The 121,896-nt window shown below is 40.5% G+C and overlaps 1 protein-coding gene across 1 annotated transcript; it reads right to left on the bottom strand.

Moving 5' to 3' along the window:
- Window positions 1-4,271: 4,271 nt before the first annotated feature.
- Window positions 4,272-52,324, bottom strand: MDFIC2 (MyoD family inhibitor domain containing 2). Its single transcript, XM_048316182.1, has 5 exons — window positions 52,075-52,324; window positions 51,310-51,397; window positions 16,969-17,037; window positions 11,804-12,025; window positions 4,272-8,255 (listed from the first exon to the last, which is right to left on the bottom strand). Exons 2-5 carry the CDS (start codon window positions 51,395-51,397, stop codon window positions 7,996-7,998), a joined length of 639 nt encoding a protein of 212 aa, XP_048172139.1. The 5' UTR covers window positions 52,075-52,324; the 3' UTR covers window positions 4,272-7,995.
- Window positions 52,325-121,896: the final 69,572 nt, after the last annotated feature.

Here is a 121,896-nt window from a genome sequence, read left to right as displayed (position 1 = left end):
AATGAAGAAATACAAATAGCTAGGAAGGCGACGCTGCGCCTTCCCTGGATGGCTGAACAAGTGCCATTAGCGCTTGAGTGTATTCCCAACTAGATATAAAAGGAATCGGGAGTGTTAAGGAAAAACAGAGTAAAGTGAATGCCTCTTACAGCTGTCGCAATGGGAAAGTTGCAACATTTGCTTGTAGGAAAAGATGCAGAAGCACACAGAGTACCTGTTAGCGCGAGCGGAGCCAGACTTGGGCAGGATTTCAAGTGTTACAGACACAATCCTGAAGGCTATATGCAGAGCAGCATGACTTTTCCATGATGCTGGTTAAGAAGACGTGCCATTGCAAATTTTTTTTTTTTTTTTTAAGGCTGCCTAAGTTTTCTTGGGCCTTTATAGAGCAGATGTAGCTTAGGAGTGTTGAGTGCGCTGGGGGACTGAACCGAGGGAACGGCATCCTTGGCTGTGTTATAAACACGGCGTGTCCCTTGGCTCCCCTTGCTGCAGATCAGGTTTCTAGCTGAGAAATAAAGTTTTCTGAGGGGGAAAAAATCCATCCTTGGTCTCTTTGTTCTGCTTTTCTGTGGCAGACTGTGCAGTCTTGTAGTGTTCCCTCTTTTGTCTGTAAAATTAGGAGCTCTCTGGCTCAGACATTGTCTCTCCCATGCCTATAAACAGGGGTTGTGACAGAGCCACTATGGGCAAAACCAGAGTGATTTATTCCACCAGAGATTCTGGAGTTTGGGGAAAAATATTTGTTCAGATAGATTTTAGAAAATTAAAAACCTCATGCAGGAGGATTATCAAAGAGAACTCTTTCTGGAATAAAAAAGGAAGGTTTCTCTTCTAGTTATGTTTTAATATTTTAATGGAATGGAACAGAGGGTTGACCTGAATCTCCAGGACTTTCCAGGCTTCCAGGCAAGGGCTTGGGTCATTCCTTTTTCTGTGGGCTGCCAAAGATCTGTGGAACTCTCCAGGGAACTGAGCAGTTCCCAATGCCCATGGTGCTGCAAGGTCTGCTTTAGCAAGTGATCCGTCTGTCATGAATAACCCTTTCACTGGAAAATTTATCCTCAGCCTCATCTGGGATGATTATACAGCTTCTAAGGGTATTAACAAATAGCATTGGTTCTGGCTTTGTCTTAAGAAGGTTTCTATCACAATTAATCTTTGCCTAGTCTCCATCCTTTTTTGTTTCTTGGAACATAGAGACATTGCTATTAATATCTGTGAGTCTAAATATGGATTTCTATTTGCACATATAGACCTAAGTGCACAAATGGACATTTTATCATGTCATACCATGCTGCATCATATCATTTAATATAATATTGTGTGTCTGTAGTGAGAAGACACATTTTTCTGTCCTGGTTAGTCAAAGTGAAGCATCAAAGGTTAATTTCTTTCTGTCCGAAATTTGCACGAAGCAAGTTAGACATGGCTTTACTGTGCCACGATAAACTTTGCATAGTATACCTTGTATAAAGGTAAAATACATTTTCCATGACTTAAACCTTTGTGGATCGGTGCTATGCTAAGGGCAATTAGATTTAACATCCCTGGAAGCTCCAAAGCCATTTTAAAGGACTCGCTCTTTTGTTCCAACTCTAGCACTCAAAAAGACTGAGACATTTTTGGAATAGGTTTTGATGGACTTATATGAAAATTTATATGACTAAGAATTGGATTTGTTCCTCTGGAATATTATGGATTATTTTTATGTGGGAATTACATAAGTGTGCAGAGCTGCATGCAGTTGGCTTAATGTAGCTAAAAATATATATTCTGATTTCTATTTGGAAAGGTAGCTGGATTTTTCCAGCTTCCCCTCTCAGTGATGACTTTATGGTGTGTACAGGTTATAGATTACAGGAAAAATTGAAATGCATAGTAAAATCAAGGGATTTAAAATGGATTAATATTTGATTATATCTTTGAGAAGATGAATACTGATGTGTGTCCTTCTCCACTCCTGATTTTGAACTGTGGGGAAATCCCTTACAAGCAAAACTTAAATGAGAGAAACCACCTGGATGTAAACAAGAACAGGAGTGAGCAGCACAGGAGGAAGCAGAAACCTTTGGGACCTGGGGCAAAGGCTCATCCTGCTTTCATCCCATGGCTCATTTGCCTCTGGCGCAGCAGAAATCACAAGGATTACCCCGACAAGAGAAAACTTCACAGAGAGATTGGAGATCACAAGTGAGAAACAGCTGCTCTCAATTACATTGCCCAAAGATACCCATCTCCTTCTGCTTCTTAATCCTCTACCTCTCTCTCTCTAGCTCTATCTCCATACACATATATGGGAGACTTTGTTTGACACAGTAGTATCCAAAAAATGCTTATTGGAGAAAGATTTTTCCAGCTGTATTTTTGATTGAAAGCCTTATGAAGCGGAGGCTGAACTCTCCTGTTCCAGAAGAGAACTCCTTAGAAAACCTGATCATTTTATTTAAAACTATTGGCTGTCCCATTTAACACCAAAATTTGGTACATTTTGCTTCACTCTCCACATGGAGCAACACCAGGTTACAATACCCCAAAAGCTTTTATGAAGTAGAATTATGGTTCTGTGGGCAGCTTTGCTGTTCCATTAGAAGGGTTTGTGTGATGACTGTATCAAGTGATGCAGCACAGTGACTCTCTGAAGGAAAGAATGATGCAAATATACTGCAACAGAGATGAAGGGTGTTCTTCTAAATTATCTGCACATTTGTGACTCACCTAGAACAAATGCAGTATAAAATTGAGGAGCTGACAGGATGCTTCCATCAGGTTTTTAAATGCTGTGTGAGATGGAACATGTTTTACAGCATAAAACCAAAATTCTGCTTTTGTTTTGCTTCTTCTGTATGTTTTCTAAAATGGACATGTCACTTTGGCTGTATAATCTTATCATATTTAGATTTGATTTAAATCCTGTCTTTTCTCAGCTGTGCTTGCTAATGGAATCATTCATGCTTTTTATACAGTTGATCTAATAATATTTTCTTCACTGCTCTCTGGCATTATTTTTTACTTTGTAGGAAGCGTGGCAAAACTGGCAATATAAATTGAGTCTGCATTTTAATGACATTGATGGTGATTTTTGCATGCATTTGGATAAAGTGGGGGGTTTTTCCCTCTTTTTGTACCATGGTCATTTCAATATACTGTGGTGTGAGCATGTGAATGACTGGTTGATTTGCAGGATTCTCTAATAAGGAAGAAAACTTTTCCAATATTACTTTGCTGCTTAAACTGCTCTGTTCATGCAGGCCACCAATAGGATGTCCATGAGATATCTTCATTCTTCTTTCTTCATTTTATAAGCAATGTACTCCAGCGACCTGTGAACTTCTCTGTGGGAAGTCTCTGGTCCCTCTTCAATACAAGGGAAATGGTGTCTCCCACTGGAAAGCACTAGGAGATGGTAAGCCAGTGACTTTCAGCATTTTCTGATAGAAAGATTTTTCAGATTTCAAACAACAATTAGTGAACAGACTCTTCTCATATAGTGACAATATCTTTTTTCTGGATACACTTAGAAAGAGGACAAATTATGGACTGTAACAATGACCGTCTCCACTCCATTTTATACTTGCACAGCCCTCATGATGACTGTAGTGACTGTGGGAGGAAGAGACACAAGTGTGGCCCTTCAGAGTGAGTTTTCTTCTAATTTTACCGAGCATCCAAGATGCCAAGTGCTACCTCAGGAGAGTGAAGCCCTTTACAGAGGCAGCAGATGCAGTTCGGCATTGCTCATTCTGTTGTGCTTCAACTCTGACCATGGAAGCGCGAGCTCTTGGGACAGAAAGTGCTCTGTTTACACTCAGACCTTGGCATTTTTCCTAAGGGTACCAATTATAATGGTGTTTTTTGTGATATGGGCACACATCCATTATGAATTGGCTTGCACCCACCAACTCATTTTGCACAGGCCATGGAACATCCATCAGATGGCAACGATTCCCATTCATGTGCAATGTTAAGGAAATCTAGATCATTACCAGCAGAATAATGAATTCCATAGAATTGTTCCACTGTGCAATTATATGAGGTATGCTAAGAGAAAGGGCAGTTTCTCAATGAACTCCTCCTTTTTTTTTCCTAAACCACAGGAATGATAGATTATTAATCATGATTAATGCTCAGTTACAGTGAATTATAGTGGAGCAGTGCCTGGAAATCCCAGTCTGCTTGGTAAACTCATTTTCTTGCATAATAGGAAACTTACCTTGCATTTAAGAGAACCCAAAGAGATAAAGATGAAAGCAATGGAACCACCCATTTCATATAATTAAAAGAAAAATTTAATAGATACATACATTCTTAGTTTCGACACTACTGAACTTTTCTTGATACTGTACAAGCATAACAGGAGAAATACAATTGCAAACATCTTAATTGTTCCTGTATTTTGCTTTCTTCCTGAGAACCAAAGTCTTCTAGAGCTCAGCTGTAGCACTCAGCCTGAATCCCTAAGCAGCATTGGAGTTAAGGCAGAATTGTGCATTGTCTGGACATTTGGAAGAGGTTGATGATTGCTTGAGAGAGTATGAATGATCAAAGTGCTTTAGGAAGCAGAGGAAAGTTGAATGAGGTAATATAATATGTTCCATTCCTATACTTGGGGGTGTACATGGGACTCATATTGTACATGGAGAGTAAGGCACCGGAACGACATTATGGAAGGGCTCATGGTCAGTCAGACAACTTAATATCCTCTGAGATAACTCATCTTTAAACTTTTGCAAGCCCCCAGAGGCTTTTCCAATATTTAGCAAACATCAATTCCTCTAAAGTTTACATCCTAATCCATATTGTGTTCTGAGAACAGAGTGAAAGGAGGTGAAAAGACATTTTTGTCTCAAGGATGAGACTGCTGGGTCATTTCCAAGAGGAGATCCTTAGACAGCATCCCATGGTCCTTTCCTGTGGAAGGTAGCAATGCAGCTCTCCGTTATTCTCTCTGTCTCTCTCTTCCCCCAAGCAATCTGTCAGCGCATTTCTGGTGCTGGGGAGAGGCGTCGTGTCGGAGCGATGTTCCCGTTTGCAAAATGGGAACTTCTATTTGTTGTTCTCAGGAGCTGGTTTCACACGCTGACATCTCCCCGGGAGCACAGCTGAGTCCAACATGTTCCCAACAGCCATCCACCCAAACGCCTCCTACTCAAGCACCCAGACCTTCCTTCCCAGTAAATAAAAAATACAGAGACAGCCCCGAATTGTTCCAAATGTTTCGGTTTCACTGGAGTATCTACCCATGTTCGGATCTGATAAATGGGTATTTTTCTGCACCAGGAAGTCAGTTTAGTTTGGGAATAGGATGGCATTTCAAAGAGGAAACACAGTTTCTGGAATAGTTAATGGAAAAGTCTGATTGACTTTCTCTGGTGTCAATATAATTAAATGTTCAATGTTGGAATTAACAACTTTATGAGAGAAAACAAAGTTATCATAAGCTGCTGATTCTACTGTGTTGTATGAAAAAAACATGTTTTTCAAGGTTTCATTGCTTAAAAAGGTCTCAAAAAACCTACTTCCTAAAGCAGGGAACTGAGCAATGTGCCATTGTACACCTCAGGGAGGGAGATGTTGCTGTGTTATTTAAAACACCACCGTTCACTACAACAGCAGCTGGGACATCCTGTCTAATCATGGCTATACCTGTGACCATTGTAATTCTGTCTTTGACCTTACCTGCGTCCTATAGTAGACATGACCTCAGTAGGCCTTAATTTATGGATTACAACACGAAAAAATCTTTTGAATAATGATTCCTAGGAAAAGAGTTGAAAAAAATTCCACATTTCAGCCAAAAGTCCCCGGTACAGTTCCACACCTGAATGAGACTTCAGTTGCCATGAGTTATCCCAGTGTGGCCAATGTGTTTTTCTTGCAGACTCAGAACTGGAACAAGACATCCTGGCTTGAAAGGCAAGTTCCCTATCTCTGATTCTCTCACTGACAACATTTTGGGGTATGCCACCCTCTGGTTTCCCCTCTTGGGCTCCTTCCAGCCATTGGACATGAAATCTCCCCTTTTGGAGAGTGGCATCAAGAGCAAGGACTGCCAATGTGCATCTTTATTGGTACTTCTCTAGGAAATGGTATGTGGAACAAGCTTTCTGCTTTTCTGACTCCTAAATGCCTCGGGTCAGAGTTTTTATTCACAAATACTCACATGCCACTTTGTCAAGGACAACTTGTGGTAGAAAGGATGGAATGATGCAAGCGTCCGTGGCCTGGTATGTAGCAGTGAGAGTTTAGCTTAGCTTTGGAGGCTTTAAGATCAAAAGTCTGTGGGAGAATGCAAATTGAAGCATTAAAACTCAGCATTGCCCATCCTGGGGTGGGTGACCCAAACCAGTGCCTCCTGGAGGGCAGTGGGCTGTGCTTTGAGGTTTGGGTCCAGACACAGCCAGCAGGCTGGTACTGGTGTGGTGATGGACTAATGATTTTTTTCCTTTAGGTGACTACAGCTCATGGTGTGACAATGTAAGATAAACAAATCTCTTCTATTCCCCACCAATGTCCTGGAAGGAGCACTGAAACGAGGTGTTCTGGGCTGCTCACTGCATTGCTGAGGTTTGCTGTCTTCTGGTCACTAGGTTTTGTAAGACACCTGGACAAAGGTTGTTAGTGGTTCTACTTCTTACTTTCTGATTTTTTGAAAATGTGAGTTTTACAGAAAGAAAGGAAAATCTCATTATTATTTTTTTCCTATTAAATATTCGTGCATCAGGACTACTCTGATTAATAAGCAAGTGGCTTCAATTATTTTAGAAATGCTTAATATCCCAGTATCTTGCCCAGGATCCTTGTTTGGGATTCCACAGGCACTTCTGCACTGAGATCAGTGGGGGGTTTGGGAGAAATTTTAGTGCTTATACAAAGCAAACACTGATTTTGGTGTTAGTCTATAAATACCGAATGGGAGCAAGCAACTCTGTATTTTTCTCTGTGTTTAATACCTGTGTTCTGCACCCTCAGGCAGCAGAATTTACATGCTTTCGTTGTCATGTGTAATGTGCAACATGTATTTCCTTTTTATCAATCAGACCTGCCATCAGAAAAGAGACAGAGGGAGTTTGAAAGCACAACCAGGATAGATACTGTCGTTTTGTAATCTTTGGTGCACAGGTGGAGATGCCTGTTTGCACTAGAATAGGTGGCAATATTCTGTTTCTTGTAGAAGTCTTACAAATGAAAATCAAGCAAAGGAGTTACTGGCTATCCACGGGGTAATTCTCCTCTGGAAGTCTGCAGTCAATTCCCATTTAGGCTAATTACACTTAAGGAGCCCTTTCCTATAACTAATGAACAATAGGCATAACCTGTTATTACATAACCGTGGGCCAGCACATTAATACACTGTTGAATTGCACTACCCCATGAAAATGCTTCCTCCACAAAATTCGCTGGAGATTTTTAGTGACATTTGCTGTAATTACCAGTAGCATGGTTTCTAATTCATTTAATTTTTTTTTCTACCTATACTGGCATATAAGAGTGTTTCAAGAGATTGAATAAATAAATTTTTAATTATAAAATGATGCTATATCATAAATTATTTATAATAACCAACAATGTGTAATACATGTTTAGGTATGAATCCATTAGGAAGATGAACTAATATATATATCAGTCCTAAAATAATATCGTAATTTGTTCTGTGTTTATGAATAGGGAAATCCGTGTTTAAAGGAATTAAAGGTTTATAAAAGCCTTGGATTTACAGCGGCTAAAGCAGTGAGCACGCTTGGCACTTAGGAATTCTGTTGTCATCTATGGCAGAGAAGACCTTTTTTTGTCCTTTATTGGCTTCAGCAGTTTGTGATATCATGCCACCAGAATGGTACAGATATAGAGACCTCCAGGGAGGGAGCAGCAAGATGCACATAGTCCTCATTGGCAAAACCTCTGGTTATGATTAATATTTAAAAAAAAAAAAAACCAAAACCTCCTTTGTAATTTGTCAGGTTGTTTTGAGGAATTTTGTCAATTATTTTCCTATTAGCGATAGCAGACTTCCGAAATCTCCATGGCGAGTTCCAGGCACTCCCCAGTCTCGTGGCAGGACTCAAAGAGGCTGCAATCAATGTCACAGTCACAGTTGCAGTCGTTGTTGCCGTGGTCTTCGTCGGAGGTCTGGTAATATCTATTGGATGGACAACAGGTATCTGTCAGCCAATGTTCACAGGTATCAGGCAGCATTATAAGAAAGTCCCAAAATTGGCAGAACAAGCAGGCCAGGATAAGTGTTGCGCATTCATCTAAGAGAAAGGAAAAGCAGGGAGATGTAAGAACAAGGGTGAGCTGAGATTACCCAGTTTTAGGCCAGTGTAGCTACACAGAAGTGAGAGGGGTGGGCTAAAAATACACTGATGATAACTACTTCTATAGAGACAAGTGAAAAGTTTATTTTCTATTTTGTTTGCTCTGGAAAAGCAACAGCTGCATGAAAATAATTTGAATGAAAATATCCTGTGGCAGTGACATCCAGAAGAACAAGCCCTTTAAACCAAATTTTATCTTCTCATGCTTGGACAGCAAGGAGGCTGGAGAGGCACAAGGACCTGGGAGGGGACACAGCCAGGACAGCTGACCCTAACTGGCCAGAGGGATATGGCAGACCATATGGCATCAATTTAAATTAGGGAGAAAAAAAGCATGAGTTTCTGCTTGAAAACTGACTGGGCATCAGTTGGTGAGTGGTGAGCAATTGCAATGTTTGTGTATTCTAATTATTTTATCACTATTATTATTATTATTATTATTTTCTTACTTTTCTGTCCTATTAAACTGTATTTATCTCAATCCATGAGTTTTCTTCCTTTTACCCTTCTGACTCCCCCATTCTGCAGAGGGGCAGTGAGTGAGGGGTTGCATGGGGCTGGGTTGCTGCCCAGGATTAAACCACGACGCCAGCACAGGTGACGCTGCAGTTTATTTTCATTTTCACAAGAGTTTACACTAAAAAAGTTTAATGACCACCAAGGACAGGAAGGGAGAGCAGGTCTGGAGAAGAGCATTCAGAGAGGGCAGTGTGCTGGTCGAGTCTCAGCTCGGGGTCCTGCCAACTACCCACTAAATGTGGTTCTCATTTTTTTGTTCACAAATGTCAATTTTTCAAAGGAGTCAAAAGTTTGGAAAATAGATCATGTAGGATGTGTGTCTGGAGCCAGTGAATATTCCTGAAAACTTGGTCACCATGACTAAAACTCTGTGCTATGTTTGTGCCCTCCAAAAATCAACTAATTAACTCCCCATCCCTCAGCCTCCAGCATCTGGGGAGGCTGCTCGGGTGCAGCAGGTGTGAGATTCCAACTGTGTGAATCCAGTTGGAGCACAGACCCAGACCTTTCCTTTTTTTTTTTTCCCTTCTTGTTTTTGGAAAGGAAAAATGCCTTCAACAATATGAATGTCTTTTCATTGGTTCTTTCAGGAAAGCATATGGTTATAACCACATTTCTTGCCCTAGGATGACTAACTGTGAACTCATTCAACTGCATTGGTTCTGTTGTGGCATTTTCTATCTCACGTAACATTAAGTTCACTGCCAGGAAGTTTCCAGAATTATGCTCTTTTTTTTTTTTTTTTTTTTTTTTAGAAAGCTTTCTTGATGAAAAACAAAATTAAAAAAAAAACATTCCAGCTTCTTTATTAAGAAAAAAAAAAACAACGGCAGTTAAAGCAGGAAGCAAGAATAAATAGCATATGATTGAACTTCTTTCTAAGTGGCATATCATCACCAATGTTATCAATTTTAATACTTATTTAAATATGTCAAAATCTATTTAGGTTCAGACAAGCACAACTAACTTCTAAGTCAGTTCTGTTGAATAAGAATGACTAGATTTCAGTGATACTTAGTAAATTCATTCTTATATTTTTTTCTAGCTAAATGAACTGAAATAATTATAAAATTGAAACATTTAATAAGGTGACACCACTGCATTTAATTGTATGAAATTTACAGTGTAGAAAATGTAATCATTTTATCCAGTAGTCCTTGGTGTAATTAAGACAATTCTTTTTAGATCTCTTATGTTTTTGAAATTTCCTTCCTATACATAGATGTGAGAGACAGAATTCAAAATTATGTCTTAATTAAGGATTTGGCAATTTTTTTTCTCCCTCTCCAAAGATCCATTTTTTTAATAACAGGTTTTTTTTTCTTGAATGTGTTAACCATAATGGTGCTTATGTAATCTGGAAAGAATAGATATGATTCGTAGGGCTTCATCCAGGAAAGAGAGCACACAAAAAGCACAAGATTTTAATAATAAAGTAATGTTTCAGCACCGACTCTGTGATGTGCAGTAAAGATGCTTTTAAATTCCCATCAGAGCACACACCATGAACTGTGATAATGGATGTAACACATTTCAAAAAATCTGCATGCATGAGGCTTTTTGGTCCTGTTTTAAGTGGGGTAATGTATATAAATAATAGATATTAGCAATTAGACATCCATTCCTATGCATTCATTTATATATTTGAAAATAAATTAGCCACAAACTGCATAAAAGAAGATGCAATCTCTTGTTTTCCCCTCTGTTTTCCCTGCTGTTTGCCAAACGGCTTTACAATGTTTATCTCAGTGAGAACAATGACCTCAACTCTTGATCTCTACATTAGTAGATTAATTAGCACAAAAGAAGAATTTATAATAATTTTTCTAGCATGCCTCATCTCTAATCTTTCCTGCTCTTGTTTGCTGGCATCTGCCCACACAGATGAGGCTCAGAACAACCCTGGTCCAAAGCTTGCTGGAGACTTGGTGGTCATCCTTGGAGAAACCAATGAGTTTTGGATTTGCTCTTGTCTGAGCACAGGGAACAAAATAATCACCAATTTCCTCATCTATTGCTCTGCCTTCAGAGGTTCTCCAAGCACCAGCAAACAGGATTTGGCCTCGTCTATGTGGAATAAGCAGTAAGTTGTCAGAGTGGAGTGAGCTGAGTATGCAGTGACAACCACAAATCTGGCTTCCTTTGGTTTTCTTGGCTTCTATCCAGCCCTTAACATTATTAATTAAGCACAGATTGGGGGTTTTTTTTGTTGTTAATTTCCTTCATGTTCAGCTTTTTTAAGGAGTATGAAATCTGTTATTTGCATCACATGGGACACACCTGTGTGCCAGTAACGGTTGAGATAGTCCTCAAACTCACAAACAGGGAGTATCTGGACAAGAGGACAAGTCCCCTAAATAAAATAAATACTTCAGATCCTTCCTTGAAATTAAGTGTATTCCAATAGATATATCAGAGACATCCCTTTTATGAGGATCAGTGACACAATAGAGATGTTAAGGATTCCTGCAGAACATGGCACTTTATTGTGTTGATCTGTATTTAGAAATGCTCAATTTAGGAATTGTTAAATGATATGCACGATAGATGCCAGCTCCATCGGATATAACACACCAATCCATTATTGTGAAAGGCACTCAAAAGAAACTTCTAAAATGCTTCACAGAGCCTTTTTTCAACATCCACTGGAATAAGCAGGAATAGCATTTATCTGACACTGACACTGGTGCCTCTGTGCAAACACTCATTACTAAAGTACAAATGCTCTGTGGCACAATAGGCTCTAAGCTCCTCTTCTATGACTTTAATATCACTGACAATTTAAGATCATCTTCTAGAAATTCTCATCTATCACACAAATGTCTGCAGGGCAACTTAACATTGCTTTTGGCGATGTTCTTGAACCTCCTGTTCTACATTTAATTTCGAGTTGGTTATACATAGTTCTTTTGCAGTGGGCATTATTTAGAAATCAGCTCAAATGTGATCTGTTTTATAAAACATACCATCACTGTCTCTCTGACGTACTGATGCATCATCTTCAATGTAAGTGAATTCTCTGCATTTCTCCAGGGAAGCAATGGATGATCTGCTTGCATCTGACAATTTCTTCTCATTTTTGGTACCCTTTGATGAAGCGTCTGTGATGCTGAATTCTGCGACAGAACTCATAACAATACCTTTCATAGGCTTTTCATCTGTGTGTTTTTCATTTGTAAGCTGGTTATCTGGTGGGATTAGGGAAAAAAAGACTGTGATACCAAGGCAGAGATCTGAAAGAATAACATATGCAGAATTTTCAAACCTACAGTTGTTTACTTCCAAGGCCTAACCCTTCGTACCTAGTGATTTCAGTCCCTTTACAGAGGCTTATTCATAGTAAAGGTATTTGTGAATTTGCCTTCTAAGGTTTTCTCTCAAACCCAGAGGACTCAGAGGCTAAGTAATAATTCACTTCCAGTTGGTGGGATTAGGTTTGGAAAGAAAACAGAACTATTGCCTCAGTTGACATCGATTTTGAGTTTGATATCCTAACTTCAATTTGTGACATAAAAGAAGGGAAAACAATTATCTTGTTATTTTTCAGCTGCAACTTTGTGTCCCTAAATTAACAGCCAACAATGTGCACGTGGGCGGTATCTGGATGCAGATGTGCCAGCTCACTGTGGCTCATAATCTTGTAGCAAAGAAAGCCAGATGGTCTCTGTTTAGCATCCAGATTCCTTATTTCATAACTTCATCCCCACTTACGTTGTTGGCCTGGAAGTCAACTAGGAGATGGGATACTTCACATGCTGTCAGCGTGCCAGAGAGGCAGCTCAAAAACCAGAGGGAGAGCTTAATTTTAAGCCCCAACTACGGGAAAGGTTAAGAAGAGTTCTGAGTTCAATTTATTCCTGAAGAACTTCTCAGGCACAGATAAACACGGGTTGATATATAGTTTCACTCACTCTCTGAAGTGATCAAGAGGCCAAGAAACACAGTCATTCACTCCATGGCAGGGATGATAAAACCTCATCAGTTCTTATCTACAGCTGATTAACTCCTGCACCTCACATCAAGCACAGCCTCACTTTTTATCTTACTTAAATCTTGTGATATGCTTGCTCTTGAGCTATATACAGAAAATCAATCTTTACAAACACCTCAGTTTTGCAAATGCTACTTTCTGAGAAGATCAGTAAGTAAGTGCTCTAAAGTGGTTTGTTTACACTCAGCTGCAAGGAGCCTGAAGAGAGACCCTGCACATCTCTTGGGTTTTAGGTACCTTTGACTTCTGACATATATTAAAGAAAAGCCAAGGAAAGGCTCACAGAGAGTGAAACCTTGATGAGACTGTAGTTGTTCCCCCAGTATCCTTGCGGCCGAGAGGAGGAAGTGTGGATGGGATGGATGGATTGCAGGGTAAGTGAAAAAACAGGGGAACCATAAGGCCTGAAGAGGGGGGAAGCAAGGATTTGAGGGCTAAGTGGCATCTGGCACAAGCCCATTGAAGGCTACTGAAGTGGTGAGGGGTCTGGAAGACCTTCTGTGTGAGCAGAGGCTGAGGTAGCTGGGCTTGGTTGGCCTGGAGGAGAAGGCAAAGAAGGGTGCTGGGTACTGTGCTCCCCTCCAGAGCCAGGGTGACGGAGAAGCCACACCCCAACTCCTCCCAGCAGTGTGCAGAGGAAAAAGGAGGGTACAGTCAGAAGCTGCAGCAGGGGCAGCTGGAGCTGCCTAGGGAATGAATTCCTCATCATGGGAGGTGTAAAGCACCAGAGCAGACCCCAGCAAGGCTGTGGTTGTGTGAAGAGCTCACCTGGGCATGGACCCCAGCAACCTGCTCTTACTGCAGGTTTCTGACAGAGGCCAAACAATGTGATTCTAGAAGTCCCTTCCAAACTAATCTTTCTGTGATTTCTATGACTCAATTTACTTACAGAATGAGTGAGCAATTCATTTAAATTTCTGCTCGTAGTAGGGTCTCATGCCATTTTAGATAATTTTTACCTGGCGAAATATGTAGAAGCAGAAAATCTGGGTAGAGGTTAGTAGAGTAAGACCTTGGGATAAGGTAAGCATAAAAACTAGGCTATCATTTTCATTTTAAATCACTGCTTTAAAGTTGTGTGGCAGAGGTATTGCCTTGATTTTGAAGTCTTAATGACAACAAAGTCTACTGTGATGGAAATGTGGAGTTTCCCTGTCCTGGAGATTTTACAGGTTGGCCTTGGGCAGGGAGTGAACGATGAGATGGAGGCAATAAGAGAGAAGTGGCACAGAGAGGAGTCTCAGAAACCTATAACTGTCAGGTTTTGTGAGCATTAAGATAAAGGAAAGCCGCAGGTGAGATGGGAAGGGCAGAAGAGGCAGTGGCTCTGCTGGGTGTGACCCAGCAGTGCAAAGCACAGCAATTCTCCCCTGAGGTTGTACCTTAGGTCAGAGGAAATCAGCATCCTGGGCTATGCATGTCTGGGTTTGCCCATCTGTGATGATTTATTGATGGTTTTCCCCCCAGAATAAGCAAATAAAGGGTTTTTTTTCCCTCTCTGACTTCTTGGTCAGCCTCTTCAATCCAGAATGTGAAAACTCATGTATTTTGGATGTCCTTACTTGTACAGTAATGACTGTTTTCCAGTGTTTACGAATCAATGACATTCCACAAGTTTGCCTGCACTTCCATTCAATAACAAACCATCTCCAGGAAAAGTTGTGCTAATTGAAGCAGCAGGGCTCAGGAGGAAGCGATGTCCTGCTTATGCATTGGATTTATTGGACAATAATTTATTTCTGAGTCCAAAAAACTCAAGCCTCAGCTTTTATTCAGGTGCCAATATTACAAATGGATCCTGTGTGTCCGCACTGAGAGCTACCCCCAGGCTGGGCCTTTGGATACACATGGATCAGATCAAAAGGCTTAGGCAACAATAACTATTATTTTCCACTTTCAAAATCTGCCCAAAAATCTAAACTAGACATATTGTTAATTAACAATATATGTGTTGAGTTCCCCAATTCTGCAACAATACAATGGCCCACTGAATGCATTTAAGCATTCAAGAGCGAGACTGCAAAAAGTCTGACAGAAGTAATCAGTAAATGCCAGACTAACATTTACTGTATCCACCGACTTCTACTATTCATACTTTGAGTCAATTTTTATTCTTGAAGTGCCGTTGAAGAGAAATCAAAACCAGAAATAGAAAGGCATAGACATAACCTGAATTTTTCAATACAGCACCATCAAACAAAAGGGTAACAAAAGCTGTCACTCAGGGACTCTTCTGTTTGTTAAAGCATACTACATCTTGGAAAATACAGTACATTTTAGTGTCAGACTCTTAGTTTGAAAAGCTCCCTTTCAGTAATGTTATACTTGTCTTGTACAGCTAGATCAAGTCTTCATGCAATCACTGTAACAAGCAACTTGCTATGACAAGCGAGATCCTTGCTTCCAGAAAACACTGCGGGAGAGGCTAAAGCAGTGTACAATTATAGGTCTCCATTTCATTTTTATGCAATTACCTTCATTTCAGCTGTGGGTCCATCTACATTATGTCTTTTATCAATTTAATGTTTGCACAAAGTGTCTGAAGAAATAAAGATTGTGCTAGACCAGCAGAAAAAAAAAAAAAAGGTGGCTAGCAGTTTTTTTTTTTCTATTATAGTTTGTTGCTGGGTGGAACAGCAGTAGTTTGAGAGTTTGGAACAAATAGATGTAGCCAAATAGGCTTTAAAAATATATTACATACCACTGATACTATTTATGATTACTGTTAAATGACAATATAAAAAGAAAACTAAATTACAATTAGAGATGGGAAGAGGGTCAAACTTTCCAACTCTCTTTTAAGAGCCTGTATTCAACTTCAGATGTCCACATATGTCTGTGTTTTTAACATATAGAAATCAACCACTGAAGTGAACTTGAAGGGAAAAATAAGTGTATCATGATGAAGAAATCTCAGATTATTCAGTGTTAGACTGTTAGGCAGAGGCTGCTAAAGGTACACCCCCACAATGTGCCATTTTTAAATAGTATGAAGTAGCAACTTTCTTCCTCACATGGGGAAGCTGGGACTCACCTTGGCTGTTGCAGAAGAAGACTGGGATCATTCACCCATGTTTGTATTAAAGATAGTCTCAATACTCGCATGGAATTTCTTTTTTCTTTTTCTTTTTGGAGTTGGGTGATTCAGATGGCTGACTACAGTGTCTAAATTCATGAAAGCAGAAAGTAAATCACTTACTTTCCACTGATGCCAGCCCCAGATCCCTCTGGTTAATAGGGAGGAGCAGTGATACCAAGACTTGCATTTGCAGTATGTCCCCTGACCTCTGTTTCTCTTCATTGGCTTTAGGCACAAACCAGCATCTTGCAGTCCTGGAGAAGAGGAGTCTGCAGTTTCCCTGCATGCTTCTGAAATTAGATTTAATATAGAGGCATACAAGGGCTCTAAGCCTATTTTTGATAAAGGACAGAGGATTTTAGAGGTGCTCTGTTCTGCTGGACAGGGACTGCAGAAGTGCAGGTAATCCAAAGCAGCTCTTGGAGCAACTGTTTAGGGGGAGATGCCACTGAAAGAGAAGGAGAATTGAAAGGGCTCATCCACATCTTACAAGCAAAGGACGAGGGAGCCTGTGGCTCTACTCGACACTGGCATTTGTTCCAATCCATCCTGGCAATGGCCCTTTGCCTCACACCCCTGTGACAAGGAATCCCAAGGGTTAATGCTAAACTGTGTGGAAAACTGTAGCAGTTTAGGACCTGTAACTTTTTAATTTCCCCCGAGGCATCTTTGTGTATCAGTGCAGCGAAAGCACCAAAGAACGCCTGGCTGCTCCCCCTGCCATTCGCTATCCCATGCACTGCTCTTGCTACCTGTCTGTTTAATGTATCACATGCTCATCACTGAAAGAGCTGTGTGCCATGTCCTTTCAGTCTTGAGATGACACAGGCAGAGCCACATCAGACCTGATGGATGATAACTTGTACATATAAAGGCTTGCTCTGAACTCACTTGGTTTGAAAGGACTCACAGAACAATGAAACACAAACCTCAGGGTTTGATGGCAGTGCTTCAAAAAAGCAGAAGTAAAAAGAAAAACAAAACACTTTTTCTTGCTAGTTTAAAGGATATAATTCTCTATCAGGGAGGCAGTATCTGCATGCACGGGGCCAGCAGCTTACCTGGATGGTCCTCACTGCTTGATGTCACCCCAGGGAGGGCCAGCAGAGGCAGGGAGCTGGTGCGACGGTCTTGGTGGAGAAAAAAAGCCAAAATTGAAGAGGGATAAATATCAAATAAATGTGGTTTGGCACAGCTATCACTCTCAGCCACTTAGTGACAGTCATTGACTTCAGCAGTTGTTGCTCTGAGGTCAAACAGAAGCAAGTGCGCTTCCTTGCAAAGGGAGGTTACATGGGATGGTGTGCTGTTTGTGTTACCCTCTGTCTCATAGCTGGAAAGGAAGCAAAAAATCAAACAAGTTGCTAAGAGAGAAAGTTTCACCTGAGAAGAGGTGAAGAGGACCACTGGCAAACACAGAAATTCAGGTAGGTACAGAAAATTTGAGAGCTGGGAGGTCTGAGATGTAATATGGGGCATCATCCATGCCCACAGACCCCAGAAACCTTAGATGAGGTTCCCAAGTCATTAACAAAGGAGGAGAGAGGAAATTTCAGCCCAAACTCCAACCTTCATGGCCTGGCAGTCTTGGTGGACAAGATGCCCAAGGTCCCCGTGGTGGCAAGCCCAGGCCCCCACATGGAGCAATGCTCCTCCACCTTGGCTGTGCCTGCCAGGCCCTTCACTCCATGCCTAAGGCCTGGGCTTAAATCTTCTTTCCTCCTCTCTCTAAGTGTCAGGGGGGGAAAGCAGGAGGGGGTGTGGGACTATCCCAGCAGTGAGTGCAGCAGATGGAGCAAAATCCATGGGAACTGCTGTTGCCCACATGGGAGAGGCTGGAGGGAGCGTGGGCGCCACGGCCCATCAGAAGGGAGCTGCTCTAGACCAATATATCACAGGGCCTTTCAGAGATTCGTGCCCATTACATTCTGCTGAGCTCAGGCATAAGGATGCAGGGGATTTAGAGACTGTTTATTTTTGTCATAAGGAAACAGGAAATAGTACACAAGGCTATAAATACATCCCAGGCTTCAGATGACATCATGAACTCGTGCAAGTGCTTCACTGCTGATTTACGATGATGGACTGGTAATTCACAGGAGCTTTGGGTTTACTTTATTTTGCTGTTGCAGTAACAAAGCTAATGGTGCAATCCCGGGAGGGGGTATTTTATCAATAGTGTATTTTTGACCTCATTGCATACATTTTAACTTCATGAATTAGTGACCCAGCTAACTGTAAAGCCTTCTATAGGCTTATTATAAATCTATCACAGGACTGGCAAAAACTTTTGGCCCAGATCCTAAGCTCTGACAGGCATGTGTTGATGGACTGCATAGCAAGCACTTCCACTAATATTTCTCACTAATTATACCATATATTAAGAAAAAATGAATGAAGCCAATGTTTATATGCCGCTTTAACTGCTTTTCATATAAGAAAGAAACACAATCCCTAATAAATTTTCACCTTCAACATTTCTATTCATTATAATTTTTTCCATGATGAATGAAGTTAGAACTGGAGAGGGAGGGGGTTCATCTTGAAATCTGTTCAGTGAATGACTGAATTTACTTCCCTTCCCCGACTTGTGTCGAGGAAGGAGGGAACAGATGGACACAGGAAGAAGAGGGAGGCGAGTGCGGAACGAAGGAGATGGGTGAGGAACAGATGGAGTCAGGAGAAAGTGAAGAGGAGAGTCAGCAAGGATGGTAGAAAAGTTTTCCACTTGACCTTGAGTTGAAATGAAGATCTGCAGGCGGCATGGGGCAGCTAGATTTTTGGGATGCATCCTTTTTTCTCTCCATGGCACTTATGCTGCAAGGTCTTGTGGGCCATCCCAGCAGCCCAGTCCATCCCAGGGGACCTACAGAGCCAGGACTTGGATTTTCCCTAGGGGTCACCTGCTGCAGAAGGGCACCTGCACTGTGTTCAAGTCCCATAATGGTAATAGAAGGGGAGAATTGTGTGCCAGCACAGGAATAAAAATGGGTTGGGATGTCGTAATTCTCTCAGGCATCCCAGCCAAGCCAGAAATTGGAGCTTATAATTTTGAAGAGGTGTACTACACCCAGTTTGTTAGGATCTAATGGCCAAAATACTCAGAGTAATTTATGATTTTACCTGCTTAAAGCAAGACATTTGAGATGGCCTGATTTTCAGAATATGCTGAGCATCTGCGTTTTGAGGTGTATTGAATTATATATCCCAAATCACTACTAAGTCCTGGAAAATCTTGATTGTATTCTTAATTCTGTTAAATTGCCTGCATATACTCCATTGGTTCTGGCTTTGCTAGCTGAAGAATGGAAGAGGTGAAAGCTAAATATTGGCCATGTGTGTCATTCCCTTTGAAGAAAATGGGAGCCATGTGCACTCACCTAACAGCAATGTTTGGCCCCAACTATGATTTCACAGCTGGGCCCTAACTTCAGGAATGCCAAAGCACTAAATGACTCAATTGGAGTAATCTGATCAATGCTGTATTTTCACTGTGGATTTAAATTGCACACACAGCAAGAGCAGAGTTGGTTTTCTTCTCTCTCAAAATCACTTTTCTCTGCAGATTTGATAGCATAAATATGAAGTATTGCTCTCATCACACAAATAAGTGAAATGGCAGAAAACGTATGTCAAATAAAATGCACAACATTACGTCCTTTTTGCTTTTTGGAGGCTGTTTTAAGAAAACGGCTTCATTAATTTTGACTGAATAAAAGGTTCCTTTAAGGGATTTCAATAGGTGACATGAAAAATGCTAATACGAATGATCAAGACAATGGAGGTTAAAACTGTTTTGAAAATATGTTTCTTTTATAGATCTCGGCTGTTGGAAGAGTTACAGAATAAATATACGGTAGTGCTGACATTCAGTGCTGTTTCATCTTAGCAAAGAGTTTTTAATAAAGAAAATTCTTTTCAAGGAATGCTTTCTGCAGCCAGTCTTCAAAAAGAGGTTTTCCCCCATCCTAGTTTAATAAAATTAAAGTAATTTATGTCATATTGATATGTCGATATGTTTTTCAATAAACTTTTTCACAGAGATTTTTTTTTTTAATTCTCTTCACTTTAAAAATTATAATTATATGTCTTCCTCCCACTTTGAAAATGGCACAAGGTGCTCATTTGCAGAGCTCTACTGTTCAAATCTTCACTGAGAATAGAAATGTCATGACTCAGTTAACAATGCTTTATTATTCACATTGATCTTTTTTTATAGTGTTCTTTATCTCAAAAACATTGTAAATCAGATATCTTCCTCCCACTCTTTTGTTCATTTGCAAATTTTTATTATTCTAGTTTAAAAAAGCAATGGAGTGTCAAGAGTCAGTGTATATTGTTTATGTTCTTTTTTGCTTTAAAATTACTTTTAACTATAAAAAGTAAGATGTATAGCAGGGAAAAAAAAAAGCTGGATTTAAGGATGCTTAAAAAAGAATTGAAGGGATTAGTGTGAATTTTATGCTGCTCTCTTACACCTTGGAGTTGTAACAACTTTGCAAGAAGGGGGACCAAACACTTTATGAAAAGGTTTTTATGTGCTAAGTCCAAAGTCCCTGTTGCATCAGACATCATCATCTATGTTAAAGGCTGGACATAATTCATGCCCTAAATGACCACAACAGCAAAATCCACAGTGGGTTTTTGTTCACTGGGTGGTTTGCAGGGCCTGCCCAGAGCCCTCCCTGTCCATCGCTCTCTTGGCGAGAGGTCCTTGGGAGCCCTAGGCTGATAAGCGCCAAGATAAATCACTGAATTTTCGCAGGAACCTCACAGCTTTGGTATCAACTGTTAACTGCAGCAGAAACACAACCTCAGCTGGTCAACAGGCAAGGCAATCCCTGAAACCCAAGGGGCTGGATGTGGGATACAGCTGTGCATCCTTCAGGAGAGCCTTATCTGAGCCCCCAGGACTTGTTTGTAGATTGGATCTCCTAAATTTTCCTTCACCCACTGTTTTCTTTCCCTATCACATTTTTCTTTAGGTCCGTATTTCTGTCCTGGTGGTTGTGCCTTTATGAAATGGCTTCCATGAGATAAATCTATTACAGGAATTGGGGTTAGTCCAGGGAGCAGCAGGATCTCATGGTATTTCACATGCTTCTTGCTGTTAGGTCGTTTTTTTATGTTTTGCCTCTTTTGAATTTTATGATCACAGCATCCTGGCACCCTGTTGTTATTCCAGCAGGTCTTGAAAGAGAATCGTCCTCTCTGGGAGTCACTGTGATGGAGTGGCTATACCTGAAGTTGTATTTAAGCCCCAGACTGGATTTTTTGGTCTTATGGAATTATGGAGTGGTTTGGGTTGGAAGGGACTGAAAGCCCAGCTAGTTCCAACCAGCCACCATGGGCAGGGACACTTTCCACTGGACCAGGTTGCTCCAAGCCCTGTGGAACCTGGCCTTGAACACCCCAGGGTTGGGGAGGAACTTTTGGTGTGTGGTGGCCCTATTATATGAAACAGCCCTAAGAAGTGTTGTAAAGAAAGCTAAAGTCTGCTTTCCAAGTTCTTTTGTTTCTTGTTGTTTAAGACTGCACTCTGCTGATATTTGCTAAAAGGGATAATTAAAAAAACTCAGAACAAGTAAGTCACAAACTGAACTTGAACTGAAAACACACAGCCCTGTCCTTTCCCCTCCAAGTGGAGGGCTTAGCAATGTTTGTTTTTATTAATGTCAGTAGGCCACCCCAGTCACCATATGGCTGTGCCAGCCCCTGTCCTCTTCCCTGGGCTGGGATTTGGGATGCACAACACCACACAGTTCCCCTGAGGCTACCCTCTGATGGGGCTGCCTGCACATCCCACGGGTGCTGGAGCAGGTCCATCCCAGTGCTCATGGGCAGCTGCTTGTTGTTTTGCAGGGTTAACTCAAACCTCTCAAATTCTCTTTATTCCTCACTGCACAGTGTGAAACTGGAGGTTTTGATGCATTGTCTCATCTGAATTGACTTTGTTGCTTTCAAAGCAAAGAAAAAACAAACATTACTATTGTTGTTGTTGTTGTTGTTGCCTCGATTTCCCTGCTGCATTATTTCACTCTTCCTTCCTCTCATGGTTAATGACTCCCCCCACAATAAGGTTAAGGTTGTCTGTCGATATGATCAAGTTCCAGAAACAAAATCCTAACCAGAGCAGAGTAGCCAGAAGTGGACGGGGCTTTATTTAATACCCTGGTACAGTACCTAAAGGTAGGTCACACCCATGGACATCCTTGTGTAATTGTTCACTCTTTAGCTGGGGAAATTTATAGGTAATGTAAAACAGAAAATGCTGAGTTTATTACAACAGAATTTTTTTTCCATGTAAAACTCTGTGTCATTAAATTTGGAAAGCACTTAAAATTCTCAGTTTTATTTTTGGTAAGCACTATATATTGAAAAGTGAAAATATCAGAGGGATCTCTAGGCAGAATTTGTGAACTTTCCAATGAAAAGACAGCACAGTGTCTTCCTTTCATGTCCCAAGGTCCTTGACAACTGTGCCACTCTCTGAATGGCACTGAAGTTATGTTTATTCCCAAAGCAGGCATTACACACAGTTATGGTCACAAAGATATCCCTGGATGGCATTAATGCCAGAGCAGCTCCAAGACTGTCAGCACTTTCATTTGGTGGGGGGAAACACCAACAAACCCATCTATATTAACACCATCAAACCCATATATATTCTTAAAATACATTCAAACACTTTAAACGCTGTGAAATAGAACTGCAAATCACAGAAGATGCAGCATTTCTCACTGATTGTCCTCAGAGCTGTACTGGTGGTAAATTGACTCATGATAATATATGACTACAACCCTGCATGTCTTCTAATAAGGTATAAAAGCTTTTCTTTGATTTGAACCCAATGGTGAGTGGTAATCTGCGAGAGTCTTACATCTTCTATGAGACTTTCCTAGCAAACACTTCCATTTGTTTCTCTCTTGCCTGCATGCCACGCTGGAACACAACTGGGAGCTGGACTTGCACGCTGTAATAAACATTATTAATCTTATTGCCATCTGAGCACCTCCCCAGGTGTTGCAGAACAGCCTGTGCTGGACCATGCTGGAAAACCATTTATTTATCTTCGCAAGGGCTTGATCCTGTATCACCAGATGTCAGAGAAAACAATTCCAGGGAGCTCAGATCAGGCTCCAAATCAGCCTCCAATATGGTGGCCTTCTCTGGGTGTCTTCTCTCTTTTCCTCAGAAAAAGCCATAGACAAAGCAATTAGGAATATCTGAAGCAGAAGATGTATCATGCTGTGCATCTTTTCACAAATCCTTTTTTTAACCTGCACTGAAGATGCAGAACATCTATTCTGGGGGCAGACAGATGACATCCACTGTTACTTATGTATGTAATAAGTACTCTTAAAACAGTGTAGTCTTGCCGGCTCTGGCAAAGGCAAACATGGTAAGTGTTCTGCTCACAGCATTAAACACACTTCTCTCACTGTGCAGTGGAAGAATGTGTTTAAACTCGCAGTCTATCACTATTCCTGGATAGTGTAGGAGAGTCAGGAACACTCAAGATGTCTTTTCCTGTGTATATTAACTTGTTCTGAAGAAAATAGAGTTCTTAGAAAACACGAATCTAATGGCAGAAGAAAGTTTCCTTCATGATTGTGCTACAAAGGTTTCCGAACAGCTGCTTGTTCCTTTGGGTGCATGAAATATGAGGTTCAGCCTGCTCAGAAGTGCAAACACGTAATTTCTTCTCACCGTGGCACCTTCACTGCGGTCATTTCCACCTGGCTTTGTGATGCTGGCAAGCTCAGTAATAACACAATGTCTCCATTGTGTGAGCTTTTGGAGGAGAGCTGGAGAGCTCCACAGCCCCAGGGAGATGCCCAGAGCTGTCTGTTTGTCCTGCTTCACCAGGAGCTGCATTCACAAGGAGTTTTGTTAGTCTGATGTGGGCAGTTGAACACCAGAGTTTCAGGTGTTGTTGGACAGTAACACTGCTCCCACCTGTCTGTGCACCATGCACAAGGATCGAAGGGTTGTTGGGCAACCTTCAGCAGGCTGGGCTTGCCAAGGACCTCGGAGTGGCACCCCTTGTCCACCCCACTCGGGGCTGCCCAGGCACAGGGGCAGGTGAGAGCCCAACCCTCTCCTCAACACTCCCTGACATCAAAACCATGACTGAAATTTTGCACAAGGCTCAGGTGTACAACACCTTCCAAGCAAGGAGGTCACAGCCCAGGCCCTGAGAGGAAGAAGTGGGTGTCAAAGAAATGGAAGAGGTATCACTGTTTTAACACAGTTTAGGCAAAATCTAACCCCCATTAATCCTTCAGATCAGGGCCACTGGTTTGTTCTTTTTTCAATCTGTTCTGTATTCAAAGCAAGTACAGTTTTTTCTGTCGCTATACCGCTATTGTTAACAACTATAAATGTATTAAAAACACAGGGGCATTTTAGTATGTGTATTGTGCATAAGAAATATTGTTACATGACAAGCTCCAATTGCCAAGTGAAAAGAGGTTTTATTGAAGGAAATAGCAGTAGCAAACAGTGAACTATGCAGAATAATGGTAATTGTTCCTTTAACATTGGCAGCGCGCATTCACTTAATATGACTGCTCCTCTGTCTCTGCCTCATCCAGACCCAGAGGACCTGTTAGACAAGCAGGCAGCCACCTCTCTCTGGGATCAAGCTGTCAATGCAAACTTGCTTTCTTTCTGTTTCTCCGAGCTAAGCTATACCCCCAGAGCTCCTGAAGCTTTTCCTGAGTGAAAGCTTTAAAAAAGCTCCATTCTAAATTACATCACACGAGCTGTTCTCTTCAGACTGACAGAACAAAAGCAGGAGGGGGGGAAAATGCCAAAAGTACCATCTGAATCACTTGAGTTGCACAGGATGATTTACCTCTTCATGCTTTATCAGAGCAGGCGAACATCTTGACCTTGCCTACCAAAGCCTCATCAGTGTCCTCTAAGCAGCAGAGAAAGTTTGCATCATGTGTGTTTCCAGTACAAGCAGAATCATAGAATGGTTTGGGTTGGAGGAGACGTTAAAGAACCTCCTGTTCCAAGCCCCCTGCCATGGGCAGGGACACCTTCCACTAGATCAGGCTGCTCAGAGCTCCATCCAGCCTGGTCTTGAACATTTCCAGGGATGGGGTATTCACAACTTCTCTGGGTAACCAGTGCCAGTGCCTTGCTGTCTTCTCTGTAAAGAATTTCTTTCTAATATCTAGTCTAAACCTACTCTGCTTCCGATATAAGCCATTGTCCCTAGTCTATCACTACATGCCTTTGTCAAAAGCCCCTTCCCAGCTCTCTTGTAGGCCCCCATCATGTACTGAAGCCATTGGGTTTAGGCTTTTTGGTTGCAACAGCTGTGTCTTGGGTGCCCCATTAAGAAAGGTCCTAATGGGGCCATGGTGCTTTCTAAAATTTTTGGATGATGTGGTTTCTAACACAGCCAACTTATTGTTACTGGAAGAGCCCAGCCTGTGGGTGCTGCCCAGCCTGGTGTACTCATCCTTTAATCAGCAACACCCCAATTAATGGTCATGGTGAGGAGTACTGAGGGCCACTGCCAAATTCTGAAAGGTCTCTTGGGTTGGCTCCAGCTGGGACTCTCCAAATGCCATTTTCAGAAGTAATTGGAGCAGATAAGCATTACCCACTTCTGGAGTGGCTGGGTAGAAAGCAGATAAATTGGCATATCTTCCCATTCTAAAGGCTTTCAGATGGTGTTAATTGGTATGAGAAGCCTCAGTTAGGAAAACATCCTCAGCTGGGAGGGGAGAGGGCCACAGGCCTTGCTTCTCCTTTAGCAGATAAATAGAGGAAAAAGGGCAAACAACATCATGGCAGTTCTCCAGGTAATGTGCAGAATTAGTAGCCCCTGAAAGGAGACAGTTTGAGGGCTGTCTGATACCAAAGTAATCAACTGAGATCCTGCAAATGGGAACAAGCAGCCTTTGTGTGGCTCCTAAACTGACCCTTTTGGGGTTCCTGCTCAATTTTCATAAGAAAGAGCTTCTTTTCACGCTTTAAAGCTTCTAGGCTTAGCCCCCTGTGCAGCATTTCTGTGCTTGTTCTGTTGCTTTGAGTAAACCTTAAAGTGTTTCTTTAGCGTGATTAACGCAAAAAATAATCTTGATTTAAAAATGGGCTGTAGGCTGAAACAGATGAAAAGTATTAAGGAAAAGCTCTTGCTTACATCCCCCAATGGAATTACACTAATGGAGCTAATTTTTTTGCATGGAAGGTGCCATGTCAGTGGTTGAAATGCTGTGGTTCCATGCCCTATGTGCTATGGGGAGAAGGAGCTGACAAGATGAAGCCTAAGTTTATAAGGGGCTGCCTAGTTTGAGAAAATAAGAATGTGAAAAGAAAGTTTCACTAAGTAGGAAAAGCTTCTCAGCTGGTGATGTGCCTTTGTTATCCCACATGGGTGTTCTGTGAACACCTCAAAACCGTATTGTTATCAGAGGAAAGAGGAAAGTCAAGCTATGTCCCCTAACTGACTTCACAAGTATGTTAAAAAAAACTCTTAATAGAAGTTAGGAGATACCCCTTCTCTTTAATGATCTAGTTAGTGTCCTGTGGCCTCTCACTGAGATGATCTTGGAGGTGTTTTCCAACCAAAATGATTCTATAATTCTGTGTTTTCCCCAGGGAACACAGCAATTTTCATACCATCAACACAACTTGTCTTACCCAAAGGGACAGAGACTGCTTGAGGATTCTGATTCACTGATGCAGCATTGAACCCTGAGCTTCTGAGTGAGCAAAGTTTGTCTTTTGCTGGTTTTTTTCGGTAGCATGTGTCTGAGTTTTCTTTATGTACCCGTGAAATGAGTCTGCCTCGATCCATGAGGGACCATCCCAATGCCTGTTAAAGGTGCTGGTAATGTTTGGCTGCAGGGCAAACCATATCAAGTGTTGTATCTGATTCCTACACCAAAATGAAAATCTTAATTATGCAAAATCTTTATTAAAATGATCACAACTGAGGCAACCATGGATAATGAACTGTATGCTTCATCACATCCCCGTTCCTACCAATGGTACAGATGAAGATGCTGGACTTCTTGAACATAGTGGATTAAGTTATTAAACATAACCCTAGTCCAGCTTTCAAGGGCTTAGGATATGTTGAAAGTTCAAGTTTGGCTCACCCATCTTTATTTCCCTGTTTCAGCACAGCAATGCTTCCTACCTTTTTAGGTGTATTAGGCTTTTGCACTGTCTCTCACCACCATGGGCTTTGACAATCTCAAAATTGCTAACAGTGGCAAAGCTGAAAACTTGGCGGCTTCTGTAGCACTGTGCCTTTCTCCCCTGCTTGGAGGGGAAGATGTAGTCCTTATCTAAATGACTGAATACTGGGGTGGCCTTGTGATCCCAGTGGAAGTGGGATTTTGTGCCACACAGGGGTCACTAAAATAATGTTTTGCAGTTTCTTTGGTAAATCTTGATCTGAACACAAATTGTGGAAAACACTAGCTTATCTTGTAAATCTCAAGTTGTGCTTCTAATAGTGCTAACCAGTAGCGTGCTTTGTTATAAAATGAGGAAAATGTTATCTGGAAATAACATTCAGATAACAGGCAGGATGCCATGGTCCTATTCCCAGACTCAAATCCAGCATAGCTGGCCTTTCAGCAGGACAGCAGCGCAGCTTCTTGTGGCTTGGGGACAAGTGTGCTTGTAGGCAAAGGCTCATGAGTCTCTGACGCTCTGCCAAAAGCCAGACATGGAGTCCCAGGGGAACTGTCTGTCTGAGAAGGGATTAATTTGCTTATGCCACCGTGCAGACCACACTGCCCTCTGCTCCCACCCTGTTTGATTCACATCCTGGGCTGCTCTGTCTGGTACACTGCAGCCTTTGGGGGTAGACTGAGGGAATTACTTATTCCCATCTGGACTGAGGTCCAGAAAATTTGCTTAGAAATCTGTAGAAAACATTTCTCCCTTTTATTCTCCAAGAATGTGTAAGACAAGCTTTATGCTGTCTTTGAGCTTGCTAAAAAAGGAACAGAAATTCATGCCTTTTTCCATATGTTTATTTTGAGTTGCGATTCTTCTGGGAAGGGTGATTTGTTTGTCTTTCCATGACGAATGACAATGGTTTAAGTTGCATCTCTGCCAACATCTTTCTAAGTGGTTTCAAGTAGTTTACTTACAGGGATTATTTCATCTACCACAGAACATGAGGCAGCTCTGAGGTAGTGTCTAACTTGCACTGAACAAGACCATGGAAAGTTAGCTTAAGGCAGGAAATGTAAGGCTCAGTAGACAGTAGGATCACAAGAGCATGGAGTGATGGTTTGCAAGTGTGTTGCACTTGGAGAAAAAAGACATTATTTGACTTTTCCTCTCCTGATGGCACCAGGAAGACCAGGAAAGACTCGTAATTCTGGATGTGCCAACTGCTTAAATTCTGACCGTCCCTCGAGTGCTCGTGCTATTTAGCCCCCTATAAAGTGGGAATATGTAGTACCTAAGCATATGTGATTTGGTGCTCAAGTCATTGCTGTAAGTTAATACAGGCTTTGTAAATGTCATTGTCAATGTCTTGTGGTTGCCTTGCTGAGCTTCAGAAAGAATCTGAAATTTCTATTCAGCAAACTTCTCCAGCTCTCACAGCTTATGGTCACTCGTTATCTACAGCAGGAGGGTCAGACTTCAGAGACTGCAGCTTCTTCCCAGCCTGCAGGTTTCCTCCCCCTTCAAGTCTGTTTTTTCCTCTTGCCAGTACCCTGCCTTCTGTTTAAAAGCATTAGTAATACCAAATAAAGCTTAAGACGCTTGTTATAACAACTAAGTTGCTTCCTTTTTAATCAGAGCACATGCTTATGCCAGGTTTGGCATGAAGAATCTGTGTAAGTGTTTGGTTCAGGGCACAGTAAGCTGATCATTTGTTAGAAGTAGTGCATTACATATCATTTTGCTTTTAGTGGTACAATTTACTGGGAGATTGGTGCAAGCACTGGTAATATAATTTTTGCTTGGTTGGAGGTGGTTAAAACATAAAGAATGAAAAATGATTCTATTGCCATGTGTGCTGAATTGTGGTTTGGTAGCAGCAGTTGTCTGTAGCTAAGTGGCCATCAAAACCTTTCTTGGGGTGGCAATAAATTATAAAAAAATCTTCTGAAAAATATCAGTTTTCAAAGAGTAAAAGATGCAGCAATTATTGTGACACAGGTTTGCAGTCTGTTTCTGGTTATCTTTTTGGCTGGAGAGTTGGGTTTCTAATTGTAAGGTTAAGGAATCCTTTTTATCTATCTCTTGCCTCCTAATCCTATGCTAGACAGTATTGATTTCTGTGCCTTTTGTCTTCTAGGGAAGGAGACAATCTCTGGCTCATGCGAACATCTTGTTAGAGTCTGCTGAGGATTAGGGGGTGTGACAGTTTTCTTGCTGAGCCTTTTTATTGGGGATTTTTATGCCTGGTTTTCTGGGAGGTCTTTGAAATGTCTTTTATGTAGCAATCATTTCACTCTTTCTTTGTTGTCTCAAATGTTGAGGCTGTATTCTTCTCATCTGTTCCTGTTTATATTCCATACTAGCTGGTCATAACAGTTTAGCTTGAAACTATCATCACACCGTGTGCTTCTGAATCACAGGAGTGTTGCTAACTGCTCTAGGACAACTGCAAATTTGAGCTTTTTTTTTTTTAGGGCATCTGAAGATTTAGCGTGGTAGTTTAGTATGAAATACTGATAAAGAGGTTCCAGATGAAAAACAGTCTGGGAGTTGGACTTTTCAAGCATCCTCAGCCAGGTATAGGCACTTGAAAATGCTCCTGTTCTAATGAGAGAGGTCCTCCTTAGGGTGGTGTTCATCATTCCAGCTCTACCTCATAGGTATGATAGGTGTTCAGTCTGGCCTAAACTCCTGCAGAAATCAATGAAAGACAAGCCCATCCTGCTGGCAAATCATCTCACCTTGACTGAAGAGATTAAGCCAGGAAAAAATTGCTTTTTTGGAAGTCTGGTTTTGTCCCTACTCTCATCCCCTCCCCCTGCAGCTGGCTACAGATAATTATGCAGATGAGAACCCAAAATTCTCTGAAGTCAGATGATCCTGGCCAAAAGAAATGAGAGAAACTTAGCTTTTCATAAGTTTCTTCATCTCAGTTTCAGGGAGTAATGGGTTCAGTCAACGTACTTCAATACAAGTAAAGCAGTAGATTTTGCTTCCTAAAATTTTTATTAAATCAATGCTTCTATATCTTGAGTAGCTATCTTAAAACATATGGACTTAAAACATATGGACGGTATTTCTGACACTATATAAGTTCAGGTACCAGCTGGGCAGATCCCAGATTTAAGGTTAGGCAAGGAGCCAGGGTTATGTAGCCTTGCTGATAATGAAGACATGAGAGACAGGTTTCTGGGACATTCACATAGGAAAACTGGTTGCATCACCTTCCCCTTTGATAAGGTTGAGGTAAAAATTTTGCTATTGTGACTTCATTACCAAAACTGAGTGACTGATGTGCACAAGACGCTGTTTCAAAATATTAATCTATCTCCCATTTATTTCACTAAACAGTGTATCATAGCTTTGTGGAGGAAGAAGCTACCTGCATACATGCTTATTTTTGCTGCAATAAATACTTTCCTGAAAGCTGGTTTCCTCTTTTTCTCTCCCTACCCAAAATTTGCCCCATATAACAGCACTTCCACCTGCCTTTGCTTACTGCCTCTCTAGCCTAATTTTTAGTGTCGAAAGCCATATTTAATACAGTTCAATTTCACACATAACCGCAAACCCCATTCTTCCAGATATGACCTCAGTTTATTTTATATCACATGTCTTTTTGTTAAGGTATTTTATACATAGCATAATATGCAATGATACGGCACTGATGTTTATCAAAATTGTTTTACACTGTACTTATTTCTATTCCTGTCTTTTGGATCAAGTACAATACAGCTGCAGATTAATACCACCTTTTAAAATAGGTTTAATGTGTTTATTTTCTTACCACATTCGCTTCATCCACTGACTTGTTATATGGATTATATTTAAAGTGAATCTTGGGGGACTATCAAAGGGCATTTATTTTCTATTGAAATAACAATTAAGATAACACTCAACTAATATAGTAATCAAATAAACCTGACAAATAACAAAAACTTTTTTAAAGCTGCAGAGGCATGCTAACAAATCTATTTGATCAATATATGGGATGTGAAAAAAGAGGAGACAAGATTGACTGATGAATAAAATGGAACTGACACAAATAGGCTGACAGCCAGTCGCAAGTCTCTTTAGGGCAAATGCAATTAACTTAGAATAATAGACTCAAATTTGATGGTTAGAAATGCATTTTTATTAACAATCACAGCCTGAATCATTATGCACTCTTATGAATAAAATTGTAGTTATACTGAAAGTCTGTGTATACATGTATGCATGTACGTACAAAAAAGCCTTGTTGAAGGAGAGCTTTATTTTTGTGACAGAATGGTTGTGTGGGATTTAAAATATAAAGCATACACAAGTATAAATCTAAATATTCAAACCAGTGATATAAAAATCACGTATGTAGTGTGCTAGTATTAATGATAAAGGCAATAAGCATCAGTCCCAGGACTGCTTGTTCTTTTGGGATGTGAAATTGCAATCAGGGATTTACAGATTTCATTCTGAGGCAGAGAAGTCATTACTAGAAACATAAGCTCATTCTCTTTACTTTAATAGCTATTTTAAATCATTCATTTAGAAAATACATTAACTATTTATTGTATAGGCAATATTTCTATTGGCATTTAATTTTCATGCTTTTTTATAATCCTTTTTAGCAAATTATTTTATTAAAAGAAGATTAGAATTAGCAAAAGGATTCTACCAATTTTTGAAAATGCTACTCTTGAAGAAGGATATTTCCCATTATTAACAGGTATGCAGTATTAAAACTTTAAAGGAAGGGAAGAGATTCAATTGCTAATGTGTCCTTTTTCTTTTGACCTTCATTGCAGTGGCTGATTGCTATTTGTAAATTGCTTTCAAAATTATTAATCTCATTTAATTTCTGAATAAATACATAAATCTTCTTTTTTTCCCCCTCCCAAAAATCCTCAGGCTTTAGACATGAATAGAGCTGCCCATAGGATTTGTTATATGCAGACATCTCTTATTTGTGGGAAAAGAGAAAAAACACCACAATGCAGATAAACACGGTACTAAAAAATATAACATGAATATGAAACCATCATACTTGCAATGCTTGGTGCTTAAATATCTTGAGAAAAAGGTGGAATAGTAGGAAGTAAAACTGCATGGGAAATTGTTTAAATCCAGCGTTATCCAGGTTCATGTTCGTGGTGGACTACTGGCTGGGCAGGGACAGGAGAGCAGCAAGACATGATGCTCTGGTTGCCTACAGCATGAAAAACCTCACTCTGGTTCTCAGACCGTTCCTGGGGTTGCTGAGATGGATCCAAGCAGCATCCACGCTTGGTTTTCTCCACCTTGAAGGTGATTTTAAGTCTTCCCAATTCTCCAAAGTGAGAAGCGCACAGACATACCGGGGAGGCAGAACACCTCCTGTCTGGTAGGGGAGAGGCTCATGGAAACCATTGAGAGCAGGGATGGTGTCTGGCTGGGGAACAGATTTTTCTGGTAAACACCTGGTGCCTGGGGAATTTGCCATTTTGGTTTTCTGCCTCTAATTAGCCTTAAAGTCATTACTGTGAGGAAAAAGCTTCTTGGGAACTCCAACAGTTGCTGGAGATATTCCAGCCACTTCTTTCTCCCATAATCTATTCTAGATAGTCCCAGCAGCCCACCACAACACTTTATGAGCTGGCTTCTTGAATACCTGGCATTGCTTGTTCTTAGAGCTAAAATGGATGGATCTCATGTTGCTCTAGCACCACCAAACCTGGTGTGTGCCTAAAATGGCAATAATCCTGTCGATTCTGGCATAGTTGTTTTACTTTGACCCAGAAATCACCGCAAAATACTCCAAGACTTGGATTGCTGAAGATTTCTCACAGATCTGCATTTGGTGTGGAGGGAGTTTGAGTAGTCCAGCTTGTGTTATCTATTTAATGTCTCCTTCTTTGTAGACATGTTGCAGGAGACTGATGGAAGAAAAGCTACTTTTTTGGATGTGTTGCTAGAAAAAAGAATGTTGTTTGACCACATTTACGTTACATTTTAAATGAGGAACAGGTCTTACTAAACTTTAGTAAGTCACTTTAGGTAAACAGACTAAGGAAGAAAGACCAGATGATCTCCTGATTTAGATGGGGCAGCTTCTTTAGACTCTGTGCACAACTACTTTGTGGAACTGGGGCTGTGGGCTCAGTTCTACCAGCTTGTTGGTTTTAGGCTACTGAAACACTGACTAACTTCACACAGTATGTCCTGGGATGATGTTATGAAGCCTCATTATTCCTTAACTGTCTACTCAATGCCCAAGGACACTGTTTCTTCAGGATGGACCCGGGGGCGGGGCCGGAGCCACGGACCTGAGGGGGCGGTTGAACGGTTCAGCCCAACGGCTCCAGGGTCTGGGCAGGGCTCGGGAGGGAGTGCACCGAGAGCACTGTGCTGCTTTTCTGGGTTTCCTTTGTGTTCCAGCTAGCTGGGAAAAGGTTCTTCGGGTTTTTCTCTTGTTCTTTTTTCCCTTTCCTTCCCCTTGCCTCACTGTCTCCCTTCCCTCCTCGCTGGTCCGGGCAGCCTGCAGGTGGCCCCGGCGGGCCCGCGAGGTGGCCCTGGCTGGTCTGAGCCCGCGTGTCTGTTCCCTTTCCAGGAATTTGTTGTATTTTGAGGGTTTTTGTATCCTGTTCTGCCCTGTTTTGTTCGTGTGTTTATAAACAGTTTCTTTTCTCCACTGTCACTTCTTGTGACCCATTTGTCTCATTGATGGAGGAAAAGGGGAGGCCCTTTTCCCTTCGGAGGAGACACTCATTCTAGAGTGCTTCCTCCTGAAGTTTTGTCTCAAAAACCGAGACACAGTTTTTCCTGATGTATGGTGATGTAAGAGAAAGGAGGCTCCAGCCCTGCATGATGAGAGACTAATTCTCCACTGATGCAATCATCCAACCAGAACAGGAATGACTCATTCTATCCATAAATATCTTGAGGCCTTTGTGTGATCATTTAAACTTGTTCACACCAACCTCATCTCATTTGCTTGAATGGTTTTTCTCCTGAGTTAGAATGATACATGTTAGAGAAAATCCAGGCCCTTAAAAATAAAATCATAATTAGTTTCTCTTAATAGCTGCTCTATTAAAAAGAGTCAGATCTTCAAAAAATATATTAGCAAAAGACGATGCATCTAAGTACATTGGTTTTTTTTTCCTAACTCAGCAGCCATAGGCTTGTTGCTGATGATTCATACTTGCAATAGGTTTCTATTGGCATTTGTGTTCCATATTTTTTATATTGCCTTCTCAGAAATTATTTTGTTTAAGGAAGATTAGAACTACCAAAATATAACTACCAGGTCATGAAAACACTAATCCTGAAAAAGATATTTCTCCCCAGCACCTGCCACTTTTGTTTCACTCCATCTTAAACCTGCTCTAGTTCTGAACTCTGATTTCACCATTTCATGCTCCCAAAATATTAAGAGATTACATTCCCCATTGGTTTACACTTTCCTCAATTTTTATCTTCTTCAAATATGGCTTGGCCAAAACGTTCTTGATGAAATAAAAATACTTTTGCTTTGCTTTCTGTTCACCTCATCCTCAAGCAGGTGCCAGGCAATCTGCGGCAGCTCTTCTGCTACCTGAGAAATGTTCAGATATAGAAACACCAGGCCAGCCTCTGTTGTCGCAGCATGGAAAGCCAAAAATAGATGACATGAGAACATATTTCTTCCAATAAAAATTTTTGCAGCTACATGAAGTCTTCAGATAAGCAGGTTTTAGTGTTGGAAGAGAATAGTGTTGGAATGAAGAATCTAGACTGTACATTTATAATATAAAAATAGTCTGTGTAATATATGCTTAATTAGATTGGGATAGGCGTATTTGAATATTCCTCCTTTCAGTGGTGAAGAATTGGGGCCAACAGCTGGTCTTCCATGTCAGGTGTATGTTTCCCCTTATTAGAATGGTTGGAAAGCAACAAAATATGTTTCTTCCTAAAGCCATATTTGTAATATATTTCCTTTGCCCTTCCCTGGTTTGCTGTCTTATTCAGGACTATCCTGAAGGCTGGGTTGCACCAGACATCATCTTGTGTTAGGGCCACTGGCATGGGGGAAGATGGAATATTTTAAAGCTGAGGAATGATGCCAAAAAGAATTACAGGTCATGCAGCTGCAAAGGACCTCTTAGTTCAGCTTGACCCAGTCTTCATGACATGAAAATCTCTGTGGGCTAAATCCTTAGGTGTTTTCCCTCTCATTTCTCCTTAAACATCGTCAAGTGATGGTGCCTGAAACAGTTCCTAGGGCAGAGCATTGCCTATTCATCCTTGCTTGGAAAATATTTCCCTGACATTCAAGCTGTTTCATTCTTTTCCCCAAATAAGCATAAGGACAGGTGTCTCACTGAGAAAGTGGAAAGTTATATAACAGGTAGGTAATTCCAAGTGGAGTAAAGAAGTCAGCACTGCAGATTCTTGAAAACTTGATATTTCTGGAATAATTTGTTTCCTCCTGGTCTTGGTGGTGCTGCTTACTTGTGCTTTTCTTCACAGCAAAGGGTCATATTTGTTCTCTCATGTGGTTTTCTTTTAAATCAAATTACCCTTAAAGACACCCAAGGCAATTGCCATTTCAGTTAGGATCTAAGTATGCTTGATGGATATCTTATTTGTAATAGGCAGTGTCAGTGGTGCTAGGAAAAGGGGTTGATTCTGCTTTAGCTTTTATGACAGTGCTAATAAAGTTCTCTGGTTCCTAGATAACATGTAACAGCCCCGTTACTGCAGTGCAAAATTATGGTTAAGACTCAGCTGGTGGTTATTGTCCTGTAAATGTTCAGCATATTTCAGTGGTGCATTAGCAGTCAGGAGTGACTGGTGATTTCTGCCATGGCCAGAAATCTGTCACACTAAATGCACAGTGCAGACACAGGTGAAATGTTTCTGTCCCTGAAAACTTAAGGTCTACATAGACAGCAGAATTATGGTGATTTTACAGATGATAACTGGCAATGTGGACACAGATTTATTTTTTCTGAAGAACACAAAAGCAGCTCAGGTAAAGTCAGGCACAAAACTGTGTTCATTTGAGTGCTAAATGGATAATGAAAAGTCTATTTCTTCTCCAGTTTTAAATAGTCTCAGCTATAGCATTTATTCTCTATATCTTAAAAATCTTTGCTTCATTTTCTGCTGTCATCAGGGAAAGAACTACGTTGATTCACCTTCTAGGTGGCTTTCCAGCTGTGTACAGTGTATATTTTTAATTCCTATAGGTTCAGTTTGAATTGTTCATAGAACACTTAATGTAACTTCAGTGAAAGTTTTAATGCTCTCCCAAGAGAAGGTGAATTCATGAGGGTTGTCATTGCGCTTCTTTTCAAACAATCTCTCCCAAAATTTTAAGGAAGGAAAACCACAAAATTGCACTAAAATGGCATAAAACACCTATATAAAATGTTGCTTTCTTGTGAAAATAAGCAAAAGAACTGTAACTACCTTGGAATTCAGAGTGGTCTATAGAGTTCTGTGATTTTTGGGAACAGGCTAGCCCAGTACAGTTATCCTCTCTGTCTGGAGCTCACAGAACTCTCCTCAGTAATTTTTCTTTCAGAGGGATTTATTCTTTGCTGCATTAGGGAACACAGTCAAACCCCAAGACATCAGCAGAGACTCTGTCTCTAAATCTAGGTGCTGCTCCCTGAAAGCCAAAGGGAGTTTTGCCATCGACTTTGATGAAAGTAGGAACAAGCCCTTTATTTGCGACTTAAAGCAAGTAGGTTAGAATTATGAAGAATGATTATTTAAAATAGCAATGATGTAATATCAGTGTCAATTCCATTATTTTAACAGATGTAAATTTGCTTTGCTCTTGAACTCTGGTGAATTTTAATGGCAATATTAAAGAGATACTATTAAGACTACTTAAAAGAACTATTTGTAAAAAGTGTCTCCAGTTAGGGGGGGAAAAAGTTTAAATTGCTTTTTTATTCAGTCTGCACAATTATTTATTGAAGGGTTTTGTATATTACAAATTAATATGCATTAGAAGCTGAAAAGATCACACAATAATTCCAGTAGTCATTGAATATGGGAGAGCTTGCACTGTTTAGACAAAGCAAATAGAGTCTTTATCCAGCTGGAGTTTAGGCAGTCCTCACCATAGTGAAAATAAGGATTTTTATAATGTACCTTATCGACAACGTAGATGAAGAAAGCAGTTTGAAATCAGCTGCTTAAATAACTGTAGTGTAAATTTACATACATTCCAAGACATGAGCCATGCCAACAACTCCAGTGTTGTACCTGGCTAATGGTGACTGTTGTCTCTTTCCTGGCAGTCCAAGGGAATCCAGGATTTGGAGGTACTTACAGGATTCAGATCTAATTTTTAACAAAACCTGCATTCCAGTGGGGACACTGATGGGAGAAGGAGGTCACAGTGACCTCGAGAGACACCTCTTAAAATTTATGTACAAAGCTGTGAGCATCTGCCTCAAAAATATTTATTTTCTGGAGCGAAAGTTTAGTTTTAAAACCAATTCTAGGGCTTCAGTTCAGAGCTGATAAAATTAAATATAAGATTTTGAACTGGTATTGCACAAACAAGGTTATCAGAGGCCAGAAAAGTAGGTGTTGCCACTTTTTTTTTGTGTGTGTGTGAAGAGTGATAAAACAAATAACAGAAAATGAGACTGAGAAATCAGGAAAAGCCAGATTTTAACAATTCGGTACTGGCATTTTTATTAAGGGCTCATTTCTCTTGTTAAAACCAATGTCAGTCCTTTGTGATTTTTACCTCACCTGCAGCTAATAATTTTGGGTGCTAAAATTATTTCTGTTTATTTCTTGGCTACATGCAGAGTTCATCTTGAGAGTTCATCTTCATTAAGAAGTGCTGGGCACTGGAAACTGCAGTCAAGGGTCTCAGATACCCATAAAGCTGGGTATTTAGAATATCTAAGTATTACATGTACCTAAAGTAATCACACTTCTAAGTAATTGCTTCACCTCCACTCCTATTAATCACCTTCATGGAGCACATAGGCTGCTTTAGTGGTTAATGGCTGAAAAGGATTTGAGACTCTCAAATGAAAAGTAAAAATTTGTCAGGTTTTTTTACCTCATAAGGGAAAATAAGGTGCCTGAGCAGAGCTGGACTTTGTGAATCATTTGACCTCACAGCTGTTTCTTCTGAGTAAAGTCTGGGAATGCATTCTTGGAAGAATTCAGCTTTGATCCTAGAGGAAATGTCTCTTTCCATTAGTTTTTATTTCCTCCTCTTGCTGCACACAAACTTGACTATTACAAAGGGCAAATCCATGAAGTTTTCTCCAAGTTTCCCTCGGGGAGTGAATCAGGCTTCATCTTCAAGTGACAGTCTTTCAGTTGTGCAAAAAATGTCTTTAATTCTGTAGAAGCCACCAAACTGAGAACTCTAGGCTGACCTACTGGGGCAGGAGAGAAGGTGGAGCGTGTATTTGACTGCAGCATCTGGTGTAAACTCACATACAGATAGATTTAGACTTCACTGCATATAAATACAATCTCCACGGGTGGAAAGAGCTTTTTTCTCTCAACGGAAACACACCATGACTAACAGTTTTTTGTTTTCTCTGCATATAACAAGGTTTTCTGTATTATGCAGCAAACCATAAGGATCAGCTGCTCAAAGTGCATCTCCTTGGCCACCAGGTCACCCTGGTTGTGACACGACTGACCCAGAGCAGAGGGGTCAGTGCAGCCTGTTTGCAGCACAGTTGACCCAAGCAGCTTTAGCTCAGCATAAAGTTTTAAAGCAGAGCCAAATGCAGCCTAACAGGGAAGGCTTGGAAGAGTTTCCCTGCCAGAACTCAAACCCTGTGCTGCCAGTTTGCTTGTAACTTATTGGTACGGTCTACACTGTGCTCTTGAGATTAATAAGTATATAATCCCATATCCCATTACCACACAGTGTTTGAAACATTTCCCATTAACAAAATACAGCACAAGCAGGTAAAAATATCAATGCATCTCATTGGTGGGGGGGAAAATGGAAAATATGTATTATATTAAAGCCAAGTTTTGGGGTCTTGGGAGAAGTTCAGGGGGGTGGGGTGGGGAATGTATTTCTCCAGGTGGTCTCAAGTGGAAGGATAGAGTTTCTTGACTACACCAACAATTAGAAACAGGGCAACACTATAGCCAAGATGTGGCCTCTAATCAAAACCAAGGCATTCTTCATCTTCTATCAGAAGCAGATTCAGCAACAGACCTAAGCACAAGTCTAACTTCAGACATATGAGTAATTCTGGTGACTTTGCTCTTGAAATCTTGGCCTAAAGAATCGTATCTGATGTTTTCATTTTGTCAGCATGTGCAGGTTGTTTTGGGTTGCACAGCAACCTGCAGTGTCCTGTGCTCTGATTTTCTTCAGCAGTAATAGAGAACTTGAGTGTGACAGAAATGAAGGTGGGGCTAAAGTATGAGGGGATTGAACACTTGGGAAAAATAATACAGGAAAACTGTGTGCGATGAATACATGCATTGCAGACCCACGGCCTGAAAACCAAACAGACCAAATCACCCAAATCTTTGAATGCCAAAATCTTTTTCTCCCATTTTATAGGAATGCTGGAGACTGAAATCAGCACTGCAAAATGCTGTTGGGAATGGGAGAGGAACACTGACATAATTAATTTCAGTGAGCAGATTCTGGTCTCTAGGTCTTCATGGCTGACCCTCTGTTAAACCACCTAAGCCTGGGCATAGGAAAGCAGATATTTAATTTGTGGTTTGGGTCTGGGAGGAACCTTGTTAGTTGCTGGACTCTGCCTGGAAGAGGGGGTTCAGATGGACCGAAGTCCTTTTATCCTTGTAAGGTTGTGCCCATGGTAGGGGGGTGGGAACAAGATGGTCTTTTTAAGTTCCATTCCATCCCAAAATGTTCTATGATTCTAAATAGATAAGCAGCTCTTACTTGCTTTTTTTACTTTTTGGGTTGAAATAATCTAACCCGTAATTCAGTGGGTGGGGGTTTTTTTTTTAATGGAAGCAGCTCTATTTGGTGTCAATTTCAAGGATATAATACACCACCTCTTGGATAAACACAAGCATGTAGTAAATCCTAACAGGTTTCCTACCATGGCTTAGGATACCTTAGGCAAAACCTGGTAACTAACTCACTGTTAATGTAGTGTTTCTGGAAAGTTCTTTTTGGGGAAAAAAAAAAGAAAGAACAGACAAAGAAATTAGAAGCTTGGAATTGGAGGTCTGTTGGTTTTCTGCTCCCATAAATTGCCTGCAAAACACACGTGGCTGTTCAAGGGCCGTGTTGGGGTGATAATTCCCCTGGCAGAGCAGCACCACATGTTCCTGCTTGTCCATGTGCTCCGTGCAGCTGGACAGTGGATCACATAACGCTGTCAGTGCCAGCTGGCCATCCCTGGGGGCCCCCAAAACTGTAAATAGAGTGGGCAAAAAAACCTCCCGGAGGCACAGCACTACCTGTGGGAGAAGGAATGCTTGATCCAGCTGCCCAAGCCTTGTAGTCAAGGCCACTTGACAGGTGGCCGTGCCTGGCTCAGGGCGCTTAATTTGTCCCAGGCTCTTGGCCATAGTCACATGCCCAGAGCCTGGATGTCTGCCAGAGTGGCTAAGAGGTCACTTGGGGTGGCTTGGGGGGCCGAGGGGAGGTGGAGGAGGTGCTATGCCCTGCAGACCTAAGGGCAGGCTCCTTGTAAGGTGCTCAGAATAACTGGGACTCCCAAATGCTCTTGCTGACATTGCACTGAAAAATCATTCTATGAGCAGAAGTGGCACATGGTGTGTGTGCAGCTAAGATTTTACTGTTATTTTATTTTATTTTATTTTATTTTATTTTATTTTATTTTATGCTTTAATTAATTTTTTTAATTGAGAAAAGTCTGGACTATGTAGTCAAACTCTTTTATGATCCATGCCCAGCCTTTCCAATACCTATGCTCTTATGTGGTGTTGTGCTCACCCTTCCCACATGATGGCCTGAAGCTCCTGCTGCATTCCTACCCTGTCCATCTTTCTTCCTGTCTCCAGGTAGCCCAGGCAATGCCTATGCAAGATAATCCAATAAGAAATGAAGGCACTACAGAGCCAGCCAGCAGGGATATCTGGCCATGGGAGGTGTGACCTTGAATACCACCCTGTAAGGTTCATCAGGCTGTGCAGCAGGAGAACATGGAAAAGAAAATTTTTGGCAGGCAGGATGAGAGTCAAGAGAAGATTAGTTTAGATGTGGCCCAAAAGACACTACCTAGACACGTGCATCATTTGTTTTCCCAGAGCTGATGAGAATGCATCATTACAGTCCAATCACCCATTGCTCAGTGTTCTGACAAGTTTTTGTTTTATGAAAATGTACAGAGATTAAAAAAAAAAACAACTTGGGAAAACTATGGCATTTTACATATAAATCTGCTTTATTTCGTGTGAAATTTAACTGAAATGATCTTAATGATTTATGTAAAGTGAAATATTGGGTTTTCCTTTTTCTTTCTCTTTTAGCCCTGGTCTCACACAGGCATATTAATGATTATTTGTCAAAGTCACACTGTTTGCTTACAAGGTACGAAGGCTTTTTAGACACTATAATGACAGCTTTTGATTCACTTGATAATATTTAGAATAAGCCATAAAAGCCAATCTCTGAACGAACAGACCGCTTTTATTGGCTTTTAGTGCTATTACTGCTATCATAAGTGGTAAATTGGCCTAATGCAAGTAATACTGCTGTGTCATACTGTAAAAACCACTGCTTAGTTTTTGTATTTTATTTATTTTTCATGAAAAAATTTCAAGGCATGGAGACTGTACTATCCTTCTACAGGTATTGGTGGTTCCATCCAAGCCAGAGCTGGGGAAGCTTCCACTGCTGTTTGGAATTTCTTTGCTCAGTGATTATCACCTCTGGTGGAACAGGGTTGGTCATAAAGTTGGGGACCAGGAGTGTGAGTGAATATCTTCCTGAAGCTCATGGGCTATTTATTTATTTAAATCATAAATAAACTAGGAAAAGAAAAAATATTGCTTAGCTGGAAGCTGAATTGGATAAGTTTCAATACGTTATATGCCTTGTTTTATAATAGCAATAGTATTCTTTTAAATAGTAAGCACTTAAAATATCTGCTGACATTAAATTTGATTACCACATCACCTAGCCAGAATGACTACCAGGTGCCATAATTGCTTTTTCCTATGATTCCCTCCCTTGGCTTTCTTCCCCTAATCTCATCATCTCTTTTATTGTTTTGCGCACTCCTGGAATATAAACATGGATTTCAGAGATTTAAAATTAACCTACAACTTCTTCTTTTTTTAATAAGGAAATTTGATATTTTTAAAAATATTTATAGACAAGGGAAACTGTTCAGAAAGTGAAACTGAAGACACTTGAATTGACTTTTGAGTTTCCATTCTTTTATCTTCCCCCTTCTTCCCCTTTGCCTGTGAAATTTCATAGTGAATACTTTTCAGAGCTTCTTGTTTGAGGGGAAAAAGTGTAGTGTGTTTTAAATTTAGTTAAAACTTGAATATTCTGAAGGCAAATAAAACTTCATCATGGTATACTGTGTGGTTATTAAAAAAGTAGTCTAGTGACAGAGAAGTCTGAGTAATAGTCGCCAGCTTAACTTGGATGCATGTTTGAAATAATTATTCATATTCAATATGCTGTAGGAACAGGAAGAATCATATTCCAATTTAAATTTTGGCATCCAAGCATTTGCGGATACATGAAAGCATTTTGGCACAAGTTTTAGTTGCCATGGGCGTGTAACTAAACAAAATTTTTGGTGCTAGAATGGTTTAACTTCTATTTAAGACAACTATCTTTACAAAGATCACAAAGCAGAAAGTTCTCTAAGTCTGATGTCTGAATTTTCTTCAATTGGAAGACACTGATTTGGCCTGTGTCTTACACTGAAGAACTCAAGTGGTCTTATTTACCCAAAATCTACACTTCCTTTAAATTACAGGTGCAGTGGTAGAAGCAAAGAGTGTTCCTAGTTGCATCTCTGCTGCAGTAGCATCTTCTTTCTTTTGAAGCTGTTTGTAGACATATTTCAGCAAGAAGAACATAATCTGTCAGTAATCAGCTCTCTCATGTCTCAACAATATCATGGCAATGTTTGTTTTTCTGTAGAGCACAGCAGTGAGTGGTGCATCTACTTCTCTATCTCTGGAGCCCACTGATGTATTCAGGCAGAAGTTTTCCTTCCTGGGCGTATTTCTATGCTGTGTGTATTCATTTATACATGAGAGAAGACAACATTATCATGTTTAACTGCTGCAATCATAAGCACATTAAGTAGACAGATAATAAACAATCCATCTGAATTTATGATTAAGTTAATTGTGTCTGTGTTTTTCTAATGTGTTTATTCAGATTAAAGACTGAAATTAGAATGAGACTATATAATCAAGAGACCCTAAGAGACTGTTTGACTCCTATAAAATAAAAATTAATTTAGTTTAGGGGGATAACAAAGATCCCTGCAACACTGAAATATCACTTAGGGGGTGAAGAGGGCCTGTGCAATTCTCTTCAAAGAGATGAATCTCAGGAGTAGTAGAGTTATTAAGGAACTCAGCTGACACTGAGGGCTTCAGCACCTAATTTTTGCATGTGGCCTTCTGTCCAGAAGGCAGCAGGTTCAACCTTCTATACAGTGCACGCAGAGGGTTGGGCAACTGGGACAAATAAAGTGAGGGGAGAGGTTGGGGTGTTGAATCTCAAGGATTTTCCACTTCTAACTGATAGCTGAATACTCTCCCTGACAGGAGTCAGAACTCATCTCCTGCCCTTCACTCAGGTGTCCTTTGTCTCTCTGGAGCAATTAGCTTTAAGTGGTCAATCCAGACAGAGCCACTTGGGAATCTCCAAGCCCTGATACTCCATAGAGTATCTGATAGCTGGGGATGAGAGTTTTCTTCTGGAAGGAGGGAATTTGAGTATTTTCATATGTTCATGTGCTCTGAGCTCTGATCTGAAGTCACAGATCTAATCACCAAGCTGTTTGGAGAAGGGGTTTGTGTCCAGGATTTTATTACTGGTCATTTAGAGCAGTCACTATTAATGTCTCTCTCCATTTGGACTTAGTTCTAAATACTTATTTTAAAAATAGTTGGAAAATAATTCTGTTGAATCTCAGCTAACAAGAAATGTTTAAACTAATTTCATGTCTGGTCTTTTTTCCTGTAATATCTTTCAAAAGCAATAGGCCACCAGCCTGTCCAGTATTTAGTCCATCCTCACAGCAATTTGTCTTGAGTACTTGGAGGCAGTTTTATTTTAGAGAATGATTGCAAATCTTCAGTGAGATGACGGGAGATCTATTTTTTTCATAACCTAATTATATTTAATCTGAATATTTCATTGAACTCCTCCAATAATAAGGATTTTGCTACACCTCTGTATGACTGTGACGGTCAGTTTGGCTCTACGTACCAGTGTGTAATCTTCCAGGCCTATAAAACATCTTCTAAAAACTGGCTCTGAATAATCCATGATTATTCTGCCTTCTAACTCAATCAGGCCTGCATAGTTTTTGTTGGGATGGGCTTGTACTTGGGATGGTCTCAGATCTAGCAGACCAGTTTGGCATTTGACCCTTCCCTCTATGAAATGAGGTGGTAAAATGAGCCATGGCTTTGTTCCTCCTGCTGCAGTGATGCCCTGGGATGATTAGTGGTATCTATTCTTAAGCATATTGGGACAAATGAGATTTTTTGCAAGCCAGTGCAGCTCTGTTGCTTTAATGGAATTACTCATTGCTTTGACACTGACCCTTAGGCTAAGATTTTCCATGCACCAGTTTGCCATCTTAAGTAGGAAGTGCTATGGAGGCCCTTGGACGTGTGGGTTCTGCTTTAATGTTTATGTTGCTGAGATACTCAACAACTAAAGAGTGTCTGTACTGTTATTTCGTGTTTTGTGCTACTGACACAACTATGGGCAAAATTCTGAATATTTTGCCCAAGTACAGCAAAGCATAGAATTGGTCTGGAAAATTTCCAGTAGTGAATGAAACAATGTGTTCAGGTCTTCCCCAGCACTAACAGTTAAATTAAATAAACTTTTCCTTTGTAGAACAAGTTTACTTCAGGAAATCAAACCTAAATAAACACTCACCTATATTTTTATAATAGATATCCAGGATATCCACACATAGAAGCATGACTTTAAGCCTTAAAAACTTTATCACCCAGAGAAATACCCCTGTCTTTACTGTACATCCAAAGTCTTACATCTTCAAGGATCTTCCAGCTCAAAGGTCAAGGACCCCTCAGTTTATAACATTGTAATTAGGAGTGGTGAGCTGGGACCATTGCAGGTTTCATATACTCCCTCTCCATTGGAAGAGTCTTTAAATCTGCTGGTTTACAACTTAAAGGAAAGGTTGTCTTCATTAATTCATTTGGTCATAGTCCTGAAGCTGACAAGGCATCTTTCAGGAATTTGAGCCCCCTGGGATCCTTGTCATCAGTTTTTAAATGCACTCTTTTTGTGTGTGTGGTGTTCTTATCTGGAAACAGTCTGCTTGGATTAGAACATTCATCTGAGAGGCATTTGGCATTTTCTGTTACATGAAACTGAGAAGTCTTTCTTTGCTATCAGTCTTCTGTAAAGCTTTTCAATGCAATGACTTAATTCAGGCTGAAAGAAGAGAGTGAAAAAAGCTTCTGGACCCAAGTCAGCAAAATTCAGGAAACAAGTGTCCAAGCTTGTATGTAAAATTGCATTCACTGACTTGTGAAATTTTAGGAAGAAATTCTAAAAATGTCATTTAACTCCCTAAAAGAAGGGATCCAATTCAGATCAAAACACTCTGCTGGGAATAGTCTCAGCAAAAGTACAAGCTTTGTACTTTTACTCCAGTCCTCCCAAACCAGGGATAAAACTGGAAGGTTGTAAAAACTGGGAAATTCCCTGAGTATCTCCAGGACAACTCTCCTTCTGCAAAACCAGTCTTGTGGCATTATGTCCTTCCCATTTTATTAATGCTTGTAAAAGTCTCTTGAAGCCCCTGGGTAAATGGGAGAGGAGTGCTCTGGGAAAAAGGCATTTTTGAGTGCTGCCATATAGAAAGGTTTTCCTCTTATCCCAGGACCAGGCTGTGGGAAGTTTTGATGAAGTCAGGAATAGTCTGCTCCTGTGTCAGATTTCTGGGATGTACCATGAAGAAATGTGGCCCAGTTTCACCCAATGGGATTAATACTGGAATAAGGTATTATTTGAATAATGTCACTACAGCCAGGTCTATGATATGAGTAAATCTCTCTTTTCATATGAAATGTAGTCCTTTTAAGGGGTGAAATATAATCCTGAACAGAGGCTCTATTTACCACTTAAGCCCTATTTTATGGTTTAAGTGCTGACCTTGCACTGACCCTCAGTACAGGGCTGAATTTCACCCTACAGCGAAAATCTGCTGGCTGGAGAAGTGGATTAAAGAAATTGGGGCTAGACTTTTTACTATTTGCAAGACAATGAAAACAGGCTTATTTTAGACAAAAATGTTTCTGATTTATGGGAATTTTAGTGCAAAAAGGGGCTATTTTTGAGAAAGTCTTGAGATTAGAATTTCAGTTATATTTTTGGCAGGAGAGCAAGGAAGCCATTTCATTAACTTTTCACTGGAAGTTATATATGGAGGGCATTTGTGTACACAGCTGGGCAGCATAAAACAGGAGGGCTTTGTGTGAAAATATCCTGAAATGAAATTTCATTTCTGTGTGACTTGGATCTGCGTTCCTGGGCTGCCGTGGCCAGTTTGGGATGAAACCATGGGAGGGCAGTGTGAGGCCCTCACACATTGTTTTCCCCTGCGTTTGCAATGGATGCAGAAATAGTGAACAGACCACTGTGGTCCCTGTGCAAAATCAGTGTCACCTTTTATAGCTTTATGTCCGTCAGATAAGCTCCTGCCTGCTCCCACGTATCCATATGGCTGTAATCATCGAGTGATACCGAGAGATTTGTTTGTAAGGAACTCCAAAAGCCACATGCTGAGGCTGGTGTGAATTTAGCTCTGCTTTGACCTCCCTCCTTTCCCACCAGATGGCTGCTAATCTGGCACTAAATCACTGCCACGGTGGAAAGAGCCCCTGGCCCTTGTGGAAGAGGCAGCGCCGTGGCCGTGCTGTGCAAGGTGGGACCATCCCAGAGTCAGCTCCTGGGAGTGCTGCTCATCCTTGAGCGTTGCCTTTCTAAAGGCATGTCTTGTGTAGCTTCCAGATTTTACAGGACCCTCTAATGACCATGTTTGGTTAGGGGCCCAGAGATGCTTCTTGTTTGGAGTGTGAGGATCTGCTTGTTGCGCATTCAATCACAGAGTGGTTTGGGTTGGAAGGGTCCTCTAAGGTCATCCAGTTCCATTCCTTGCCACGGGCAGGGTCACCTCCCACTATCTCAGCCCCATCCAACCGGGCCATGGACACCCTCCCATGGAAGAATTTCTTCCTAACATTTAATTCAAATATCTCCTTTTTTTTTTTTTTTTTTTTCACTTTAAAACACTTCTCACTTTTCTTGTCACTCTGTCTCCATGGAATGTTGTGAGTGCATGAAGCAGGTGGGGACTCAAGGCCTTGCAGAGGACATTTCTCTAATATTATCTTCAAGTTATATTGGCTGTTCTTTATTTATACATGTACATTCACATTCTATGTTGTGCATGTCAGGGCAAGACAAGTGGAGACAACACATGCACTGGGGATTCCTGCTCTAGTTTTTCATGGCAGATAACTTTTGAAGTCCTTCTTTGCTAATGAATCCAATGCTTCACTCTGCCCCGATGTTTTGTAAGCACTAACACAGGGATCTCTATATCTCCATCCAAAAGTGACTCCCATCTCCAGCAACGAGCTCTTCCCCATGGGAGGAAGAAAGTAATAGCTGTCTCCACCAGTAATAGCTGTCTCCACCCCTATGTAAAGTAGGGGTCATTGTCTGGTTTTGCTGCTATATCCCAGGCTTTCCTTGGGTTGGTTCACATCACTGCTAAGGTCAGACAAGCAGAACTGCCTTTTCTCCATGCTCGTTCATACTGATTCTGGTTGATTTGCATGTGATGGTCTGATGCATACCCTCCAGATGCAAAGTTTCTCATCTGTTGTGTGATCTTTAGAAATAACAGTCCTGAAGAATATTCCATACTACCAGAAAACTTTGCTGGTGTATATATTCTTTACCCTGAGACATCTTGGAATAGAATTGTAAACGTTTCACCATCCTTGTTCTCACTTTCAGCCCTGGGAGTCTTTCATGTTGTCCACATCTAGACTTCCCTGCTAAATGCCTCAAGAGATAGAGATGTTTTGGGACTTTTTTAAAGTCTAAGCAAACCTAGGAAACACATTTAACACTTTCTCCCCTGTTCACATTTTGATTATTATTTCATTATGGTTCTACAATCTGCAGGTGCTGCAGAGGACCCTTCACCAGAAAAAGCCTTGTAGTACAATCAAGAAAGAAAAGGAAAAGATAGATGTGTCATTGTCCTTTAAAAAAAATACAGACCAAGGCTATGATTATGTATGTGTTTCTGTCCCAGACTGTGCTAACTTGTGCAACATTTATGTCCCTGTGTCATCTTTAACTCCTATCAGTTTCCTGGTGCACTTGTGGCAGGGTTGTGAGGGCACATCAGTGAGTAAAAATGACTTATTGAGAGACAGAGGCGTGAGCTGAACTGTTTATGCTCTTCCTGCTGATAAGATACAACCCTAGATGCCCAGCTACTCTTTTTCTCTAACACTTTTCACAAGGCTGATTTGGCTTGTTTTGCTTTGGGGAAGTTTTCCCTCAGAATGAGGCTTTGATTTCTGCTGTTAGAGGGTTCAAGACAGAAGTAAACTATCTTCTTCCAAGAAAAAGTGGAAGATAAATAACTGGTAGCCAGTTCAAAATCCCCCCTGCCCTGATTAAACAGGTTCTAATGCTGAAAGACAACAAAAATTTATAGATACCTTATTTTGCTGTTGACCCACTGTACTACCAGTCCATGAGCTTTTACTTTGCAAAGCATTAGAAAAAAATGAAGTCTAGGAAAGAAACTAAAACCACAGCCTAGTTGTTTATTTCTGATACTATGTGGTTCATGATTGTTTCTTTAGAAGGAACAAATAATCAATACAAAACCATGAATAAAAATAACTTTTCTTTAACACTGGATGCTAAAAGAACATATAGTCTTCTTACTGTGCCTGATGGAAACAGTACAAGTCTGTTCTCCACAATTCTTTGTTTATTGGAATGCCTGAAATCTATACATGAGGTATTTTTAAAACATTTAAACATAGAAGTTAAGCTTCTGCTCCAGACAATTTGTTTCACCATATTCTAAAATCCCAGTGCCTACCACAGAAGTGCTTAAAGCAAAGAAACAACAACATTTTTTTTAAAGAAACGAACTTCAATTTAAGACAAAATAATTTCCATATTCTTATTTCAAGGAATATTTTCTTTCCTTGTGAGACACAATCATTTATTGACTCAATTGCTGTAGAAGACATTCAAGGCCCAATTCTGCTCTGTGGCACTTTGGAAAAGAGAGTTGCCAATAGCCAACACTTGGCTCTTTCTGAGAGACTGTAGCTCCTCCAAGTACAGAACAATCAAAACATTGCTAATGATCCTGAAACTGTGCATGGAGTCTCCTTAGAAACTGGAGAAATAAAACCTTGTGAAGCAGCATCACTAAGTGAAATGAGCTCAGGTAATGTACAGCTGTGAGGGCTGTACCTGGCTCCTGGAGGAGGTCTGGCCCAGAGGGTAAATAACAATATGGGACTCTGAGAGCCCTGCCATCCATCTTACTCTGTTCAGAGAAAAGTCCTCTGGACTTTTAAATCCCCTTATAATGTTGCAAATCTCTTGTGTTCTACTCTCTAGTGATGGAATAGGTACTCAATTCAGTTATGTGTTTGCTGTTTGCCCATTCAGCTGTATCCCTCTCTGGGACACTCAAACTACAAAGTTTCTGCTTGCCGAGTTGTTATTGAAGTTAACTGACCCCTTGCAAGCAAAGGACTTTGGATGTCCAGCCAAGCCAAGTCTGCATCTTGGTCAGTGAGCCCTGGTGGTCAGTGAGCCCTGCTCCAGCAGGAGCTTTTCATTCTGTTCAAATGCTGTGTAAACATGGAGTGCTGCAAGGCAGGGGCATTAATTCAGGCCTACTTTGCTGCAACCCCCACTGCAACTAAAAGATCAAATGTACAATTAACTACATGAGCTTAAAACAGTGATGCACATCTTGCAGACAACATAACAGTGGCTATAAATGTGCCTTTTGCCCAATACTCCCATAGCTGGTGTTTTCAAAATATGAGGTCACCTGTTGAGTCTTTACAAAATAATTTTTTTAGGATTAGAATACAACCATTCTCATTAAAAGCCATAATTTGCACCTAACCATGGACATTTAACGTCCATCCTGTGCATCTTGAAAGTCTACTCTTGGAAATTCTATTTAATTCAAATCCTACTTGTCTGTATGAAATGCAATAAAGTGATTCTGCTATGACCAACAAATATGCATAAAGATGTAATAAGCTGTGTCCTAACTTGGCAAATCAATTTTTTTTCAGCAAGAAATACATCCTAAGAACCTTCCTTCTTTATGTGTACAAACAGTAAGGAAATATTTCCAATTTTTTTCGTTTTTTTAAAAAAAGTAGCTTAACAAGTAGAATGTAGTATTTGAAATACTGGTATTTGTTGCAAACTAGTTACTTAATGCCCTTTATTTTTCAGCCTTTAAAACCTGAATGGTCCCCTTACTTGTCTTTTATGACTTCTCCACATTTGAGGGTCCGTGGTTTTGTACATACAAACCGCTGACAACTGAAGTTACTTTATTCTAAGATAATGCACTGCCAAATCCAAAGATTCAGGCTTGATCTTTACTCAAGTTTGAGAAAATGAAATTAATATTAATCCAATTCAGTAACAGGTAATATTAATAAAAACATTAATTAAACATTTCAGTTAATAAAAACTTTTCATCAGAATTAAGATGATCACCAATACTTCTTATAGTTCAGGTCAAAAAAAAACTTACCCAGGAATGCAAGGACATTGGAAAAATGAGCTCTCAGGTTACCCTAAAATTTGGTAATTTAGGCCTTTCTGTACCAAAAGAGATTGTACATGCATTTTACAGAGAAGTCAAGCTATGGAATTTTTATGGTAGAAATTTCAGGCCATGTTTTAGCCTATAAGGTATTTTTCTGCATTTTTCTTTAAAAAAAATTTAAAAATGAGAAATGTCTGAACACAAACCAGTAACTAATAACTCAGTGTAACTTACCTTTTCTCAGCCAAGAAATATTTTGCTTGTCATGTTCAAAACTTTCAGCTGGTTTGATTTTTACCTTGTCTGTCTTATCCTCTGACATCTGTGGGAGAGAAAAGAATTTGGGGATGTCAAGTTCTCTTAAAGAAAGTTTGACAGAGAAAAATGTTCTCTGTTTAGATTCCTGCCATAATAAATTGTGCATACTTACACAGACACTTTTTTTTCCTGCAGATTATTGATACTATATAATATCTGAGCCATTGAATTTATGTTCTGTCCCTAAATGCTTTATCAATATTACATAGTTGCTATTTGTAGAGGGAGGCTTTTGTAATGTAACTATAAATTACATTATGAAATGAATTATAAGCTCAAAGCATGGTGGTAATAGATAAACACATAACACATAGAATAGGTACGGTCAGGCTGAGGAGGAGGCATCCAGGCTGCCTGTTTATTGTGGCTCAAAGTTGCTGTAAAGCCTGCTGTCAGAGAGGTATAATTATATAAATAGTAATAAATATTTATAAAGGAGACTTGAACAAAGTGTACCCCCCCCCCCAAAAAAAAAATCTTTACCGCACTTGCACCAATTTATTTGCTGTAATGCAAAGAATCCCGAACAAGTCCCGGTACCTGAGGGCATTACGTGCACAGCCCCTGCACTGTGGTTTACTTCCACTGCCTGCTAGGAATAAGATTAGGCAGTCTGGGCTTCTCCTAACTGCTTTATATTGCCACTGAATGCAGTTAGCTCAAGCATTTCTCTATTTTTACCTGTATCTCTCACCCGGGGCAGAGAGCAGCAGGGTTCAGGCGCTGAGGAGAGGAGCTTTTGGCTGAATCCCTCGCTGGGTGTTGGTGTCCAGCATTCCCACACACCGGCAAACCGAGAGGATGAGCAGTGCACTCTCTGCCTGCCTGCTGTGTGGTGCCAGATTTGTCTTGCTGCCAGCATCAGCCAACTTACTGCTGAGGGTTTGGGGTTTTTTCCCCCCCTTCCGTTGTTGTTTGCATGCACTTCTAGAGCTGGGGAGGGTAGGGAAGGAGGAGGGTAATCAGCATCCCAGCACTAGTGGAGTTCTAAAAAAAAAAAAAAAAATCAGAAGCTTTTCAAATAGAAAAAAATTGGTTTGGAAATGTTATTACTGCAGTTCATAACCCAGTGAATCTGTGAGAGGAGGAAGAAAATAGAAAGGGAACCAGGAAATTAATAGCAACAAATCAGATAAATGTGTCATGGTTTTGGCTAAATATAAGTTAAGATACTGAGGGATACAGAAATTAGACACTAAATATCTATTTACAGCTGTCACTTTGGCAAAGAAATGGTCTCAGCCCATGGGGAGCTGAATGCTGACTCTCCCCAGCTCAAGAGGGTGCAATCCATCCTCACCCCGAAGGGCAGCTCAGCCCTTACCTCCAGTGCCACAGGGCTGAGTGGTCCCAGCTGGGGACAGCACAAGGGCTGGGTGGGCTTGACAGCAGCACAGCCTGGACTATGCCATGCCTTGAAGGCACTACAAAGTTAAGGTTGTTAGCTGTTTTTAAAAATTCTCTTGCCATAGTTACCAGCAATATTGCTAGTAGGAGTAGGGTGAAGCCTAAAGAGAGCAAGATTTTAGGGTGCTCAGGCATTTCATCTTTTCATATAGGACAAAAAAAGTCACTCTGCTTCCCAGAACTGAATTTTGAAAGGGTTGATTGTGAAGTAGGTGCAGAATAAGTCATTTATCATACTTTTTAAGTGATATTTACAAAATTTCAAGCATCATTTGTCACCAGATACTATAATCCAGGATTCCAGTGCTTAAGTGTGGCCAATAAATAATAACATATTCCCTTTGTTATGACAATTATCTTCCTCTATTCTCCCATCACATGTCATTCTTGAAAGAAAAAAAAATGTTTTCTTTCTTTTTTTTAAAATCTCCTGTGCCAACATGACTGAGATTCTTCTATCATCTTTAGCTAATTGTGAATTGCATGCTAAGTGCCTACTTACATCTCCAAATAGCAATGATTAGTCTTGCATAGTTTGAAAACCTATTTTAAGCAGGGTACTTCAGAAACAATTACAACCACAGGGGAGAAAACTCTAGGGGTAGTATTTTAAGATCTTTGTTCCATTCTCCTTGGATGCAGCTTTGAGAATCATATCTTTTCAACTGCAGTTCCTCTTTCTCCCAGAAACACCTATTTTTCATGTTCTTGCATCTGCAATGCTTTAAATTTATCAGTGGTGCTGGTTCTTCAGCTGGATTTGTCAGGCTATGGAGCTCCTGGTGGGTCCAAATAAAATCATCTGCGCTCCACACAGAGCTGTCTAGACCTGTCTGATTGTAACTTGGACCTGGTGCTTCTCTGCATTTCAGAAGCCACTGTTTAAAATGAAGATATGGGTGGTTTCCAAACTAAACTAGAGTGACAATTCTCTAGTTCATCTGGCACATTCTCGCTGTTTTTCTAAAGGTTTTTTCAAAATCTCCCACAGAAAGTAAAACAGATGAGGAGAAAGCCCTTCTAAAACCACAGACCTGAAAGCTGCTGTTGCTTGAGATAGCAGCCCCCAATGTCTTGTCCTTCAGGGATTTTGTCACTTAAACTCTCTTTGAAGCCAACAGGAGCAAGGACCGAGCCTGCACTCAACCTCCAGGAATGTGAGCAGCCAGTGGTGCTTGAAGGCAGCCCATTGCTGAATGTGTCCCCAAACCATGACAATGCCGATTTGACAACACCAGGCAAACACAAACCTGACTTTATATCGGGTTTTATACCTTCGCATTTGACCTTACACCTGACTTTGAGCTTTAACAAAGGTAATGCAGATTAGTGCTCTGAGATGTTCTCTCCACCTGCTGTCCTGAGATGCCCTGCAGGACCCCCAGGTGTTGGCAGCTTGTAAACCTGCAGAAATTAATGAACATGAAATAACCCACCAGTGAGTTAAGAAAACATTAAATAACTTTCCTACTCTTTGTATTCTCCATTAATGGTCCTAATGTTTTCAGTCCAGGAATATTAAATGTAACCTTTCATAATCTTGATCAGCTCCAGTTTTCTACTGAGACATGTTCCTGTGTGCTATTTTTTGCTTCATTTAATTATTTTGGATAAATGCATCAATATTTCTGTTTCCTAATCAATCTTAAAGTAGTTAGAGGAAAGGCAACCTTGCCATACATCCTCAGTAATGCTGGGCTTTGCAAAGGAAGAAAAAAACATTATGAGAGAAGGTTATTAAGATATTGAGTAAACTTGTTTCTGTTAAAGCTGTAATTGAATTTTTAAAGCCCTGGCCCATTTTAAACACCGAACTTTAGTTTATGGTTTGATAATTCATTTCATTTTCATTTCATAGGTTTTATTTTATAGCTACTAAATATCTATGGGCCATCCCGTGTTCCTTTTCCTTCCAGATTGTGAAATAGGGTATTTAAATGGAGGATTAAAAATAAAAATCATAATGCCAAAATAGATGTGGTATCAATCAGTTCCCAGATAAATGTACTGTATCAAGTGCTTGTTGAGATTCAAGAGTATATTTTTCTGGTCTGCTCAGCTGGGACTGCAGTCAAGTCTTTGCAGATTTGGAGAATAAGAAACTTTAATTCATTGTAATAACTATCAAAGCAGAGGAAAAAATCTTGTCGTTGGTCCTAGCAAGCATCAAAACTGTTAAAGTTTCCTTAATGTTAAGGTCAGGAGTCCAGTAGTGGATCCTATCCTGAGTACAAGGATTTGTAGCCATAGTGAGGAGAGTTTTTGGTTACATCTGTGGGTACAGCATTTAAAACATTTAATTTCATGCCCTAAAATGACTTTTTACTGGAGGATATGAACAGTGTGCCTAAAAGTTGAATTTTCCAGCATGAATTTTATACATCTCAGTATTGAATTAAGCAGTTACTTCTTTCTTGCACAATCCACGTAAAATATAGCCACTTGTCCACGGGCAAGTGGCGCTCTGTAGCTTTGGAATACCCCACACTGCAGTAAATGTGGTTTATTTAAAAAAAAAAAAAGTATGATGAAACTATGTCTTTGCTCCATTTTGCACCCTGGGGTGATCATTTCCAATAATAAAGTGAGTATAATGTGATGTGCCCTGTCAAAGTTAAGGAATCTCTTCTTGATCATGCATCTGTAGGTAGAATATTAAGTTGTGGGAACACGATATACAGCCAAATTATCCTGGTGATTTCATGTAAAATGCATGGTTTTTTAGCCGAACCATCATGTCCTGTGAGTGCTTCAAATGCAAAACAGGCTGTTTGGAGAGGCTACCTCAAACTGGCACTGACAAATGATCTACATGCTGCAGAGACCCAGAGCAGTACGAAGACCGGATTTTATTCCTCATCACTCTGCCTTGTAGACACTCCAGATAATTTTTCAATAATTCTGTGTCCTGCAAAAGGAGACACAGGGCTTTATTTCACTTTTCCACTCGGTGCCACTGTAGGTCAGTGAAAGTCTGGGAATATGTTCAGGCTGGAGAATGGAATAAAACCTTGAAAAGGATTGCAAAGGCAGGTTAGTATAGAGGTCACTAATAACATGGAGAAAGCCCAAACAAGTGAAATTAAGAATGGTCCATATTTCCACTGAACAGTAAAGAAAAGAGAGAGAGTGCACCTCTTTCATTGCCCAAGAGGGCAGGGAGTTTTCTTTGTTTCTGTGTGAAAAAGTGACAATTGGGACACTGCTAGGAAAAGAGGATGAAGGTCCAGAGTGAAATAAAGTTGAGGATGAGTGTGGTGCTGGGCTGGGGAAGGCAGAAAGACCCAGTCACTAGCCCTGGAGCCATGAAAGCCCCACGCAAACTGGGAGAGGGTCTCTCTCTCCCTCCAGAAGCCCCCGTCAAAATTAAAGCCCAGAGGTTATAATGAGTTTGTAGTAACACACGAGCTATGTGTGCCTCTGTACATCCTGGCCTGTAGCAGGAAATCCTCCCACACTGTGTCATGTTTTGCCCATCATGGGCCACATTCCCCATGACCTCTGTATGTGCTGTCTTTACAGGTGCTTCTGCATTGCCCTGCCATTTGGGTGGAAAGCATCTTAAACTCAAGAGGTTTTCAAAACATTGGGGTTATGGGGTGATTTGATCTTTTAGAGGCTCAGTTTGGTGCATTTGGAAAGGCAGGTGAAACAGGCCCCCCATGTCCCTTGGCCTGGAGGGATCCATCCCTGCTACAGGAGACCTTCTGGACAAATAACTGAAAGCCTCTTGGGCATTACAGCAAAAATTGGGAAAGACTTGTTATGATGAGATGGAAAATAAACTGAATAATTGCTGCTGTATCACCGTACTTACTGGTATAAGTGAGACAAGAATGTGACCATGTCATGGAGGTGTTGTATCCTTTGGCAGATTGGTGCAACCAACAATAGTTACGTGACTTATATGGGAGTGTACAGGTGTAATATGTGCAAAAATGAAGGTAATGTCTTCATTGAACCAATTCTGTACTGCTGTCTAGGAGCTGGATATCTTGGATTATTGCAAAGCCCCTAGCTGAGTATTTTTACAGTCACCTTGTTTAGCTCAACGCAGGATTGTCTTGCCAACGCTCAGACAAGCTGTTCTTGAAGTCCCATGAAGACACTCAGGCACATGCCCCTTCCAGGCAGTCCAGTGCTTTTCAGTCCTGGTAACAAATACATAAACTTCTCATGATGTCTGTCCTAACTCTTCCTTCACTGTAAGTCCAACCCATAACTCTTGTCCTTTCTATAGTGCTCATGCAAAGCTGAGTTTCCTGTCCCTCTACAACAATCCTTACAGCATATGAAGCAATGTTATCACATGTGCCCTATTTATCTCTGCGTACATTTAGATCAAATTTTTTTGCCTGTGGTCATGACTTTTGTTGGAGTGTCACCTTCCTGGTAGTGAGGTGTCCAGAAGTGGTCACATTCCTCCTAAGGCCTTGCCCAGGTGGAATAGAGCAGTGAGGTTACTGGCAGGTTTTACAAGCTTTCCTCCTGTTTGCACTTCCCAGAATGATGTTTGCCTTTCTCATGGCGGCATGAAATTGTTGACTTATGTTTGGTTTATAATTCACACTGTTCCCCAGATTCTCTTCTGCAGCACAGCAATGTAACCAGTTGTTTTCCTTTTTAATGCAACTGTTTATTCCTACCTAAGCATAGGATTGTGCAGCAGTGCTTCCTGAATTTCACCCTAATCTTCTTCATACTGTTTTCCTGGTTTGTGAAGGTCATTTTGAACTTTCATCCTGTCCTCTAAAGTGCTCATTAGCCCTGACCAGTTGTGGTCCCACCATCATTAGGTGGACATTTGCAGAATTTCTGTGGAAATCCCTTGCCTCTGCCTTATAGGTGCTTGGAGCAGGCCAGAAATGAAGCTCTGTGCTTCCCAAACTGCACATGTGCCACCACAGTTTATTCCCTTTCAGGAATCCATGCATATCTTTAATCTCTGACTCTTCATAGTCTGATAAACTACAGAGGCAGCTTCCTGAGCATCAGTATGACCCATGTGGGAACACAGAGAAAAATCCCTCATGTTTTCAGCAAATGCATACTGGGAACACTGACAGGCAGATCACCGTCTTTAACATTATTTGTGAGCCAGGTAGGCACAAGAGTGAATTGTTTCATCTTCCATCAAATGTAAAAAGCTGGTGGCAAGTATTTTCTAATGAAGAGGTACCTGAGCACTTACGGACTTCTTTGCTGACTGGCAAAGCTTGACAGCTGCTCCCTAAACAGCACTATCCCAGAAAAGATGTCAGTGAAATCACTGTGCTTTTTAAACAGAGAGAAAACTGACTTGAGTGTTTTCCCCTCATGCTTTTAAATAAGCTGCTTCCCAACAGTGGTTGAAATGTGGTCGCTTCTCGGAGGTGCTGAGTAGAGCTGAGAAGGAGGGGTTTTGTCTAAATTACTCTTATAAGAAAAAGACAAAATTAGATCTCTACATTATTTCAGGAAGGTGTCAAAGGAATTTGTAGTTGTCTTGAAGTCAGCACTATTACTACTTAGCTAACTGTAGTGGTTTGGTTCTACTAAACCATGACACTAACCACTACTGAAATGAGTTTTGGGGGGTTTTTTCTAAGTTTGTTTGGCTTGTTTAAACCCTGCTCAGGCCAGATGAAGGCAGAAATAATGACAAATCAGCAACTTGGTGAACTCTTAGGTAGGCTCTCCCTGGGGTATAAGAAACCTCAGGTCAAGCTCCTGCTGCATGATTATGTTTCCTTCTAGCTGGAGGGAAACAGGTCTGGCAGGAGAGATTAAGAGCTTGTCCTAAGGGAGCCAACAGGTTGGTGATCAAGGGGGTTACTTGGAGTCTTTCTTGGTAATGCCTCTATGAGATGCTTTGTAAAGATCTGTGATTTGGACTAATGAAAAGTTGGCCTGGAAGCATTAAAGGCTGGGTTGGATGGGGTTCTGAGCAACCTGGTCTTAGGGAAGTTGTTCCTCTCCATGGAAGAGGGGTTGGAACCAGATGATCTTTGAGATTCCTTCTGACCCAAACCATCCTACGATTTTATGGAAAGGTGAAAATCGTGAAGTCTCAAAGTTTTGTGTAAGAGGAAATGTGTTTCCTGCCTGAGCACATGCAATTGCAGCTGAAGAAAACATGAGCTCCAGGAGTTCAGCACCCTGAAAATAAGGCCTGATGTCTAAACTAAATTGAACTTCAAAAAGAAAAGTAGTTTTCTGGCCCTTTTGGAGCCAAAATAAAGACGTATTTATTCTATTTGATCAGCTATTCACAAATGATGCCTTTGTATCTTTAAAATAACTACAAACCAAATTTAAAACTGGAAGCTCTCATCTTTGATGTTATCTGCAGATAAGATAGAGCTTTGAAGCACTTACAGAGGCTAATTGGAACAGAATACCAATACAACCGAAAATTAATGGAAAACACAAGAACTGTTTGGAGCACTGTCATTCTAAACCGGGACCGTTTCTTTTCAAATACTACAGAATTTCAAGAAAAAAATGCAGTTCTCTGGACTGTAGATAAAAGGGGAGAATTTTCTGATTCAATGTACCATGATACTTCAAACACAATCATAATATTTAATTATTTGTTCTATTGTATTTGTTGTATTGTACTTTTAAGTATCAAAATCTTTCCAATATGTAGCAGGCTGAAATGAGGTGGAGAAAGGTGTACCACAGGTGAAATAGTATCAAATTCATGTTTGTATTTGAAACTGTCTCCTTTTTCCCTGTTTTGTTTTGAGGATGGCATTGCTTTCCATCCTGTGCTTGAAAGGAATTTGTTCGAGTTGTTGGAGGTACAGTTGGCTTCTAGTGAGAGTAATCATGGAAGGGCAGAGCAGAGTGGAAACGTGCTTTATTTTGGGGAACAAATTGCCTGGGTGCAAGTTCAGGCAGAACTTGCATGTGTCATTTTGCCCTATGGACAGCCTCAAACCCTAAACTGGGATGATCCTTCCCTTTTCTGCTGAGGTAGTGGAAGTGAGATGTTCATCTGTATCCTCACTCCCAGCAGTGTAAGTAGGCAATATGCTCTCTAGACTTGTCCAAGAAACCCACTCAGCAGCAAAAGGAAATGATTCCTGTTGCTTAGCCAAATACTCTGATATTAAGCAATGCCAGAACTGAGGTTGCTCAGGCAACCTTATTTCTACTCCCTCATCCATTAACATACGAGGTGATCATATGATTGAAGCTGCTAATTCTTATTTCTTGCTGTATCTTGGGTTCAGACAAGGATTCATGCAAAACCACTTGTCCTGCCACGGAAAGTCTGAGGACAGGGTCTCAGTTTTTCAAACACTTCACATGATTTGCTGGAAAGTGTGAGGAGCAAGCAGGAGGCCTGTGGCCAATCTGAAAAAAATCTGTCAAATGTGAATAAAATCTTTGAGGAGAACTGTGCTTCTGTGAGGTCCTGGCATGGAGACCCTCTGCCTTCTTGGGGACAACACTTCACCCTCTGCTCTCTTACCCAAGGGCAGCCCATGCAGTCCAGCCTCTGTATCCACAGCCCCATGTGCCCATTTCTTTTAGCTGTGGTTCTCACATTAGGCAGCATCCTTCTGCCCGGACAGGTATCCACGGACTTCCAGGGACCAGGCAGCTCTTTATCTCTTGTAGAGCACCACCTATCCTTGCCAACACTGCAACTGAAAATACTGTTGATGTCGCTGCCTGCAATCTTTCAAACCACTCACCATGGCTGCTCTATTTCCACAACTGGTTTGCTACCTCAGTAGTCATTAGCTCTTAGCTAATCCAGCAGTGACTCTGTTTTCAAATATTACCTGGGTGGTAACACACAGGGTTTATACATTTTTTCAAGGCTCTCCTTCTGCTGTGTGGTTTGGATGACAAGCACTCCAAGCACTCCACACTCCAATTCAGCTAGCTTAGTCGTCTTCTTGAAAGCAGAAGATGTCTCTTATCTGTAGAAGTGAAAAGCTGTACAGTATCAGCAGCTTTTGGTTTAATGCCTGCTGCTTTTTCTTCTTGAGAACTTGGAATTTTGCAATCCTGTTAAGTGCCTGTATTCTCCGATAAATATTCTGCGCTGTTGCTGCATTTCAGTTGTTAGGTTTCTCAGGGGAAAAAGGCAGTAAGGAAAGAAAATGAATAAATAAACAGCTCAAAGCCTTGAGTGTCCAAAAATATTGCAGTATCTTGATTTGAATAATCGAAAATTGCAACACTCTATTTGGGTACATTTCATCACATTGAAAGCTTTGCATGCAAATCCAAACCATGCTATTCCCTCCAAATCCTTGAAATATTTTTGTTGCCAATCTTTTTCTATTTTGTTTGTTTAAAAAAACAAACAAAAACCACCAAAACCCAAAAAAACAAGAAAAAAGCCAAGCCTACTTTTTATTTACAAATAAAGTTACCTTGTATTTAATGCAAAAAAAATGACCCACCAAATAGAATAGGGGTGTATTCCCACATATTTGCAACGACTAAAAATACCTTGATTTTCTACTTTTTTTTTAACTGCAGAAGTTCAAGAGATACCTACATAGGAAGCAGATCTATTTCAGAATACCTTAAACTGTATTTTTGTTAGTCTTAGATGGAAATACTGGAAATCTAAGTAAAACCAGCAACAACACCCCTGCTCCAATACTTTACTGGGAAGCTGGACTTAGAGAGAACTTAATGCTGTCATCCCAAATGAGAGCATTTTAGTGGATTTTTGTTTCTACTTAAACTCCGAAAAAAAGCCATGGATCAGCTTAGTCTGAGTTCTCTCAACATTTGAGTATGCCAGGAGGGTTTGTTCAAATTACATCTTTGGTCCAGATCTGTTTCTTTCCAAGTCTGATCACAAAAGCAAGGAAAATATCACAGAGAAATTTGAAGATGAGGGGAAGTGCCTCGATTCCTAGCATCCAGCCAGGCTTTGGTTCTTCACACAAGCTGCTCTCCATAGTCCCATTCTGCCTAATCCTTTATTTCACACCGCCTTTTCCTTTAGTTTGTGCCACAATATAAGAACTCTGCTGACCCAAAGTACTCTGATGAACCAGGGAGAGTTTCTGAACATCCTCAGATATGCCCAAATACAGGGAGAAGAGCTCCAAAAGCGTTGGTTGGATGGGGCAGTGGCACAGTGGAGCCTGACACATCCCTCAGAGATGGGATGAGTGACATGAGTACATTGGGATGGGGAGCTCCAAAGGCTCTCATTGCCTGGCCCAGCTTGTTTGACAGTACTTAATTTTTAACATGTGGAAATTTCTGAAATATGCATCTTGAAATATCTGCTTAGCTTGCCTAGAAAGCTTTAATAATTAATGGAAACTCAGAGTTGAGGTATAGTAATGATTTATATGGGGAGCTGTCTTTACACAATCTGCTCTCAAAGCTTTCTAGAGTATTACTCTTAGTGTCTAATTAACTTCCGAAGAGTGATACTGCTCCTTTCACTACACTGATTGATCAAGGCTTAACTGCAAGTCATATTTTCTAAGTGATTCCCCAGTGTCTTCTCAGCTCTTATGAGTTCTTGCTGAGGAGTAGAACTGTCTTGGACACCAAGAGCTACTTTCAAGTTTTCAAATACTACATCTTCTATGTCAGGATGGCCCTGCTGCTGTTTAGCCCCTGAAGCCATTGCACAGAAATTTCTAGTCCTTACATGTGGCTTTGAGCGATGTGATCTAAACATTTTTCTTTTCCCCAGTAACAGTTCTTCATAGCATGTATTTTGGAGTGTGTTCCTTTCACTCTCTGAGACTTGTGATGATAAAGATTGCACTAAAGTACACTAAAAATTCAAGTAACTAATAATGATTTAGAGCTAAAATGTGGTATTGCAAGTACCAGCTACCTTGAAAAGAAAGGGTCAGTCCCTTGTTTTATGAGGGATCTGTGTAAATCCCCTATAGAGACCTGAGGACGATCACAACTAGCACCATGTCTGTTTTCAGGCTGTTGAGTATTTAATTTAAATTAAAACTCTATGAGAGTGAAAAGAAAAGCTGAAGGGACAATGAACAGGATGGTCTTATGAACTTCAGGGTCTGTTCTTCTGTCAGTAAATTTGCTGTCCCAAGAAATACAAAGCCTTAGAGAGCTATGGTCATGAGAAACACGAAATGCAGCACAGCTCTTTTACTGACTCCCTTTTGAAGAAAAGATCAGGTCCCTTCCCAGAATCATTTTTAGGGTCACCAGAGGATGGTGGGGAAAAAAAGTACATTTTCTCAGTCGTTAATTAGCTGTTTAAGGCCTTTTTGTCCCACCACTTCCCTGTTCCTTGCTGGTGATCTCAATGGATCTCTCAGTTCTTGGCACAAGTTGCTTTATTATCTGTAACCAATGTGTTTTATATTTTCCTACCCATAACTATATTGACATTTGATATTGGCAGCTCATGGTCAGCTGATGCCAACCTCAAGGAGGGGCAGTTCTTCTTGGGTCACAGACAGGCTGTCCTGACCCCAGAAGATCAACACCACTGAAACTGCTTTTCAAATACATCAGGTTCTACAATCTCCTACTTTCTTAACCATTTATGGTGATAAGTCTTGTCCAGTATAGGCTGTTCTTACAGCAGTACTGGGTGTGCCATGTGTTCCCAGGATATTTTTCTTTTAAATATATTTTATCTTTTTATAATCCTTTTCACAAAGACTTCACCTTGCACTCGAGGGCTGTGCAGTGATGGAACTGGCTTCAGAGACTGTGTGCTCAGGCTCATCTATAACTGAGAGCCACCAGCTTGAGAGGATCTACATTCTTGAGATCCAAATATTCCTCTGATAGGATTAATGGCCTCACCTTTTAAGAAATTAGCTATACCTCCATTTCCTCTTTCCATCCAAACAGCATTTCTGGTACTAATAACATGAGCCAGAGCGAAAGAGGAGATAAAAGCTCTGGTGGCAGAGTTCCATGTGTGAAGGAAGGTGTCATAAAGTCTTGGAGGGCTGGTCTAAAGTTTGTACCAAAATTAATGACTGCCTTTGTCATCTAAATCCCTCTGGAACCCCAATGTATTTATTGGGAAATTTCATCAGGAAAAAGTGAGTCTGAGAGTCCTACATTGGAACTTCTTGGAGTATTTAATTTCTCTGGAGCTAGAACGAGGATACTTAGTGTGTCTTCATAAGTTACAAGCAGAGGCTGATAACTGAATTCAGGCACATAATGGATTTTTTTCTCTTTCTTATATGGGATTATGTTGTTCAATTTTCAGCTCATTCTGTCCAGGTGTGAGTGAGTTTGGGAGATGCTTTGACAAATGCCTTATGCTGGACTTCCCCAAGGAGAGTTACATAGGGACAGATTTATCATTGTTGGTCCAGCGTTTCTTCTAAACTGAAGCATTAGGACTTGATGCAAATTATATTAGAGATACTATGATCTTGCTTCAACTAGATTCTGATCTGCTTTACCAATAGGAGGGAATGCTCATAAAGCATCTAATGAAGAAATGAGGATCTTCTCCAATCAGTTGTCTTATTTAAAACAATTTGAAAATACATAATTTTGACATCTGGATATTGATGCTTCATTGTCCTGTCTGTACTATTACTTTCAGAAAGAAGCATTTTGTCATGAAAAAAAAGTGCTTGGTACAGGTGGAATATAAATATAATTCATTTTAAATGATAATTCTTTGTCCAAACAGGAAAACGTAACTCTGGGATTGTCTAGTGCTTTGTGTTGGCCTAGTAATGCTCCTAAAGAAGGATAAACCTAGGGTTAAATTTTCTGCTGGTTTGGTAAATCTAGTCTCTTGTGAAAACCTCACCCCAAATCAGTTATGGAATAAGCAAAATGTACTCCAAAAATTGTAGGTATGGTTTTTGTATGACATGTCTTAGCAGCATTAGTAGAAACCCTTTAAATGTCTCTGTCCTAAACCGGAAGTTTCCAAAATAATGGCATGGCAGCAATGCCAAATAGGCACACAGTTTGGTACATCCCTGTTTCTTCTTCTGGTGCTGTCTCCAACTTCTGAACAACTACTGATAAAAAATTTGTGACCCCTGTGCAAAAATAAGTGGGGGCTTTGGGTAACAGTAAGTGTTAACTCCTGTAAGAAACTGATGTCTCGACAAAAATACCTGTATCTCCTGTTAAGATGTCTTGTTTATCAGCCTGCCTCCCTCCTTGTGGTACAGGATAGAACTGCCTTGGCTTAAAAACAAAAAAAGGTGGGTGGAAAACCCTTGCAAATGAAGGCACACAGTTGTCTTAGTGCACTTATGAATCACTTTGAAAAGCTCACATTCCTATTACAGCAATTTTAATAACAAAACACATTGCCCAGACAGCCTGATGTTAAATGTGTGCAGCTCTTTAGAGTAGAAGGGCTGCAGACAGCAACATTTGAATTGTGGGGCTTCTCCAGGGTGAAGCTGCACAAGAGCTGATCAGTAAAGCAGGAAATCACTGCTGTAGTGTGTGTAGGGGAAGGAGGTAATAGGGATGCTGCTACCTGAGGAAAAGGGCAAGTCTTCTCACAGATAAAGGAAGAGAGAGCTGTAAGAGGAGAAAACCATGTAAGGAAAGATTAGAATTTTTTAAAAAGTGGAAAATTGTTTAACATTGAAGTTGTATCTCAAGCCAGTCCTGTCTATCCCAAGACCACTGCACGTTTGTAACCTCAACTTTGCACACCACACTGTTTCTCCTAGATAACAGGGATATGCAGATAGTAAGAAGCACAAAAATAAATTAGAAAAGGATTTCTTTAATGCTTCTGATAATGTATTTGGACATGATTATCATAATGAATCTTGTAAAAGGAATTTGCTGTTTCCCCTTTTATATGATGTATTTCTGACCTTTACCCTCTTGATATGTGATTCCTATTCAGCGAAGGTGCCCATAATAGAGGGGCAAGAAGGATGATCAGAGTTCAAACAATAGGGTAAGAAATGCAGAGTAGTGGGAAAATGCTTCCATTTTCCCATAAGCTGGGGCATAGAAGATACTGCAGCCTCAGCTCTACAGTATCTTATGAACAAACAAATTATGCATGAGTTTGCTCAGGGGACTACTCAGCTACTCAACAATAATGGGTAATTGCCCTCACAAACTTATCCTCATATCACTCATACACACCAACACTTATACTGAAAAGACGCGAAGAACAAATTTCAATATAAAACACATTATTATTATGAAAATGACACATTTCCATTTAACCCTTTTCTAACAAAAAGAACTCGCTGCGTTTCAAAGAAAATGGGGCTGGGGAATTTTAAACGTTAGTCTCAGTATTTTCCCTTGGAAGGCACACTCAAGATTGTTTTACTTGGCACATTCTGTATTCTTCATTGTAGCAAAGGCTTGCGGGTATCTAATGACACAATCACAGAATGCCATAGAAATTTGGAACAAAATCCCCATCTTCGATACAATTCAGCAGATTCACGCCATATGGAAATCCTGCTGTTTAATGTAACACCATTAAAAGCCACATATTGCTAAATTCATCTCTCAAAGATTTTTGCAAAAGTTGCAGGAACAATATTATTTCTGAGTTTTTAACCTTTATTCAGCCTCCAGCATTCTTAGGAGTCAAACGTGTGTTTCATAACTGGAAATCCAACTACTTCATATGCTGGTGATATTTTGATTTCTCAAGCATTCGTAGTAGTATAATGGTCTTGTCTCCTTCATAAAGAACTAGTAAGTTGCAACTTGATCAATAACTGGGAAAGAGATGAACCATAGCTAGAGCTTGGGGTCCTAAAATATAGATTAATTTAAATTTATTCTCTACATCTTCACCCTGAGCATCTTATTAATTCCTTTTCTTTGTCATATACTTTCAGTTCTAAGTGGCAAGTTCCCCGGGTCTGAGATTGTGTGTTAACAGTTTGAATTGCAAAGCTGTTTGGTATTTCCAGACTGCAAATGAAATCATTGATAAAGCTATTTGCTGCACAGCCACTTGTATGCATTTTCAGTCCATCCCTTTAGGAAAATCTTCTACTGAAGGCAGTGCTAAGGACATGGAACTTGAGGAGACAGAAGGTGGTTCTGGCTGCTGTCTAGATGCTTCACCCAAGCTTTACCCAATCTTTTCAATATCTGCATAGATCTCAGCTCTTCTAACTGGACTGCTTATAGGTGCAAAGATTTCCCAGCTTTATCTGCTTGCAGGAATTGCATCAGAAAGGATACAGAAAATGGTAAAGAATACATCCCCTTTTTTCAAGGTGTTTTTCTGAAGGTTTTGCTGAAATCTGAAGCAATGTTTCTACCCAATGTGAGAGTGTGACTAGAGAGACATCATGAAAATGCAGTGTGATGCTGTTTGCCATGTTAAAAGGAGTATCTTTAAACTCAGAAGTACCTTGCATAAGATGCATGTACCAGGGATCCCAGAGGCACCTGGGAAGAGTCCTACATGAGCTATAAGCTGCCTTTTCAATCTGAACCTATTCCAGATCTATCCACTTCCTTTTCCATGTCTAAAGCTGGGGTAGGGACCATCACAAGAGTCAGCATCTCCAGGAGTGGCAGTTTCAGCCACACTCCCAAAAAGCCAACATTTCCAGATGCTGAGCCCTCCTGAACATATGGTGATCACAGGTGTCTAGAGAAGGGTCAAAATCTTTCTGAAAATATAATTCAGGGAGGATCCAAAATCTCTTCCAAGTCAACAAGAATAATGGCAAGTCACTAAGAGCCTGAGGGGTTTTGCAGATACTTCTGTTATTCATATAATTGTGTCAGGGGTGAGCAAGATGAGCTGGGTCCAACACCTCCAGGAGATGACAGAGGAGTTTAGAGAGGAGGAGTGAGTGGACCTAAGATAGGAAGAGAGAGGAAACACAGGTAGCTGTCTGTCTTTTGTTTGCAAATGCATGGTTTACGAGAATGTTGCCCTTGATCTAGGTGGCCAAACTTCTGGTAAGTTTTTAGAAGTTGTTGGCAGCCCTGTAAGTCCAAGATTTCCACTCCAGAATTGTGACAAGATAATTACTCTTGCTTTGTCAATACAAGCAAAGCAGGCTTTACATCCCTTTAGGGAAAACTAGCAGAGCAGCAAAGAGTTGTAAAGGAAGGAATAGCTCTTTTAATAAGATCAAGACACACTGAGTGAGAAATTACCTGGTGAAAGAGAGGCAGCAGACCTAGAAACACTCCCAGATTTTGGCTGGTGCATTTCTAGCAGGTAACGATGTGTCTCTGTAGTGGCAGCCAGTGAAGCTGCATTTGAGGGCTGTGATGACATTTGTATGTCCCTAATATATTTATAACTCAGGACAGAGTACCTGTGTGTATGTCTCTCATTTTTTTCCTAGTAGATATGCAGAGATTTAAACAGGTGAAAATGTGTCCACAAAGGACCATAAAGAAGAAAAGGAGTTATAAGGTAATGCAGCAAGAGCGCTGGTGCATGGTTATTGAAAGTAAAAATGGTTAACATGTGGAAGGAGGTATATAAATGACTGCAAGCCACTTTTCAAATGTCTTTCCCTGTTGCTCTCAGCAATATCACTGAATGTGATCAAATCATTTTTCCGCTTCTTTGGCACAGTACCTTCCCCAAGTTAACAGCCACCTTAAAAAGAGGGCACAGGGTCCACGGCAGATAATGCACGTTCTGTTGTGTGATTCTCAAATGCTGTTAGGGCTCTTCATGTGGGAGATTAAAGCCACTCACCACTGGTTTGCCTCTGCTCCCACTGGTGTCGGTGTGAGCTCCCCAGGGGCTGTGCACAGCTCCCAGCCCTGCCCCTGCGGAGGCTGCAGGATGAGGCCCTTGGCTGCAGGTTTGGTAGCACCCAGCGTGCGTCAGATCCCCATGTGTAAGCATTGGTATAGTTTTAATTTATTTTTAAGAACACAAAGATCCATGATTTAAATATTGTGAAATCCTGTATATATTTTGGCTCAGTCAGTCATATGCCTGTTTACTCACAGATTCCCCAAAATCTGCATTTCCTCAGGCATTCATGTCTTTCAGATTCTTTATGCTGCTTTTTCTGCCTCAGTTATTTCTTAACACCATGCTGCCTGCTTTCCCTTCGATCCACTAGAAAGTGGCCTTTCTGGTAAGGCTTGGGTTTATCACACATGGTCAAGCGACCACTGCTTGATTCCTCCACTGAACAGCCAACAACTTTGTGTCAAGGTGGGAAACACCTTAGTGCCCCCTGCCTGCCTCCATCCTCCTCTGTGTAAAAATTAATCAATAAATCTAATTGTTTAGATCAACATCATAGCCACAAGATGAGGAATGACAAAGGAGCCCTGTTGGGTACTTGGTTACAGCTGAGCAATGTCTGCTGTGTTCTCCCAGGAGCAGGGCCAGGGCTTTTTCACATTCTGGACAAAAACTGTTTAACTGAAATATGAGTTTAAATTTAAAAGGCGGTTGTGAAATGCCTCCCTCCTTGGGTCTTTGTGTAGGGCAGGTTTAGTATGCTGGATAGAGAATGGGTTCAAGCTGGGGTGTGTATTGCTTGGAAGTACCAGACCCAGGAGCACAGGTAGGTTGATGAAGGACTGAGTTTCCCTTCCAGGGGACAGGCAGTCTCTTTGCACCTCGATTTCCTCACTGCAAAGCAGGAAAGCCTCTTACTTTCCTGTCTCTTCAAAGGTGCCATCCTAGCGGTGGGACCATGTGCCTGTGCTGCAGCCCATGTAATGAGATTCTGCTTTGGGTTGGAACATCTTGATGTTAATAAATTAAATTAAGAAGGTTGAATGCTTTTGTTTCCCTGGGCAACATGGGCTGCAGGAACAGGCATACCTGCAAACTTCAGTAAATGTGGTCTATGCTGAGAAATCTGTCATTGAATTCCCCTTTTCCTCTCTTACCAGAAAGAGTTTCATTTTAGTAAAAGTTTAGGGTACTTGCATTATCAAAGAGTTTGCAATCCTGATTAGAAAATCTATTTAACCTGGTGTCAATTGGCCTCCTTGATGTGAAAATACACCCAAATCCTGGGAGAGAGGGCAGGCAGTGTCCCAGTCAAGCTTTCCCCAGGAAGAACTAGTTTTAGGAAGAAGCAAAGGGAAAGCAAAGGCATGCCAAACAGTCAAAAAATGAAGGGAATGTCTCAGTGGAGCATTGAAGGGAATAGATGCTCATGCTGGTGATGAGATTTTGTTTTAATCATAGTGATAAACCTTTTAATTTTGGTGCACAGTAACAGCAGCTTTAAAAATGAAATAAAGGGTTTGTGACTAGCAAGAGTCCTTGGTGTTGCTTCCAGAGCATTGCTTGGGCTGTTATTAAAGCCCTGCCAATGGTTTCAAGTGGAACAGCTAATGTTTCAAGTGTTCATAAATAATTGTTTAATGTTCCAAGCACTTTAGGAGCAGGTTTTAAAAACTAGCCTTGCACTGATTATTTCCACTACTATAAAAACATTCTTTTGACAGTAGCATTGCCTGCTGCTTATAAAAAGGAGAAAACAATCACTGTCCTTTGTGAGCTGATAGAGGGATGCACCTAGTGATGGACCTGTAAAGTAACCTAAAACTAGTAGATATTCTCTCCAAAATTATAATTTTAAATAACTTTGTGGTGTTGCAAGACCAGGGCCACATCCATGGCTGGTATTTGAGGGGTGATGATGGCGCATCTTTGCTTCTGTGGGTTGCAGGAGGGGTGTGGGGGTCCCTCCCCGTGGCCACTGAATCCCAGAGAGGTTGTGAATGCCTCCATTTACACATCCTGATAGGTGACACTTTAAAGCAGGGTTAGAGGTGAGGTCTTGTTATTGTTCCCCAAAAACCCTTAGTGCCTTCAAACACATCCCAAGGAGAAGGAAGGGCTGGATCTGGTTGACTAAAGAAAAAATGATGGGACAGGACCACAGGGCCAGAAGAAGCCTGGGGAGCAGAAATCTTGGGAAGAGGTGGAAGTTGTTTGCTGAGGCTGGACCCAAGCCAGGGCAGCTCATCATGGGACACATCCTGGCCCTGCTCTGCTTCCCGGGCTGCAGGGATGAGAAAGGGAACAGGATCTGGCCTTGGAGAACAGGAGATCCAGCAGCATCCCTATTGTCCCTCCCATGCTCTCAGCAGGAGGAATTTGTGGTCAGAGGGAGTAAAATGTCCAACTTAAAGTGAGCAACTTGGTCATGTTTACACTCTTAAATAATTGGTTGCTCAAACCAATTTTTTTTTTAAAACATTTTAACTTATTTTCTATTCAAGCTGGAGGGAAGAGTAAGGAATTTTCATAAGCAATAATGAAGTGAAATAGGTTGGAATACACATTGGCTCCTAACTATGCTGAACATTCCCAGTAGTTTAGAGCCTTTCAGCTTGATCCCTGTACCTTCCTGGGAGTAGTCTGAATGCTATTCCCTAAGACAGAGGATGTTTGGGTGTTATTTTGCTCTTGTGTATGTCACATTCTTTTCTGATGGCTGAAATCCTATTTCAAGTATGATTTTTCATTAAAAAAGGAAATATGTCCTTAAAAGGATCCAAGCAACTATAAATACATATGCACACACAAATTGTAAGGAACTAGAAATTTTTATTTAGTAAGAAGTATTAAGAAATTTTGTGTTTACATATATTTTATATGTATGTTGGTATTTATAAATATCTGTAGAAGATATCCATGTTAAACTCATGGAGGATGGTCATAGAAGCCTCAAGTTTTCCATGAATGAATGTTTTCGAGATTGACTCCTAGGTCTTTGCCCTCCTGTGAGGATTTAGCTAGCAGTTCTTCCACTGCAAAACACATTTGCCTTTGTTTGCTGTTATAATTTGAAGACAAAAAGCACGGCTTTATTCCTGCTGTTCGTTAGAACGAGATCACGCAGTAAGACTGGAAGCTTGTGCAAACACCAGTTACCACTCTGGTGGTCACTTTTTCAGGATGGAGGCTTTTTTCCTCTAGTAAACATGCCTTTTAAAAATCTCACCAGTTATCTGGCCAGGGCAGTGCCTCTTCTTCAGGTGGAGAGAGCAGGGTGAGGAAGCAGCGAGCTGCCCTGCCAGGGATGCGCGCGTCGGGAAGGGAGGGAGGGGAGGGAAAAACTGGAGAGGGGGATAGAAAAAAAAAAGGGGGTTGAGGCCAATTGTTCGATCTGAGGAATACCTGGAGCCAGTATCCCTGCTCGGCTGGGATTATTCCTGCTTGGCTGCCCTCTGCCGGCATCGCTGAACGGTGCAAAGCCGAGAAGCGGCCCCGCGCCCGGCTCCGCGCCCCGCGCAGCGCCCCGGGGGCGGCCGCGATAGTTGCGCGTAAAAAATAACCTGAGTCTGTATGGATCAAAGAAAACAATTACGCAGAATGGGTGACCAGGAAACAATTGGTTGTTACTGAGTGAAAGGATTGCTCTAATTAATCCAAGAGATATCCCCACTGCTAAATGAGGTGAGGAAAGAGCACAAGGATAGATTTAACTCTGGAGCCGAATACAGCTGAGGCAAGGGGGCAGTTTATGACTCAACACAGTAGAATTTCTGCTTGTAAATGGGATTGCTAACATTATTTTTTTTTCCCCAGCTGCAATTTTCCTAAGTTGCAAATGAATCTGAAATATCTAGAAATAATAGTGTCTGTCGGGTAAAATGAATGCAGGTTTTTCTTCTTTAAGGTTTTATTTTTAACTGTCTCTAGTAAAAGTGCATTAGTCATATTTATCTCACTCATGAAAGAGCCTCTTTCTCTAACTCGTTTTGGATTTAACCCCTTTAGGGTTACCTACAGTGTCAGCACACTGTCTGCTTTAGGACATCACTGTCTGTCCCTAATTCTTCATGGCTGTTTTATTGACATTTGGGAGGCCATCCTGTGTTAAGAAACAGTAGAATATCACCGGTGTCCACATTGTGGTCAAGCAGCCTTATCAATGCATGGGGAAAATAAAGGGAGGGAGTGCTGCGTTCTCCTCCTTTGTCCAGCATTTCCTTTCCCCTCCTCACCGTTTCCATTTCCTCTTACATTTCCCACTTTAAAAGATGGACGATCAGTACCTGTGACCCTTAAATATCTTACTCTCTGCTACATTTACACAGAGAAGATTATTAAATCTGCAGATAGAATTAGAAGCCAAACTAAATTCTTTTGTATTGATATAATCATGGGGGTTATTTAAAATGTGATGGATGTAATCCGAGAGCAGAGAATGTCCAGGATGTCTAAAAGGCAGACACTGTATAAGTATTTATGAAAAAATCTGTGTGCTCTTAAGATGTCACGCATAATCCGCACTGTGTCTCTTCAGTGTCAAAAGCACGTTTACATAGATTGTCATGAATTTCAAATTGCACCTCAAATCAATGCCAGAGTAAAATTACCTCGGAGCACAATGCAGCCTTCCTTTAAGAGTTAATCATCCAGGTCCCGCTCCGTTCGGAGGAAGTGCTGGCCCTGCAGTGACACTCACAACTCGCTGCCAACATCAGGTGCCCCGACACATTCATAGCACCTCTGTGGGACCCAATGCCACCAGAGCCTGGTGCCACCTCACACACTCCACAGAACGCAAAGTGCGAAAATTGTGTATTACAAATGCAGCCATCACCTGAACTGGTGCTGGCGGTGTCTCCAAAGGGTACCATGTGAATGCTTAGGGCTCTGCTTTGACAAACCATTTGTAAACATCCTATGGGGACTTTGCTCCAACAGGTATGAGAGCTCTGATCAAGCATTTTCCCAATGCTGTAATGCTGTTGCCGTCATCTAATTGCATGTGCCTCAATTGTGGGGAAAGATGCCTTAAGTAGGCTGTTCTCTGGTTCAGTCTGACCATAAAAGGCTAAATATTGCCTTGCTCCAGCTCCATTGGTTGCCCATATCCAAATGGGATTAAGGTTTAGGCAGCAAGACCTTCTGGTTGTGGGGAGGCAACAGGAACTGGAGATTTTACAAGGACCAACCAGCTCAGGGTGTCACCACTTGGTAGGAACAGCTGGGTCATCTCATCCCAGGCTTCTTGCCATGTCCCGAGGCATGTTGCATCTTTCCAGAGAGGATAAATGCTTCCACTATGCCCAGAAACAGTATTTATCTGGTGTAATGAGTTTATTTCTGGAGTGAGACCATATGGCTGAAGCAGTTTCTTGTGGCAGATCACCAGTTGCCAGTGCTGTAAATCATGGCGCATCCCTTATTTTTGCCACGGGTCTCTCCAGCACAGGCCATCCTTCTACTCTGCAAATCGCTGTGTCCAGAAGCAGGCTTCCAGCAAACCTGGCTGTTCAATCCCGAGGCTGGGATTACCACATGAGGCCAGGTTAGGATGCTTGTCATCTGCTCCTGCTGCTTGGGTACCCGGTGGGAAGGGAAGGGAAGGGAAGGGAAGGGAAGGGAAGGGAAGGGAAGGGAAGGGAAGGGAAGGGAAGGGAAGGGAAGGGAAGGGAAGGGAAGGGAAGGGAAGGGAAGGGAAGGGAAGGGAAGGGAAGGGAAGGGAAGGGAAGGGAAGGGAAGGGAAGGGAAGGGAAGGGAAGGGAAGGGAAGGGAAGGGAAGGGAAGGGAAGGGAAGGGAAGGGAAGGGAAGGGAAGGGAAGGGAAGGGAAGGGAAGGGAAGGGGGAGTGTTTGGGCCGATGGCAGTGCAGCAATGAGACATGTAAATGCCAGCAATGCTTTTTAGCATTTCTCAAGCAAGAGAATGGGCCAGCAGATACGTCGTGGAGCCTCGCCAAGCATGTAGGGGGACATGTTGTTAACTTGCTGGTGGCTGCTGTAGCCAAGAAACCGAGTAGCCATGTAGGGACTGTGGCGGGCGGGAGAGAGAGAGAGAAGAGCACATGTAGAAATAAGGCTTCTCACTCAACAAATTCTGCTGTTTGCATGCAGAAAAAGAGGTATTTTTGCAAGCAGGGACTTAGGAACAAGATGAAATCTTCCCACTTTTATCAGCAAGGCAGTTAGTGACAAGCACATGGTGAAAGGCTCAAATTCTGGTGCAAATTACCATGCAAATAACTGAACACACAGAAAATTTGGAATTGCAAATATCGGGAAGCCATGGCTTTGTGGACTGACAAGATGGAAAATAGATCCATTCTAAGGGCTTTGAGGTGTAATTTAGTCTTCTGGGTACTATCCTCCCTTCATGGGTTTGCTGCAGGTTGAGACATCCCCACTAAGAGAGACACAGGCATTTTACGTGCATAGAAAACACAAATACCCCAGGCACTTGGGGCATCTAACCAAGCATGGAAACACTGCCCAGGACTGGGGCAAGCTGTCCTGTGAATGTTCTCCTGGAGATCAGCCCTCTGTGTACTTAACTGCTTACCTGAAAGGATAGAGAATTTCTCTGTCTTTTGCAATCCCACTCTAAAAGATGCAGGGAGCTGGGAGTGCTTTGTTCCATCCTAAGGTAGCCGCAGTTTGGTGGTAGGTGAAGTAATGACTATATATAGTCACTAAAGTGCCTTTGGATAGTTCTGGAGAACAACTGCTATATAAATTTAAGGTATTATTATTATTAAGGTATTATTATCCCAAGTTTGCCGCAAGTTAGAACGAGACTGCAAGAATTACCTTGGAGCAGCTAATACTGGCACAGTTGCAGAGTTTAAAGTTCTCTCTCTGTCAATATTGTGTTAATTTTATCAGGTGCTTTTGATTAAACAAACTAACCTGGAACAATTTCAGTAACTGATTTTCCAAATAGAAAAGGCACTAATAAGTGAACATCAAGTTGCACCCCCCTGGCATCCAGAGAAAGGAAAATCCTTTATGAACAAATCAGATGTGGTCACACTGAGTCCTAAACACTACTCAGCTACCATCATGCTGATTTAATCAATCCACACGAGGTAAAAGAGGTAGAAAGTGGAGAATAATACCTCTGATGATGAGATATTTTAATGAAATGCATTGGGATAATTTAGTAGGGAATGAAAGTACTATGGATAAAAGTGAGTCAGAAAGCATGAAAAAACACTGAACAGATCAGAACATGTACAATATCAAACAGGGGTTGAACATCCCAAATCTGTGCTTCACAGGTCAGGGGATGAATTGGAGGTGATTTGGCTGTGAGCCAGTGGTGTCAGGGAGAAGCTGGTGCAGGAGTTAAATGATGGCTGTAGTCTGGGAATCAATGGGAACTGGTCTTTTGGGATTCTGTGGTCGCTGTGTCTCGCTGGTTCTTTAGAAATCATGCAGGGAGAGCTCCTGGAGTGGGGAGATGTGACGAGTTGGTGTTTGGTAAGTGTGAGCCCATAGAATTGTACTACTGACTGTGAAACAGGCCCCTCAGTGTCTTCATAAGGACAACTGTGGACTGAGTTAAAATAAGGGGCTTTGCAAACTGAGGGTAAAGAAGATACAAAAGCAGATACACTGGTCTCTGTGGCCCTGCAGTGCCCTCCTGCATGATCATCTTCCTTCATGTATGATCTTATCAGTGTGAGGGATGCAGAGGGGTGTTGATGCTGAGGGGCTAGGTGCACGTGCTGTATTGGTTGGACTGTGACCTGAAGGTAGAGAAGCTCACCGCAGTTTGTTCCTCAACCTTTTGTCCACAAGACTGGTCTGAGACAGGCATTTGGGACATAAAGGTCCAGCCAAGATGCATGGTCAGATAATAGGATTTCAAGCAGAATTTGGGTAAAACCCCCATGGCCATGTGAGTCTGAGCACTTTGGGTGCTGGAAGGCACAAGAGATGCTCCTTAACCTGGTGGGTAATGCTGGATGTGAACAAAACATGCTGTAACTGTCCCATATCTCCTGTACCATCAGATGTGCTGTTGACAGCTGCAAACAGGAACTTGTAAAAGACAAAAATGAACCAACAAAAGACAAACTGACAATTTAGAGAAAGATTAAAACATATGCATCGCTATGTGTTATTATTTATGTGGGCCTAACAAATTACAAAGCAGGAAAACTAAGGGGCAGGTCTCGAATGGATGTTGCATTCCCGTACCTTGATTATCCATCTGGAGATTGGGTCCATAGTTTTTCTGAAGCAGCTTTATTTTTTTTTTTTTCTCAGAATGCATAGAAGGAGCAGATCTTTTGAGTAGGAAGGTGCCATTTTTACACAGTCACTGTTCAGACCATAGCCACACTTGAAGCCAAAAATAGAAAATATATTTTAGAACTTGTTAAATTAAAGGAAAAAAAAAAAAAAGAGGAAAGAAAAGCCTCCAGCAGAACTTTGCATTCTCTGACTTTTCAGACTTTCAGGTCTGCTCTCCTGATTACACATTTTCTAGCTGATGACATCCCATCAGCTAAAGATGGATTTTAAACACAAGTCATGTCAAATGTTTCATTTAACCTCTTCAATATAACAAGCTGCTGATGGTTTACATTTCTGACAGTAGAGGTAAATTAATCTCTGATGGATGTTTGGAAGGGGGAGAGAAATTTGCAAAGAGTGAGAAAGAAGTAAGATGGTAACTGGTAAAGGCAGTGGACATCTTCTGGAATGTAGTGAGTGGTGGGTGGGATGTGGGTGTGGTGATATTTCTGGATCTGCATCTATACTTATAGATGCATCACACTTGCTATGTGTATGTATGTGTGGTTTTTAAATAAAAATAGTTTCCCATTATACTGTGCAAGTCTGACATTTGATGAGGTAGAATATTTCCAGATGGGTTGGATTTTGGAGAATAGGGAGTAGGTTATGATTTGTCTAATGAAATGTTAATTTTTTGGCAGTCAGAGGGGTTTAGGGTAAATCAGTTAAACCCAAAGATGATTAAAAAGGGATTTGTGAAAGTTTGGAGTAGTAATTAGTATTAATTGAGGCCATCATTATTTTATATGGTAAATGTACTATGCAGGTGTAGTTGGACAACAAAAGAATGCCAGGCTCGTCTTCCTTCTTTCTGGGGGTTGTAAAAGTTTGGGAGGGAGCTCTTGTTAGTAAGTAATCCCAAGAGACATAACATGGTAAAACCTTGACACAGGGAAATTCAGCCAGGAGACAGCTGATTTCTCAGCTGGGAGGTACTTCAGGAAGAGATGGCATCTTGCCGTCTCCACCAGGACTTGGTAATAATTCTCACTATTCATGAACAGATGTCTTTGGTTGGATTCCCTAGGTGCATTTGAATTCATTAAAGGATCTAGGGAATCAAGATATTAATTCTAAATTATTACGTATTATAGATTTTATTTTCTGGAAGAATTGGAACATGGCAAAGAAAAAAAGAGGTTGTAGTAGAAGTGGTAAATGATGTCAAGATAGCAGAATCACAGAATGCTATTACGCCACTCTAGGCTATATTGTGTCTTTTTTTGTTGTTTTAACAGCGGCTATCTAAAATAGAGTGACTTTTAAATTTTGTGTGCTATGAGACCATAGTGGGGACATTCATAAGTGATATTTTTCCTGTTATTCAACTGGAATAAAGTATTAGAACCCTGTTGAAATCACTAAAGATGCCAATTTACAGCAGATGAGGATGTGACCAAGGAACCTAAAGCACTCTGTAATTCCAAGCTCAGCTACTTCATATCTAACAAGTAAGGACTGAATTAAAGCACCATTAGGTCTGTGTCATGTAGTTATTCTCACTGATCAGTACTTTTTTTACTGGGACACTGGAGGATTGCTAAAAACTCCCTGCTGATGGAAATTGTACATGTTAAGAGCAGCCTGAAAACCTTCCCTTCCCAGGCCAGCTACTTTAGAAAACTTTAGAGATGATATTTTGACACCGAACATCCAAATGCTTTTCAAATCTTCATGACTAAAACTATATTCCATTACTTAGTTGCATTAACAGATGTGATTTTTGTCAATGGGAACTTGGCAGAAGAACAAATTTCATCAGTTAATATTTGTAAACTGCTTTGAGATCCACTGATGGAAAGAAACCTGGACTGAGAATAAGAAATGCCAACTACTGAAGTTTGTTTGCTGAATTTTCCATCTTTGAATCTATATTTATAGGATTTCTTAATATCTCTTTAATTATCACCTTCCAATTTTATCCCTCTTTATTTCTTCCCCATTTCCTGTGTACAGATTGTTCTTTAGTCATTTTTCTGCTCACCCAAGGTTTTTTTAAAACCAAGAAGGGCCAGGTCACTTCAATTGTTCTTACAGGTGTGCTCAGTTGGCATTTTCCATCTCCTCTACCTCTTTCTAAAGACAATTTAACCCATTATAGCAAACACCCAGGACATGTATCCTGCTTGATATTAAATATTGATACGAAAATAACACACAGTGTCTTATTTCAGGGTCCACCTCAAAGGAAAGGGTTTTTTTTCCCCAGTTTATAATTTCTCTGCTTTGATTTTATTTTCCTTGTTCTTCTACCTCTATTTTTCTCAATGAGCTTATATGAAGAGAATCCTGGGCAAATGGCATTGCCAATAAGAGAGTCTGAGAATGATGTAGATGATCTGTCTTGGCCTGCCCATCTACCCTAGTGATGCCTACTCAAGCTGAAGCACATCTTGCTAAGTCCCTTTGATCATCCTCTTTTGATGAATTCATCAGCATGGTCGTGACTACCTCCATCAGAAAAACCTTCAAGGGTGCATTTCTTCTTCTTGCACTTGAAAAAATTCTAACTGGACACTTTCTTACTAAATATTAGTAATATTAACAACATGTGATGCTAAATATCTTAAATAAAAATAGTTACTGCAGCATAAGATTTTTTTGTGTGTGTGTTTTCTTTGCACAGGAATTTTAAAACATGTATTTTGCCTGGACAGGCACCTCTTCCAAAGTTGGGGTATGTTTTATTTCCCCCCAGCACTAGTACAACACATGTTTCAAGCCAGTCCTGATAATGTTTTTCAGTGGTATTCATCTGTGGTATTTGTAGTTATTTTCCTGGTGTAATTGTAATTCAGAAGTTGTCTGTAGCCCCGTGATATGTGCTTAATTGTCCCTGTCCACTGCAACCACCAGCACCTCTTGTCAGCAGGATTGATGGTAATGTTTTGGTTCCTTTTTTGATAATTAATTGCTGTTCCTTCCAACAACAGGGGACTCAAGCGGGGCTTTTGTTGTTCTAAATTTGAAATCTTAAGTCTGTGGAGATGTTTCCAGGAGGTATTTTCTCCAGTTCAACATACACTGTAACCACAGGTGTTGTATCATCAAAGAAAGAACCCATATGCTAATATAGAAATAACAGGCCTGTTTATTGTTGCAGTGCATCACCATCAAAGCAAACAACAACAACCACCTGTCTTTAGTTGTATAATTAAACTGATGGGTCTTTATTCTGTGCAAATGATATGATAATATATGGAGGATAAGAAGAATCATCCTTTTAAACTTTTGAGATGTTTGCAGCACTGTTGAAAACTGGTTTTTAAAATAGTTTGGGGTGGTTTTTATTTTAACAAATCTGTTTCTAATAAAATTTTTTTCCTGGTATAGTTATGCTTCACTTAGCACTTTTTTCCATGCTGGAAATTCATCTTTCCATAGCTTTGGATGGCCACCTGTTCTGGTATCTTTTTCTATGAGGTCTTCAGTGATTCATCTTGTTTCATTTTTATCATGTTTTACTTTATCACTCTCAAGGGCCCATTTTTTGTTTCTTTCTGCAATCAAAGGCAAGCTGAACCCTGAAGATGGTCCATATCCTGACTGGATATCTGGCACTTGCTTTTTTCCTCTCTGTCACACCACGGAGATGCAGCAGTGGTGGTTCCATTCTGCACACAATGACAATCTGTTGATTCTTTTGAAACCAGCACAACACTGATATTTCCCCCCTGCCAAGCACTAGCAAACACCTCAGGATCTGAATGTTGACTTCTCAGTGAAGGAATCAGTCAGGAATATGTATAAAAGTTTCCTATAGACTATTTGCACATTATAGCAGCTTTGGAATGGCTTGGTCAGACCTTCACAGCCAACTCTCCTGCTAGCTGACCATGTTTCCTACCAAAACCAAGCTCTAACAGAACATGCCTACTCCTACAGTTACTTTAATTGGAGAACAAATTATAATGTTGTTTTCACAGATCACTCTTTCTCCAGAAACTCTTTTGACACAGAAACTTGCATAACTAGTGCTCTTAGATGAGTAATCTGAATCGTGTTTTCTTTTAAAAGGCCAATCCTAAGTCCCTTTTGCTATCCACTAGACCTGTTAGTGCAGGCAGAAGGCTGTGCTGGCCTGCAGGGATGTGTCATATTGAACCTGTCATATAGGACACGGCTCACAAAGAATTTGGAGCATTAGGAATTTAAGGTTTTTGACAAACTGGGAACTTTCGTTATGAATTATGTATTTTTGTTCAAGAATTAGAGTGCCCTGCTTTTTTAATGATGCTTTTTTGCTATGCCCTTGTTTAAATATTTTGGTCTGATTAAAGAGGAGAGGCATGGCAGGTCAGCTGGGGGGCTGTGCACTTTTCCCTGTTCTTGCAGCGATAGAGAAGGGGGATGCCCAGCTTTCTGAAATCCCCTCTTTCAGAATTCAGTCTTATCTTTCTTGGCATGTTATCACTTATGCACCTTCCCATTGTCTGGGACTCTTAAGAAAAATGTGCCTGTCTACAGAGTGTGCCCCCTGGGCAGAAATGCTGCCAGGAGGCAGTGGGCTGGGATCTTCACCTTGGCAGTTGTGGGTTTATTATTCTGAGGGCAATGGTTTGGTTTTGAGCAGATGTTCTTTAATGCAAGGTGTTAGAAAGGTTTTCTTCAACAGGCTGTTGTGAATGAGTTAGTGCCAGGCAGGAGTGCTGCTTTTGTGGATGTTTTGTGGCCAAGGGCAAAGATTTGTTTATGAAGCTGGCAGTGTGAATTGTGTGTCTGTTTAAATCTTATTAGTTCAGTTGTTACAATTGAACAATAAAAGTGATTTTGTGTAAAGAAACCAATGTATGCTCAGTGCTTTCTGCACAGGCAGGAGTGGTGGTCTGCAGAAGCCATGCCAGTCACTGCTCGTTTAACTAGGATTGCAGTAAACCTGACGGTGTTTTCCATGTGGATGTCCAAGCCACAAATTAGCCTCACTAGCCTGTTTAGGATCCTTTGATCATTTACACTTAAAGTGTAAACTGTTTTACACTTTTATCTCAAATACCATCCTGCAAAATGCTTCATTTTGCAGCACAGGTCCCCTCCAGACGACGTTCTGCACCTGTTTGCACCGGCAAATCTCTCCTCTACTTTTTTCTAGGACTCTGTTCTGTAGATTTATTTCTAATCATCCATAAATAGACTCATCTGTGTTAGGTCTGTATGTCTGAGTAAGGGAAGCCACATGACAGCACGCCTCACTTGTTGGAGCAACAGCAGATCTGGGGAGAAAACTTGGCTTCATGGGAGTGGATGGAAAATTCTCATTGAATTAAACACATCCAAAATCTCTGACAGCTTCTTCTCCAGACTCGGCTTCCTTGTGTGGGACGGGGTGAGCTGCACATGCTTGGTTTATCCTTCAAAAATATGGCCAGTAATACTCAGCTCTGCAACAGCTCTGGAATCAGGGAGAATAAGAAGCTGGAAAAGTTTGCGGTTTTTTTTTCTGTGAACAAATGCAGTGCAGTTTGGTTTGCCTTTTCTGGACAGTGGGTTTGCCCACTTTGTTTTGTCAAATATGCATGTTATAGAAAATTTAGAGATATGGCATTATGACCAGGTAATTGTAGTTGTTATGGATTTAGGCATGTGTTGAAGGGTTTACAGGATGAGTATTTGCATTTCATTATAGAGCTGAGTTAAAAGATAGTTTTTCAACAAATAATTTGGCAGTTTCAGCTTGTCTTTATATTTCATGACTTCAGTGAATGAAGTATGCAACTGGTGTTTATTGAAGATAATTGAGGGGGAACATGAAAAAAAAAATCCAGTTGCATTAGTCAATGAAATTATTTCTTTTCCTGATACTTTTCCTTTTAGGAAAAGTAATAATGAAAATGTTCCTGTTATAAACTGGAATCTTTCAAAATTACCTTTTATAGCTTTGAGAAATCCCAGTGATTTCATCAGAGCATGACTGATGATACAAAAACCTAAACCAGTGAAGACTAAAATCAGGGCTGATACAATTAGAAGAGCATTATGAGTAAAATGTATGTGATGTTTGGGTTTTTTTCCCCCAGGAGGGCTACAATTTTGACTTTTAGTAGTTTAAAAATGTTATTTAAAATAGTTTTGCAGGTTGGGATATGATAGATACGATTTGTGTGTTGCCTGTTTCCCCAGGCTGCAGGACAGGTATCAGTCCCATCTTCCCCCTCTCTCCACCTTAAGGCACTACCACCTGTACTTGTCACATCTGATGGACACTTGTCTAATCTATTTAAGACCTCCAGGGTCAGTCTCTCCATCCTCCCCAAGCAATCTATTCTAGTGCTTCCTTAGCCTCATTGTTTGGTAATTTTCCCTAATGTTTAACCTTAATCTTTCTTCCTTCAATTTAATCCTATTACTGCCTCTCCTCTCTGCCATGGGCATGGAAAATAGATTCCACCCTGTTCTTTGCAGCAGCTTTTTATGTGCTTGACTCTGCTCTCCAATGCCCTGCCTGACTTGTTTTCTTAAAGCTAAGCCACCACAGTCCTCACTTCCCCAGAGGTCCCTGTGGTCTGTACCCCTGCAATGACTCTCCAGATTGCACATGGGTGGTTTTCTTCTTCCTCCAAACACACTTCTCAAGTTTTAGTGCTGCATGTCATTAGCTGAGGAAGCCTTGATGCTACAAGGGCTTGCAGAGTGGGAGAGTATTGAAGTGAGTGGGATAAGTGGTTAAAAATCCCCACCTTTGTGCAAGTCTGTGGACAGGTGTCCCCATTACTGCAGATGTCACAGACCATTCACTCAGGCCAGTTGCTCCTTGCCTAGAGCAGAGGGGGGTATATTTTGCATTTTTCTCCTTTGCAAAATAGGTTTTAGCTCCTTGGGCTCCTGGAGCAGCTCTCACAGGGCTTCCAGGGACGTTCTGCACCTCCCTGCTCCCATTGCTCCCCACCCTCCATGCATGTACCTGCCTCATGCCATGCTGAGGTGTTATTTTCTGCCCTCTCCTACAGCCTGGGCATATGGACCTGAAGCAGAAACTTACGGGTATATGCAAATGTTTTAATGATGCTATTTGCATATCTGGAAGTGATTTACAAAACGCTGCACATGGAGTTGCTTAAAACTTGGCACCAATAGTTCGTGGAGGATCATGGCACAACACAACAGAAACTGAATTTCAGCTGGTTTTTGCCAGCTCTCTCACTGCACTTTTGGCGAGGGCTGAAGCGAGTCTGTCAATGAAGGAAATGCCTGAGTCCTCATACGAGCTTCAGTCCTGCCCAAGGGCAAAACATCCCAGCATGGACTGCCTTTCTCTGCTTTCTTGTCACTTTGGGCGGAGCAGCCAACTGCAGTTGGTCCTGGCGGTGCGAAATGCTCTCTTGAAAACCCTCAGGAGTGCAGGCAGGCACGGGGGTCCTGGGGGTTGAGCAGCCAGGGAAGAATATTCTATCCCAGAAGTACAGAATGGTTTGGGGTGGAAGGGGCACTAAAGATCATCTTGTTCCACCCCCTGCCATGGGCAGGGACACCTTCCACTATCCCAGGTTGTTCCAAGCCCCATTCAACCTGTCCTTGGACACTTCCAGGGCTGGGGCAGCCACAGCTTCTCTGGGCACCCTGTGCCAGAGAAGAATTTCTTCCTCATGTTATTCTAAATTTCTTTTCTTTCAGTTTAAACCAATTTTCCCTTGTCTTTTATGGTGAGATCTACACTGCTCTGACAGATTTTGCTTATTTATTTGTTTTCCCCTCCTGGGATATGCATTTATAGTACTTGGAGATGCACTAAATTTAAATATTTGAGTTTGAATCCTTTTCAGAAACAAGTAGCATTTTACATTGATCTGTATAATTTGGTTCTAGCTGGACCCTTTTTTCAGAGCCCCTGCATTAGAACCAAATGCACCTTTCCCATTCCTATTTGTAAGAGCTGACAGTGTCAAATACACATGCATTCCCCATGGAAATGCTGTGTGTGGTGGGGAGATGGCACGAATGAGCAGAGGCACACAAACCCTGCAGCACCACTTTCCTATAGGAAGCCAGTTTGAACTTTTTTGTGTTCACCTTTAGATTTGCCACTTCTGTTTCCTTTACTTTCCTTTATTTTGGATTTTAAGTTAGCACTAATAAGAGTGAGGGCATTGGAACTTTTGGAGAGTGCCTAGAAAATATGTGCTCTAGTCAAAAGAAAATCTGCTCTCAAGTCCCTGTATGCAAGAGCATCATAGGTGAAGATCAAAATAATTTAGCAGAGTTGAGTTCAAGCATACAAAAATTTTGTAGGATTTTTGCATATGAGAAGCTCCTTGCAGAAAGGGTTTCCATGAGGCCAGGTGAAGACTGGTCAAGTTCTTAGAGGAGGAATCCACAGATTGCTGTCAAAAGAAGGAAATTGCACGACTGAAAACCGGAGTTAAGTAGCATTTAAGGGAAGAAGTTTTATTTAAGCTTGACCTGTCACTGTTTACTGCCCAGGCATCTACTTGTGTCTGGAGGTGAAGGCAGACCCAGGCTGAGAAGGACTTTTGCCCAGTGCAGCCATTTTTATGGTTGTTTGACTTCTTTGCTGCCAGGCAGAAAATTTTGTGCCATCCTACAGGAAAAAAAAAGGAGAAATACAACATCATTCTGAATATCATATTTAGGTACTCTGAGGGTAAACAAACCCTGTCTGCCCATGATGAAAATATCCCTTTGCCAAATGCCCTTCATCGTGTGAGTGAAGGGCGTAGCTGAGGGCCCCTGCATATTAAATCACAGGTTTCTCACCTACTTATGTCAAGAAACAAGTGGTTACAGCAGATGAGGGAAGTGCAAGGAAACAGCAAGGCAGGATATCTTGCAGTGCACCAGCCTCTGAGCCACTGCCAAGCATTTTGTCAGCTTGGTAAGGAAAAAACCTAAAAGAATTTTAAAGAGAGAGAGCCCACTTCAGGGCTGATCCCTCCAGCTGCTCCAGGCTGTTCTTCACAGAAATATTTACCTACTTCACCCTATTTACAGGGTTCAAGTACTTCATGTAACTCTGTCTGTGGGATGGGGTGCTATGGTGGGATCCTCAAGGCCAAATATTTTCTCTACGAGGAAATAAAAATGTCCTGTTGCAAAAGACAAAATCATTCCCTGGATTGTCCCTGCTGCAGACAATGCACAGCTCCCATACCACTCACAGCACATTTTGTTGCCATTCTGCTAACATTGCATGTACTTTATATTTTCTCTGCAATTGTATAAATAGCATATAGGAAGAGGGAGGCTATTTAGGGAAAATACTAATTAAAATTAACAATAGAAAATAGGAGATCTTATGTTTCTAAAATTAGAGGCTGGTTATTCAGTAATAAATAGCCCTGTCATTATTAGTTTGTAGTCCCTCCTTTCTCTTGCCTGACACACACAATATCGCTGTTATCCGTGGTTTGCCTGTCTAAACATGGTTTTTTTCCAAAGCTCTACGTTGTTTGCTAGCCCTTGTTAAAAAAGCTCCCCAGTTCTGGGCTTATCTGGCAAAAGAAAATAAGGAGAAATATTCTTTCTAAACAAAATTAATTTGATGAAGGAATAAAAAGAACGTTAACAAAGGTACTTTCATGCACTTCCTGCTGGATCTTCCTATTGGTCTCTGGTAATTTCAGAATCCTGGGAGCATGGGCCATGGTTTTATTTCCTAATAATTAGCAAGCATGTTGACGGGTTTGATGGCTTTGTTAAGAATGTGCTTGCTTAGCTTAAAGGGAAAGTTTGATTTGAATCTTGGAGCACAGTGAGTAATTGCTCCATGGGGGCATGGCTGTGGTTGGGGCTGTGCTTGTGAGAAGGCAACAAAGTTTGTGCCAGTGTGAGGATGACCTCGATGTTGTGTTTTTATAACAAGTCCCCATGCCAAGCCCACAAGCAGCTTCAGGACTTTTACATCTCAAGCAAAAACAAGGAGACAGGTTAAATTTATGGTGTTTCCGTGTACATAATGGATGGCATTTTTTGGCTGAGAGTGGCTGATAGATGCTGGATCCCTGACAACAAGGACTGACAACAGAAATGTCCATTTGAGGGTGCTGTTAGGGCAGCTATGGATTACCTGAGCTTCTCACTTCATGGCAAATCAACTCTTCCAGGAGGACCCACCACCACAAGGTTCACAAACTTGTCCTCCTGTAGGGCTTTTGAATACTCAGGAATGAGTCTTACCCACTCCGACCAGTCTTTTCTTGTTTCTTAGTGCTGAAATTGTGTTGCTCATCACCAGATTGTGTTTTGGATCTGTTTGAAAGATGCTGGACTGAATGAAGTCACCTTGTGCTGTCATTACCTCATTTCTGTTGTTGTCTGGCACAAAAAACAACCTTTGTGAAAGGTGAAAAAGGGATGTAGAAGGGGTAGGAATCTGTGTTGGCTCAAGGGATAGTAATAGGGGAAACAGGGAAAGGAAGAGAATGAAGCTCCCAGGGAAAAAAATAAATACAAAGGAGGAGCAGGAAAGAAAAAGGCATGAACAGCCATAAAAATCCAGTGCTGTCAGCTGAAAACTGGAGTGATTCTGTCATATTAATGACAGGAAACCATACCTCTATTGGCTTTCACTGGCAGAGCTGCAAGCAGCTGCTGTGGAAGGAAGGTGACTCGAGCATGAGTGAAACTATCTAAGACACTGTACATTTATTTTGCAGAGTGAGAGTTTAGTGAGGATTCATCTGTCATTATCATATCCTCTGTTGAATGTATTGCCCTTGGCAATGGGTACTCAATAGCTAATTTAGCTCTTTTGTTGTTCAGCAGCAAGATTTTTGTGCCTAGTTCCCTTAGCTGAGATTTTTCATCAGCAAAGAACAAACAAATCCCTGAATTAAAAACTGGAATTTATGAAACGCATATTTTCGTTCCTGATGCCACTCATCTCCTGGCATTTCGTGTATCAATTGCAATTAGACTGCTTGCTAATTGTTTTTCTGGATCTCCTGTTTTCAGTCATAACTGCATATTAAGGGGAGGTGGTGATGGTAGTCAGAGCTTTCTGTTCTGCTAAATGAGAAGAAATGAGCAAAACTTCCACAAACCCTGAGTATAAAGTAAAGGAAATACCTGTAGACTTTAGTACCCACTTGATTCTCAGCATGGGGCCTGCTGTATGTCAAGGTGCCAGGCCCAGGTCTGTAGTAGTCCAGATAAAGGAAACCTACAGCTTTCTACAAAATAACGTACGGCTGTGACACTTGAAGCAAGAGCACTAAAATAAATGTTTCTCTTGCAAAAAAAAATTAAAAGTGGTAATAGATTTGGCCATATGAACAAGTTCTTTCCAGAGACAAGTGTGAAAGACCCCATATAGTAGTTTACGTGGAGCTTAATTTATCTGAGGCAGAAGAGCTGGTTTGACACTGCTGGTACACTCCTGTGGATCTGGCGGCTTAGGTAGTCCCAACCCAGTACTTTGGTCACTCAGTCATGCCTTGCTTTGCATTTATCACTTCACCAGAGTAATATTGTATAATAAAATGGAGAAGTTAAGATACTGTGCACAGTAGCCATCAGCTCATATTTAAAGCCCTAAGCGAAGGAGCGGTAAAATCTTCTAGGAGTGTAAAACCCAGACAGCTTCCCCTAAACCTGTCTGTGGCAGCTCAAAGGATGAACTTGAAACTAACAGCACATAGTGTGATATTGAACATTTCACGTGGTCACATGCTAAGTTTTGTAGACTTTAAAAACTCCACGGCAGTTTAGAAAAGAGGCACCAGTCTGAGATAAGAGTTTGTGGGAATGGGTTCCCCTCCCTTCACAGCACAGATTTCAAACCTGTGCTGAGCAGAAGCTGTTGCATTAGGGGAAAAATACTGATTTTGCATGAGTTTAGCTTAAACCCATCTGGTGAAAGTGAAGATAACTGGCTTATTATAGTGCACTGACCAGAAGACTTGACCTTTTCCCTTCAGTGAGGCTCCAGGGTGCCCTTGTCCATTGTTTGTCCATGTGGATTATAGTCTCCTTGGGCAAGGGTGGTTCCACACCCATGTCTGGGACCCTTCTGCCAAATATTGTACAGATCCTGGGGGAAACCCCCTTTGGGGTCTGCCTCTGGGGTGCTGAGCAGCCCTGACCTCCACAGTGCTGGCTGAGTGATGGCAGGATTGGTGGCACCTGGTGTCTGGGCACCTGGTCCCTTCCCTTGCACAGGGATAGGCAGCTCTGCAGAGAGGGATGGGGCAGAGGACAGGCTCTGATGTTTTGGAGGCCTGTCCTTCACCTCTGCAACTTGTCTGACTCACTGCATGAACTCCTTCCCAGATGGTTGCTGCCTTTCCCTCATCTTCCCACTCATTCTTTTCTCCTTTATTCTTTCTCTCCTTCCAAATAATTAAAAAAAAAAAAAAAAAAAGGGGGGGTTGGGATTAAAGTTATTGGGGAGGTGTGATGATTTTCAGAGTTAAACAACACTGAAAAACATACTTTCCCTTCATTTAGTATTTTAAAGAAGTAATAAGTAACACGGCAGGATACAATTGCAATAATATGAAAAACTCTGAGGTATCTGAAGCTTTATTCTGTTGCCTCCTGCCTCTCCTGATCACTATAAGTCATGCATGAGCTATTGCTTTTACTGTACATAATTTCTGTTATCCTTTGAGATGCAATCACTCCCCTGATAAAGTGATTTTCTGACTTTTTCAGCCATGCTTACCTAGCTGTTTGTGTATGTGTGGATGTAATTTATCTGTTTATTATAATTCCAGTAATGAAAAGAAAGGGAAATGCTATTATGAAGCTCAGCATGGTAATCAGTTTGTTGTTATTGCTGGCCATGACAATCATTCTTAAGTCTCCATTTTGTTAATGGCACACCTTAGATTTTTTCCAAGTTGGATGGGATTTAGCCACAACTTTAATGAAGATATGTGATGGTAGAACAGGACACTTGAGTTTGTGAATAAGTTTACTCACATGAGTAGATCTACATTTTTAAGTGGACATTTTTCACATAATTTGAGAATGCTAGTTTTTAAGGCAGGGAATTAGGGCTCTTATGCTGCCTTACAAAATCTAGACTTGTGGGATCTTTGTAAACAAGGTCATTGAAACTTGTGTCAATGAGAAATAAACTTATATTTAGAGTAGCTTTCAAAAGAGAGAGATGTATTTCTAAATCATGTATTTATACCAAAGTAAATTAAACAGAACAATACATAGTTCAAGGATAATGGATATTTGCTGTTTGTAGTAAATACTTCCAAGAGAACCATCATAAAATTAGTTTTGTGACTTGTACAGTAAAAGCAGTGGAAACAATTCCTCAGTCAGTGGGCAAACAGGTTTTCTAACATTGATGGATACAAGCTAGGAAAAGTATTGAATTTTTTTCTAATTAGCCTTTTTTTCCTTACAAAATTGCCCCTTCATATTTTCCCTCCATGTCCAGTGCATAAAGGTATCTGTGTATATGAATTCAATTTATATGCCAATGATGTTTAATACATTGTCTTGTCTGCATCTCATTACTGTCATTAATAAGCACTCCAATACATCTCATTACAAGGTTAATTGGGACAAATCTAAAATACGTCCCCTTTTATATTGTAAATATGATATCTCCTGGCAGCACGTTCCTGGTGGATGGACACAAAAGTTAGGATGTCTTATTAAAGGTTCCTATAAAGTATCATAGCTGCATTCAGTGGCTGCATTATGCTGTAAGTACAGCTGTATGGAAAAATTGGCTGCATGCAAAAGAATCGAGAGGAAACATGCATTTTACTAGGACAGGATGGAATACAATTGTGTACAGCTACTCTTGCTTTTGTTTTGTTTCTTGGCTACACTTGTGGGCCAAAATCTTTTCTATTATGTTATGTGTGCTGGTCTTTCTAGCAGCCGATTCCTGGTTTTGAGTGTATGGTTTGAAAAGTGCATTCCTTCACAAGGCTCAGCTGCACCCTGGTAAGACAAATTAAAAAAAAATTGCATTTTGCAAGTAAAAGTTGTTTTCTCTGGGCAACAGATAAGACCCTTGGTGTTTTCATATCAAAATCCATCTCATGCCAACATCTGTCAGTGTCAGCTAAGATAGCACACTGGAACAAGTACATGGGTCACATATATGCCTTTACTGCACAGGACCAAGGGTTAAAACTCAGGGAAAGCGGGACTGAAATGCTCTCTCCTGTAGATGTGGCTCACACTGCCAGACCCTGGATGCTCCACCTGATGAGCACAATTCACCTCACGAGTTTTGGGACTCGAGTTTGTCCACTGACTGTGTTGAGTGTGAAGGGTTAAAAGCTTCCATAGCATCTGTGAGTGGTGTTACTGATGTTCCTTACAGAGAGATTTATGTCCTATTCTGCAGATGAAATTAATTCCTTTCCAAAGATCTGTGCTGAGGCTAATACACCGACTAAATCCCTCCAAAAGAGGGCTGTCCTGGCCTTTGTTTCCTCTTTGCAGAGTTGAACTTCAGTGATTCTGTATCCCTTAGTCAGGAGATCACCTTGCCACAAATTTTTGATTATAAGCACTACCAAAGTGGAGACATGATCAGGAATCCTAAAGAAAGGGCTTTAGGCAATGGCCTGAAACCCTACAGCTCCAGCCTTTCCTGTGAGTTTGATGCCTGGATGTTAGAACACTGTGACTTAAGCTTATCTTGAGACAAAATTTAATTTAGTCCACTATACACCTGGAAGAAAAATAGACACCCGTAATGCTGTTTCTACGGGAGGCACAGACAGAAATACTGTTCATATTCCCAACTGAGGAAGGAAACATTACAAAACACTGGACAAGAAAGTGAGTGTGTGTTACAGAAAATGGTAAATTCCAGCTCCTCATTAACACACTAAGTCTATCCTTTTTCCCCTGACATAGAATGTAAAGTTTCGCATCCCCAAGCATCAGCTAAATAGCTTAGGCAGGCTGTGTACCATAGCCCCAACTTAATTGATACAGTACTGTCACTTCAAACAAGCCATATTAGTGGCATGTTATCTCTATCGTTGTTTGTTCCAGACCCTAGGCAACAATTAATTTTGTCATGCCAACAAATACTTCATTTGATTTCTAATGTACCATTGCCATAAAAACTTGGATAAATATACCCTATAAAATCTATAGATAAGTTTTTAAAAAGACAGCTAGTTGATAAAAATCTGAATAAAAACTGAACCAACCACTAAACAAAACCACAAAGAACACCCCACCACAGCCCCAACATCCTGTAATTTGAGGTTGCTCAGTGGATCCTTATATGTCATGACAGGAAAGGCTGAGACAGATACCATTAGGTTGATGCCATTGAATACTGGCCTGTCCATGTATGGTTTCAGTGACCAGTTTTGCAATGGAAAGCCACAGGATTCAACTAAGACCTGACCTGCTCTGGTCCTGGTGTATATTGGACCTGAACAAAATTCTACATTAGTGATACTCATGTAGAGATGATTAGCTAAATAACTTTCTTAATTACATATTTTTGTGTAAAGAGCCTAATGAAACTTATATAAGTCTTATAGGAAATATCATAGTATTTTTGCATTAGAATCAGCCTTCAGTAGCACTCTGTATTGCTAATATTAAGTAAATGTTTTTAACAGATTAAACAATTGTTATTGTGTTTGAAACTTCTCTAACTTGGCAAGAGCAAAACAAATAATGGGTATCAGACATCTCATCCTGTGGAAAGTATGCCTCAAACCAAACCCCCAAACATGTGCTTTTATCTCTCAAAATCATCCAATGTACACATGCATCTGCCAGCCCTGTTCAGTGGTGAGGCACTCCATAGTGCATTGAGAATAACTTATAGTTTAAATTTACTGTTGCTCTGCAAGTTTCTGAAAAAATAAGTTTAGCTTTACTAATGTCCTGTTGCAAACTGATGAAAAACCATCCATATGAGCCATTTTACAAACACTTTTTTAATTAGTATGCGCTACAAAGTAATTTATTCCTATTACTTTAAGAAGAAAATATTTTCTATCATTAAAAATCCACCATTGTGTTTGTATGTTCAAAATCTTATACCTGATTTTTGGCAGGATAAGTTCTTTAGAATCTGTTACAGATACTGAGGTACTCATAGTTCTTTCTCCAAAATACTTTACTTTCTATTTTTTTCCTTAATGGCCAGAATTCCTAGAAGAGACAATACAAGTATCAAACAGTCACCGTAATATAGAAACATTTAAAAAGTGTTTGGGAAAGACACCCCTAGCCCATGTGTCTGTATGTGTGTGATGTTTTTCTTATCACATTTTCGGGAAGATTGGAAGGAAAAGCAAGCCCCAAACCATCTTCCTTTTATTTTCAAATCCCTTAAGATTAGACAAGATTCTTGAGCCCAAAGTTGGATGCTCTGTTATTCTGATCCTGGAGATGTCCCCATGTCCTGCAGAGGTTACGTGTGCCACTGGCAGCAGTGATGGAAATGCCACTTTCATTCCTAACCCAACCTGTGTGTGACACATTGGTGGTCCCAGGGGAGGAAGGTCCCTATTTTCTCTCTGCTCTCTCCCTCTGCATGGCTGTGCTGGTGCCAATGCAAGAAGTAAAGCACTGACAGTTTTCCTAATAATCCCTGGATGTCCCAAGATGTTCCATCTTCCATGGCTGGCTCAGGAGCAGAGCAGATAGTCCTTAAGTCCAAGAAATGTTGCAAGATGCCAGTTTAGTCCTCAATAATAGACCTTTGACATGTCTTCTGAGTCAGAAAGGCAAGGATGTGTCGATTTTTTCTGTCTCTTCCTCTATAGCCTGAGCAGACTGCATGCAGGCAGAGCACAACCACCTACAGAAAATAATTTAGCATGTTAAACAACTTATTTTCTGGGTATTTTGAACAGTTCCATTCACCATCTTTCAACAGTAGTTCTCTTGCACTTTGGTGTATTGGTGTATTTTGGTGGGTTGCTCTCTGAACACATTTTGAAAAACAAAGAGAAATTCTGGTGTTGTCTTCATATCTACAGTGGTTGGTTTGGGGAAAATATGGAAATATTCATCTTCCTAAGAAGCAGAGATATTGTTGCTACTCACCCAGAGAAAGCAGCAATCAAAGTGTCATCTAACTTTAGGGCTTCTCAGTCATTGAAACGAGGAATCATCTCCATAAGAATAATTTATAAAGCTTCTACCATGTGTGAAGATAACAAAGCATATTTTAATAAACACAGTGACTGAAAAGCCCATAAGCCTTTCTTTCATATAGTTTATGAATTCCTTCCTAAAATTCCCATTGCCCCTAAAATATATCTGAAGACATGGAGACAGCAAGCATGGCCCTGTCCTAGCACTCCTCCCTGACTGCTGTAAAATTGAACTATTCAAATGTGCTTCAAAAGATGAAACAAAATGAAAAGAGAACTAGATTTATCTCAGAGGCACCCACTTCTGATGGCTGAAGTGTTTGAAGTCCAAAGATTTTCCATTGAATATGAGCCAAGGAGCTCAGTTGTGTTCTCTGGACGCCTGTTCCCCAGGCAGATGTGACATCCTTCATGTGAGCAAAGGATTCTTCTCTCATCAGAGCCAAACTTTGAGGGAATTGTTGGATGTTTCTAAATTTGCCTTGTTTGCTCACCTGTGGCCAATGACATGGTCACTGGTGTGTTTTGTAAAGTAGCTTTAGAGCATTTTGGTCTCTCTTCAGACAAGTGAAGGTCACTTCACCATGGGGAGCTGTGCAACAGGCGGCTGTGACGTTGTGGGCTCTGTTTCATTCCTGTTTGCTGCACTAAGGGCTCCAATCCTCATTGACATGGGAAATCTGTGTGTAGAGCATATGGAACTTTCTAGTAAAATGGTAACATTTGTTAAACTCCACCTGGTGCTTTTCCAATTCCTGCTGTTGGGAGGGAGCAGCGTGCCCTGTGCCTGGGATGTGGTAGGGTGTACGTTCCCTTTGTCACCAGGTTGCATCTCATTCCATCTCCAGATTGCTACCAAACACAAGCAAACCTTGAATGTTTGATGAATCAGTAATGGTGTTTTGATTTTTCTCTCAGCCAGTACCATCAGGAAACCAGCAATGAAAAGAAAAATAAAAAACACAAAACCAGGGAAAGGATGTTCTTTCAGCCTGCTTTGAAATATAAGTAAGTGGCATTTTCCCTTCTGCTAACACAAGTTCCAGGTAAGCACAGCTCAAACTCCCTCCCTCAAACAACCCTCTAGGGAGGAGAGGATGGAAAAAAAGGGCCAAGCAGCTGTGACTTGTACCTGAGAACAACAGAAAGCTGAGCTCAGCACCCTGCCTGCCCTGGCACGTACCGGGAATGACTCAGCCTTGCTGCCACCTCAAATTCTTCATCCATTCTGGCCTGCCCAGTGAGAGCAGCGAGGCAGTGCTGCGGCACAGGGACCAGGAATACCTTCTGGCTGTGTGACACCAGGCAGAGCACCCCTTGGTAGCTCAGGGTAGCTCTGCATCCCTCCCCCTTTGCCTGGGCTGTCACTACAGCACCCAGTTTCTGAACAGACCCTGCACCCAGGGATGAGACCTTCACCACTGCCTTAACAAAGCAAGCTGGCAGAAAGAAAACCTCTTCACTGCTTTTCTTCAGGCTGCTGAAGCTCCAGGATGCCTTGTGGCATTATCTGGGCTGATACTTTGGTGATAGATGTGTGATGCTCTCCCTGAGTGCCCACAACAGTGCTCAGGGTAGGGGAGAGGAAAATATCCTCAGCAATGCAGGATCTGGGTAGTGAGACAGTACTTAGATAGAAAAACCTCACGAAAGAAGTTCCTGAAAATGTTGGAGGGTGAAATAAAAGAAAACAGATGGGGTGCAGGCTCCTTCCACTGAAGATTTGATTCCCACCTTGGCTCTGCTGCTGCAGAAATGACAACCATGGTCCCATGGCCTCATGCTTACTCAGAGTGGAGGGATTTGTTATATATATTTAAAACTAGAAAAACAGAACTTTGCTGCTAGGATGAGTGTGGTGCTTTCAAAGCCAAAGGTGACCACATCTGCTGCAGAGCAGGTGAGAAGAGATTGTATCCAAACAGATACATTTATCTTTAGAAAATAAGTAAAAAAATTCATTTTGCTTTGGCAAAATGAAAACTTTATCTCTAATGTTTCTGCCAGATTCTTCAACTGACTTCTTTTTAGACACTGTGTGACTCTGGTCCTCCCATTTTCCAGTGCAAACTGGAAGGAGCTCCTAAGCTGCTGTAGCACTGGTGAAAGTGGGAATTCAGTCAGACTTCTATGAAAGAAGGAGGTTTTTCTATCACTCACAGATGTACACTTCTGTTACTGAGGTTTCTTATCAGAAAATGCACAATAGCACTCGAGTGTACGAAAACGAGAGCTCCCACCAAATGTCAGTCACTGCTGATAACAGGAGTTCAGTAGCAAAAACAAGATATTAGAGCTTGTTTATCTTCTGGATGCATTGTAACTGTCCCTTCTGAAGCACAGACCTCCAGCCAGACGGGCCCTTGCAGCTGCCCTGTAAAACACAGGAGTGGCTGGGTTTGTGTTCCGGGGAAATGTGCGTATCCACAAGTGCAGAGGAGGTGGCAGTGGCCCACCCAGGAGGAGTCAGAGGTAATGGTGGTGTCTGTCCATCTGTCCAAGCACAAGTGTCGTTATCTGGGAGACCCTCCCCTGCCCTTTCAAAGGACCAGAGGAACATTTTGTACCCCGTTGCACTGTAAGGCAGTTTCTACTTTGAGAATTTTGAAAGCAATTAAAAAAAAAAAAAATCTGTTTTCAAAGCAACCCTCACTCAAAGGCTGGGCTGGAGGGAGCTGGGCTGCTTGCCCTTGCATGGCCAGAAGTGGGAAAAGCACCATAATCGGAGAAATCTGCTAGTTTCTTCCAGTAATGGACTCAAGTACTTACAGACGATGGAAGCAGGAGTTTAAAGCAGTATAACCTAAAAATCCTACTCCCTTCTGCCTAATGCAGAAAGCTGGGTGCTGTGAAGAGCCAGTTTTGCCTCTGCAGATACCAAGAGCTGACCTAAACATGATGGACCCCACAATTTCCATGTGTGCTCCTGGGTGAATGCCACAAGGACAGGTCAAGCACTGTCTGTGACACAGTCAGAAAAGTCTTTCTTTGCTAAGTATAGTTTGGAATTGCATTGGATTTATCATCCTACCTGTGAGCATTTGTTTGCAAATCATTTTACAGAGTCAGTGCTTTGGTTTGCAGGAGAGCAGAGCAGTGAGTCACGGCACAAGCCGGCACTGGCAAAACCTCTCCGTGCTAATGAGCTACACCCAGGAAATGCCTTCTCTGCCTGGGGGAACTGCACCCCAGCCATCCTCCCCTGCAGCCTGTCAGATCCTTGGTGTGCTGGCTGGGAGTGTCGAGGGCCATGTGGGACAGGTCACACCTGGGCAGTGCTGGAAGTACTTCTCAAGTGTCATCTCCAGAGCAGGAGGCAACACCACCATCCCCTCACCTTGTCTCGCATTTTTAGGGCATGAACACGTGCTGCTCCATCCTCAGGAGGAACTGGTGTGCCTCCAAGTGAAGCTCCGGAGGGGAGCATTGCTGGCTCCCCAGGTGAGGTGCTGGGTCAGTGTCCCTGGAGCAGTTTGGAGGTGCAGCAATGATGAGCAGTGTCCCTGGCTGCTGCCTCATCCTTAGGGGTTCAGCCGTCATGTGCCTATGGACAGCAGAAAGTGTGGCTGGTGCTTTGCTCCATCATCGTGTTCATTTTACAGGTTGGCTCATAATGCACTTAAAACAAAGTAAGGCTCATAATGCTGTTTAAAAATCACTTTTCAAGGAAACAAATATGCTTTCTCTGAACTGACTGCACGTGCTTATGTAGCAGATAGATTAATATGAGGGGAATCTTTTCACCACCCAGTGAATTACAATACTAAGATAAGTGATGTAATCTTTTAAGGCAAATGTTTTTGTGTACTAATACCTTATCAGACATCATACCAGCAAAAAAAAGTTCCTTTTCTGAGGTAGATAATATAAAGCCTTATGCATGTGCCTGTCTTGAGTGTTGCTTAAGAACAGTGAAACAATGAAGGCATTTGAAGACTATTAGCACAAAATGAGCTCAGCCATTGATTTTATTTCACTTAGTGTTTTAAAGTAGGTTGTATGCCTGCTTCCCACACCACATATTTGATGTCCGTGACGCAAGTTTGCAAGCAGTTTGGTTTGACTCCTGAGGAAATAAATGCACTTGGGATCCCATTCTGTGACAGTTGTGATGTTCTCCCCAAGTGATCACGCTGGGTTGGGTGAGGGCGAGTTCCTAATGCTAACTGAAACTGTGTTTCAGCTTCACCAGTGAGCAAAATCCCACACTTGTCACTCAGAGAAGCAGCCTGAAAAATGTGGGATATCTTCTCTTACATCAGTTTTAACAACCCCGTCTTGCAGGTGGAATTTGCACACTGGAATAGTGTTTGGGGATTCATGGGCTAAGGGGGTACCACAGTATGAAGTATAAATCTACTGCATTTTAGCTGTGAAAACAATAAGTAATATTAGAGTTATGCAAGTATCAGCTAGTTTAGGCTATGCTTATGTTGACATTTTTATGAAACACTTTAGAGGTGTTTCTCTATGAGTACCCATAATGGTTTTTGTACGTGTGAATTAATCATATGGGTTAGTACCGTTATCACAAATTACTTGTGGAAATCTGTAGTAAGGAAATTGAACTGAATATGAGCAGGCAATATTGCTAATAGCATTTAAATTTATGTGGCAAATTTACTAACATGATGTTGAAAAAATATACAGTATCTAATTAGAGAAGAAAATCCTTCATTTCACATGCATTTTATTTTATGCAGCAAGGACTGTCATTCCTCCTGTGAAGTTTATGTTGGTTGAAAGCATAAATTTTGCTGATATATATACAGGTTTCTGTTCCCAGTGGTGAACACTGTTACATTTAGAAAATTGACAAAATCAATGGCAGTAAACCAAAGATCAATTTAAATTTCACATTTAGATACTTGTTTTAGAGTTTCTCTGAAATTTACAGTCACTAACATGTTTTATGTTTAGAAGAAATAGATGAATGCAGCTGCTGCCCATTTGTAGCAATTGTTTCCTAAATCTGTGAACTGAAAATATATAAATGCACATATAAAATTACACATATGATATACATAACACTGTTCTTCTGCCGCATAATTCTCTGCAGGTTGTTTCCTTATCTGTTGAAAGCATTATAGAATGGCCACTAATAAGTGTTATAAAAGTAATGAATAGTAATTGTTTTAGATACTCAAGCTTTCGAAGCTGTTAATTTACTCTCCCATTCTGCAATAGATGTCACTCTAAAATCAGGTCACTATAGAGGTAAGAATCTATAAATATAGTGCCTGTGTCATATCCCATCATCTCCAAAAGGATCATGCTCTCTGTCTGTTTAAGAGGTTTACATATTCCTTATAATACATGTATGATAAATTAAGCACTCTTTTCTGGGCCCCTTTAAATGGAAGGAATTGAAAACACAATAATGATATAATTAATTACGGTCTTATATGTGCAGAAGAATGACACCTTTTTCGATTAGTGTGAAATATAAGTGTCAAATCAGTAATAAAATCTTGATCAATAAAACAATAATAACGATGTTGTTAAAAGTGGACCCAGAAAGGTGTTCATGGCAACATGTTTTAGGGGTTAGAAACCCTTTTAAAATAAACGGATTTCATCTTTACACTATGTCATCTAAATCATTACAATGTTTGTGTATACAATTATCATCAGACGATAAATTGCAGCTATTGAATGGATTAAGTTTGAACTGCTTGACCTCATAAATCTGGGTTTGTCATAGCTTCAGCAAATGCTTGTGTAACAATCAGTTGATTACATGGCAGAGCAGATGTATGTATGTTAACTGGAAAATATGAAAGGATCAGGGTAATTCAAAGTTCATTGGAAGAAGTTTATAAATGTCTGACAATATCATGTTAACACGTTCTCCATATACCTTTCTAGTTGGTATTTTTTTTCTATTCTATTTTTCTTCCTATTTTACTGTGGGATTTAAAGTTAATAGGAAAAAAAAATCATAAAACTAAAAACTAAACTCTTGAAATATTTGGAAGAGAATTTAATGGAGCAGTGAAATATTTTGGCAGGATCTAGTGAGACATATTCTAAAAACATCATTAAAATGGACCAAATAGCAATCACAAGTAAATAGCATTTTGGAAAAAAGCAGAAACACACACTTGAAGTGGAAAAATGGCATGAAAAAGCATGAGGCACTTGACAAAAGAGGAGCTATAGATTTCTGCAGGATTATTTTAATCTGTGGTTCATATCCCACAGATGAGGATTATGGATCTGTCTGATGTTGTTCGCCTGAAATAAACACGGGCAGAAAATGAATGAAGACCAGGACTTTATCTCCAATTTTTTCCATTTGTGTTTGAAGGCCAGTCTTTTCTTTCAGTAGTGATGATAACCAAGAGAAGGGAACAGATAAATATAGTTAATATTACACACTAACTCTTGTTATTGGACCAATTTTTTTAAAAACTGAATGGATTTACACAAATTTTCCCTGTGTAAACACAAACTGTGTCTCTGCCTCCAGCTTCTCATAAGAAAAGAAAAGAAACAACCACATCTTTGCATACTTATTATATGTAAAATAAAGCTCAAGTTATTGCTATCATATTGTATATGGTGAAGTATTTTCTAGGTTGGCATTGGTTTGTGAAATCAGCTCAAATATTATGATAAAATGATGGTTTCTCATAATCCCACCAGTATTAAAGGCAGGTTGGACTGATTTTGGAAAAATATTAAGCTGTAAAAAAACAATTAAATCTCTATGCACATCTGAGTCAAAATTGCTAAGTGATTTTTGGCCATTTTAATAACATCTTAGTTTTTGACATACAAAAATATTTCCTGTGTATTTCATTTAAAAAATTACATAGTTTTTCAAGGTCAAATTTAGCTTATTTTCATGTTAATATTTTTAAGGAATCTCATATTCAAATCAAACCCTTCTATGGTAAAATATTTTAATAAATCCAGAAGAAACTTTTTTTGTTTTCGTTTAAGCATTAAATTATTTAGGTTTGGCTCCCACATGAAAACGATTTTTTCCCCCATAACTTCTTAGCTGACTAATGTAATGTAAAAAATCCCAGCTCTTTGAATAAGAAGAGACATGTTCAGAGTGCACACCCACCAAAAGGTATGTGTAGTCTAAGTGCATTCTGTGCTATCCATGTCTCTTCCTATTTTTGTTCAGAATGCCTTTGAAAAAAGGTTTTCCTCTTTGTGAGAAATACCGTGCTTAAGAAGTGTCACTTGAAATTACTATTTTTGTATGCTCCTGTGAGAAATATTTGCAAGTAGTGCAATCGTGCTGCTCTTTTTGAACAGGTCTGCTCTGCCCAGGCTTCAGAACAGAGACTTGAAGGTTGGTGAGGGGACAGCCTTTATGTCATAACATGCCTTTTATTGTGAAAACCTTCAAAATCCAGCCAGGTTATACACTGACAGAAATTGCAGTTTGCACTTGAGCGACAAAGACTTTGATATTTAGCAGCTCAGATTTCCATATGTTCTGTCCTTGTGGAGCACAGGCACTGCTGCTGCCCCCATGCCGAGCCGAAACCATCCATCCCCTCCTCAGCTCTGGGGCAACTGCACCCCCAGATTAAATCAGAATATATTCCCATAGCTGTTCCTAAATGTATTTAATACATTATTGTAATATGAATGATAATTAAGAACTAATTTTAAAAAATGTTAATATTGAAGTCTTACTGTAGGAATTTTCCTTTGTCATTTATGGTTCCTACAGTGTTCCTATATGGCTGGCTTGATTCTCAGCTCAAAATTTATCTGCCTTTAAATACTGAAGGCAGATTCTCACTTCAAGGAAGATCCTTAGGATGTAAATTGTCATTACTCCAATGAAATCAGTTAAGTGACACTTTTCACCACTGGAGGATACTGCTCCCAAATGATACCTTGTTAAATGTAACAGGAACCACTCTACTGGGAAATCTTCCTTTTGTTGGCATAGGTGTCTGTGAAGTCCCTTATAAAGTACCTGGGATTAGACTGTTTGTTTGCTTAATTTTTCTTTTCACCTTCAGCCTTGTGGCTGTGGAGGGGTTAATTTGGAAGGCATTACAAAGTCATTTCTCTATAGCTTTTGAAGTAGAAGTCTGCTTGAATTTGTGCCATTCCTTCCTATTTAAAAATGAAAAAATAAACTGTCACAGAGATAATGTTGTGGTATCACTTGAGTTGCCAGTGAACAATAGTCTATATCATAAGAAAAAAATATACATATTTTGCCACAAGCCTCTGATCAGTAGACACTCCACACAGAATGAGCATAGCAACTACATTATCTTTCACCCTGAGGTTGAGGTCATTGTCAAGGATTTGAGGACAAGCTTGTATTGCAGCTGCCTGCATTTAGAGCTGTCAGAGCTTAGAAAAACCTGCCTGATGGACACGTTCTTGTTTTGTATTAATTTTTTTTTAAAGCCCTGCAATCCTATGGGAGATTTAATTAAGACCAAGTGCAGAAATCTCCAAGAAAAGAATAGCACCTTTAAGTACCTGTAGCTGTTTTTCATTCCGGTCCCCTGAACTCCTACAACCAAATTTAGTGTAAGAGAAAGCAAATGACTAATGAACACTACCTACTCTCCAGAGCAACTCCCCATTCTTTGCTGAAAAGCAAAGGCTGGCTAAACTTCCAGCTTTGGAGGGGCTTGTTTCACGGATATTCAGATCTCGACAAAACAGCTTGCTGGAGCCCTTAACTGTATTACAATTGGCCTCTTAATGAACAGATGAACTTTTCTTTTCACCGTTCCAAGTCTGTTATCCAAGACTAAAGGGTAGCATGGCTATTTCATTTCTGACCTGCCTAACATATAATTAGAAGGTTCCTGGAGGTACTTATAATTGAATTATGGGTTGTTTCATGAGCATTCTTTCTAGTAGGTAGGGATGTAAAAAGCAAAGCTCATCTGGAATGCATGCAGGGAAAGCGGATGATTTAGTAGGTCTGTATATTGCCTGAAATATTAGATTACAAGTATGAGTCAAGAAAATCCACTGGTTAAAATTTATTTTTATTAGGAAAATTATCCTAAGTCTAAAGCACCAATTTCTGTGACAGTATAACTGGATACAGCTCGATTGATTTTAGTGAAGCTCTACTCATTTATACCTACCTCAGGTTAGAGAAGGGTCCAGTGAATTAGTCCCAGTCACATATTTTTCAGACATGAAACATTCAGCTAATCTCTTGGAGCCCTGTAATTGGCTAACATAAAACATTACCGGATGATTAAAATTACAGTTGACTTTCAGATTTGTTGTCAAGTAGATTTGAAATGTGAGGAAATAACTTAAAGGGTCTCTTTTGCTCTCACTCTCCCGTGTTTATGGATTGATTGTCAGATGCACAGCCCTTGTAGGGGAGCAATTCATGATTGCTCTCAGCAATACATGTCCTTCACCTCCTGTGGAAACTGCTGCTCTCGGTGCATGGACAAGATTATTTAGAAAAATGTCAGCTTGGAAAATACAGGAGTATGAGTAGAGGGGAAGGACAGCACCTTTTAGATATGACCAGCATTGTCCTCTGCGTCGTTGTGGATTTAGTTTTGACGGAGGTCCCAGCTCCTATCTTTTAAAATGCTGCCAAGCAAAAATTTTCACTAATCTATACTTTGACTATAGATAGCTAAATAGCAGCCTATTTCATCCTGTCAGGGCTGCTTTTGGAACAGGAACAGTTACTGTTCAGACATCAAGAATACCTGCCAAATAGCCTTGATATGTTTAAAACAAAACCAAAAATTCCCTCCACTTTTATCTAAATATGAACTTGTCTTTTCTCATCCAACTCCCTTTTAGTATATATGTGCTATTTTGCCCAAAAGATAAATTGGGCAAAAGACTGATAAAAACACAGAAATCAGATTGTTCCCCTTCTGTGTCAATATCTGCATAAGTGTGGAGAAGAAGGGAGGGTTGAGAAGTAAAAACATTGACCTTTCCAGCTGCAGAAGAGGCAAAATTAAGTTCTGAGGTCACAATGTGCTGCATGATGGAATAAGGGTCAAGGAGCCACCCCCTACAGCATTACCTATGTGCTGGGAGCCATCATGATGGCTATTTGCAATCTCTCATTTAGAAACAGGCCAGTCTTAGTCTTTAATTTAGAATGTCGTGTTTCATGAATTTGTAAATGATAGCAAGAAAGCCTTTCTACAATCTGTATTAAACTGTCTGATAAGGGGGGGAAAATCTGATTTTATGAAGCTGATAACTATTTCAACTACCTTCAAGTCCAGTTGCAGAGGAAGAACAGGGGTATTGTTTTTATTTTATGTGTGGTACATTCTTCACAGGCAGCTTTATCCCACCTTACCTTTTAAACTAAGGGCATATTTTTAACCCTGGCACGCCAAATTTACTATGGTGCAAGTAAAGAGTAAAAAATATCTGTCATCTTCAAGTATAATGACCTGTGAATGTTTGTTAAGAATCTTCAAATAGTTCCTGAACTGTTTCCTAACAAAGCACTGAATAACAATAATAAATGCACTGTTCACTAGCCCAGCAGAATTATCTTGGTATGTAGTATAAGCAAAGCCAATAGAATCTGAAAACCCTTTCCTGGCATCAAAAGTCATAGATATGTTTGTGTTGTTCCCTTCTGGACATCTCGTTTGCTGAACAGTCTTGTTGACATTGACAGTTCCTCTCTCCTTGGTATAATCAATATTTTAAACCTAAAACTGAATGCTGACTGGAGTCATAGACATTTCCCCTTCCTCCCCAACTGGCTCCACATCCAGAGTACCTCATCCATGTTCTGCCAGAATAGAAATCAAATGCACTCCTCTATTTTAGCACGTACCTTACACTACCAATCCAGGAGCAAGTCTTCAGCAGTATTCTCCATAAACTGTGCCAAAGACAATGTGGAGAAAAAAGCAGCAATGCAAAGTAGAAAAAGAGGAATATGAAATGGTAGAAAAGTAGAGGTCTTGACTCATGTGCAGTGTCAAGACCACAAACAGAGTAACACACCTTATTCTGGGATCCACACTTCAAAGAGGATGGGGAATACCCATGAGATTCCAAGAAGAATCTCATTTTTCCATGAGAAATGGTGCAGCTTTTTCTATTCCATGTTTTTGGGCACATTTGTACGCCTACAGGGCTTTCAAACAAGAAGTGGTCCTCATCAGTGCAGCACAAAGACAATAGTCAAGCATAATTCTCTTTGACAAATCTTGCTCCTGTTTTTTGGCCTATTTATGGGGACTCCAATGAAGAGGGACCAGTTTTCAGTCACTCATCTTCAGTACTTGTCTCTGTATTAGTGGTATTTAGGGTACTTTCAGAGGGCCATGCTGTCAACAGCATACTGCTGCTGTCTGGCTCATGTTCTCACTCTTAAATTCTACCAAGAAACCTCCCTTTGGCATCTGAGAAAATCCCCAAAACCACAATTTTAGGTTATTAGGAAAATCAGACATGTTATCACTATTTCTTTATCCTTTAAGTCACTGTTTAGGAGTGGATTCTTGATCGGCATTTCCTGCTTTCATAAGAGGCTTTGTCATAAGAATCTCATGGCTCAGGACTGGTCAGTAAGAGGTCTGCATCAAACCTCTTTTGCAAAATGGACTGGGGAGACTTTGTTTTTGTTGTTAAAAATGTTTTTTTTCTATTTTGAAAAGCAAAACACTAATTCATTCTAACAGCAATCATGTTAGAAAGGAGATGAAACATTGCCAAGAAACTATTTTCTTATAAACATCGTAATTCACATCTCCTCATTCCCTCTTCAATTTCTCTTCTTGCTGCAAACATCTAGACATTCCCTGTCAGAACATGCAAGTCTTTGCTTATGTCTTATTTCTTCAAATGATTCAAAATATGCACTCATTAAAATACTGAGCTCCTCTATTGAGTATTTACTGTTTTTCCTACTGCTGAGTGATATTTTGGCAGCTTTTAAAATGTTTACTTCTGTTATTGTGAGAAAACGTCATCTTTGTCCACAGGAACAAGCACTAAACACCTGATCCCTGGCTCCAGCATTGCTGTAAAGAGCCACTGACTGCCCAAAACTGCCTTGTTGACTGAAAATCTTTCATGCAACACAGAGGAAACCACAAGTTCCCTTGTTCCCTTTCACCATTAATATTGTACCTTGGTCTCATCCAAGGGGAGATGTACAATATACTGAGAGTTTTGGAAGTCAAGATTATGTTGTCATAATGCTTTGGTAGCTTTAGATATTAGTGACATCTCCATTCTACCAATCTATGAAATACTTAATTGTTGCTTGTAAAAAAAGACAAGGCATAAATAAGTTCCAGAAAACTTCTCTGTGTCAATTTTTTTTTCCTAAAGGAAGCATAATATTTGTGGAGTTCAATCTATGGCATTTGCCATATTTCATAGAGAGATGCCTGTAGTGCAGCAGGCCTTGTTGACTTCTTGGAGGTTTAATTCAGTGCACAGTGATTTGAGTGTTGGGTGTGTGGGGGACTGTGAACACATGTGCAAGAGGCAGTGTTTTTATAAGATGCAGGGGGACACCTCAGTGCTCCAGAGTGAGCTCAAATGAGTTTTGAAGATGGTGTTGAGGAACTGATCAGCAAGGAGTAGTTTAGCACGAGTGCATGCACTGAGAAATGTAATTTCTGTATTTGGCAAACAAATTTGGAAGACCATAAGGCACCTCTCAGATGCATCAAGTTGGACACCCACAACTGCAAGTTTTGAGTGTCTCGGCTTTGATATTTACCATGCCCTAAGCTGATACCAGCATCATTTCACTGATGCAGCAGCCATACAAAGCAATGAAGTTGCTTCATCCATTTTACTACTTTTAATTTCTGTGTAAGCACTTCTTAGCCTTGTAGAGTTTGGACATGCCAGTCAGCCACGCTCTGTGGTTTCATTGGCTCTTAATTAATCTGATAGTCTCTCAGTATCACCTTTTCAGTCTCTGTAATACTAATTTACTGTTACAGTTAGGCCAGTAGACAAACTGCAATTCCCTCTTTCTAACTGGGAATGTTTGTTATTCTGTATTTTATTCAGGGTTCTCATCTGTAGCTTACATTTCTCTCTACTTCTTGTTGCTTTATTTAAGAAATTACTATCCTTTCCGTTTCCACTCACTGCCTCTCTCCTTATTATTTCTTTCTGGCTCAGTGCATTTACCTGCCAGCTGCTTCCCTTTGAATTTTTTCAGCTTCCTTTGTATTCTTTCTCCACCCATCTCCCAGTATAATAATATATCCTGTTGCAGCAAATGTGTCTGATCCTGTGCACAGTAGTTAATCTGTGAATTTCCTTAAGGTTTTTTCATGAACGATTTGCTCTGCACATGCCACTGTAAAATTATATTTTAATTTGTTAAAACCTCTGATAGTTATTAATATTTAAATCAAATCAAGTTAAATGACTATGTTTTTCAAATCAAAGCCTGTGTATTGAAGGAGACTGCAAAGACTATTAGTGTGTCTCGTTGAAGGCTCACAGAAAGTTTTCAGCCTTCTCAAAGAAAGCATCAGTATTCATTTTTGATGCCGAGCCTTATGAATCCTCATGTTTATAACACTCCTCAACTGGAATAAATCTTCCAGCTGATTATCACAGCATTTGGCACAGTGCCACAAGCAGTTCTGGGAACAGTATTCAATCAATGTGTAAACTAGTGAAATGCCAGGAACTTTTGAAAGACCATGAAGGATGATTAGTTAGTAAAGAATAAACAATGTTCCAACGTTGAGTGCAGCTACCAGCTAACACAGGGCTGAGGAGAATTTTCCATGATTTAAAATTAATATATAACTTATAATTTAGGTGGGTATTTATGTTTTGTTATTTCACACTCTGACATTTATTTAATCAAAGCCAGGTATACAGGGGTAAGATTTTAAAAGAAATAAACACTTTGATTATGCTGTAACATGTCTGCGTTACCAACTATTCACTCATCCTTTATTTATAGTTAAATGGGAAGCTAATGGAATATAAAAAGTGAAAGATGAACAAAAATGTTTTAACATCTTCAAGAACTAACAAAATTTAAAAAAAAAAATCTTTTTTTGTCTTACTGTAACAATCATGCCTTAGATTGTTGTACTTTATATGAAGTTTTGGTGCTTGATTTTTTTCATATAATGAGAAGGCTTCCTTTCTAAGTTAATAGCACTTGTACTGTGGGGGAAAAGGATTTTTCTGTCTACGTATGTTTGAAAAAATCTAGTTTTAAAGCAGTAACAGACTCCTGCATTTCCCTCAGAATTTAGTGCTCTTCTGAAGTGCTCACCTAAATCCTAAAAACCAAAATAATCCTTGGGTCTCAGAGGACAGAGTTAGTCCTATATACTTATATGCTAAAGTTCTGGTTTCCACAGCTTCCAGATTATATACAGTGATGCCTTTCATTTAGCTATGCTCATTCCAGTGTCGATGGGATCCGTGGGGGTTAATTAAGGGTAGTTTATAATCTTTAGGAGATCTTAAATTTTCCCTTAAATTTAATAACCAGTCTTGTATGCAGAGCTCAACAGCTGAGATACATAACCTCCATCTCCTAGAGCACCCTTTCTATATATAAAGGTATTTCTCAGATGCTGCACCAAACTTTGGCTCCCCGTTTACTAGTCAGGCATAGCAGGAGCTAGGTTGAAACTCAGAGCCCAAAGTATTTTTATATTATTTGAAAGAGCAACGTTAAGTAGGCAAAGTATGTGCTGACAGCCTCTCAGACACACTGTGGTAGCACAGAGTCAGTCTGTTGCTGCATCCTGCCTACTGTTTGGTGCATAAAAATAATATCTGCCTTGTGTGTGACAAGAAGGTGTCAGGATATTCTCTTGGTGAGGCTGGAGACCAGAGATGTCTATATGCTTCATGTTATGTCATTACATTTATTGACAACTGTAAATATAATACAGCTGAACTCTGCCATGCTACAGGAAAAAAATATGTAGGCTCTCATTCCTCTCACAATAGCATTTAGTTCTTTAAGTCCAAAAACTGCACGGGGTCATGCACTGGGTTTAGATCTCATAGTTTTATACTTCTATACCCAGAAGTTCAGGTCAGCTGTGTGGTTTTTCCCATGATCTCATTATGTGTGTCAGCAACAGACATGCATACAAAAGAGAAATCTTTGAAAAATATTTGGATAATAAAAGAGTTCAAGTTTTCTATTCTCAGACAGAATTTGTAGTCATCTTTTTAGCAGTGCTTTACAGTAGTTACGTGATATTCCAAGTGGGAATAAATACATGTTTTCTAAGGACAAGAGTAATATTATGACAGAAAACATAATAAAACATTGAATTGGCAAGATGCAACAAAATAGGGGTAAAAAGAGGACTGTTCAGTCTGGATTGAAATCTCTAATTTAATATATGGCTGTGCAGAGATGTTACAAAAATAAAAAAGTAATGTAAATTACAAGTGTGTAATGTACACAGAATTGATACCCTCCAACAAATAAGATGTTTTGCTATGTATACCCCTCTTTGAAACATCTGCCTGTATTATTTATACACAGAAGTGCTGTATCTCACTTTTTTCTTCAAACTAAGTCCTTATGCATGTAGGATTTGTACTGTAATACATTATTGAGATGTTACAATGAGATGAGAGTGGGGAGCAGGGAAGCGATGGGGGTGGTGTGCAGGGTGTTTGTGTATGAGAGGCAAAGTGGAGGCAAAAACAGACATAAAAACAACAGCGATATTTTAAGATACATCAGTGCATACCTTGAACACTAGGTTTTCCTTGTCTAATGGATTTGACTTTTTTAATCCATGAAGAAGGTTAAAAGTGGTATCTTTGTTGAATAGCTACTGTATATCTAATTCTTGGAGGTTTTTTCCCCTCATGATGTGGAAATGGTTTCAATTCCTTTTAATATTCATTTAATGTCAGTGCAATATATATTGCCACCTTACTTACTGCATTAGTAAAAAATGTGCTTATGTGCTATGATTCTCTTACGATAGAAACATAAAATCTTGGAAGGATCAAAGTCCACCAACATTCACCCTCCTGCAACAGCAGGAAATTGATCATGTGAGAGATGCTCACCTAATGCTAACAGATTATTATTATTTATTATAGCAGTAACAGCAGGGAGGTGCATTAGACACCAGGAGGAGGATGAGGTCCTTGTCCTGGAGTGGCTTCAATCTCCAGGGTGATCTTGCAAACACTTAAAGAGATGGCCAACTATATAAGCATGAAATCTTTCTAGCTCACATATTTAAGGTTTTTTTTCTTATGTACTAGGCATTCCCACAGGGTCCACAGCTCTAATTAAACTTAACGTTTCCCCTCTGCATCCCAGAGAATGTGAATACATAAAGGGGAAAGGATCAAGCTCCTCCAGTGCCTTATGATTGTATGGAAGTTTTATTAAAAAAACACCACCTCTTTTCACTAGCTGCCTCTTATTTCCCTACACTGTATTTCCCACTTAATATTTTACAGCCAGCAAAAGCCATATTTTGTTATGCAGCTTTATTAAAACAAAGATCTTACTGACCACAGTGAAATTCCCGAAAGGCACCACTATTGGACCAAAGTCTACAGAGGCAGTTATGTAAACCAGCTCAGAAAAAGGACATACATTATACTCTGTCATGTATATGTTAGGGTTACTCAAATGGCAAATTCTGGTCTAAATCCAAACTAAAGTAAGTTTTGCCCAGACCTCCCTAAGACTTCACTCGTTTAACCCTTCTGTGTTTGTGTGTTCGCTTCCAACGTATCAAGGAGGTCTTGCAGAGCATCCCCAGCATTTCTGGCTGTGCTGCTGAGGTCTATCAGGGCAGCAGCTGGCATCTTGTTCTCTGCAGTAAAATCATCCAGAGATATCAGCAGATAGGTTCACTTCTCAGTAAAATTATTCAGCAGATTTCATTACAAGTGTGGCAGCTCTGTTAATCTGCATTGCCTATAAATGTATGGTTTTGTTGCATGTTTTTGGATGTTGTAATAGCTTTCATTTGTGAAACATCTTTTTTCAGAAGTCCCAAAAATGCTAGCAAATGTGAATAACTTAAATCTCTCCGTTTTGGACACATGAAGCTTAGGGATTGCCAATCCCTTTTCAGATGCTGATGAGAGAGGAATGTAAATCCCTCTTTCAGATTATTTTTTGGTTTAGCTTTGGCTATGCCTCTTGCTGGGTTTTTATCCTGCTAGTTATAATGCTGTCCCATCAACAGATCGATGCAGTGGGGCTGATGGACCATGCTGGCTTCCTTGATCTCCACAGTCACGTCCCAGCCACTGATCCGTTTCTCACATTTTTGATCCAGGAGTTTTATCCTGATGACAGTCATGGACTACTGAGTCTTGGCTGTGGACATCAGGGCTCTGAAATGGAGTTCTACTTCCCATGTAATCTACAATCAAAACGTCTTGTTACCCAAGTCATATTTCCTGGGTTTAAAAACAAAAAACAGGCAAACACAACAAAATAACAGCATGCAATACATATTGATAATGAGAACAAGCTTATAATTACTAAATGCAGAGAGACATATCAAAGCAGTGTTCTTCAAACAGGATATTATTTTGTAATTCAACACAACTTCAAAAGAAAAAAGCTAAAGACATGATCATTGTAATGTGCATTAAGTGCAGTTGAAACATCATTTGAGTAAAATAATGCTGGGTAACAGGGAGGAGAATTTATGGAGAAGGAAAAATTAAAATCACTCAGTGTTAAGCAGGCCAAATTATATTTGGAGAATTATGTTTTCTTAACATCCCTGTTATAAAATTATTCCCTGCATTATTTATTCTACAAGCCTTAATTGATAAATATTAGGTGACTGATTCTTGCAAAAGAGCAAGCACTTGGTGGAACGTATTCTGAGCTGGTCTGGTTCATACTTATCATAAAAATGAAAACTACTGGAGCATAAAGAACTTACAAAAAGGCAGCATTACCGTGGATTTAGTACAGTTGGTGTTTGATACACTGAGTTGTATTCATCACATACGCTGTGTCAAGGCATTGCTTACAATGTGTCGGATCATCTTACAGGCCATAAGCAAGCACTGTATTTAAATTGAATGATACCAATATCATTCTGTGTTAATTCTTATATAATAAAGTATAAAAAAAGCAAGTAGCATCCATTTCCACATAATCTCTCTTCAAACTTATCTGTATTTGACTGTATTTTCCCCGTCAGCTTAAAAAAAGCAAATATAACTGAGAAGCCACCAAATTTAAAAAGGGTATTACAAAGACATTTAGTGAGGACATGCTATTTATTGGCTTTTTGATGGCTATAGTGTTTAAGCACATCACAAACAGAAATGGGCTTATTTCACATCTTCCTGAGACCAGGAGGCATCAGTAATATTCCCATTTGCAGAGACCAAAGCAATGCAGTGACATGCCTGCACCCTGCGGGGAGTCTGAGGTGCAGCTGAAAACAGAACCACCTTTCTTTTACTGTTTTAACTGCCACTCTTAAATTTTTTAATTGGTTTTGGTCCCCTGCTAAGGGACGCCTCTTGCCCTGTGAAATCCATCTATCCATCGAGTCCCTGTAGCTCTGAGTGCCAATAGACAAATTCATACTCCTTCATATTTGAAAATGCTGATGGAGACGTACCTACGAGTGGAGCTCTGGGAGTAGCAGAGTTGTGTTGTTCCTGTTGGAGGGTTCCCCAGTCCCACTACACACAACAGGAGCTTTGCTCCTCTCCCCTAGGACTATTGCTTTACCCTTCCTGTGCATGATGGACCCCACCATTGTGGGGTCACCCAGCCAGCAGAGACACAGGTATCCTGAAACATGTCCCATACTTCCCCTGAACAGGGAAAGTGTATTCTGATTTATTCTGCAGGATGAATAGTTCCAGAAAAAACCTTTTTATTGAATGTTCCATGGGAAAAATCAGAATTCGTGTATAGTTGAAGCTGTTGGTTGCCAGACCCCTGCAGGTATATACTACTTCTGCTTGAAAGAATGACCTAAAACGTCTTTATTTCCCCAAAATTTTATCAGGATGTATCCTCATAAAAAGGTTCTCTTGTCAAGAATTCAGATTTTTTTTCCCATGCCTTTATGTAGATGATATTCTCTGTAAACACCATGGACTCCAGTAACTTCAGTAATAGGGGTCAAGGTATGAAAAGAACAATTGAAGGAGATTTCAACGTGCGTTTGAAATTTTGGGCCAAGTTTACTTTACCCTTGCTCCCCCTCCTCCCCCCCCATTTCAAAACACCAACAGGCTGTCCTTGCTTTTGGAGCGTCTCATTCTCAAGGCTCTCACCTTGCAAATCTCTACGTATGTGCTTTATTTCTTAAGTGTACACAGACCACAGCCAAAGCTTGGGCATATGTGTGCGTAGGACTAGGATGTCGTCTGGCAGATGGTGCCATGGCACCTAGATTTCTTCAGAAGTCAACTGAAGCCTTCCATCATTTCATGGAGATAAATAGGAAAGCGATTTCTGAATGCATTATAAAGTGTTATTCACTTAGAATTGCTTAGAAGGAATAACTAGCATAGCACATAAAAAACTGTGGGTAACCTACACTCTGCCTTGCTGTGTATGTGAAAGTTGAATGCCAGAGTTTGTCTCTTTATTTAACATTTTGCATGCAAAAGAACAAGGTATTGTACCATCAAAACAAATATTTTTTATGGAAGGAGAACAGATACATCAAAATCAAGGAGAATAGCTCTGAGCCTTGAATCTTAATATAACTGTTAGCTCATTAACACGAAACTCGGTGGGTTTTCTAAGTCCCAAAATGTCCTTATCTCTGCAGAGCTCTGTGCTGATTGCTGAAGGTGATTTTGAGACAAAACACTTGCAGAACGGTAGGATACAATTTGTCTTTGTGTCAGAGGGAACTGTTTAAATGACTTGAGGTAAGTCAGCAGAATAGTATAAGCACATGTTTGCCCATAGTCTTACCTGAAGATATAGTTGAGCTTGTATTACAAAGAATTCAGCTGTATAAATACCTCGTGCCATCTGTGTATGGCAGGGGAATTGAGCCAGTAGAAGCTCAAGACCTGTGTCAGTGTTCTCACAGAAGGACTGTTTATGAACAGATGTTACGTGGTGTTTTTCACAGAAAATGGGCTCTGGAGAGAGAAAATGTCTATCAATTACTGAGGTATTATGTATAACAGCAATTTTTAACCTTGAGAATGATACTTTAAAGTTCTCTGTGAAATATTCAGTGCCGCAACCACCTCCTTTGTGCACAGTAACACACACCCTTGCCTATTGCCCAAATTCATTTTGATATTGCATTTTAGGTTCTTTCAGAGAAAATATATTATATTCTGTAGAACACATTATTCCCTGAAAAAAAAGAAATTGGTGGCCTGACTGAAAAACTTTTTCTATTTGCTGATCTCAAAATTAAGCTGAGTTTTTAAGATTGGGTGCTTATATACTCTGTTTTGTGCTTCCCAGACCTGCCTAAGGAATACATGGATTCAAAAATTGTCATTTACTAAGCAAATCATAGGTGTTAAATCATTGGAAAAAAAATATGTATTCTGGCTAACCTGTGTTCAAGACCTGGTAATTAACACTGATTTCAGTAGGGTGTTTGGAAGTATGAGGTCTTAATCTTAGTGAATAAAGATGAATTTACTTGCAATTGCAGAATCAGGCAATATCCAGTAAAATTTAGTAATTATTATACAGCTGTATTTATTTAATAGACCGCCAGTGCTAGTTTGATTAGACTAGTCATGTCTTACTCTTCATTTTTATCACTTCTGTAAAACTCCTGACTTCACAGGGCCTTTGAATTTGGGCTTTCCATGGTAATAAAAACATAAAAATGGAGCCCCCATTTGTTGCTAACAATTACAGCCATCATAGTTGGACTGTGTTTTACCAATGTGCTCTTGCTTCAGGAGAAAAAGTGTATCTTGCAAAAATGCACCATTATTAAATATTCTCACATGGGATATCTATGATTCTATAAGACCCTTATATGACCTGTGGACAGACACAGTGTTTTGCATAATATGTATACTTTTATTTTCCTCTAGCTTTCTTATTATTTATTCAATAAATCCTTTTTTTTTTCTTGCTGACAGCAGTTGTATTTATAAAGCTAAATCCAACACAGCAAAATGTTCATCACTTTATAAACTAAATGCTAATGTTTTATTTATGTGCAATGAACAGAGAAAAAAGAACTGAATTGATGTTTACCTAACAAGCTGCAAAAAAGTGCAGTAACATAATAGTGAAGTTCATAAGCATTCTGGCTTGTAATTTTTGGTGTCAACATTTGAATTGCAGAAAGAGCTTATGCAGACATAGCACGTATACAAGTGCAGTTTAGATCTACATCTATAAAAATAACATCTGTTTAAGCATACATTACATTTAAAAATAACTGTACAGTGATCAGCTGGTTAAGTACAGTTAACCAGATGCCGTTTTAAAGTGCCAGATGGAACAATGAAACTAAGATTGAAAATTAAAAAATACTGTGAAAGGTCAAATCAATTAAGCAACCTGTTTTGTTGGCATGTAACAGTTAAAAGTAAGTTTAAACTACTTAAGGAGTGAGCAATGTGAAGATGAAGCAGTTAATTTTTAACTTGCTATTTAGAAGAGGGAAAGATAAAATGCCTGCCATAGTTCCAGGGTCCCTCGGCAAGTCTAGGGGGATACTGGGAAAACAGGCACGGTTAAATAATGTTTGCTTTGTTTGCTTTCAATTTAAAATAAATAATATCTCTCAGGCTTTTAAGTTACATCCTTTATGGCAGTCTGAGCTCATGCAACACAGATGCAAACATCTCTTTCTTCTCTCCTGTGACCAGTGGGAGACTCCTTGGCTGAATCAGCTCCCTGGGCTTGCTCTTTATCCCTGGGGATGGTGCCCAGAGGGGTCGGGGATGGTGCCCAGAGGGGTCAGGGATGGGCTTGGGAACAGGCTGATGTGAGAGAATGCCATAGGAAGCAGACACCCCTTGTAAACGGGTTCTCCAAGCCCTGTTTATTTCTGGGAACTAAACCCACCTAAATTAGGAACACCACCCAATAAGAGGTGTAAGATGCAGTTTTAGAAACAAGAGTGTCACTGTGACTGTGAATAAATGACAAACATTTGTTAAAATTGCACCTGATAATAAGCCCCTGAAAGACAGATATGAGGAAAAGAGATCTTATCCACCTCACCTCTTTGAAGTCCAAGGGGGAAAATGGCATCTTTGAAATATTATTTAGGCAATGCATTTTTTTCTTCAGTCCCAGCCAGTGTAAAATTCACAATCTAAATTTAAATTTTGGACAACAAGACAGTGGTATCCTTGCTTTAATCAGGAAGGTGTAATGATACCTGCAAGTCTGTTGGCAGGCAAGGCAGAACTCGTGGATAATGAGAGAGGAAGTGTTGATTTTCCGATTTTCACTGCTGCTACTTTTTGTTAACTTTTTTCCTAAATTCTCAGACACTCTGTAACACAGTATATTGCTGGATAATCCTTCAGCAACAGTGCAGAAACCACGGACGTCAGAAACTGTTTTGGAAAGAAGGTTTAGGCACCAAATCTGGGAGAGCCGTGGGGCTCCAGGTCAGAGGGAGATGCTCAGCTGCCCTGGGGAACGGCAACCCCCCCAGCAACAGCAGTGCCATCCATCAGCAACCCCAGTGGGAATTTTTCCTGAATGAGTGTAGGGCTATTTTCAACCTAGGAACTCGCTGTTGTTCCTTTGTTTTAGTAACTTTGTTTATGTGTGGTTGGCGGAGGCGAGGGGAGGAGGGCAGAGCGCCGGGGCACGTTGCTCCTTCCTGACACCTCTTCTCCTGCTCCCACAGTTCCCAGTAAAGGAGCAGCTGTACCTCTCCCACTTGCACAGCCAACTGTTTAGACCAGAAACACAATGAAAAGATTCTGCGGCTGTTAAAATAAATAGCTTCCCGGCAGGGGGTGGAATAGTATGGCCGTTCCTAGGAACTTTGTGTACCCTGCTTCCAGAAAGTGCTGGGGTAGGACACGCTGTGGAGAGAGAGGAAATAAGCCTGGCTTCTGCACTTGGCTCACTCTTCCTCCTCACACTGAGAATAGTTACCCTACAGATCGCTGGTCCTGTTGGATTCCCTTTCATGGAAATATTTTGCGTTCCTGCTGGTTCAGTGGCTGATGTTCAATTATTTTTATTTTTTTTTTTTCCCCCCAAACAGTTTCTCTTCATTGACAGCATAAAGCAAACATTTGGCCCTGCTGTAAATAGAGAACATACCAGACCAGTGGCAGGTAGCTTGTAATGTTTAAGTGGGTTGCCAACCAAAGTTAGTAAATCTGCAAAATTGAATCATTATATTTAACAGACAAATGTGTATAATATAAAATCAGTGAAAAGATAACATAATAAGTACTTTGACTATTATCTGGGGGCCTAATTAGACTGGTGGAATCACTGTAGTCAGTGAAATTAGAGTTATAAAACTGAGGGGAAGGGAAATCCAGCCCTTAGCAGAATGAATGCTAACGGAGCCCCGTAGACATTTGCTGTCCCAAGTATTCAGCAGCTGCTCCTTTCCTTCGTAGAAAACAGGACTTTGCTCTTCTCAGACCATATTTTCTTTAATTTAATCCTCTGGCAGAGGAAGATATGGAGAGGCAAGAGGGGCTAATCCCTGCTTGAAGCCCAGAATGTTTCACCAAGCATCTTCCCATCCTTCTCGCTGCTTCCCTCTGGTCTCCGAAGGCGGTACCTTGCAGCAGAATGCAGCTGCTAAATCCTGTGTTCCGCTCACAAGAACAGGTGCTGGGGGGCCACGAGCCTTCAAGAAAGCCAGGGCTGTGCTCCCCTCTTTGTTCACCTCTCCACCCTAAGAACCGAGAGATGCTCCCGTGGCAGGCAGAGGTTCTGGGGCAATATTGCTGTCTGGGATTCCAGGTACCAACAGCCAAACAATGTGCCAGGGGAGGGGGGATGTCTGGACTGGGAGTAGTGGTATGAAGGACAGTGATGGAAAGGCTGGAGGGTATAGAGGAAGCAGAGAAGAACATGAATTTCATTGGGATATGTTGGACTGGTGGCTTACTTGGGGATGTGAATCATTCAGCCCGAGAAAATTGTTTCCCTGATGAAGGAAATAATTCTTAAGGAAGATCCTTTGACTGAATTTTGCCATCACTCTCAGGTGCAGATGAGATACTTGTGCTGGCAAGGCACAGTGCATCACTGGCAGGGTGAACCTGTGTTGGTGGCAGAACATTCTGGCATCTGGCAGTAGGATTGGGGCATTTCTTCCTCTGGGTGCAGGAATTCAAGCAAGCTGGAGCCCCTGGAGAGTGAGACAGGAGATCTACCTGGCTGAAGGCTGATTGATTGTGTTCTGTTTCCCCCAACACCCAGTGCCTGGCCAGCCTTCCTCATTACTCCTCTCCTCAGTGCTCTCCTAACCTGTAGCTAAATCACCCTTGGCAAGTTTTCCTTCCCTTGCAAAGACGGCAACTCCCCTGTCAAGTTCTTGAGCATTTGTTTGTGCAATGAAATCTGTGATGCTCTATATCTCAATGTGCATCAGCTGGCATGCTCTGACATTTGGAGAGCCTCACATTCATTGTGTGCCAGACACACAACGAGAGGCCTCAGCACAGATGTAGCTGGACCCCAGGTTCATCTTGGAAGGTAGGGAGGGATGTGCTGTGGGTCAGCAAGTGACCTGGAGGCTTTTGGTGGGGGAGGGAGGACTGGAAGGGAGCAGTGGATAGCCAGCTGGCTGATCGCATCGAAACCAGGACAAACAGTTGAATATCATTTTCTTCTGAATTCCTAAAGTACCAGGACATCTGGCTACCTGAAATACATCAACAAATAGGTCAGCTAACACTGCAAACACATGCCTCATACAACAGCACCGCGAGGAGAGTGAGGGCGACTCTGCCAAGGAAAGTCTTCTTTTCACAGTAACATTTTATTCTAAAATCTTCTGCAGGCTTTTTGACTAAGATCCCTGGAAAATGTGTTAGTCTGGGAATCTCTATTTAAAAAAAAAAAAAAAAAAAAAGATATTCAGGGAAAGTGTATTTCTGGGGTGGAAGCAGGAGATCTGCAACCACGGGCAGTGCGGACAGTCTCTCCCACTCGAGGGTTTTCTGCACTCCTGCATCCTGGTGTTGCACACTTGCAGAGTACCTGGTCTAACCATCACGTGGCGAGGGGCCTCCTCCCCCCTTTTCCCATGTTTTCCCTTACACCATTGCTGCTGTGCTGATTTGGGAGCACTCTGCAGCATCTGCACAGTCCCAGTGCTGACCAGGGATGGAAGGTGGGAGAGGACTGGCTTCAGGGACCATTCCATTGTTTCTTATTTCTACAGTGTGGACAGTACCTTATAGAAACCCCCCAAATTGCCAAAAAATTGCATGTGTTTCATCTCTCCTTAAGCATTTGCAGCATAGGATTTTTCCTCGTGGTAATGAACACCAAAAATTACTCCAATTTTTTTTATGTAAAAATACAGCACTCTGATTATTTTTATGTCAGACCTTTCTAAGCCTCTTTTACCTCAAATTATATTTATAGATGTATTGCAGCTCCTATGCCTGATTAGGATAATGTGTGGGAGCTGAAGTAAATGATGCCACTGTTTGTCCACTGTTTTAGAGGCTTTTAAAAAAATTATTTTTAAAGCCTGCAAGGTCCTCACAACTCTTTCCCCGCCATCTCAACCAGTTGGTCCCAATAAATAAAATTCTTACAATAAAAGTCAAATATAGAATATCAAAAGAAATAAAATAAAGTCATACTGTTGTTGTTTGCACTTTATGGATTCTGGGGCACTGGGTAATGCTTTTTTTCAGTCTTTCTTTTGCTAAATCAACATTAGCTAGCAACACACCTAATCTTGACTGAACTATGTTATTTCCTGCCTCCCTGCCTTTCCTGTCTAAATCTCACTCTCTGCTGAAGCAGCTAAATTTGCTGCAAATGAGGAATATTTTGGGACGCAAATTTTCCTACAAAACATGGGGAGAGATCTAATGCTGTAAGCAAACAGCGCTCTAATTAATGCAGATCCAGGCTATTGAAAGCATTTCTAGGTTATGGTTATCAAAAAAAGAGATCAAGAAATTGATGCTGAACCCAGCACTGGCATGCAGGATAAATACTGACCGCAAACATTTTTGGGAATGGTACCGGAGCAGATGTGAGCTCAGAAATTCTGGACCTGGAACATATGGGTTTTAATAAACAGACTTCTGTTCCAGCTCCTCACTTGCTTTTTTTTTTTCCCTTTTTTTTTTTTTAACTGTTCTTGCTTAATTTTATGTGCCTGTGTATGCTTCCATTATTAATTAATCTACAAGTATTTGGCATTGCTTCATCGTTGAGGTTTTCTTTAATTTGCAAATGTGCTGTTTTAGTTTGAGCAGGACTTGTGTAGCTAATGTTAGAATGGATTTTTAACCCTCTGTTTCATTGGTTTCCTACCATCTCCTTTTCTCCTTCGAAGAGGAGTAGCTGCCTTTATGTGTGTGCACGTGCACACGTGCGTGTGTGTATTATTAGCTGCGCTGTCATTTTTAATCCTTTTCTTTCAATCATCATTTTTCCTCAGACATGAAATATTTCAGTCTACCACGCTGCACAGGCTGCTCACGGTGAAACACTCATAGCATTTTCAAAATCTAAAACAGAGGACTACCATGAGGATAGAACAAAAGAAATTAAAACACTAGATATGCCACAGTTGTCTTATGCAGCTGTTAGAAATTTAATTATTTTATCTCATAGAATAATGTGCCCTTCAGAAATCATTTTGGACTAGATGTTTCAAACCAATGATCTGTAGTTAATTATCTTTAATAACTGTTGCACATTATGGTTAGATCTATGTTTTTGCTAAACCAATTAATAATATCTTCATTAGTATAAAGACAAGGTAGCTGGATCCTTTCATTTTTCACATTGAAAGAGTAGATATTTTAAACAGTGTAATTTACTTTAGCCATACATTCCCGATGATATGACTAATTAATGAAACTTCAAAGACATATAACTTCCAAAAGCTACTTATTTAAAGTCATTGTTGAGCACTTAATGACATTATGTTGGGGCATTGCAGAAACCATCACCGCCTGAGCATTGAATTTGCTAAACCTTTTTATGCTACCAAACTGAAGGAAGCCTGAGTTATATTGAAAAGCAAATCGAGCCAATATTTCTTCATGTTCAAAAAAAACCCGCCACAAAACCTGTTGATTACAGAGGATCTATCAGAAGTTGATGATCTCCTTTCTGCTTACACTTTGCAGCTGCCAGTTTTACTTATTCATGCAAGTCTGTGTGGAAAACTCTGGAAAAAGAGCAAAGAAAATATTCTATATTTTAAGAGTTGGGTGGAATTAATTTTGTTCAGAATCACTAGTTGTCTAAATATTCTTTTTGTATCTGATTTTTTCCTTTTTTTTTTCATGTCCATGTCTCATTTTTTCAACTGGCTGATAACTACCACATAATTTTAGTCTGCTACCTGACAAAAAATTAACCCTGAGTACGGTATTAAGCACACCAATAATTGCTTTGGTATTACCAGTACTCCTGATGGCACAGAGAATAAAGTTGGATGTTACGGGGCCAAATGGTTCAGGTCTCCTGTTTAGGCATGTGAGCTGATGAAAAGATTCTCCTGCAAAATTTCCCTGACCTTGAGGTAAACTGAATGCACAAAAAGATGTATTCTGTTTTTCATCTTATATGTATTTTCATACAATCTTCAAATATCATGCAGCCATCAGGGAAGGCTTTCTGAATCTTAAAAGAGCATCGTATATACAGCCCTCCAAGAACTGTTTTTACCCACCATGGAGAACTGTACACTAGGAATCAACTGAAAATAAAAAAATAAAAAAAAAGGGAGAAAAAAATTACATCTAAGAGAATAAAACAGTGCAGTCAACTGTGCACAGGGCTGGAAGGCCAGGAGAGAAGTGTTAACAGCCAGTTGTGACAGCTACAAAATAATTATCCAAGCAGTGAGCACCTGGTCCTTCAGATGCCGGGCTTCCCACAGGAGTCATCTTCAGTCCTGGTGCAGATAGGGAAGAAGGTGAATACATTTAGTCAGGATTAGACTTAACTGGTAGCAGAGATGGGGTTCATGGTCCATGTCTGTGCTGAGCATGTGCCAGCAGAGCTTGGGGCTGCACATCCTAATTCACATGTAAAGGCTGTTCCTGTTGGGAAGGTGAAA

Source organism: Corvus hawaiiensis, chromosome 11 (genome assembly GCF_020740725.1).
Source record: "Corvus hawaiiensis isolate bCorHaw1 chromosome 11, bCorHaw1.pri.cur, whole genome shotgun sequence".
NCBI classification, from domain to species: domain Eukaryota; kingdom Metazoa; phylum Chordata; class Aves; order Passeriformes; family Corvidae; genus Corvus; species Corvus hawaiiensis.
This window is presented reverse-complemented; position numbering and strand designations above follow the sequence as displayed.

Excerpts from the sequence above, each read along its gene's own strand:
- MDFIC2 (XM_048316182.1), bottom strand. The coding sequence starts at position 51,397 with ATGTCAGAGGATAAGACAGACAAGGTAAAAATCAAACCAGCTGAAAGT. Across the intron at positions 12,026-16,968 it reads AAGCAGTGAGGACCATCCAG|ATAACCAGCTTACAAATGAA; the intron begins GTAAGCTGCTGG and ends TAATCCCACCAG. Across the intron at positions 8,256-11,803 it reads ACGTCAGAGAGACAGTGATG|ATGAATGCGCAACACTTATC; the intron begins GTATGTTTTATA and ends CCTTTCTCTTAG.